Source organism: Caretta caretta, chromosome 3 (assembly GCF_965140235.1).
Source record: "Caretta caretta isolate rCarCar2 chromosome 3, rCarCar1.hap1, whole genome shotgun sequence".
Classification (NCBI taxonomy): domain Eukaryota; kingdom Metazoa; phylum Chordata; order Testudines; family Cheloniidae; genus Caretta; species Caretta caretta.
The window spans coordinates 67,691,442-67,835,620 of NC_134208.1; the positions used below are offsets into that span (position 1 = coordinate 67,691,442).

Below are 144,179 nucleotides of genomic sequence, written 5' to 3' on the forward strand. Positions count from 1 at the left end.
CTTCTGGATCAAAGATCCCATTATCAAATAGTTGCTCTCCACGTAGGTATTTATAGTCAACTCTTAACCTTCTCTTTGATAAACTAAACACATTAAGCATCTTGTGTCTATCACTATAAGGCATGTTTTCTAATTCTTTAATCATTCTCCTGGCTCTTCTCTGAGCCCCCTCCAATTTATGAACATCCTTTTTGAATTGTGGACACCAGAATTGGACACAGTGTTTCAGCAGTGGTTGCACCAGTACCAAATACAGAGATAAAATGACATCTCTACTCCTACTCAAAATTCCCGTTTATTCGTTCAAGGATCACATTAGCCCTTTTGGGCACAGTTTCACACTAGGAGCTGATCTTCAGCTGATTAGCCGCTGTATCTAAAAGATTTACTTTAGTTCAAACAGGAATTAATTCAGGGAAGTCCTATGGCCTGTGTAATACAGGAGGTCAGACTGGTTGATCACAGTGGCTCTTTCTGGTTTTATAATCCACACATCTATGAGTCCCAAGTCCTTTTCAGAGTTATTGCTTCCCAGGACAGAGGCCCTCATCCTATAAGTATATCATACATTCTTTGTTCCTGAATGTATGACTTTATATTTGGCCCTATTAAAGCACATTATTTGCTTACATTCAGATTACCAAGAGATCCAGGTCACTCAGTATCAGTTATCTGCCCTCCTCATTAACCACTCACTCAATCTTTGTATCATCTGCAAACTTTATCAGTGATGATTTTATTTTTGTTCTAGATCCTTGATAAAAGTGTTTAAAAAATCCCAAAAACCGGTGCCTGAAGAAACCCCACTAGAAACACACTCTCTAGAATAAGATTCCCTGTTTACAGTTATATTTTGAGGCCTATTAGCCAGTTTTTAATCTGTTTAATGTGCACCATGCTAATTTTGGACTGTTCCAGTTTCTTAATCAAAATATTGGGCGATACCAAATCCAATTACATCAACACTATTACCTTTATCCACTAAATTTGTAATCTCAAAAAAATAAGATAATCAAGTTAGTCTGATGGGATTTATTTTCCATAAGACCACGTTGATTTTCATTAACTATATTACCTGTGATGGGCTGTCACCCCTGGGGCGCAGTCTGGGACTTGTGGGAACCGCTGCTTACCTCTGAGACACACAACTGGGCTGGCCCTTTTCTCACACTGCTTGGCTGGAGACACAGACAGCCTTACCAGGCCCTGTTATGACCCAACTTGACAGGACATGGTGCCACACACCCAAACTGAGCTACCTGAGTGTTGTAGCTAAGCCACTCAAGGACATACAGACGACTTCCCAGTTCCCCCCATCTTGCACCCCTCTGGGGCTATAAACCCCATATTATGCAGTCTTACACTGCACAGAGATCTGTACAAGGTAAGCACATTAATAAAGTTCACCTTCCCCTCTATGTAGGAAGGATATGCAACAAGCCTGTGTTAACCAAGCTAAGATTTTTCCCCAGGCACTTCACTCAAGGGCATGCTGGCTTAGACAGAGGAAAAAATAAATTTATTAACTACAAGAGATAGATTTTAAGTGATTATAAGTGATAGCAAACAGATCAAAACAGATTGCCTAGCAGATAAACAAAACCACAAACTACCCTAATATACCAAGTTTCCATAACAGGCTAGAAATGCCTTTAGCCTGGGACCAGCACTTCCCCCAGTTCAGTCTTTGTTCCTCAGGTGTTTCCAAGAGTGTCCTTTGGTGAAGAGTGAGGCCCTGAGGTGATGTCACTCCCTGCCTTATATACCTTTCCCATATGGCAGGAACCCTTTGTTCCAAACTCAGCTCCCAGTCCCAGTTTGTGCAAAAATATAGGAACCCAAAATGGAGTTCAGTATCATGTGGTCTGGTCACATGCCCTTGTTGAGTAATAGCAGCCATTACTTACAGGTTGGCTGAAACATTTACAGGAAGACTAAGCTCTTCCATAGTCCATTGTCTTTGCTAATAGGCCATCAGCACTGTCTAGATTCTTCATTGTTGTACCTGAAAGGCTAACTCTGGGTGTTTTCCAGAATAAGCACATTTGAAATACAGATATGTAGTCAATATTCATACCTTCAGATACAAAAATGATACATGCATGCAAATAGGATAATCATATTCAGCAAATCATAACTTTTCCAGTGACACCTTACATGACCTATCTGTACAAATTGCAACATAATGATGTCATACTTATACCATCATGAACAATGTGGAGCGCAGTGTCACTTTACCCTCCTTTATTTTTGTATTAATCAAGTCCCATATCATCCATTCTATTATTTTGTCCAGGATCTATGTCAGGCTGACAGGCCTATAATTTCCCGGTTCACATTGTTTGCCCTTTTAAAATATTGGCACAACTTTCTTCCAGTCTTCAGAAATTTTCCCAGTGTTCTGAGACACTGAAAATCAACATTACCAGTACAGAGAGTTCCTCAGACAGCTCTTTTAGAACTGTTGGGTGCACATTATCCAGATCCACAGATGTACAAATTATCTAGCTTCAGTAGCTTCTGTTAGAATGGGAAGTGTTTCTTCATCATCATATGATATGACTGCATCTGGCTTCTTCCAAAATACAGAACAGAAATATTTATTGAACACTTCTTCAAGTCCAGCTAAATTCCAGCTAAGAACTATTGGTTTAATTTTCTCAACCTAAATATGTTATTACAGGACTTGAATGAACCTTCTTTGCCTTCCAGGTTTCAGAGGATACAGTGAGAGGACAATAAAGATTCATTGCAGATTCATTATGTCAGAACAGCAAGATTGTCACACTTCCATGTTATATCAGTGGAATCAGATTTTGAAAAATGTATGCTACCTGCAGCCAGGATCAATACATCTGTTTATTCTTCATATTTAATCATATTTGTTGCTATTCTTAAGGTACTGTAATTAAATGCACCTTAAATAACTAGACATGTGACAAAATTGAACACAGGATCTGAATCTCCTCTCCCCTGAATTTTACTCTGTATATAGATGTACAAGCCCATGAAACCAAATGGGAACCATCAATAAAGTTTTTACAAAATCCATTTGTATAATGGAACTGTACTGTAGAGACCCATAGTTTAGATATACTCTACAATCTGGAGATACCTGAAACTGGGCAAGTAAAATTTGGATAAACAAAAGCAGCAAAACAAGGAAAAATGAAAAAAAAAAACCCTGAAATTTTCACAAAATGTCACCCAAAAGAAAGTTCACCCCACACACTTTGTTCACATCTGCATATTATCTTTCCCATTCTTGTACCTGCAAGGAATTTATCATTTATGAGTGTGCAGTGCAATGTCTCTTTCATGTTTAGTTACCTAGAATTGTATTTGGGTCCATCATAAAGCAGCACAGCCAAGCCAAATAAACAGCACAGATTCCAGAAGCTCTGTTAGACACAAGTTTGGCAGATCATTTATCTGCCTCTATTTTGGTTGCTTCTGCTTACCACCCACATTCCATCTGAAGGCTCTGTTTGGCCAGCAGACATACTTTCAAACTTTCTCCTTGCAAGTGTGTGTATGTCTGACGAGTGGGGAGGGAAGTTTTAGTAATGTTGCTTTAAAGCTTTTTTTAAAGCTTAACCAGATAGTTATGAAGACATTCTTAAATCTGATTCAGACTTTACTGTACCTTGGACTGAGTATGTAGCAGATGCACTGGATATGTGCCTTTCTTTTAGGTCTTGAAGTTTAATCAGTTCTCCTACTGTTGGCCTGAAGTCAATGCAGCTGCACTTGTGCTAGCAATGGTGGAATGGCTAGTGCAGTTTGGGCATGGATGTTTTTTATCTGTGTCATCTGGTCATAAGCAGTGTCAGATGACGGGTAAACATGTACTCATGCCTCATGTACACTAGTGCTCCCATCACTGCTTGGACATGTGGAGCAGCACTGGCATTAAACCAGCAATTGGAGAATGGCTAAAAATAAACAGGCAGGATAGTCTGATGGATAAACCAAAAGACTAGGCAGATTGGAGATCTGGTATCTAATCCAGCTCTTCCAGTGACTTGCTATATGGCTTTCAGCAAGAAATTTAATCTCCTTTCATTTCCCAGCTGTAAAATGGGGAATGAATGCTTACATGATAAGGATGTTGTGAAGATTAATTGGCTGCTTTGTAAAGTGCTTAGAATATGAAAAAGGCTAAGGGTTTCTAGATTCGCCCTGGAGATTGAACAGCTAGTTGGAATTTCAACAAGTATTCCCGTCTGCTGATTGTACAGCATTCCATTGACTCTAATACAGTTTCAGGATGAGGAGATGGGAGTGTTCATGATAAGGTAGAAAGTATAATATACCTAAGATAAGTCCTAATAATCACATTTATGCTTTGCATCTCAAAGCTGGAAAGAGTGTGTCCAAACTGCCCCCTGTATGGGGACCGAGGACTGTGTGTTGTGTATTCACTTTGCTTATTTTATATTTTCCCCAGGCATTATTTTTTCGCTAGTTGGAATGGTGGGTTTCTGTTCAATGTCCTTTTTCTCACCTGCCATTTTATGTGTCCTATCTTCCCTTCCTTTGCTCCTCTAGCTCCTCATTTTCCTTCCAGCTTTGTTCTCTTCACTCCCTGCCTGTTCCTACATTAATTTATCCCCTTGGCTGGCCAGCATGTAAAATATTGTGGGAACAAGATGTTTCCTTAATATATGATTGAGAATAGAGTGTGAACAGCTGATCTTCTGGCATTTTCACCAGAAAAATGCTTCCTTTTCTTGTATGTTTCAAAAGAAAATTCTACTGGAGAGAGACCAAGTGGTGCAGTGAAGGGGTGGAGAGCAGGATCTTCACTTCTTCCTAGGCTTAGATAGGGGGCATTACCATAATTTTCATACACACAAGCCTCAAGCACAGGGACTCCACTCAGGCCTGGAAGGTGGGACTAGGAGAAGCCGGGGGGGGGGGGGAAGGGGAGTTAGCATGTGCATTGGGGAGTTAAAGTGGCAGTTTTTAACCACAGACCTGCCGGATGCTTCCTGGGAGCTGCCCCAGGTAAGCACCTCCGGGACTCCCCACCTCGCGGAACAACTGGTTCTAAAAGGGCTTCTAAATTTAACAACTAGTTCTAGCGAACCGGTGTGAACCGGCTCCAGCTCACCACTGCCTACATGGGGAACAAAAATTTGATAATAGAGGGCACTTCAATCTAGCAGACAAAGATAACAAGATCCAATGGCTGGAAGTTGAAGCAAGGCAAATTTAGACTAGAAACAGGGTGCAATTTTTTAAAAATGAGAGTAATTAACCACTGGAACAATTTACCAAGGGTTGTGGTGGATTCTCCATCACTGGACATTTTTAAATTAAGAAAGGAAGTTTTTCTAAAAGATATGCTCTAGTTCAAGCACAGCTATTGGTCTTGAAACAGGAATTAATTCAGGGAAGTCCTATGGCCTGTGTTATGCAGGAGGTCAGACTACATAATTACAATGGTCCCTTCTGCATTGTAATCTATGAATGCATATATAATTATTTATATATGACTCATGAGTCTGTATGGTAAGTGCATATCTACGGTGAATGTGCACGCTCATTTAATGAGTGTGATTTGTACTGGTGACCATTCAATTGAATTTTATAGCAGGGAGGGTTTGTATGGGGTGTGTGTAGATAGGGAGCAAGTATGGAGAAGAGAGGGGTGTGTCTGTGTGCATGTATGCGTACACATTGAAACACTCAGTCTTTCAGTCATTTCTTCAGGTGGAATTCTGAGGGCTGCTCATAATGTTGTGTCAGAGCATCTCATCTTGTCGGTCCAGCTTTGACTCTCTCAAATATAATCCATGTTAGAACTCATGTTGACTGCTTTCCATAAAGATTTGCTCACCTGAATGTATGCCAATAAGCAATTTGAAAGGATTGGAATACCAGTGAAGCAAATCAGTGGATATTCTTTCTAAGAACATTCACATACTTTAGTTGTATTCCCCGTGCTCTATTACAGACTTAAATATTAAATAGAGGAATTAAGTATTAAATGGAGGAACTTTTGGAGCTGAAAATATTGATCATCTTGATATGAAAGCTTCATATTAAATGAGCTTGTTGCCAAGGATACATGATATTTTCATCATCATTACACTTGGAAGTTTACCAGATATTAAAATGTGACAGACAACAGAGAGCAGTCATATTTCATGCATTGTGTTAAGTTCCATCTATCAGATTTCACTCAGATATATTTGAAATTCTTGTGGATCAAGCTGGGTAAATGTTGTAATAAGCAATGAATAGCTGCTGTTAAGATCTATTTAGATTTTTATTGTCATGAAACAATTATACCGTTGATAAATCAAGCAGAAGATAAAGTATTACTCCTCTAAACCAGTAAAATATCCCAATCACCAAGTCTGCCACTGAAAAGAATGAAAGATGTGTCCTGTAAATTCCCAGGCAGTTAATAACAAACTTATGATACATTAATTTGGATTAACATCATGCCATTCAACTAATTCTCAACTAGACAAATGACCTTCATGTGTAACAAAAAACAAGATGTGAAGTCATCCATTTGCATATCACGTAGCAAAAGCATTTGATTCAGTAAACCATGATATTGTTTGGAAAATATGTTCATTTTCATATACAGCGAAACTTGCACAACAGGACACTTATTAGGCAACCTCCTCTCTTAAGAGATTGACACAAAATGTCCCCATATGGAGAGAGTACAATTTGTGTGACAGGCTAGTCCTGAGCTGGGTTGATAAAAGAAGGCTTCTCATGACTGGATTGACTTCAAACGCTTGGATGGTAGGGTTTTTTTTAGTTCCAATGAAAAGAAGATTCTGGCAAGCATAAGTGTTACATTGGATTCCCTTCAGCACTCAAAACAAATATAATGTATGGCTTACTTCAGGCAGGTCAAAGAAATGTACAGCATTCAGGTCTCACAAAAAACTCACAGCTATAATTAGAGAGACAAAGTGGGTAAGATCCAATAAAAGATATTACCTCACTCACCTTGTCTCTCTAATATCTGGGACTGACACGGCTACAACAACACTGCACACTACTGTAATGTCACCTCTGATTAATTATTTCAGTTTATTTCTTACTAAGCATCTAATTAAAGTAATGAACATTTAAGAGATATACATGCCTTACTGCGTAGCTATGTTATCTTAGAAATGGAAGGACAAGGGTTACAATGCTAATAGCCCAATTTTTGTCTGACCATAATCCTGGCTTGCTGTGCCAAGTCTGAACCCTGGTTATGCATGTGCATAAGTTTCCACAGGATGAGGTTCCAATTTCAGACAGTCAAGGGAGGGATATTGGGACAACTCATGTAGCTAACATTATGTGCAAAACTAAGTCTTTGCAGGATTAGGGCTTTGGACTCATTATAAACTCTTCAGAGCAGGGCCTACGACTTTACTTGTTTCTGAAAGACACTTAACACACACTTCAGCATTTAAAAATAGTAATAATACTGCCTGGCATACTTACATAAGAACATAAAGAACGGATATACTGGATCAGACCAATGGTCCATCTAGCCCAGCCTCCTGGCTTCCAACAGTGGCCAGTGCCAGATGCTACAGAGGAAATGAACAGAAATGGGCAATCTACTGAGTGATCCACCCCCTGTTGTCCAGTCCCAGGGTCTAGCATTCAGTGGTTTGGGAACATCCAGAGCATGGGGTTGCATCCCTGACATCCTTGGCTAATCACCATTGATGGACATATCCTCCAGGAACTTATCTAATTCTTTTTTGAACCAGTTATACTTTTGGCCTTCACAACATCCCCTGCCAATGAGTTCCACAGGTTGACCGAGCTGTGTGAAGAAATACTTTCTTTTACTCAGGCTTTTTCAGGAAAGGAGTTAGGAACTGAACACTGTTGGAAGCAAGTGAAGGAATGGGGATAACTGTTTGGGCAAACTGAGGTCACTTTGACAGGCTGAGTTTTTGAATGTATTCATAATTGTTTTGCACCTAAAGTCTAACGCAGGCTCTTTTATAAGGACTAGTCTCCCAAAGGTACGTTGATGTAAGTTGACTTGCATTGACCTATTTATGCATGTCTCTACACTCAAATTTGTCTCTGGACAATGCAAGCACCCCGTTATGGTAACAAAGTAAAAATCACATCCCCACACAGCCATGGTCAACCTACTGTGACTGATGCAGTGCGAATGTAGATACTCCATGACCTGTGTCGACCCTAACAGTCTTCCAGCAGCTATTCCACAGTGCCCCGTTCCTTTCAACAGTGACTGCTCTGGTCACAGCTGTGATGCTGTGCAGGGGTCACAGAGACGGGACGCCACCATCCCCCTTAAAAACACACTGCTTGTTTTTGAAATGCATTTTCCTGATTGTCCAGGTTGGCGAGCACACCTAGCCACTCTCCCTTGTGTGTAGCTGCCCCACCGACTATGACAGTTCCATGCCCTGTCTGGGGTAGACAGGAGATATTGGATCTCCCACACCTGTGGGGAGAAGATGCTGTACAGGCACAGCTATGGACCAGCCATTTAACCATGGACATCTATGAAAAGGGAAGCAAGTGAAGGGGTATGTGACAGGGATCAGCAGCAGAGCCATGTGAAGATGAAAGAACTGTACCATGCATACCAGAAGCCAGGGACTGCAACAATCAGTCTGGTGCTCAGCCACAGGCCCGCTGCCTTTGCAATGAGCTGCATGCCATACTTGGCAGAGACCCCACCAGCATCCCACAAAGCACCATGGACACCTCAAAGGAGTCCAAGACAGAGACACCTGCCCTGAACCATGAGGAGTGGGGAGATGTAGGGGGCTCCAGCCTTGCAATAAGCCAGAAACTGTTCAAGACTCCACCACAGTTTAGCCAGTCCCACCAGCTGAGCATTGATGTGCCTGATGAAGGGGAAGGGGCTCAGGGATGTATGTGCATGATTTTCCCCTTACAATGTTTAAGTTTAAAGATGGCACCCATCCCATCCTCAAGTTAACAAGACACAGAAATCATCGGCTCATTGTTTTACAAGAAAAGGTAGTGGTACAACAAACAGAAGTAGAATCAGTATCTGCTTTGCATTTCCTTGTAGGGTTAGGTGGGGTTGGGGGCATGTGGAGCAGTTTGTTAACTTACATAGGGATGTCCCTGGTATCTTCCTGAGAGATCTTGATGAAAAACTTTTATGGAGATACTTTGCAATCCCCTCCCAAAAGTGTCTAGGAGTGGCTGCCTTATTTCTTCTTCTGCGGTAGGACACATTCCCATGCCACTCTGCAAGGAGTTCAGCCAGCACCCTCACAACGAACAGGCTATCAGCATACAGGCCCATGCACCTTTGGGACATCAACAGCCACTGATCCCTTTGTACCTTTGTTACCGTCAGGAGTGAAAGATCAGCTACAATCACTGTCACCTGTAGAAAGTGATGCCAACATTTGGTGTCATTGCCCTATACTCGGACCTGTAGAATTGAAACCGAAATGTTATTGTGTCAGAACACCAACATTCCTTCCCCCCTTTGACTCTGGAGGGCCATACTCACTCACTGGGGCTGAGGTGTGGTGCCCTGTGGAGACGTTCCAAAGCTGAAGTGTCAATAAACATATTTGAATTCAAATTTTTATGAGTAACAGAAGAGAGTATTGAAACTTGTCTGTCCCCTTCCATTGTGACAGTAACGTAGTAGCCCTGGCACTAGCAACTGCTGCGGTTTCAGCCAAGCGGGGTAATGTTAGGGCCTACAGCTGTGATGCAGCAGCATAGGATGCTGTGCTGGGGAGAGAGACAGTCAGTGGAAGGGCAGATTGAGTTGGGAAGGGGACTCAGAGTTCTCCTGAAGTGGCAGTTGAAAGGCAGTTAGAAAAGAAGGAGGTGAAAAGGGGATTTGCTGAGGAAGCTGGACCTGGACAAGCCGTGTGCAAGGAACCTGGCCATGAGGGGCATAGCACGTCTGACCAGCGAGGTTAACCATTGGAACACTGATAGAGGGGATACAGTTTAGACACCTGGAGAACAGCTGTGGGTCTCCAGGTGAGAAGTTGTCATTTGCAGGCAAACCTGTTGGAAAGAGGTACGGTCACTGTAGCGTCGAACTGAAAGAGCCTTGGAAGGCAGGACAATTGGGGTGAAGCTGGACTTTGCAGCCATGGAGGGGAAGAGCTGCCTCCCTCTTGGGCTGACAGCGTGTTGTTGAAAAACTTCTTTTATAGTGATGGCAATTTACAGTTTATTATTTCCCTAAGTATTTAATGTTTCTGTATATTATATTCTACTATTTATTTTATTGTTCCTGCTAAATTTCTAGGTTTTTCATTTATAAAGTTTAAAATGTAAGGTTCTCTCCAATATGTTGGTTTGCCTCTGCCTCTGCTCACAGTAGGCACAGCCTGCCCAAGGCGTGGGTCACTGCAGTAAATCCAATAAACATCTGTCTGATTTTATCAGCAGCCGCAACTATTCTGGCCTTGTGGCGCCCCTTCCACACCCTCAGCACCTGACCCAGCTGAGGAGGAGAAAGAAGAGGACTAGGGAGGACATATTGAGCGAGGTCCTGCAAGCCACATCAGACCATCAACAACGGGCCTGGAAGCCCAAAAAGCAGACAGGAGAAAGGAATGGGAGGTGCACCAGGACATAACGGGGCTTGTCAGGCAGCAAACACAATGCTGCAGCCCCTGGTTGATCTCCATGGCTAACAATCCTGAATTCACTGCCCTTTGCAGTCTCTGGAGAACTCCATGGTAGCCGTTCTCTACACACACACACACACCCCCCAACACACACACACACAACATTCCACATGGCATCATGGGCTACATCCTTACCACCTTCCACAGCACACAGGGGGACAGCAAAGAAATCCACAGCTTCACATACATGCACCTGTAAGAACCATAGCTGGTGTCGGCGAAGCCCACACAGACTACATTTTTGCACTGACATGGACAGAAGCGTTTGCTGCCTTTCCAATTTCAAAGTTTTATTCTGTTAATTTCTGTTAAGAGTTTGTGTTGCATTGTCTTCATAAAATATTTGCCCTGTGTTTTTCTGCATTGTTTTTTTCAAATTAGTTTTGGTTAAAAACACAAACGAAAATGTTCAGAAATGTCACGTTTCAGTTAATGATTTTCAAATGGACATTTCTATTTAGAAGATGTCATTTCAAAATGACGTTCAATCCAGTTCAAGAAGTTTCAGTTCAAAACTAACTGAACTTTTTTTTTTTTTTTTTTTTTGGCAGGGAGGAGTTTTCATTTCAGCCTCCAAATTAAAAAAAAAATCAATTATTTGCTCAACTCTAATGGCAATTCCTATGCTGATTCCTGCAACTTTCTCCTATCTAGCCTTTTTGCCTCTCATATCTCCCGCCCCCAGTTTGTCCACAATGCAATGATTAGAGTTTTCTTTCTCTCCCACCATTCTGATCACATCATCACTTGGAGACCACCACCAAAAGATTCACAGTAGAGACCCTGGGAAAACAGCAGGGTCAAGTATCAAGACCTGATCACAGATCCTATGGACCAACCATCTGACTTTATCAGGCCACATAAGATATGGATCACAGCAAGCCACATCAGAACCTCACATTTGCATTGTGATTAATTACTACACAAATGGAAACCAAAGGACAGCCCGACATGTAAATGTAGAAAAGACATTCAAACCAAGGAACATCCAGTCAATCACTGGCCTCAGTGATCCTTCTACGGAGGGACAGGCTTGATTCATTCCATGTCACCAGAACTCTTAGAGTGGATGACAAACTTGGATGCCAACTTTTAATGTTGCTTTTCAAGTTACCATACGAAAGAAGATTCCCTCCTTGGGTCTTTTGGCTATGTCTCTACGTATCAAAATCACACTCTGCATTTGCCCCATGTAATCTCCCCCTCCCAATTCTCTGCTCACTTTTCCCCAGGCCTTTCCAACTCCCTAAAATATTTCCAATCCTCTCAATTAACTGCTCCCTTTTTCCTCTTTGGCGTTGATTTATTATGCCGCCCCTCTGATTGAAGCACTCTCCCTGTTCTCATCTGTCTAGCCCCTTTTCGCTCCTTCAGTGATCCCCACATCCTCCCTTATCCTATCTGTTGTCCTGTTTTATGATTATCATATTTAGATTGCAATCTCTGTGTAAAATGCAGTGTAAATGTATAGCACTATATACACATTATTTTAAATAGTCTTTAAATAGCAAACACATTTTATGTAAAGGCTCAAATGCTATCTCTTAACTGGTCCCAATACTTCAACCTGATTCTGACAGATTTTTTAGTAGAATTTCCTTAAAACATTATTGAAGCCAGAGATTGTATGATGTTGGCTACTAAAATGTTGCTCAAAGATTTCAATAATTGGACCTCAAGGGACCATAATTCTAGATAGGTTAGATAGGTTTCCTATAGCCTTTGCCCGTTCTCTTGCTATTTTAGAAAATTACAGTAACTGTAAAACTGACGTGGCATTCTTTTGTAACAGGAGGCTTTCCAGCCAGCTCCTTTGCAACTTCTGTGTCTCTGCAGCTTTCTGTGAAATATTAGGGTTTCAAAGGCCCACTGTGCTAAACTAAAGTATTGTTAAGTGTGATATTGAAAGCCCTTCTTTACACTTTTGCTCTTTGTTGTCTCAGTCCTGCACTCCTCTGAGGTGCTGAGAGGACTTCAGTGGGAGTGCTTAGAACCTTGCACAGTTAAGTCCTTAGTGACATTGGGGAACACAAGGTAAAATTAATCACTACACTCTCTAGAAGCCCTACCACTCTAGCTATAACAACACATGCAGGGGGGGAAATCTGCTTCTCACATTATTTTGTCAGATGTAGCCTTTCAGTGCCAGGTTCTCGATATAAACAGACGAAAGGAGACTGAAAAAAAGTGATGGAAGTTAACTTTACTGAAAGCTAATGTAAAAACTACATGAAATGATGTTTTAAGGACTTTGGAGCTGTATTATAAACAAGGGCTAAAGAAATAATGATATTACTATAACTAAAATAATATTGTTTATGAGAATAAATGGGCAGTTACAGAGATTTATCACCCACCAAACAGTTTTCAAACATAGCACATCATTTTTAATATGAGCGTACAAAATAAAGAAAGTTGGCAAATCTTTTTAAGACAGACTGTGACTGAAATGGATGGATGAATTTAATAGTTTGGTAAATGCAAGAGTAAGCCAAATGAAAAGTATTTATGCTTGGAAAGTAGGTTTAGCTCATGAAAGAAAAATACTTCACAAACGTGCACCAAAAAGAGATAACTATTTATTCCCTTAATGCTTTGCAATGCTGTGCTGATTTACTCTTTGACTTTCTAGTAACCTGACATGGCGAGGATGAATAACAGCGATTGTTAGAACTGGCTGTGGGTAGATCTAAAGGGTGGACAGCGCGGTAAGGGCAGTCTTTCAAATATGTATCTGATGTAGTAGCTTCTAGAGAAAAACAAAAGAGCTAAATTTTGAAAGAATGCAGTTTACTCATGTGGTAAGATGCAATTATATAGGAAAATAAATAGAAAGATTTTAATGAAAGGCCTTTAAAAGGACTAGTCGAAAATAGAAGCACAACTGTAAATAACCCACAATATCAGATTCCCCCCCCAAAAAAACAGGGTAAAGCTTTAACTACACATTAGTTAGTGACTTCTTGCCCATAAAAATACATGTACTATCCTAACTGTGCTATGTGTACAATTAAGCTTTTATTATTCTTGTGCTTAGTGGCCCCAATCGGAATGAGTATCCTATTGTGCCAGACATTGTGCACTCACATACTTAAAAGAGATCGAAAGAGTTTATGAGCTATACAATAGCCACTTCATTAAACAACAGACCGTATAACAGAAAATAAAATGTATACCAGGATCACTTGTGAGAGGATAAGATCTGATGTTCTGGTTGATAATTTGATGGGATGTCTTTTCTTGTTTTATAGCAATAATAACAATACTGTTTTTTCACATGGCTGGAGTCACTAGCAAGACTTTTTAGTACAAATAAACTGAGGTAATAATGACTTAAGCAAAATCTATACAGAATGGCGGAGGTTGCAAATTAGCCACTTTATCAAACTACATGAAAATGGAAGAGGCTGTATTTAAATGGAATATATGCACCCAGAGAGTCAAAAGTGTTAACATGACCCTGTCACTGTCCAATATTAAACAGTTTTATGCAAGGTTTGGAGTTTTGGTATGCAGAGACCTCAGCCTGCTTAGTACCATGGCAAACACACCATTAAAAATCTTTTTGAACTTAAAGATACAGAAAAGAAGGGTAAAGCATTTAAAGCATTTGAAGTGTATAAAGTAAGGCCTTCATTTTAACAACACTCCTTGTTCCCTCTTCCTCTAGCTGGAGAGAGATTTTAAAAACAACCCTTATTTGACAGTCTTGTAGATCAGTGGTTCTCAAAGCCGGTCCACCGCTTGTTTAGGGAAAGCCCCTGGCGGGCCGGGCCAGTTTGTTTACTGCCGCATCTGCAGGTTTGGACGATCGCTACTCCCACTGGCTGCGGTTCGCCATTCCAGGCCAATGGGGGCTGCAGGAAGGCCGGCCAGCACATCCCTCGGCCCATGCCACTTCCCGCAGACCCCATTGGCCTGGAACGGAGAACTGCGGCCAGTGGGAGTAGCGATCAGCCAAACCTGCGGATGTGGTAGTAAACAAACCAGCCTGGCCCTCCAGGGGCTTTCCCTGAACAAGCGGCGGACCGGCTTTGAAAACCACTGCTGTAGCTGGTATCAAAGATGGTCATTTGTGGTCCTTTTGGGGGAAAAAAAGAGAAAAAGTTAGTTGTGATGGGCTGAAGGTGTTGTTAAAGTCTGATTCTGTTTCCTAGAGGACAAAACAAGATAAACACACAAATGGGGAAAGAATGCTTGTTTTGTTCTTCAGATGTTGTGAATGCTCTGGGCAGAGAAAAAGGGAGGGATCCTTCAGGGTCTCTGCCCCTCCTTTTTATAGTCCTCTCCCTACTCTGAGAAGTATCTGCAGCCTGGGAACACGGTGGCAGGCAGACTGTGTGGATGGGAACTCCATGCTGTTTCTTTGCTAAGATGTAGATTTTTTGCCCATGTCCCTTTTCCTGCCAATGATTAGCCACTTAGCAAATGATAGCCCATTTGACCTTGTTTAAACCTGGCTGAGGCATCAGCTTGTCCTTTGTCTCTGAGGAACTGCTTTAGCGACTCCTCAGACTTGGAACATGTTTTAGTAACACCATATAGTGGAATGTTATAACTTTATTGTGATGGTGCACCCCATAAGGCTTTATGGAAATATGCTTATGAAGGTATATGATGACATTACTGGAATATGTTTTATGCTACATATGCCATGTAACATATCTCTGTAAAGGTTATGATCTACTGAATCTATTCATCCTATTTGTACGCATGTATCATTTTTGTATTCGAAGCTATGAATATTGGCTGTGTACTTGCTTGATTTCTACGTAACCTTAGTATGCATTTGGTCAGCTACTTGAGAAAGGAATGTGCAAGTTAAATGCCCAATCAAGAAGCATTTAACGGACAATGGATCTTGAAGACGCCACTCCCCATCTGAGCTTTCCCAGCAACGTGGCTTGGCTGGTAAGAAACTTAGTCATACATGGACGTGTGACTTGCCCATGTGACTCCAAAACTCCATTTTTAGCTGGATTCTACAGGGGGAAGGAGGGGTGTCCACTCACAGGAGAAAGTCTATTTAAACCCCTGGGATACCCCTCCATTTTGTCTTCAGCTGGCTCAAGAGATAGTCTCTTCACCCCCAAGGATACCTGAAAGAAACTGGAACAAAGGACAGTGACTACAGGGGGTGTGAGTGATTGCTGGACCCAGACTAGAAGGAGACTAGTCTGTAAAAAGAAGCTTATGGGGTGAGGTTTTTAATCTGTATTCCTTTTTCTTAGACATAGACTTGTGTGTTCTATTTTATTTTGCTCGGTAATTCACTTTATTCTGTCTTTCATTACTTGGAACCACTTAAATCCTACTTTATGTATTTAATAAAATCACTTTTTACTTATTAATTAACCCAGAGTATGTATTAATACCTGGGGGTGGGAGGGCAAACAGCTGTGCATACCTCTCTATCAGTGTTATAGAGGGCGAACAATTTATGAGTTTACCCTGTATAAGCTTTATACAGGGTAAAATGGATTTATTTTGGGTTTGGACCCCATTGGGAGGTGAGCATCTGAGTGTTAAAGACAGGAACACTTCTTAAGTTGCTTTCAGTTAAGTCTTCAGCTTTGGGGCACGTGGTTCAGACCCTGAGTCTGTGCTGGAGCAGACTGACATGTCTGGCTCAACAAGACAGGGTGCTGGAGTCCCAAGCTGGCAGGGAAAACAGGGGCAATAGTAGTCTTGGCACATCAGTTGGCAGCCCCAAGGGGGTTTCTGTGATCCAACCCGTCATATTTATATACAATGTTGCCACACATTTTACTAGGACAACGATCAGCACATTATGAGTTTTCAAATTATACCTCACAAGGCACACTTTGTACAAAGAGTATTACAGTAGTGTGCAAGGGGTGAATACAGGGATACAGACCATCACAATAAGTTTTGCCAACATAAGCACTCATGTACACAGCGCTATGTCGGCGGGAGATGCTCTCCTGCCGACATAGCTACCGCCGTTTGTTGAGCTGGTTTTATTATGTCAATGGGAGAGTTCTCTCCTGTCAGCATAACACAGCTACACGAGCGCTCTTACAGCAGCATAGCTGAATTGGTACAGCTGTGCCACAGTACGCTTGTAAGTGTAGACATGGTCTAATTAAAGATTGCGTCATAATGCATATGCGCAAAAGGGCTGAATCAACATTGCACAATCCACCTCAACTCTAGCATTTCCTAGCTTCTCAGTGCTTGACTTTACAACCTTTATAATGTTCTTTTAATAGATTTTATAAAATATTATGTCCTAATTATTTTTTCAAAAACAATTAAACAGCAAAAAAAAAAAAATCAATCATGTGGCATCATCTTAAATCCCAGCTTGAATCAGCAGAGTGTAGACCTTTAGATGCATGGCACACACTTCTGCCACTTGAGAGGGGTGAAGAGACACTCACTGTGTCTGTGAGTAACAGCTATTTACTGACAGCAAAGGAATGAAGAGACTAAGTACCCTCAAGATCAGTTCTAGATTCTGTAACGGAGTTGGCTATCATAGTTTTATACCTTTCTGCCCCCGTACTCCTACCTCCTTCTCTTTACCTCCCCTCCATCCCATTTTATCTTTGCTTTAATAAAGTTCACAGCGTTCACAGTCTCAGCTATCTTTTTCAGTTGTGTTGAGAAGTACTGGCTCTCCTCCACTCTTCTAAACCACTGTTCCCAGACCTCTGCAGCCCTGTCATAAACTTGTCATCTGCTGACTGCATCACTGGAGCAGGGAACTGCCTTGATGTGATTGGCAGCAGCAGAGACCAACATAACATTAATGACATTCAAGACACATTTGCAATCAATGGTTCGTCGATTATATGAGGCTTGGCAGCTTTCACTGTGTGCAATGACACCAAATACGATGCTCAGAGGACTTCCATGTTTTACAGCTTTACCACTACTAAAGCAATGAACGTACAAGATTTTGTAAACATGCAAGGTTGGCTTGATGAATTCTGGGGGGTTCTTTTGACAAAATGGATGATTGGTCTCCAAAAGGCTGAATGCTCCATCCTTTTAATGGTTATATGCAGGGTCCAAAAGCCTTTGCTTGCTACTGTGAGAACTCCTTTGAAATACCATGGTAGATTACAAGCAGTCTAGTATATGTTTTGATCTGAGCACATCACAGAGGAAAGTCAGGCTGCAAGTGGCAGATCCATAAAATATGGAAGAAAGGGCGAGTGCTCAGAACTGCCATGTTGCCTGGCTACATAGTACAGTGTGTAAGCAGCCAGCATGGAACTTGGAGGGAGGAGCATAGGTTGCAGGAGGGAAGAGTTTGGAGCAGGCACCAGGAAGCCAGTCTGTGTGCACATGGCTTGAATGCTAACTGCAACTGCAGCATCTCTGTAAATAGTTCCTTAGTAAAGAGCCAGTTTCATTTTAGAAACACGTTAGAAACGTGTTATTACTCACCATGCAACACATGAAACAATGCAAGGGTCATGCATATAATTCAGTTAGCTTCACCTTGAGGGGAAAGCTGAAAAGCAAAAAGCAGCTATAGACTGGCCCCATCAGGGATGGGAGACAGAAAAAATGTCTCATGCCTAACTGCAGAAAAAATGGTGAATTCCATGGCTAAGCTGTTCCATTTTGAGGCATCATAGGAAAAATGCCAGATTTCATGGCCACAGAATCCCAGTCCACAGGGCTTTGGCTGAGATAATGGAACGGGTCACATCTTAGAGCTGTTTCCAGTTATCTGCAGATTCAGGCAAGCATCAGTTTACGCTCAGTTTACGTTTGAGGATCTCTACAAACACAAAGGCTAGAAACACCCTTTTATTTAAAAAATACCCGTAGGAATGGAAGAAAAAGGGATGGAGGTTATGATCCCTGCCACAAGGAAAGTATGAGAAGTCTATACATTGTATTTGCAGGAGTATATGCTATAATTAAGATGGGTCATGGTTTGTATTCTAAAACCTTTCTTCCAAGTCTTCATAGTCTCTCCAATAAATTATTTTGGGGCTGAAACGTTCTACAGTTTGTTGCAGCCCAATGTGGTAGGATTGTTGACCCCGATGGGGTCTGTGGAATGCTCTTGTTGCCGGCACCCAGTGCCGAGAGGCTGAACAACAGCTTGAGTGGTTTGTTACCCAGTGTGCTACACCCAATAATTACAACGGGGTGGAGAAGCAGAAAAGTTTATTTGAAGCTTCAAATAGGTACAGGGAGATTTGAATTTCAAATCCTGTACACAGAGCAGGAAGTTACACAGGCTTTTATACATTTTTTTTAGCATATTTATTTAATAGCAAGCTGCCCCAAGTATCCATATAGCCAGCCAATTTAGTTCCCAGCTAGTTCCCTGGTTTTTTGTATTATTTATTAAGCTATACATAAAGCTGCTTTATTTAGCATTGTTTTTTTTATATTTGCCCTGTGTGGCCTTGCTTAGTTTTATGCAGTTTGACTCTGCAACATATTGTTGCAGATTCTCAGCATAACTGCTGTGTGTGCCTCCAGGCGGGGGGCCAAAGACACTTGGGCCTAGTACGCAGAGCTGCTGCGAGTGCCTCCAGGCGGGAGGGGGGGCCAAGGACACCTGGGCCTAGTGCAAGGGGGCTTCATAGACACTCGTGGTCTTCCATCCCCTCGAGTTACCTAGTGGCCATGCCCCAGTGTCCCCAACAACTCCCCCCTTTGAGAACACTCAACAACCTTGGCTTTGAGTTTTTTTACTTGGGCTACTTATTTTTTTACAATAGGACTTTGCATAAGCACTTTGTGATAGCCCTGAAGAGAATGACTTATTAACTTTTGCAAAAGGGCCCTAACACATGATACTGCACAGCATAATACCAGTAATACAAGCAATACAGGAAAGAGAAGTTTTAATAGCAGGCTAAATAAACCACCAAGCCAAGACGACAAACCCCAGCCTGAAAACAAGGTTTGCAACCAATTGTTCTCTGGGGCAGTATAGGCAACCTGTGCTCCGGCTCGGGCATGGGCCTTAGCCTGTACCATTTTTTTATAGATTTTATAACTGCTATTATTTATATTTATACAACATTGGGGCCCGACGAGGGCACAAACCCCTTCTTGGGATGCCAAGAGATAGTCCAAAGCCAGCCTGTTTTGGAGGGAAAACTTCCTGAGCTGCTGTACCTTTTTATTTAATGTTTTTACTGCTGACCCTAAATTACTAACCGAGTCTTTTAACTTTAAGGCCATTTTTTTTAAGTACCATTTGCAACCTTATAGTATAGCAGCCTACGCATGCCATGGCTGGTCCGGAAACCAGTGGCGCTATTCTCAGTACAGAGCACCCTACAAGCTCTTGGTTGTGAGGGATTTCTTCATATTGCCCTCCAATGCTGTAGTTAGTTGCCACAGGGTCTTTTCTCGTGACTTAACATATGTGTCTTGGGCATTTCTAATTTTTTTTTTGGGCAGTGTCGCAGTTATTGACAGATGAGGAACTCCATGAGCTATATAACAGCTACCTGTCCAGTTGGCTGGCAGCACCTTGTAAGCCTTTCGGCCACATACAGAATAGTGACCCTGTAGGATCTAGTAAGGACTGTTTCTTAAGGGGATTCCTGGGATATTTAAGGCTGCTTTGGCTGCTTTTTTAAACAATTTTTATGCCCCTATGGGGGCATTTTATTTTTTTTTTGATTGGGTACAAGTGGGGGCGTTTTTAATTGTGCCGTTTAAATTACATTTGCCATAGGGACCACTACAAACCCGCCATTGGCTTGCTACATTGGAGATATTAACTGGACGGCAAGTTATATTTCCAAACCTTTTTTTTGTGGTAAGATTATTTGTAAGAGTTTTTCTAAAAGGGGAGGAACCATTACACCCACATTGTTGGCCTTCCCTTTTGGTCTTTATTTAATACCCATTAGCCCACTGTGTAAATAACACAGGAGCTTTTTCCCACAGGACGCCCATAGTGATCAGATTGGTTTCAGGTAAAACATAACACTCCCTTAGTGAGTACTGCAACTGAATACTCCTGGTCCTGATATGTGGCTTGCTGTAAAGAGGTCTTATTCCAGAACGGCGAGTCTGTTCTTTTTTGCTTTTTGAGAGTGGTTAATTTTGCTACAGTCAAGGGCAGCATGTCAAGGGGCATTCCCGTTTTGGGGGACAGTGGAGTCGGAGCACATACCCAGCAATCAGTCTGGTTTGTTAAATTAGCAACATGGTGCGCAAGCAAAACAAAGGAGTTATGCTTCCGATATGCACAGTTTGGAAATACCAATACAGAGAATAACAATGTTACCCAATTAATTATTACCAGAGTTTTTCCAACCCAGGGTCTCCAGTACCTGGGTGGGCCCATTTTAGCATTAAGGTGCCCGCTATTTGTGTTTTTTAAACAGTAGCTTTAGCCCGAGATTGTCACTAGATGAGGAGTCAGCAGATTGGACGGTCCACTGTTCTGCTGACGAGGGGGCAGGTACTGCCTTCAGATGAGAGTGATGGATCCAGTTCTTGTGTCCCTTGATCTTTGCCGCTGTATGGGAGATCAGCAGGACGGTATAGGGTCCTTTCCACTTTTCCTGGAGAGGCTCGTCTTTCCAGGTGCGAACAAGCACAGAGTCACCGGGCTGTAAGGAGTGGACGGGCGAGTCCAAGGGGAGAGGCTGGGAATCCTTGGTATACCTGTGAAGAGACAAGAGAACAGCAGACAGGGAACACATATACTGTGACAAAAAACCATTACCCAACTCCCATTCCCCTGACAGAACCGGGGTGCCATTCATAGGCCATGCCCTTCCAAACATAATTTTAAAGGGACTGAGCCCTAATTTACCCTTTGGGAGAACGCGGATACAGAGTAGGACGAGGGGCAAAGCATCAGGCCATCGCAGTGAGGCTTCTTGGCACACTTTTGAGAGATGCCGTTTAAGGGTCTGATTGGTACGCTCCACTACACCACTGCCTTGCCGTCTCCAGGGCGTATGGAGTTTCCAGGAGATCTGTAAGGCATGTGAGATGCTTTGAATGATTTTTTATGTGAAGTGTGTCCCATTGTCAAATTCCATCCATAGGGGGAGTCCAAAGCAAGGAATGATCTCCTTAACAAACTTGAAGGCCACTGTTCTGGCAGTGCAATTACGGCATGGGAAGGCTTCTGGCCATCCGCTGAACCGATCCACTATAACAAGGAGATATTTGAACCCTTGGGTCCTGGGAAACTCAGTAAAATCTATTTGCCACACTTGTTCAGGGCCCAGAGTGGGTTCTAGGGCAGCTGGTGGCAAAGGATGTCCCGGTCGGGGGTTATTCTTTTGGCAGACTAAGCAGTCCGCTTGTACCTGGGCAGTCAGGGGTCGGAGTCCGGAAGTGATAAAATATTTTCCCATTAGTTGGATAAGTGATTCCCTGCCAGCATGAGTGGTTTGATGTAGTTTCTGCAGCACTGGCCGGATTAGGCCCTTTGGTAAGAGGACCTTCCCTTCTGGGGAATGGAGCCATTCCTTCTTTTGCCAGAGACTGAGTTTGTCAGTTAGCTGTCTCTCCTCCCCAGAGTACTGAGGGGTTGGAAGCTCCCCTACTGATGGGATAAGGGCATGCATATGGGCGTTCTCAGTCTGAGGGGATGGCAGGGTGGCAGCATGCTTAGCCTTTTTATTTGCCCGGGCATTACCTCTGGCCACATCTTGATTCTCCCTTTGATGGGCTTTACAGTGTACCACCGCCACTTCCGAGGGGAGTTGTACGGCTTCTAGGAGCCGGAGGATTTGGGGCCCATACTTGACTGGGGAGCCTTGGGCTGTCAGCATTCCCCTTTGCTTCCATAGGCCAGCATGAGCATGCAGCACACCAAAAGCATACTTTGAATCAGTAAAAATGTTGACCCGCTTTCCTTTTGACAGTTCAAGTGCATGGGTCAGGGCTATTAGTTCGGCAAGCTGGGCAGAGGTCCCAGCAGGCAAGCTTCCACAGTGTCATGGAGGGTCACAACAGCATAACCCGCCCTCTTTTGCCCATTTATTACAGTACTGCTACCATCAGTGTACCACTCATAATTTGCATTTGGGAGGGGTACATCCTTTAAATCCGGACGGCTGGAGTACTGGACATCTATGATCTCTGAACAGTCATGTTTTTGTTCCTCTGTTTCTGGCAAGAGAGTGGCTGGGTTAAGAGAGGGACAAGGCTGTAAGGTGACTTCAGAGTTCTTTAACAGCTTAGCCTGGTACCGAGCAATCCGAGCCTGGGTGAACCAAAGCCCTCCCTTTGCATCCAATAAGGCTCGGACCATATGGGGAGTATAGATTTGCATAACCCCTCCCAATGTTAGCTTCTCGGCTTCCTCAAGCACTAGGGCAGTAGCTGCGACCGCCCGTAAACATGCCGGCCAACCCTTTGCAACCTGATTCAATTGCTTAGACAAATAAGCCATGGGAGGTCTCCATGCTCCTAACAGCTGTGTGAGCACTCCTAGGGCCACCCCCCTTCGTTCATGTACACACAACTGAAATGGCTTAGAGAGATCCAGCAGGTCCAGAGCTGGGGCTTCCATTAATTTTTTTTTAGGATTTTAAATGCCCTGTCAGCCTCTGGGGTCCAATAGAAGGGGTCATGATCTGCTCCTTTTACACAGTTGTACAGGGGTTTAGCCCACAGTCCAAACTCTGGGATCCATATCCTGCAAAAGCCTGCCATACCCAGAAATGCCCTGAGCCGCTTATAATTACTTGGAGAGGAACTTGACAGATAGCTTTTTTACTTTTTTTTTTTTGCTTGAACCCTTGCCTTAGCTGTAACCTGATCCCTCTCCACCTCAGAAAACAGGGTTCTCAGGAGGATATTACAATCTTCTCAATCCGGCTTGTGACTACTGAGGCACCCCTCAAAGACTGAAATAAACCTGCTTGGGTTCGTTGAGAATTTCCCAGCCTGTGTTTTAAAAGCTGCTAAGTCTATTGGATTGAATGGCACATGGGTGTAAACTTGCATAGTGGTAGCCTGACGTCCGTCTGCCCCTGGGCAAGCCACAACAGTCTCAGTAAGCAAAGGATAGAGTACCACCGAGGGGACAATCTCTGTAACCCGAGGCATCCTACCCTTATAAGGTGGGGGTGTGGGGGCCAAAGGGGACACCGGCTCTGCCATTACAGTGGGGGTGGGGGTCTGGGGACTAACATTAGCTACTACCGAACCAGTCAGAGTCAAATTTCAACTTTGCAGAATTACAGCTCTGTTCTATTTCTTAAAGCCATAAACGCTTGTGCATACAAATATTCATTCCATTTACCCATTCACTGACAAAACAAAACTAATTGGAGGATTGTGTTGTAATTAATTGACCATCCTGGTGGCCATCACTTCTGGTCCTCTAATTGATATTGAGGCCAGTCAACCGTACAGAATCGTTTTAATTGGCTCTTAGTCATTGGATCCGCACCAAATACCTTCCAGTTTGCTAGAATGCACTCTAGGGGTGTACACCGTGCCCTAACCCCTGAGCTCTGTCCCTGTCCCATACCTACAGGGTAACTCTGGGTGTCCCCAGGTTCCAACAGAGCATACAATCTGGATTTTAAAAGGTTCCTACCTTATTCAAGGGACCGGTACTTCACCGTGGCCTGCAGCTGCTCCTCCCCCATGTCTAAGGGACCGGTTCTTCACCACCATCCACAACTGCTTCTCCACTATATGAGTGCGTTGCACCGTTGTGCCCTCCGGGGTCGATCAAATCACGTCTCCTCCGAGGCCCCCGATGAACTCACCGGTGCGCGCTGGGCGTCGGTTCTCGCCGCAATCCTCGACCTCCAGGAAGGGTCTGGGCAAGGCTAAATTGCAGCCTCGTCGCCCACCCAGGGACGCCAAAAGCTGTTGCCGGCACCCAGTGCCGAGAGGCTGAACAACAGCTTGAGTGGTTTGTTACCCGGTGTGCTACACCCAATAATTACAATGGGGTGGAGAAGCAGAAAAGTTTATTTGAAGCTTCAAATAGGTACGGGGAGATTTGAATTTCAAATCCTGTACACAGAGCAGGAAGTTACACAGGCTTTTATACATTTTTTTTTAGCATACTTATTTAATAGCAAGCTGCCCCAAGTATCCATATAGCCAGCCAATTTAGTTCCCAGCTAGTTCCCTGGTTCTTTGTATTATTTATTAAACTATACATAAAGCTGCTTTATTTAGCATTGTTCTTCCATATCTGCCCTGTGTGGCCTTGCTTAGTTTTAGGCAGTCTGACTCTGCAACATATTGTGGCAGATCCTCAGCATAACTGCTCTGTGCGCCTCCAGGCGGGGGGAGCCAAGGACACATGGGCCTAGTACGCAGAGCTGCTGCGAGTGCCTCCAGGCGGAAGGGGGGGCCAAAAACACCTGGGCCTAGTGCAAGGGGGCTTCATAGACACTCGTGGTCTTCCATCCCCTCGAGTTACCTAGTGGCCATGCCCCAGTGTCCCCAACACTCTGGTGATCAGCTTTTGTCATGACACAGTCTTTGGTGGTGGGTGGAGCTGGTTGAGAACTTGCCATCTGAAAATTTTCATCAGAAAAGAGACATGTCAAAAAATGTTTTTTCTTCTGCTTAGAATAGCTTTCCCAGGAATTTTTAGTTTCTGAAGTTTTTCTATATGAAAAATGTTGGTAAAGAAAGCAAAAACAAAAAAAGAATTTAGAAATTGTGGGTCCCCCCAATACATATGCACTTTTCCAGTTTCTTACTGGTTCCCAACTTTTTTCTAGTTGGAGAAAGTAATGATCAGTATACAAAGTAACACATTCAGTACTTTAACAGTGTTTCTCACACTTCCCTACTGTTTTTGTGCAGGTTGTGGTGTTTTTGTATAGATCTCTGACTCTCTAGGATTCTCTCTATGAATGTGGGTAAGTTTAGGAAGTTACTTTGCAAAGTCTCAGAGTTCCTTGCTGTATCTGCCACATGACCAATAGTTAAATTGTAAATTGGAGTACCCATGAGGGCAGAGCACTGGGAAAGGGAATTGGTATGTTCATAGCATACAAACAGAGAAGTTAAATAAAAACCCAAGATGCTCTTTCCAGAAAGGTGCAACGTAAAACTAAATTTCTTAAAATCCAAAACCTTAACACACAAGAACCAAAAAAGAGAGAGAGAGAGAGAGACAAAGCAGGCTGCTCCCTAAGGCAGAGATGAACAATTCACCTCACCTTATTCTAGGCTGGCTTTTTTCAGACTGACTGCTCAAGACCCAGATTGCATGCTTCCCTGCAGAGCCCCATAGTCTATAAGCAGGACCAGGAATCCCCTTTCATTTAACGTGATAGCTTACGGTTTTAATAGTTTTCAATACAACAGTGTGCTTAAGCTACTGGAGAGAGTTGAGGAGGATAGGGGGGTCCCACTACTGGTCTTGGGCCTAGGGCAGCTGGACCATGAGGCCCCACTTCTGACAATGGGTACCAGACAAGAGAGTGAGCCTGAGCAGCCAGAGACACTGCATGGACACTGCTCAGACTCAATCGGCTTAGAAGCACGTAGGATCCAGTGTTGGATCCAAATATAGCAACTTTGTGAATGTCCAGCAAGAGGAGCTTGACCTGGTCAGTGACAACAAGCTTTCAAGAAGTAAGGAAGATATGACAGGAACCCTAATGTGTGAGGAACATTTAATGGGAATAGTAAAGCACATTGCGATTTGTCAGAAAGACCCTTTCTTTGACAAAGTTTTAAACCCATTCCTAATGTGTGTGGGTGGGGGAGGAGAAATTTAGATAAAACTTGTATTGTGCTGAGCTCTTTAAGTTAGTTTTTAAAGACATATTGGTGTCTGTTGTAAGAAAGAAAGTTTTCAACACACTTTCCTGTATATGACAGATATTTCTGGAAAATCTTCCACTCCACAAACAGTCTTATCCTCACGTCTCTGACTCCTTGGCCTGGTTCTCTTTAGGGTCTGATCCTGTGCCCGTTAAAATCAATGTCAAATGTCCCATTGACTTCCATTTTGCAAGATCAAAGGGTTATTACCTACTGTACTGCTACACCAAGTAGTTCAGAAGTATTTGAAATTCAATTATTGCTATAACTGTTCTCATTTAATGATTCCCTGCAGCTATTTTCCACTTTTTAATCCTTTCAGGGATCTTTAAGGGCTACTTATTTAGAGAAAGAGTAATACAAAAAAGACTTACTCCTTTTCAGCATAGCTAGAAATGAATATGTCAGTGGGTTACAGAAAGCAAGTGATGTTTTACCTTAGCTTTGATTTCAGTATTAGCAATTGTAGGAGACATGTTATCTGGTAGCGTGAAAATTCAAAAACCACTGCCAGAATGTTAACTCTAATGCAGAAAGACTGATAGCGGTAGCCAAAGCTGATACGATATGTAGAGAAGCTAAATTATTTGGATTTTTCCCTCTTACTTACGAAGATGAATATTCTTTACTTAAACCTGCCATTTTCTGACTGCATTCTGAAACTCACTGAGAAATATTGCACATATCAAGTATAATAAATTGGTTAAAAATGGAAATTCCATTCCATGGCAAATTTTGATATTCAATTATGTTTTCTTCAGAACCAAACGAAAATTTCAAAAATTCCCATAGAATGAATTAAATTCTGAAAAATTTTGATTCATGATTATCAAAATGTTTTATGCTAATAAGGCAAAAACACTGTTTCAATAATATCAAAACAATATAAAATAAATGCAATATAATAAAGCATGCTAGAAATATATGTATAAGTATACTATATTAAAATATTCATTTTAATATGTCATAATGAAATGAAAGCAGCCAAAACAAAACATCACATTTTATCAAAAATCAACACATGCCCCCAAACGCTTAGATTTAGACTAAACTATTTTCTCACAGCAAACTGTTCCATCAGAAATGTTTTGACCAGCTTTAGTAATTAGAAGAACATAAGAACGGCCATATTGAGTCAGGCTAATGGTCCATCTAGCCCAGTATCCTGTCTTCCAACAGTTGCCAATACCAGGTGATTCAAAAGGAATGAACAGAACAGACAATCATCAAATGATTCACCCCTGTCATCCACTCCCAACTTCTGGCAGCCAGAGGCTAGGGACAGCCAGACCAGGGGGTTGCATCCCTGACCATGTTGGTTAACAGCCATTGCTGGACCTATCACCATAACCTTTTTTTTTTTTGAACCTCCTTATTGTTTTGGCCTTCAAAACATCCCCGGTAACGAGTTCCACAGGTTGACTGTGCATTGTGTGAAGTAGTACTTCCTTTTGTTTGTTATAAACCTTCTGCCTATGAATGTCATCTGGTGACCCTTTGTTGTTGTGTTATGGGGAGGGGGGGAGAATAACATTTCCTTATTCACTTTCTCCACACCATTCATGATTTTATAGACTTCAATCATAACCTCCCTAGTCATCTCTTTTCCAAGATGAAAAGTCCCAGTCTTTTTCATCTCTCCTCATAGGGAAGATGTTCCATACCCCGAATCATCTTTGTTGCCCTTCTCTGTTCTGAGTTAGGAAAACATGAGAAGCTGGCAGATTTACAAATATCAAGAGCATCACTGGGAGGAACCAAACAGAGTAAAAAGAAAACTGATCCCAATCTTTGCTTCCTTTTCCCCTATTCCTCAATCTCTTTCCCTCTTCCTTCAGAATGAAATCTGACTCAGCTCTCAGTTCAGAGACATTCCTCTCCCCACTGTTCAAGAATGATCTCAATTATTGTCACCCCCCTCTGCATCTGGCACCAAGTGCCACAGAGAGGCCCAGCAGGAGGAGGATGAATACACTTTTCATGTCTATGGAAAAAAGGAGGTAATCCACTAGAGTAGAAAGGACTATCTCTGTACCATGCTGTGGCCTAAAACCTGACAGAGGGATCCAAGATGAGACAGTGGACAGTGGGTGACAGTGGAGGCTGTTTTCTCTAGTTAGTGTCTAACCTCCTGTTACTCAACAAGCTAACACCAAATTTAAAAAAAGACAAAGCAGTGAAAAGAGAAATTAAATGACAGCGGAAGGCAGCACTGGGGAAAGGAAGCAGTGAGTGGAAATCTGAAAGAAAAAAACATTTAAGTTTGAATGATGTCTTTGATCCTGCAAGTCACTGTACAGCGAGCAGCACTGAGTACTAGACTCTTTCATTCCAACTCAGGTGTCAGCAAAGGTTATGACTGGACTCAAGTAAGATGTAGAATGGGCACGTCTGAGGAGACCCGAGTGTAACTATAATCATCAGGCTAATAAAGGACTTAACTCTGTGCCCTTCTTTGGACTCAAGCCTCCTGTGCAGCAAGAGTAACTTGGTGGTGTCTATGAATTCTTTAATGCAGGACTGGCGTTTTCTACCATGCTTCTCATTTTCTACCTTGCAGTTATACAGTTTACTCCTCTCTGCAGGCTTAAGCCTTGTGCAGAAGGGAGTCTTAAAGATTTATCTCCTTGATTTTGAATCATGTTTATGTTAGTAAAAAGAACAGGAGGATTTGTGGCACCTTAGAGACTAACCAATTTATTTGAGCATAAGCTTTCGTGAACTACAGCTCACTTCATCGGATGCTTGTGATTTTTTTCCTTTTTCTGTTATATGAAACTATTCAGTTTAGGCAGATTCAGCCACCAATATTTCACAAGAGTAATTGTGCAAAAGACTAACCGACTCCCTGCACTGACTAGCAACCCGTCTGGTTAAACAAGTTCAAATGAGTGGTGTTGTCACACTCAGATATGCCAGGGTTCTTCCAGTTTTTAAATCTCTTGATGTGCTGCAAGAAATCACAACAGCTACAGAGCTGTGCTTTGGCTGGGGCACAGAACAAATGCAGCTTGCTCTCATTCTCCCATTCCTGTTGCCCCCAGATGCGAACATTTTCAGAAGTGCCTCAGGGGCTTGGGATACTAAGTTCCATTTTCAGAGGTGAGTTAAGCAAGCAGGGACAACATTTTAGAAGTATTTAGGCACCTAGAGATGCAGATAGTCACTCTGGAAAGTCACACATCAGGCAGGTCTACACTTAAAATGCTGCAGCTGCACCACTGTAGCGCTTCAGTGAAGACAGGAGAGATTCTCCCGTTGGCATGGTTAATCCACCACCATGAGAGGCAGTAGCAGTGTTGACAGGAGAAGCCCTCCCATCAACATAGTGCTGTTGACACCAAGGATTAGCTCAGGTTAACTGCATCGCTCAGAGGTGTAGATTTTTCACACTCCTGAACGACGTCATTTTACCAATGTAAATTTATAGTGTAGACCTGGCCTAAGTGCCTAAATCCCTTTGGGAGGTAGGCACCCAGGCACTTTTGAAAATTCCACTGGACACCTAAATACCTTTCAAAATGTAGCCTTTAAGAGCCAATGGCCAGGTCTACATTACAGACCTATATCAGTATAAACTTTATCACTCTTCCATCGGCAGAGATACGTCTTCACTTAAGCACTACAGCGGCACATGTAGACAAGCCCGCAGTCCCACTGACTTTAGATTTACGCTCCTAAGTCCAACTTTCAAATGTGTCTCAGGCACATAGGCTTCTAGGTCACAGATGCATTTGAAAATTTTACCCTGAGTCTTTATCTTTTCCTTCATATCCCTCCAGCTGACCGACTATTCACATCAAGAAGGCAGCTTGGGTCATGTGTCTAGATTGCCATCCTGCTTCACAGCACTGCCCAGATCTCTTCCTTTTCAGCTTGGCAACACCTACCAACATAAGGTTTGGCAGCTGCTAATTCATTAACTTAGTCCTAACCTCCTGACAGAGAGAGAATTTGTTTTCTCCCTCTTCAATTTATTTTGTGGGTGATGTTGTCTTATTACATGTTATGAAGATAAATAATGTACACTAACTAAAGCACTTCTCACATTCAGAATTTAAATCACCTCATTACGTCACTGAATTACAACCTCCAAGATATCTTGCCATTTTAACAAACCCTTGCAAAGCACTGGTTGTTAAGTACTGCTTATTAGTATTCATTTATGCATTCTAAATCCTGAACTGATTATATCAGAATAGTTAACCTAAATGTTTCTAGAAGAGTCCTTTGATTACCAGTGTATTGATGGAATTTTAATCTCCAGTTGAAATAATTAATTTCTGGTCCACTATATACAAAACTGAATGGAGCCAGAAATTGGAAATACAGGGGAAAATATTTTGATTAAAATCTCAATATGCCTATTGACAGATGCTAATTACAGTGGCATCACTTGCCCTACTACTACTGAAAAATCTATTAGCAAAGGTGAAATGTTGTAGGTTGCTACTGTAGGATCCTTTTGCATTAAAAACCTCTTTTGCATTAGCCATTTACCTTGTCATGGCTGTGCTCCAGTCTGTTTTATCTTGCGTGTGCATGTTTTTCTTGTATCTTTAGCCTGTTTATGTACTCTTCTTTGTGAAAAATAAAAACTGGGACTAAAAGAGCAGAGAGATGTCTCATGTAGCTGTCACCTCCTTGCCTTTGCACCCACACCCAAAATCTTGCCATTTGTTATGAATCTGTGGACTCTAACAGTAGAAAATACAACTGAAATTGGGGCCCTGTTATGCAAAGTACTGTAAGAAAGACAAGGTGAGAGAGTGGTAATATCTTTTATTGGACCAACTTCTGTTGGTAAGACAAGCTTTCAAATCTACACAGAGCTCTTCTTCAGCTCTGGGAAAGGTACTCAGTCACAGCTAAATACACGGTAGAACAGGTTGCTTAGCATAAGTAGTTAACACATATGTTAAGGGGCCATTCAAGGTGAAGTTGCCTGTCAACAGCTGTCCAGTCATAGGAGGAAAAAAGCTAGGAGAAGTGGTTAGTAGATTATAGATTGTGGTAATAAGCCATAAATTCCAGGTCTCTACTCAGCAATGCTCCCTGGACATGTGTTAACTACTTAGCTCGTTGAGCTAGTCCCCTCTACAAACCCACATGGACCCAATGGGTATGTACTCGGGGTGGATAACCTGGGCCACTGCTCGCCACTGTGTTTGCTACCATGGCTAAACTACTGTGATGAGAGCTAGCATACGTGTCAATACACCATCTGGGAGTCACACCCCCAGCTCCGAGTGTAGATGTAGTCAAAGGGTACGCCCGCACAGCATTTGGAGCAAGCGGGAACAAGCCTCCCAGCCTGGGTCAACAGACTCAGGCTAGTGGGGCCTGCACTAGTACGCTAAAAATAACTATATAGACAGCACTTTGAAGTTGCACCTCAGTTGCCCACCTGCCAACTCCCCTCCCTTGGCTTCAGACCCTGTCAACCTAGGCCGGGCTGCTTGTTCCCACATGCTCCAAAATGCTGCGTAGAGCCTAAGATCAATGAATGATCTGTGGATGAAGGGAAAGCAGTGGATGTATTGTTTCTTGACTTTAGCAAAGCTTTTGACACGGTCTCCCACAGTATTCTTGTCAGCAAGTTAAGGAAGTATGGACTGGATGAATGCACTATAAGGTGGGTAGAAAGCTGGCTAGATTGTCGGGCTGAACGGGTAGTGATCAATGGCTCCATGTCTAGTTGGCAGCCGGTATCAAGTGGAGTGCCCCAAGGGTCGGTCCTGGGGCCGGTTTTGTTCAATATCTTCATAAATGATCTGGAGGATGGTGTGGATTGCACTCTCAGCAAATTTGCGGATGATACTAAACTGGGAGGAGTGGTAGATATGCTGGAGGGGAGGGATAGGATACAGAAGGACCTAGACAAATTGGAGGATTGGGCCCAAAGAAATCTGATGAGGTTCAATAAGGATAAGTGCAGGGTCCTGCACTTAGGATGGAAGAATCCAATGCACCGCTACAGACTAGGGACCGAATGGCTAGGCAGCAGTTCTGCGGAAAAGGACCTAGGGGTGACAGTGGACGAGAAGCTGGATATGAGTCAGCAGTGTGCCCTTGTTGCCAAGAAGGCCAATGGCATTTTGGGATGTATAAGTAGGGGCATAGCGAGCAGATCGAGGGACGTGATCGTTCCCCTCTATTCGACATTGGTGAGGCCTCATCTGGAGTACTGTGTCCAGTTTTGGGCCCCACACTACAAGAAGGATGTGGATAAATTGGAGAGAGTCCAGCGAAGGGCAACAAAAATGATTAGAGGGTCTAGAACACATGATTTATGAGGAGAGGCTGAGGGAGCTGGGATTGTTTAGCCTGCAGAAGAGAAGAATGAGGGGGGATTTGATAGCTGCTTTCAACTACCTGAAAGGGGGTTCCAAAGAGGATGGCTCTAGACTGTTCTCAATGGTAGCAGATGACAGAACGAGGAGTAATGGTCTCAAGTTGTAGTGGGGGAGGTTTAGATTGGATATTAGGAAAAGCTTTTTCACTAAGAGGGTGGTGAAACACTGGAATGCGTTACCTAGGGAGGTGGTAGAATCTCCTTCCTTAGAGGTTTTTAAAGTCAGGCTTGACAAAGCCCTGGCTGGGATGATTTAACTGGGAATTGGTCCTGCTTCGAGCAGGGGGTTGGACTAGATGACCTTCAGGGGTCCCTTCCAACCCTGATATTCTATGATTCTATGATCAGTTGTAAATTTAGGGTATCTGCACAGAATCCAAAGGGCAAAGAAAATTTGAGTTCTCTCTTGCACTGTATGAGCACAGTGAATACAGCCAATGCCTGATTCTACATTTTATTACACATTTGCCTACGGTAACAAACCAATTCAAATTATTTTCCATTACGAGCGTTTAGCACCACAGGTGCACAGATTAAATGCTGTCACAACAAAGGGGAAACCTGAAGAGGCACTTTACATTCTTTGAACAGGAGAAGATGGGTGATCATATAGCATAAAACCACTTGAGGCCACATCAGAAATGTAGATGCCAAACACCGGGAAAGAAATCTGATCTAATGTTTTGGGATTTTTTTTCCTCCTCCTTTTTGATAGAAGTCTTGACATATTTCTCCCACTCAGCTAGACCCTCCTGATGCAGGCTGTCATTTTACTAGGAGAATAAAACCAAGCAGCACATTAATACTAATGAGGAGAGAGATGGCTGTTCTGCCTGTAACCATAGCTATTAAATGATCTGAGCACCTACCGCACTTTGGAGCCATCACATTAAGGTAGACATACAATTTCCCTCCTTCTCTGACAGGGCTCTTGCTGACAAGCACTGACTCAGTAAGGGAGCAGAGTAGAATAGTTTACATGATCTGATCATGACTGGTAAGTCAAAGAAACTTCTTTTACTTGATGGAAATATTGTTCAAACAGGGCAACTATGAGCACTAGGCTACAGATTCAGCAGAAAGCCTTTTAAAACTAAAAACAGGAGTAAAGGCTTTGTCTGGGGAGAGTTCTAAACAAACTCTGGATTTTTAAAAAAAATGCTATGTATATTATTTTGTTTTACCTCTGGAAAGATAGTAAAAAAAAAAATCTCAACTTGTTTTTCTACTAAGATATCTGCAAAATGTCCATAGCAGTGGTTTGCTTTATACACATTTTACACTCACAAATTGTAGATGCTATTGAGGTAGTTTAGACCTCTAATAACATACCTAATACATGCACACAGTCAGACAGACACCTGACATTAACACATGTAATTATAAATAAATGTACCTGCAATTGTCTGTAAGCAGATTTGGGAGTCCAGTTTTTTAAAAAACTGGCCCTGAGGGATACATTTTCAAAAACAGGCTTTTAATTTTGCTCATCTAGCCATAAAATGTGCATGTACAAGTCCAAAACTTACACAAATACATTGGGAAGGTGGGCATCCCACTCCATGATTTGCCTATGGGTGCAGGGAAATGCAATTGCACACAAGTGGTTTAATTACCAAAGTTTGGGCATGTTTGAAATAAAAAAAGTCTCTCTCAAGCACTGAAATTTTGCTAAGTCTTCAGAGTTCCACAGCTGGTTTTGCCTGATTAGCTTCCAAACTTGTAGCCACAAGAAATCAGGAAGGGCCCATCCTGCTAATGACAGGGTTACAGCACTAGGGTGATGTTTATTGGGTGTGCAATTCAGTGTGGGGTACAACCTACTGTGTGCTTTGGAGTAAAAGCTCTGTAGAATCAATGGTTTGAGAAGGAAAGATTGTCCCTGTTCCCCAGGGAGCTCACTGATCTCAGCCCTGGTTTCCTCCTCCTCTTGTTTAAAATGAAATCACTTTCCATTACTCCCCTAAACATGCACCACAGTTCAGGATACATTCCTTCTTCTCTCCACTTTTCCCCTTTGCAGTGCTGAACCCCAGTTCCCACAAATGGCACTGGAGGGGAAATATGGGGTGAGCACACACTGCTCCACCCTCTAATTCCCAACTGCAAGTCCCAAAACCAAGATCTGAACCAGCCTGCAATATTCAAACCAAGATATACACGTGGCACACAAGACTGGAACCTGGTACTTGATCCTCATCCTCAGGGGGCAAGAGCTGAGACTCCTGCTAGCATGCTCAGACCCTGGGGAAGAGGAAACCCCTCACTTTGCTCACATAACCTTTTCATGCCACTCTCTAGCACACTGCCATGACACAGCCTAGCTGGAGGACAAGTCACTGCAGAATATATCCAAGTGGTGGGCAATTGTAACTGGGTTCACTCACCACTCTGGCACCTCCTTGTGGCTGATACAGGAATTAGTTCTGGTAGCTAGTGTGCCCTAGTCTGGTGGTCTACCAGTCACCTCTTCTGCTCCTGGAAGCATGTCCCTCCAAGGACTGCGGTGTCATCTTTAGTGACACCACCCTCCAGCCATGCCACACTCTGTGCTTCCCCCCTTTCAGGGGGGATCTCTGCATTCCCTGTCCAGCCACTTCAAACTGCAGTCTACTGTCTAGCCACTTGCCCAGTGGCAAGTGGGGGGGGCGGGGAAACCCAGGCCCACCAACTACTCTGGGTCCCAGCCCAGGGACATTGTAGAAAGCTGCAGCTTGCAGTGCCCCCTCCAACTCCTCAGTAGATATTCCTGGGCCACTTCCCCGCAGCCCCAGAACCCTCTTTGCTTTTGTCTCTGGGCGTGAGCCTAGAGATCCCTGTAGCCTGCCAAGAGCTGACTTTAACTTCCCAAGTCTCCGCCTGCAGCACTGCTCTGTCCAGGGTTCTGGCTGCCTTCAGCCTGCATAATAGCCAGTCTTCCTCCCTCTTCAAGCTCTAGGGAGTGACTGAAGCATCTCTGCCCTGGAGCTCTTCTTACAGGAGCTTGCTGGGCACTGATTGGCTGCTACCCTCAGCCCTTCTCTGATTGGCTACTTCCTGCACAGCCTTCCTAGGGCTCTATTAACCCCTGAAAACCCAGTCCTGTTGGGTTCCAGGAAGTGGGCAGGCGTCTCATCACAGAAATAAAGGGAAGGTTCCTGAAGGTTCCATTTGTAGGTTATTTAAAAAAAGAATCTACCCTGTGTTAAACTATACAATTGCAGCATTCCATAATTATTTATGGCCAATTTCTGAACTCAGTTACACCAGTTAAGTGTCCACTGATAATGGCCAGCAGAGGTACCCTCTATTCATTTATATCTGCATGTGCGTATACATTAACTGGATCTAAACCATCCCGCCTTGTGCCTCGTTGGCCTATGTAAACATGTTCTTATTACTCGTACCACCCCCCTTCTCCCTCCTACAATTCCTGCCAGTTGTTTCCCACATCCAGTATGGAATGTTGTATGAAATAAGGCTGAAGGTTCTTCAGAAGAGAAACTGTTTTTTATGGTGTGCTTGCACAGTGCCTACAACAACAGGACCCCAATACCGTGACACTGCCATTATGACAGCAAAGGAACTCCTCTGGCTTTAGTCAAAGGTGCTATTGCCAAAACTTCGGTCCTAAGCTTCTGCACCTGTGAGCCCCTCTCTTAGCTGAATGTACTTTGAAAAATATATTAAAATAAATGGAAAGTCTGTAATAGAGACCATATGAAGCATTTCTTTGGCCCATAGGAATCAGATTGAAACAATTCATTAAAATAAAGTCTCCTTGCCTCCTCCACTGAGCACTCAGAGAAGTCTCTAGAAGAGGCTTAATAAATTTCTGCAGTCTTCCTTTTATTCATGGAATCAAAGAAATGTATCGTAATAGATGGGGAAATAAAAGATGACAGCAGAGAAACACGAATTGATGCTTTCTCAAAGAGGTGAAAGGGACAGATACATCCTCCAGTACATTCCTGCCAATATAAGTTTTCTCCCTACGATATGTTCTTGTTTAGTTTGTTCAGTCTAAATTTAAATATTCAGAGCAAAGGAGCCACTTTGCAATGGGAGATGATTCAAGTCTAATGGATCTCATTGCAAGAAAACATTTCTGATTTCTAACCTAAATTTCCCTTTGCTCTCTCTCATCCATTACTTTTTGCTCACCTTAAAGAATTTTGCACTCTTTAGTGTATGGAACGGTTAGTACATCTCCTTTAGTCCTGATTTATCCTAGCAATAATACATCTTTAGTTCTTTTAATCTATCCTCAAATCAATTAATTCAGATCCTTAATTTTTATTGAGTTTTTTTTCTGAACCCCTCCTATTTCTCTACATCTGTCTGGTAACGAGATGCACAGAACTGAATGCAGTATTTTAGGTGCCACCAGAATCATACAGAAAGGGGACTAATTTAATCTTGGCTGGATCATACTCCTGTGTACCTGCAAAAGAAGCTTTATTAGCTGGGGCACTTACCACAAGGTGAGGACAGATGGCAATACTGGTGTTCCATCCTCTCCCCAGAGAGGGCAGCTTTATTTTAGTCAAACCTGCATAGAAGGATGCTTCAGTCCTTGCCACATCTGACCTGGCCTGACCCTTCCCAGGCTGGTACTTTCTACTTCCTGCACTGTGCCTCTAGCTGCCCTGGGTTGGTGTTCCCACGAGAACTCTTCCACTCGGTCCCCCAAGAACTGTTTGACTCCAGTCTCATCTCTAAGGTTCCTTTTATCTGGCAGACAGCAAACCTATACTTGTCGATCAGGCTCAAGCACAGGGGGTAGGTATAGGACGTACCACACATCCACAGTTACATAGCAAACCTCTTCCTTTATACACATTACATGGCATTTACTATAGACTGCATCCCACGTTTTGGGACTGGCTTGGTTACATTGTAGGAACCAATCCCTGTACAGCATGCTCAGTCCACGCACTGAGCATGTACGATTTACACTTTACCTCATCTTTACATTCCCAATTTACCTTATCCATTGTTATCTTGTCCACTGTAGAGGGTTCTCTGGGTGTTCCCCTTCTCTTAGCTAGTACAGACATTTTGGCCCCGTCTACACTGGCAAGTTTCTGCACAGTAAAGCAGCTTTCTGCGCTGTAACCCCCAAGGTGTACACACTGCCAAGCCACTTAGTGGCTTTCAGCTTCAAATTGCTGCCTCAAGGCACCCCTGATCCTTATGGCCCCGTGCTGTGCCCCTCTTCAAACTCAGCCTTCAGGCGCTGAGCCTCTGCGGTCCAGCCCTGAGTGAAGCTTTCACCCTTCCCTTCACAAATATTATGGAGCGTACAGCATGCGGCTATAAGCATAGGAATATTGCCATCGGCCATGTCCAGCTTCCCATACAGGCATCGCCAGTGGGCTTTTAAACGGCCAAAAGCACACTCCACAGTCATTCTGCACTTTCTCATCCTTTTGTTGAACCGCTCCTGGATGCTGTCAAGTTGCCCAGTGTATGGCTTCATCAGCCACGGCATTAAGGGGTAGGCAGGGTCTCCCAGGATAACTATGGGCATTTTGACTTCCCCTACAGTGATCTTCTGGACAGGGAAGAAAGTCACTGCTTGCAGCTTCTTGAACAGGGCAGTGTTCTGAAAGATGCGTGCATCATGCACCTTTCCAGACCAGCCTGCGTTAATGTCTGTGAAATGCCCACAGTGATCCACAAGCCACAAGCGCCTGGAGAACCATTGAGAAATACTCCTTGAGATTAATGTACTCAGTGGCTAGGTGGTCTGGTGCCAGAATTGGAATGTGCATACCATCTATCACCCCTCCGCAGTAAGAGAAGCCCATTTGTGCAAAGCCATCCACAATGTCACGCACATTGCTCAGAGTCATGGTCTTTTGGAGCAGGATGCGATTAATGGTTCTGCACACTTCCATCAATACAACTCCAAAGGTCGACGTTCCCACTCCGAACTGGTTAGAGACCCTTCGGGAGCAGTCTGGAGTAGCCCGCTTCCACAGTGCCATCGCCACATGCATCTCCAGCGACAGGGCAGCTCTCATTCTCGTGTCCTTGTGCCGCAGGGCTGGGGCGAGCTCATCACACAGTCCCACAAATGTGGCTTTTCTCATGCGAAAGTTCTGCAGATGCTGCTCAGCATCCCAGACATGCATCACGATGTGATCCCACCACTCAGTGCTGGTTTCCCGAGCCCAAAAGCGGCGTTCCACTGTGGTCAGCACCTCCATGAATGCCACAAACAAGCTCGTGTCGTAGCTACTATGCGTGGCGAGATCAATGTCGCACTCCTCTTGCCTTCGTAGTTTAAGGAATAACTCCACGGCCACTCGTGACATGTTGGTCAGAGCGAGCAGCAGACTGGTCAGCAGTTCAGGATCCATTCCTGCTGCCCGAAAGAGTCAGGGCGCGCACTACACAAACCGTTGAAAGATGGCACCAAATGCGGACGGAGGCACAGGGATTGGTGGGCTGTGAAGCAATGCATCATGGGGCATTGGGACAGGACCCTGGATGCCCAGCGACCCCTCCCCCACACCTGCCTTCCCACAAGTCTTAGCAGCGAAAGAGAAAGAGGTGCTCTGGGGGCTAGCTGCCCAAAGTGCACTGCTTCGAGTAGCGCTGCAAGTGCCACAAGTGTGAACACGCTATTGCGCAGGCAGCTGCCAGTGTGAACATACAACAGCGGTTTTCCTTCTGCGCTCTCTGAGCGGTGCTGTAACTTTGCAAGTGCAGACGTGCCCTCTGTTTCCAGGCTGCTGATCCATTTGCCTCCCTAATCGTGTCTCCCCATAAATGAGGCCTCACCCATGTCAAGCCAGGGCTACCTCCAGGAGGACAGGGATTGCACCATTGTGCTCCTGCTCTTGACAGCATTACCACCAGTAGGACTGCCAATGATGCAATCCAGGGAGTGAACTGGGTCCAGAAACTATAGTCTCATAGCTCCAAGCATAGGTGCCAAGTCCGTGGGTGCTCCGGGGCTGGAGCACCCACGGGGAAAAATTGGTGGGTGCTCTGCACCCATTGGCAGCTCCCTGCCCCACCCCCCACCCCAGCTCACCTCCCTCTCTGCTCCGCCTCCATCTCCTCCCCTGAGCACGCCACTGCATCCTGCTTCTCCCCCATCCCTCCCAGCGCTTGTGCCGCGAAACAGCTGTTTCGCATGCTGGGAGGGAGGGGGGGAGGAGGAGGAACGTGGTGTGCTCAGGGAAGAGGCAGGGCCGGGGCAGAGATTTAGGGAGGGGTCCAATAGGGACAGGGAGGGGGCGGAGTTGGGGCAGGGCTGGGGGGGCGAGCACCCACTGGCACCAAGGAAAGTTGGTGCCTGTGGCTCCATGGTGTGATGCCTCCATTGATGCAGCAAAAATTGCACTGCCTCCCAAGGGTGCCAATTCAGGAGGGTGGGGGGGTCTCCTCCCTCCCACCCTCCCCCGCCTGAGTTTCATACAGGACGGGTGCTTCCAAGTGGAGCTCTTAACTGCACAGAATTAGTGTGGAATGTGAGTTCTGTAGAGGAGAGGTGCTTCTCCCAGCTTGTGCCCCTGGGGCAAGGAGTCAGTGTTTTGTTTACAAACAGAGGCAGGGTGATTAAGATAAGAAAGGGAAATTAAATTAAGGATCTGGAAGTCCTTAGATGAACTTGTAATACAGGAATCCCTCTGCAGGGGCGGGGGTGTTGAAGAGAGAATTCAGGGGACTCAGAAGAAATATAGCTAAGCTCTCTGAACCAAGTTTACATTCAGAAAAGAGGGAGCTGTGAGGGGGATAGGTGAAAAGAAGGGGCCAAAACCCAGGAAAGGGCTTACAGTGAAATAGAGAAGTTCCCACTCTACTTGTGGTACTTATGTGGCCCCATCACCATAGTATCTGAGCGCCTCACATCACAGCCCCTCGGTGAGGTAGAGCAGTGCTGTTATCCCCATTGTATAGATGGGGCAATGAGAGGGACACAGACTAAAGGCCAGATTTTCAAAGGTATTTAGGCATCTAATGGGATTTTCAAAAGAGCCTAGAAGATTAGGTGCTTTGTAAACCCCACGAGATTCCTAGGTGCATCTTTGGGTGCCTAAAAGCCTTTAAAACTCTGTCCCCAAGGCAGTGACCTGAGGTCACAAGGAAGTCCATGGAGGGGAGTAGAACCCAGGCCTCTAAGGGCTAACTCCCTATCCACTGGGCCAGCCTTTCTGTCTACTGCATGCAGCAAAAGAGGACTCAGATGGGAGCAAAGCCAAGACGGCCTGTTGTCTGAGACTCCAGCAATTGGTCCCAGGCGATTGAGAAGGATGTCATTGCTGACAGAATGAAAAGCAGCACAGAGGTCAGGAAGGATAAAGAAAGAAAGAGGAGAGGAGAGCACTTAACTACCGGTGGGTGGCAGGTTCTGCCCCAGGCTGAGGTTGCACAGCAATGCCTGCCGTGCAATTTTAGATTTTAACTGAAAACCATTTTGTGAGGGATGAGAAAGTGTTGTATGAGTATCAGATGTGATTATATCTCAAATTCTTAATATTTCAGGTGTATTCAGGACAATTGCAGAACAAAGAACAGAAATTGCATCCACCGAGTCCATAAAGTCAACGATTATTGTCATGATTTGTATTATTCACTGGACACCATCTGTGTGCTCAGCACTGTTCAGAATATGCCAGAAAATGTAGTCCCTGAGCCAATGTGTATAAGATGTGTAACTCTGGATAAGGTGGCTCCGATATTTAAGTATGAAGTGTATGGTTATTGACCACATGTTATCACATGTTCACTGTGATGTTTATATCTATGAGTGGAGGCCCTGATGGCAATGGAAGTTGTACTTGATTAAGGACTAGAAGATTTGACCCTCTAACTTTCTTTCAAGAGAATAGCTGCCCAGAGCTCCTGTCCCTGTTTATTTTCCTTTCCTGCCTGCAATGGCCCTGATAGACCTCAGAAGTCTCAATTTTTTTCTCAACTTTAAAACGTGGAATTTTCTTGGTGTTTGATTTAAAATAGTCTCCTGTGAAAACTGCAACTCAATCACTGCTGTGTTGTGTTTAACACCCTTCTGGAAAGTAACTAGCCTTTAAACAGAAGTGAAAGCAGTGTTGCCAACTTTCATGATTTTGTCATGAGTCTCATGATAGTTATTGTTTTCCTTAAAGCCCCAGCTCTTGGAATCAAGTGGATATGTGATGATTTCATTCTTGACTCTTAAAGAAAAATGAAGTTTCTAGCCCTTGTGGTTGTGGAGAACGCTTCAAAATGTGACCCCAGTGTATCCTAAAGGCTCAAAAAGCAGAATGTAAATAAAAAGAATACCAAATCTATTATCTTACATAATCGCATGACTTTAAAGCAAATCTCATTATTTTTGGTGAGCCTGATTCATGCTTTTTGAACATTTTGGGTTGGCAATTCTATGAAATCGACTTGAAAGTGTCTTTGCGGTTTGCGGGTGATACTAAACAGGGAGGAGTGGTAGATACGCTGGAGGGCAGGGATAGGATACAGAGGGACCTATCAAGTGGAGTGCCCCAAGGGTCGGTCCTTGGGCCGGTTTTGTTCAATATCTTCATAAATGATCTGGAGGATGGTGTGGATTGCACTCTCAGCAAATTTGCGGATGATACTAAACTGGGAGGAGTGGTAGATACGCTGGAGGGGAGGGATAGGATACAGAAGGACCTAGACAAATTGGAGAATTGGGCCAAAAGAAATCTGATGAGGCTCAATAAGGATAAGTGCAGGGTCCTGCACTTAGGATGGAAGAACCCAATGCACAGCTACAGACTAGGGACCGAATGGCTAGGCAGCAGTTCTGCGGAAAAGGACCTAGGGGTGACAGTGGACGAGAAGCTGGATATGAGTCAGCAGTGTGCCCTTGTTGCCAAGAAGGCCAATGGCATTTTGGGATGTATAAGTAGGGGCATAGCGAGCAGATCGAGGGACGTGATCGTCCCCCTCTCTTCGACATTGGTGAGGCCTCATCTGGAGTACTGTGTCCAGTTTTGGGCCCCACACTACAAGAAGGATGTGGATAAATTGGAAAGAGTCCAGCGAAGGGCAACAAAAATGATTAGGGGTCTGGAACACATGACTTATGAGGAGAGGCTGAGGGAACTGGGATTGTTTAGTTTGCAGAAGAGAAGAATGAGGGGGGATTTGATAGCTGCTTTCAACTACCTGAGAGGTGGTTCCAGAGAGGATGGTTCTAGACTATTCTCAGTGGTAGAAGAGGACAGGACAAGGAGTAATGGTCTCAAGTTGCAGTGGGGGAGGTTTAGGTTGGATATTAGGAAAAACTTTTTCACTAGGAGGGTGGTGAAACACTGGAATGCGTTACCTAGGGAGGTGGTACAATCTCCTTCCTTAGAAGTTTTTAAGGTCAGGCTTGACAAAGCCCTGGCTGGGATGATTTAATTGGGGATTGGTCCTGCTTTGAGCAGGAGGTTGGACTAGATGACCTCCTGAGGTCCCTTCCAACCCTGATATTCTATGATTCTATGATTTTTCACTTCTGTTTAAAGTCAGTTTCTAGTCTAGTATTTGTAGTGGGTCCCGAGAGTCCCAAATAGGTGCAGTATAAACTCACAGGGTCTTGCCCTAGTAGGATCTTTCCAAAAGTTTAATGATCTATTCCAAACTCGATGAACTGCAAAAAAGTGATAGAAAGTAATGTAGATTTTTCTACAATGGTTTCAATTGTTATATTCAAGAGATAATAACAAAGGAAGAATGTAGGTTTAAAATTTTAAACCTAACCAGTATCCCTTAAGTGAATTGACACAAGATGTCAGAACATGTTCGTATTGGAGCTGAGTGGGTCTAATATTTATTTTATTGTATTTCTTTATATAAGAATTAGAAATTATTATCTGACAGGAGCACTGTATCTAAGTTATCTTTAAAAAAAAAGTAGTTTTCAGGTGCCCACGTAGCCTCTGGAAGCACGGTTAAAGGTGCATCCCCATGCTCCACCAAAATCTGAAATGGTGCCCCTGTTGTCTCCTCCCATTTTAACCCCACTGCAAGCTCATGGTGCTATATAATTTGCTGTCCACTGTCAAATCTGTTTGGCATTACTGCTTTCTTAGCATTTCTCCAGAAATTACCTATTAATATTGTGAAGCACTTTTCCTGAGATACACTGGTAGAAGGGAGAGGAGAATTAGGCCTCTTGTTGCCAAGTTATAAAATCACCATTCCTCAACTAGTGTAAATTGGAGGATCTTCATTAATTTCAAGGGAGCTCCATCAGTTTACACTAGCTGAGGATTGCAGCCATACTTTGGTCATTATGACCAACGGTCGGACTTCACATTTGTACCTACAGCTCACTGGCTCACTAGCTGCCAAGAAATGCCGGACCTAGGGCTCTCTTTATTGCAATTATAAACTGTGAAAATAGAAGCATATAAAAAAACCTCTCATGTTGCCATGGATTTAGTATCCTGTTTAGAGTATCAGTCTATTACTTACAGGAAGATCACTATAGTAACAACTGAGTTTATAATATATTAAATGTCATTTTTAAATAAACTACAGTGCTCTGCCTTTATTTTGTGAATAAGTACCACCCTTCATACAGTATTTTCATTCCATTAATTTGCAGCTAACATTTTTAGTAAAAAATTTTTGCTAAAATTCTAACATCAGAATAGATGTGATGAAAATAATTAATTGTAACCACCTTTAAGTACATTGCTACATCCTAGCCTGAGAGATTCAGGACTAAATTGGTGATCCTCTTAATCCGATCGAGAGGAAGAAACAGTTACTCACCTTTTCATAACTGTTGTTCTTCGAGATGCGTTGCTCATGTCCATTCCATTCTAGGTGTGCGCGCGCCCACGTGTGCAGTCAGAGATTTTTGCCATAGCGGTATTCCTAGGGCTGGCCGTGGTGCCCCCTTGAGTGCCGCGCCCATGCGCTGCTATGTCAGGCACCGCCGGCCCTATATCCTCTCAGTTCCTTCTTGCCGACAGACAGAGGGGCAGGAGGGCAGGTAATGGAATGGATATGAGCAACATATCTCAAAGAACAACAATTACGAAATGCTGGGTAACCGCTTTTTCTTCTTCAAGTGCTTGCTCATGTCAATTCCATTCTAGGTCACTCACAAGCAGTATCAAGGGAGGTGGGCTCGTAGTTCACAGTCTTGCAGTTTGCAGCACTGCTCTGCCAAAGCCAGTGTTGTCTCGAGCTTGCTGGGTCAGCGCATAATGTGACTTGAATGTGTGCACGGATGACCAGGTAGCAGACTGACAGATTTCTTGGATTGGCACCTCTGCCAGGAAGGCTGCTGTTGATGACCTAGTCGAATGTGCCATCGTGATCACCAGCAGAGGCACATTTGGCAGCTCATAACAGTAGCGGATACAGGTCATGATTCAGGACGAAATCCTCTGAACAGACACTGGGCAACCTTTCATCCTGTCTGCCACCGCAACGAACAACTGCATTGACTTACAGAATGGCTTCATCGTATCTAAGTAGAATGCCAGCACCCTCTTGATGTCCAGGGTGTGAAGTGTGCATTCCTTGTCCGACGCATGGGGCTTTGGACAGAAGACTGGTAAATATAGGTCCTGGCCAGTAGGAAACTGAGAAATGACCTTGGGCAGATATGCCGGATGTGGGCGTAGCTGGACCTTGTCCTTGTAGAAGATGATATAGGGTGGCTCGGAGGTGAATGCCCTAATCTCAGACACCCTGCAGGCTGACATTATGGTGACCGGGAACAAAACCCTCCAGGAGAGAAGCAGAAGGGAGCAGGAAGTCAGAGGCTCAAAGGGAGGCCCCATGAGCCTTGACAGCACAAGATTCAGGTCCCAGGGTGGGACCGGTCCCCAGACATGTGGATAGAGGTGCTCCAGAGCCTTCAAAAAACGTGCCGTCATAGGATGGGTGAAGAGAGACCTGCCTTGAAACAGAGGATGCAATACCGAAATGGCATCCAGGTGGACCTTGATAGAAGAAAGGGACAACCCTTGGAGTTTGAGGTGCAGCAGATAGTCTAATATGTCCTGCAGCAAGGCCTGCTTGGCCCAGAAACACTGCTCCAAGGCCCAGCAAGCAAACCTCTTCCATTTAGCCACGTAAGTTGCCCTGGTGGAGGGTGGACCTGGCATACCAGTCTCCTGTTGAACACGATTCAAGCATGCCCGCTCGTCCATGCTTAACCACACAGTAGCCAAGCTGTCAAGTGCAGCGCTGCCAGATTCGGGTGCAGCAGATTGCCATGGTTCTGGGACAGCAGATCCAGCCAAAGAGGCCGTGGCAGAGGGACACCTGCTGAAAGGCTCAGCAACATGCTGCACCAGTGCTGATGGGGCTAGCAGGATAACCGCTGCTCTGTCCTGCTTGACTTTCATGAGGACCCTGTGAATTAATGGCTCTGGCAGGAAGGCATACATCAGTGCTCCCAACCATGGAATGAGGAAGGCATCCAAAAGGGAACCTCTGTCCAGCCATGAACAGAACAGAACAGAACACGTGGCACTTTCTGTTCTGCCTGGACAACAACAGGTCCACCTGGGGAGTCCCCCACCTCTGGAAGATTACATTGACCACCTCCAGATGGAGCGACCATTCGTGGTGAGACGAGAAGGTCCTGCTGAGGTAATCTGCCAAGACGTTCTTGGGGCTGGGTAGGTGGTCGGCAACCAGATGAATGGCATACTGCACACAAAAGTCCTAGAGGCTGAGCGCCTCCTGACAAAGGACCAAGGACCTGTCACTGCTCTGTCTGTTGATGTAATACATCCCAGCGGTATTGTCCGTCAGGACCTGCACCACCTTGCCTTTCAGCTGGGGCAAGAAAGCCTGGCAGGCCTGGTGAACTGCCCTGAGCTCCCTGACTTTGATATGGAGGGCGAGATTGTCCCGCAGCCAGTGGCCCTGGGTGCTCAGTTTGCCCAGGTGGGCTCCCCAGCCCAGATCCAAAGCATCAGAGACCACTGTCAGCGATGTGCATGGGGTCACAAAGGGAACTCCCTGCAGTACCGACTTGTGGTCCAACCACCAACGCAGAGATGATAGGACATGATTTGGCACCCTTACCACCTAGTCCAGCCCATGTGTGTTGAGGACATAGACCAAGGCCAGCCATGCTTGCAGAGGCCATACATGGAGCTGAGCATGGGTGACCACGTACGTGCATGCAGCCATGTGGCCCATCAGACATAGGCAGATGTGGGCCGTAGTGAGCAGGTGGTTCTTTAAACGGGAGATCAAGTCCAACACGGCCTGAAAACGTTCTTCCAGAAGGAAGACCCTGGCTCGTGTGGAGTCGACGACCACCCAGATGAATTCTATGCACTGGACTGGCATTAATGTGGACTTTTTTATGGTTATTAACAGGCCCAGATCATGGCAGGTTTAACGCACCAGATCGAGGCTCCTCTGCACCTGATCCCAAGACCTGACCTTGAGGAGCCAGTTGTCAAGATATGGGAAAATCTGGATCCCCTCGATGTCTCAGGTTAGCCGCCACTGGCGCTATGCATTTTGTGAACGTTCTTGGGGCTGAAGACAGGCCAAAGGGCAGCGCCGTGAATTGAAAATGGTGCCTGCCTACTATGAAGGGAGGAAATGCCTGTGACCCAAGAATATGGAAATAAGCGTCCCGTAATTTGAGAGTGGCATACCAGTCTCCCGGACCCAGGGAGGGGATGATGGAGGCCAGGGAAACCATGCGAAACTTCGACTTCTTGAGAGACTTGTTGAGGCTACACAGGTCCAGGATGGGTCTGAGGCCCCCTTTTGCTTTCGGGATTAGGAAGTACTGGGAGTAGAACCCCTTTCCTCCGGGAAAGGACTCAAACCATTTTAGAGCATCCCCCTGTAATTCTGGCACCTCTCTTAGACAAGACAGCCATATTTCATGGGCAACAGTGTTGAATGCTGTACAGGGGTTCAGAAGGATGAGATAGATGCCTTGATAGCAGAAGATCAGGCTTCTCCTCCTAGTCCCAATTTCCTTGCCCAGCTCAACTCCCAGTACCCCTCTTCCCTCACTGCCAGCCTTTAGTCTCTCCCCCTGCACCTACTCTGCCCTCCCACCTACCTCTGGATCTGGCTCTTGTCCTCTCTTCCTTTGAATCAGGCAGCTTCTTTCTCCATTCTACCTGGGCCCAGCAGGGAGGTCAGTGGGAGCACAGAGTCCCTGCTTTCAGTTGCTCATGGCCCACCCCAGCCAAAGTGGCAATTTCAGGGAAGGTCTTGCTCATTCCCAGGCTGGAGCATGCTCAATGCAGACAGACTCTCTGGGGATTTTGGCTGTTAAATCATATTGAGACACATGCATACTGCAATTTTTCAAAGACTTATAACTTGACCAAATTTGGATGGATTTTCATAGGGCAGCAAAAGGCACATCCCTGACCCAAAAGTCACCAGTCTGCCAAATTTCAAGTCCTTGGTCCACGACATCAGTGAGCTAGAGATTCAAGAAAATCTCACGAGAATGTAACATGGGTAAAATGTATTTTTCCCCTAGCCTTGTCCTTAGAAACATTTTGTCTGAGCTTTTCCAAAACATTCAAGATGAGATAGCTACCCAATATGGAAAATCTCAGCCCAAACGGTTAAAGACTGGCAAAGTTATAAGCAAGTGAATACAGGGACAGATAATGGGAAGTATCAGGCAATCTTAATAGGGGCACTACCAGTGCTGCCTACAATATATATATTGTATAGTCACCTGCTTGCTGATACCTAAATATCATCCTGTGCATAGCTGAATGCCAACTAATTGAATACTGAAAAATAAATAGATATTAAATGAGGTGAAGCCTCTATCTTAAATGAAAGAGCAGAGCCACAAAATGGTTTATAATAGGGGACCCTTATCTAAAAGTAAGGTACTTAATGTGCGGTTTATATAACTGAACTATGAAAAATGTTTAAAGGGTTGTCAGTCAAAATGCTGCTGAAACGTAAAAGGAAATAATTGGTCACTGTGCTTTATGCAGCATCATAAATCTCCTCTGGACTTCAGAAGTGAAAATAAGATTTAATCAGTGGATATTATGACCCAAGTCTGCTATATAAAATACAATGCTCTATTTAGTTGTCAATGGCTGAAATTTTTAGTCTCAAGTTAGGCAATGTATGAATAAATAGAGACTGAGAAGCCTATCTGCTGCAGCCAGACTGCATAATTCATATGACCCATGGGAGATCAACATAGTTAAATATTCCAGATTTCTTGGAACAGTGTTTTCCAACCTGTGGTCTGCAGACCCCTGAGGGTCTGCAGACTATGTTTAAGATTTCCAAAGGGGTCTACACCTCCTTTCAAACAGTTTTAAGGGTCCACAAATGTAAAAAGGTTGAAACCCACGATCCTAGAACACTGGGTCCACTGTAGAGTAATCATGTCTGCGTTTTTGGCACTGCTGCTCAGCTATTTCAGCTCATCTCTGCCTGATGAAAAGGACAATGGGGAGAGGGGTTAAAAGCCCTTTAAATATTATTAACTATTTTTTTTAATGTTATGTATGTTTTTTTTTTATAAAAGCTACAGATGGGATTCAGCAGGAAGGAATCTGAGGTGTGAGAGGTTTCAGAGTAACAGCCGTGTTAGTCTGTATTCGCAAAAAGAAAAGGAGGACTTGTGGCACCTTAGAGACTAACCAATTTATTTGAGCATAAGCTTTCGTGAGCTACAGCTCACTTCATCGGATGCATACTGTGGAAACTGCAGAAGACATTATATACACAGAGACCATGAAACAATACCTCCTCCCGCCCCACTCTCCTGCTGATAATAGTTTATCTAAAGTGATCACTCTCCTTACAATTTTCAGAGTAACAGCCGTGTTAGTCTGTATTCGCAAAAAGAAAAGGAGTACTTGTGGCACCTTAGAGACTAACCAATTTATTTGAGCATGAGCTTTCGTGAGCTACAGCTCACTTCATCAGATGCATACCGTGGAAACTGCAGCAGACTTTATATATACACAGAGAATATGAAACAATACCTCCTCCCACCCCACTGTCCTGCTGGTAATAGCTTATCTAAAGTGATCATCAGGTGGGCCATTTCCAGCACAAATCCAGGTTTTCTCACCCTCCACCCCCCCACACAAATTCACTCTCCTGCTGGTGCTAGCCCATCCAAAGTGACAACTCTTTACATAATCAAGTCGGGCTATTTCCTGCACAAATCCAGGTTTTCTCACATCCCCCCCACCCCCATACACACACAAACTCACTCTCCTGCTGGTAATAGCTCATCCAAACTGACCACTCTCCAAGTTTAAACAATGAGTATGATAATCAAGTTGGGCCATTTCCAGCACAAATCCAGGTCAGTGTTTTACAATTGTCTGTCTTTGAACATAATCTACAGCTTTGCTGCATACACTATAGATCAGCACATTACCATCAATGACAAGTTTGCCCTTGCCCAATTCAGTGACGTGGTCTTTAGGGGTGATTTTTAAAACTTTTTGGCATCTTTCCATAACTTTAATTACTCACATCTGGAGGCCAAAGTGAAATTTGAGAAGCATTAAAACACAAACCCCTATATGCCATCGAGTAACCTCTATACACTGGAAGCAGTGTACTGGAGTATGTTTAGTTATGTAAATTTAAAAATTCAAAAGTTGCACGCATTGAATAAGTGACACTGGTACTTTCAGTAACATTTTGTTAATAGTTAATATAGTTTTTATTTTTTCACAAAATGTAAAAACTAAAGATTCTCTGTAAAAATGCAAATTCCACATTTTTCCATGGCAAACGGATTTCTAGGATCCCTACATGTACTTGATTTTGCCTCAGTGCAGGGAGCTGGGCTTGATGATCCCTCGAGGTCCCTTCCAGCCCTGCATTTCTATGAGAGTCTGGACTGCCTTCTATTAGATTTAATCTTTTGAGGGTCCTAATCCTCTCTCTTTTTTTCCTCTTATATCATGTCTTGCCCCCTGTGGGTGAAGAAAAGCTTAAAGGGGAAACCACAACTGTATCTTATCTGATCTTCCCTTAACGCAGCTGTGACTTCAGCTAGCTCCCTTCTTTTTTTGAGAGTGATGGCTTCCAGGTCCTGGAAGATCAGTACTTTATGCCGCCCCCACCCCCAAGCGATACTACGGGGAGCTCTTTGGGTCTTCTTGAAATTTGCTCTTTTTGCACAGAATAGTGAAGTTGCAAAATCACATCTCTTGGAATTTAAGCGGGGGAGCACACTCTGTGAGTTCTGTCTATCTCAATCTCTTGGTCTGCTCCTGGATCCAGGAAGGTACAGATAGCCTGCTTTAGAAATGACATTGGATCCTCTTTCTCCACTTCTTCAGGCAGATTCCTGATCCTTAGGTTATTTATCCTCTCACTATCCTCCACGTCTTCCACCATCTCTGCCCGGTCTCTCTTTTTTTCTTGCATTTCACGTCTATCTTGCAGCAGAACCTCTGTCTCCATTCTGTCCCCCAGGCCAGTTTCCAGATCAGTCACTCCAACTTCCATTCTGCTGAGATCAGCCTTAATTTCATCCAGTTAATTTGGACTGTATTAGGAAACATTCCCACTGGCGGTGCCAAGTGGTTAAGTAGTGGTGTTTAATTAGGTGCTAAATAGATATATAATTCTAATTTTATACAGTGGGGCCTAAATACAGACTTAAAAGAAGATTAAGTGAAGATGATATAGAGTGAATAACATTTTTATTTCTGTACTCTCATTCAATACAATATTTAATTTCTTTTAAGTCTTTCAAACTAGCTTTTTATGACTTCTTTTTTTTTTAAAGCTTGATCCAAAACCGAAGAACTCCCCCAGATCCAATAGGCTTTGGATCAAACCCCTCCTGGCAATGAATAGGTTATTTACTGGGCTGTCCTAGTTGATGGATTCTACTGTGTGTCTGCTCCTTCCAAAAGGGAACAAATACTGAAATAACAGTTTTTAATACGATGAAGCCTAAGGTTCACATAGAACAAATCCTCTTAGATATTTGACTTTTTTTTTGGTGGTGGTTTCTTACCACTAGCAAGTCATGTGGCCATCCCAAACTCATGCCAAATAAACCTTTATGCCACCCCACAATAGCCTGTTGTAGATTTATAATGTGTATGTAATTTATGTGTATAATGTTCACAAATACATACACACATGATGTGCTGTGGTGACTCCCCTAGAAGAGTGGATATGCACCATTAGGAATGTCACATGGTAGCTGTCTATGAGAAGTGGTGGAATACAAATTACAGGACATTAGGCATGAGAAAGAGTAGCCGGTGACAGATCTTCAGTTCATCCAGGAGAATAGAAGATGCTTAATCCTCATGGTCAATGAATTTGAGACTGAGTTAGACACTGGATGAAGAGAGTGAAAAGCCTTTTGATGCAGACACCTAGAAGTCCTGGCAGAGAAGATGAGACTGTGCACTGGACTGTGCTCAGGGGGGCTAAGTGTGTGACCCTGACCACATTGCATATGACATAGAAGGACTGGGTTTAGGATTTGTTTGCTGTGCTTTGTGTTGTGTTAGGGTCCCTGGGACTCTGAGTTTATGTGCAATGTGAAATGTTTTATGGAATGCTTGTATTTTGTTAAATGAGTACAGAGACTGTTCTGGTTGGATTGGGAAAATTTGGGGGTCTACTTTGGAGGTGGGACCCTGGAGTATTATAGGGAATGTTTGTGAAATATGCTTGTGGGAAATGTATTTTTCCTTGGGAGGAGATGAGAGGTGATGTCCCAGGAGGTGTCCCACAAGTCAAAAGGGGGCAAAAAAATCAAGGTTTTTCCTGAAAAGGGGCAAGGGTAGCTGGTTCCTGTGAGTAGACGAGGCCCAGTCCCCTGTGTCAGAGCAGGTGAGCCCAATGGAGCCAATTAAAGGGATAAGGGCTACATCTGGGGCTCTAAAGGCCTGTCAGAAGGCAGAAAGAGGGGGAGTGATTGTGGTAGGCAGTGCCTGGAAAGAGCAGCCATTGGAGGACTGGGACTAACTTCTGTGATAAGGCTGTGGAGTGAGGGGCCAGGTACTTGGGAAGGTAGCTCTGGAGCCTGTGTTCCAGAAGGAGACGAGAGCTGGCTGAGAAGGGTGAGCTGAGGAACTGTCTGTGTTTGGTTTGAAAAAGAAAACCTATTTAAAGAAGACTTGGTGGGGTGGGGTGTGTTTGGAAGCTGGGGAGAGCCCTGCCCAGTGACAAGGAGTCTTTGCAATGTTGATGAAAATTGGTGTTACAAGGGAGATTTCCGCCCTTATTGGTACCAATGAATTCTCTATTAAACAAAGCAGGCAGGATGTTTTTGCATGGATTTCCAAAGATGTCTGAGCCCTGATCATGACCAGTGTTGGGGGGGGGGGTTTGGTCCACTGTTATTCCTTTTAGTATGCAGTGCTTTACATAAAACAAGTGATCACCCACTGTTAGGAGTAATCTAAATGGAAATGGACTCTTGTGTGCAATCAGGCTAACCTGTATTGAAAGAATTCAAGCAAATTTGTTGTACAAGAAATGTCTATTAGGAATATGTGCTACCTGATGCGGATTCATATTTCCAATACCTTCTGCATCACTGCTTTCTTCTTCCCCAGGGGTTTTCCCTGGCTTTGTTGGACTCCTCATGTAAATTAGAAATGAGAGAGAGCATTATTAGATCGTAGCATGCATTGACAGGATTGTATACTCACAGAACACTACAGTCTGGCATCCAGTGCTTCCCCCATATCTGTGAATATTGTCATGCCAGTAACTCTGTTAGACCCTAGAAGTCCAGTATTTGAGATCTATAGGTGAAAAGTTTTACATAAGTGCTAAATATTGTTGTCATTACATTATAGTGACCACACTTCCTAGTCAGGAAGGGAAGGGATTCCCTTCAGAACTCACCCATGCTGTGCCTTAATTTGCCAGAGATGATGCTATTAACAAGGGTAATGAGAGGTTCATTCTCCCAACCCCACCCTTGACTGCAGGATGCAGCCATACTTCACAGACTTTCACAATCTCCCACCTGCTGCTTTGTGGAGGCAGCATGTTCTAATGGATTTAGCATGGTTCTGGAAGGAAACAATGGAGGAATGAGTGCCCTAATTACATTCCCCATTCTGTCAACCAGCCTGGAAACTGTGGAGAAACTAAACCAGCCCAATGGAGCAATACAATAAAAACTCTCATGCTTTAAGACATGAGCCAACTAACAGCAAGGGGTTTGAAGAAATGTCTCGTGGGCTATGATTGTCCACTGCAGAGTTTCTTGCACCTTCTCTGAAGCCACTATTAGAGCCAAGATACTGCACTAGATAGTCTAATCCAGTATGACTGTTCCTATTGAAATGCCGCTTCCCCTCCTTGAAGCTGAGCATTAAGGCCTGGTCTACACTAGAAAATGAAGCTGGGTTAACTATGTCACTCAGGTCTATGAAAAATCCATGCCCCTCAGCGGTGTAGTTAAGTCGACCTAACCTCCACTATACACAGTGCTAGGTCAGTATATTCCATTGACCTAGCCACAGCCTGTCAAGGCGGTGGATTACCTACACTGATGGGAGAATCCCTGCTGTCAGTGTAGACAGTCTCTATGCTGAATCACTATAGCAGTGCAGCTGTGGCATTTTAAGTGTAGACATATCCTAAGGGGAGGGAGCATTGAGGAGCTGCACTGGTACAGGAGTAGGGCAGACAGAAGAGAAGAGAGTAAGGTGCTCCTTCCTTCCTCTGCACATATGCCTCCTGGGTTCTAGCAACCCCGGGATCTGTATGGATTTTCTTGTTGTGCTCTCAGTGGTGGGAAAGTAATCCAGCAGGTGCCTCAATGCAGGCTGCACATTCCTGGTTGAGAAGACCTGTGCTAAGATGATGATGAACCAAGAGTTCAGTCTGTTTCAGGCTATGGGCAGGACTTTGTCTGTGGTAGGGTCTTGCCTGGGTTACTCTCTCTGTGCCTTTTTTCAGCTGTCAAAAATCCTTTCTCTTCTGGTTAGTTTCTTTTTTGACCATCTAACTTCCTCTGTTTATTTTAATGCTGTATTGTTGGAGGTTGGAGAGAGCAGAGGGTGATAAGGCTGTAGCTTGGCCATAATCACTAAGCATGAATTGCTTTTATGTTGCCATTTTCAGTAATGGGTGTTTTATACGTCACTCAAATAGAATACTGTTTAAATAAATCAAGGTGACTTTTCTATGAGCCACATAAGGACACCGAGAACCAACATGCCTTATGAGAACAAATTTCCTTTGTTTTTAATCTTCGCCTTCACACCTTGAGTACTGAATGAGCCAGTGGAGCAGGTGTGTCCATGAAGCACAGTCCCCAAATGGATCTGGATGCACCACATCACAGCCTGCTGCTTAATTATTTTTTGACTAGAGGTGTGAAGGAAGCAGCAGCTGAAATATGTGCACATTGCAGCAGAGGTGAAAGGTATTAACAGTGGAATCACCTCCTCTCACACCTCAAAAAGAAAAGGAGTACTTGTGGCACCTTAGAGACTAACCAATTTATTTGAGCATAAGCTTTCGTGAGCTACAGCTCACTTCATCGGATGCATACTGTAGCGCTAAATATAAACTGAATGAAAAGAAACGAAAACAAGAGGCTGAAACAGCAGGGCCATCGACAACAGTAAAGAAATAATGCACTGGGACTGGATCATTCTGTTAATTTTATTTTATTATAATGATTGATGGCACTGGTGGGCTTCGAACTTGTTTAAAAATTGTACCAAAAAATATACAATAAAACATTGTGTTCAACTGATACCTATCTATATTGTGGCTAGGGAAACTAAAGTTCAGTGTTTCATTTTAATCATGGAAAAACATGGATTTTTATTTTTTTTATCAGTAAATTGTGGTTTTTTTAACACAGAAAACTAGGATCCCTGATAATCACTGACAGCACTTTGTCTAACCTGTTCTTAAAAACCTCCAATGACGGGGATTTCACAACCTCTCTTGGAAGCCTATTCCAGAACTTAACTATCCTTGTAGTTAGAAAGTTCTTCCTAATATCTTACTTAAATCTCCCTTGCTGCAGATTAAGCCCATTACTTCTTGTCTTACTTTCAGTGGACATGGAGAACAACTGATCACAGTCCTCTTGATAACAGGCCTTACCATATTTGAAGACTGTTAGGAGGTCTCCCTTGGTCTTCTTTTCTCAAGATTAGACATGCCCAGGTGTTTTTATCCTTTCCTCATAGGTCAGGTTTTCTAAACCTTTTAACATTTTTGTTGCTTTACTCTTGGCTGTCTCCAACGTTTTCCCTGAAGTGTGGTGCCCAGGATTGGACACAGTACTCCAGCTGAGGCTTCACTAGTGCCAACACATAAGGACTCAAATATTGAGCTATCAAGCCAAAATCAAGAGTGGCAATTAATCAAAGCCAGAAGAAAGAGGTCACCAAAGAATAGGAACAGTAAAGTCAAGAAAAAGATTCATAAAGAGATGGCCATCCAAGTTTAATCTGAGTAGGAGGAAAAAAAGTAATGAAAGAATGAGAAACAAAGCAGAGTATACACTTTGCTTCTGAAGTAATCTGAACCACTCGATAAGGGTACTATTTAAATATCACAATATAATGGGGAATAGACACAAAGATTACAAATGTGCTAACTGTATGATTTGGCAGGGCATGAGGGGTGTATCAGCATGCTAAAATAGGACATAAATGGGGAGGAGGAGATGATGCTGAAATATGGGTTGGTGTAACTCCCTCTTAGCTATTGGTCCTTCTAAAAATAACAAGTGACTTCTCACAGGATGTGTGTTGAGGTCTCCTCAAAGGGAGTTTGCAATATTGGAGGAGTGGGCAGATTAGCCAGATCCATCTGGGACTTTGGTGAATCTCCACATTGTAAAGGGGGAGGGATTTCACCCCATCTCTGTATATTTTGGAGGCTTGAGGGAATGGGGGTGGGGAAGAAGGGAGTGTGGAAACTAAGAATAATGTTCTAATATGTAACTTTATATTAAATGTAAATTTTACATTATTGTAGAAAGAAGGGGGGTGGACAGCCTGATTGAGCAGTGGTGTCAAAGGAAGATGGGGAGAAGAGAGAAAATCATAAGGGACAAAATATTTGGGGGAGGAAAGTTGGGAAGGGGGAATTTAAAATAAAAATTTTCAGAACCTGTGATGGGTGTCCCAGGATCCTACCAAACCTGAGGCTGGAGGCCTCAGGTTCCTACCATACCGCATCCCAGAAAGGAACAGTGAAAGTGAGTCCTCCAAGTGGCCTAGAGAGGCTGCATGAGTTGCAGTCAATCAGAAAAGGGCTGTAGAGAGCAGCCAGTCCAGGCCCAGCAAGCCCATGTAAAAGGAACTGCAGTGCAGAGCAGAGAGTTGTTGCCTGGAGCCAGAGGAGTGAAAATGGTTCACCTGGCTGGCTGCAGGACCTCAGACAAAGCAGTTGCTGGCAGCAACCAGGAGAGCAAGAAGGAGCTCTTGGTTGTCTGCTGGGACTCAACCAGGACGAGTCCCTGAGGTGAGGGTGAAGAATGTGCTGGGGCCATGGGGAAATGGCCCAGGGAATCATAGTAGCAATGCATATTTGTTAAAGGGATGCAGTGGATGGCTGCTATCTCTCGGGTCCTCATCCTGGGACCCAGAGTAGTGGATGGGCCAAGGTTCTCCCCCCCCCCCCATTAGCCACTGGGTAAGTGGCCTGAATATTGAACTGTGATACACGCCCCCCCCCCCCCCCAAGGGGAACTGAACAGTTCAATGGCACAGAGGGAGATCTGTGGCCAGAAAGGCCCAGAGAGGCGAAGAGTCTCCAGGGAGGGAGCCTTGGGAGCATGGCCCTACACCAGAATGGCTGGGACTGTTTGAAAATTGAGGGATTACTTGAAGGCTAGCTCAGAATGGGCTATAGGCTATTTAAAGAATGAGCCCAGGGAGGGCTACAGGAAGACACTGACCAACCCATAGGTACTGGGATAGGTTCCCTGTTGGGCTTGTACCCAGAAGGGGTTTATCTGTTTGTTGTTTCACATCCAGACTGTGTGTGGCTTGGCGAGAGGGCTGAGTCGCTCCAGGAACTCACCGCAAGTCAAAGACGGAGAGAGAGAGTGTGTGCAGGCTCATGTACTCAGACAGGGGGCGCTTGTGAGAGGTGAGTGTCACCCCATTACAGAGCCAAACAAATTTTTAGCTTAAAGAAAGCAAATGGATATTTCATGCTGAATAATACTCTAGCTGCTTAAATGCACTTTCAATTAAAAAATATAATTAAAAAAATCAGACAGGTAAAAAATCCAATAATTAGAATTAGGGCTTTAGATATTTGTATAAAGAAAAAGTAAAGCCAAACTTATCAACCAGCAAACAATTTATATCTCTTTGATTGTGGCTAATACTGTTTAATTCCATACCATAAATACCAATGGTCTTAACAGTAGTTTATAAAGAAAAGAAAAAAAAAGATTTTTTTTAATCTATCAAAGCAGAAGCCCCAGATTTATACTTCCTATAACACACCTTAAGGAAGACCAAGATAAATACTTAAGTTGTAAAACAAGTTTGATAAGATTTATGTTATAAAATGGATCTGTTAACAAATAAAACTTTTCAAAAAAGCAACAGTCATTCCCAGTTCATTATCCTTAGGCCAAAAATGTTATCTGAAAGACATTTGAATTATGCTCAACCCACATTAGCAGAGTGCATTGTGTTGTGGAGTCAGCAAGTTCTACATGCATGTCATGGGTATACAAGTAGCTATAACTGGCAAAATTGGTGTGGGAAGTCACCAAAATGAGTCAAGGTTTTGCAGGAGTTACTTTAAAAATACAGCTGTATTGTGCTTTCCATCCCAGAGGAGTTAACAAACTGTGGCCTTGCTCCTACATACACTTACTCATGTGCATAAAGTTATGCTTGCTTTTTTATATTCCAGTTGTCTTTCATCCGGATTTTCTGTTGCTTTCAAGCTTCAAATTCAATCACAGAAAGCATCTGCTTCTTTGGTGTTTTCAGCTTTTTAAATTACTTTAAAAATTACACTTAGACATTTAGAATTATAAGTTTTTAATCTACTGTTCTTTAGATATTCATCTATTTGTTATCTGTGCATGTGAAAGTCACTTCAGGGAATTTCCTCTACATTCTCAGAACATCACTACACTATGGGGAAAAAAACGTATAGACCCTTAAAAGCTATCTGTCATTTTAACCTTTTTGGAATAGATTGCAATGTACATTTTAATACAAATCTATTTTCCCCTGTGAAATAGTCTGCCTATGCATACTGGCAGACATTTTGACTGATGTATTAGAATCTGCTCCTAATATACACTAAAATTGAGTAAGTTCAATATAAATTTTGAAAGATTTATTTAGCAAGTCTGTAGTATGCACTTCACTCATTTCCACAGGTTTTTTAAAAATTAATTTTCTTTCCGGCATCTCTTTGTCCTCAGATGGGATAAGTTCATATTTGATACCCTGCACAATTTACACTGGTGCCATAGAAAGATATGGGTCAGTTGTAATTATATGCTTTATTTTAGCATACCCTAAAAATGTAGTGTTAAAGTACTGTCATTCTATGTAATCACAGTGAATACATTGTACAGTCAATTGCTTGACCACACTTTAGATCGTTATGAAATATATGCAAGAGACCAAATAACCAGTGTCAGTCAGGTTTATTAATATGATACAGGAAAAAGATTCTAGAACAATACAAGTCTCCAAGGAGCTGTCTCATGTAGCAATGTTACATTCACCATATGCAGGTGTGCTCCCCCAGTTACACATTTCGGATGGTATTATTTATATGATTTTACAAGTTCCACATCTCTTTACACTTCACAAAAATCCAACCCATCAGTTTGTCCCAGTTCCCTAACATGTTGTTGTGTTCCTTCCTTAGCTTTGTTTTGAATGCTATTATTCCAGGTACTGGTCCTGGAAGGTACTGCCCTACCTTCTATTAAGGTATAGAATGCATGTATTTTGATTTTCACATGTTTCCTATCCACTTATGTCAAATATTTACTTCAGAAACTGCAAGGACTTATGGGATACTTAGCATAAGTGAACAGGATTATGTTATAGGCCAGATCATTGCTACAATATTTGTGCTTAATATTATTGGTGCTTAATGCATACTAACGTATACAGGAGGGCTGTCAAGCTATTAAAAAATTAATTGCAATTAATCACACTCAAACAATAATAGAATATCATTTATTTAAATAGTTTTGGATTTTTTCTATATTTTCAAATACATTAATTTAAATTATAACAGAATACAAAGGGTACAGTGCTCACTATATATATATATATATGTGTGTGTGTGTGTGTTTTTATTACAAGTATTTGCACTGTAAAAAAACAAAAAGTGTTTTTTCAATTCACCTCATACAAGTACTGTAGTGCATTCTCTTTATCATGAAAGTTGAACTTACAGATGTAGAATTATGTACAAAAAAACCTGCATTCAAAAATAAAACAATATAAAATTTTAGAGCCTGCAAGTCCATTCCGTCCTACTTCTTGTTCAGACAATCGCTCAGACAAACAAGTCTGTTTACATTTACAGCAGATAATGCTGCTTGCTTCTTGTTTACAATGTCACCTGAAAGTGAGAACAGGTGTTCTCATGGCACTGTTGTAGATGGCATCTCAAGATATTTACGTGCCAGATGTGCTAAAGATTCATATGTTCCTTCGTGCTTCAACCACCATTCTAGGGGACATGTGTCCATGCTGATAACGGGTTCTGCTCGATAACAGTCCAAAGCAGTGCGGACCAACGCATGTTCATTTTCATCATCTGAGTCAGATGCCACCAGCAGAAGGCTGGTTTTCTTTTCTGGTGGTTCGGGTTCTGTAGTTTCCGCATCAGAGTGTTGCTCTTTTAAGACTTCTGAGAGCATGCTCCACACCTCATCCCTCTCAGATCTTGGAAGGCACTTCAGATTCTTAAACCTTGGATCGAATGCTGTAGCTATCTTTAGAAATCTCACATTGGTATCTTCTTTACGTTTTGTGAAATCTGCAGTGAAAGTGTTCTTAAAACGAACAACATGTACTGGGTCATCATCCGAGACTGCTATAACATGAAATATATGGCAGAATGCAGGTACGGAGCAGGGGACATACAATTCTCCCCCAAGGAGTTGAGTCACAAATTTAATTAATGCATAATTTTTTTAATGAGCATTGTCAGCATGGAAGCATGTCCTCTGGAATGGTGGCCGAAGCACGAAGGGGCATACGAATGTTTAGCATATCTGGCACGTAAATACCTTGCAATGCCAGCTACAAAAGTGCCATGTAAATTCCTGTTCTCACTTTCTGGTGACATTGTAAATAAGAGGGCAGCATTATCTCCTGCAAATGTAAACAAACCTGTTTTGTCTTAGCGGGTTGGCTGAACAAGGAGTAGGACTGAGTGGACTTGTAGGCTCTGAAGTTTTACATTGTTTTGTTTTTGAGGGCAGTTATGTAACAAAAAAAAACGACAAGGAGTGGGGGCAGTTCCTACTAGGGGCTGTGTTACCAGTTTGCAATTTCTTCTTTCAAGGCTGGCCAACATTTGAAGAACACAGCAGTGTTCAAGGTACCAGAATAGAAGAGAGGTGACTTTCCAGTTCTCTGGGAGAGAACCGGCAATCCATGCCAGAGGAATGTTTCTGCTAATGGTCACCCCTCTACGTATTGGTGAATGGAGGGATTTGGTCAGCTATGAAGGTAGACCAAGCATATTTGCACTGCCGTTGAACCTCAAGACCTCTGTTGCGTCTGCTACACCAGAAATTTGCTGAAATATGCTTACAGGACTGGGGGGTCATTCAACTGGAAATTGACTATATTCTCAGCTAGCATAGAGTTTCCGTGCAAAGGGAGATGTGAACCAAAAAAACAGCGTACCCCAGGCCCATGGCATCACTAGAAAATCATGCCTTTGTGCTTAGCAGCGGTGAAATGGACAGGGAAAGAAAGACACCCCACAACTTTATTTCCTCCCTGATGTGTCAGTACAGCACCACAAGCCCCTCACCTCTCCACATAAAGGGACACCACACTGTGTTTATTCAGCCTCCAGACTGGATCCTTCTCCCACTCCTGTTTCCCCCAGCTTGTGCAGCAAGTCTAATTGTGGGGAGAGGCCAGGAACAAGGGGCATGGACAGTAACAATTTTATAATCTTCCAGGAGAGAAAGGACAGCTATGACTAAACTTTCCTCAAACAACCAAAGTTTTCCCCTCCCCTTCCCGGACTTAACCTACACCCTCCATCACTACCCCTGTTCAACATGGCTCCCATTTGTAAGAGGACGGTAAGATAAGGGGTGGTGGGTAGAAGCACTGAAACTGTAATCTTCCCAGGGACAAAAGACAGCTTTTACTAACTTTCAACAAACTATACGTTTTCTATAACTGTCTCATCCACATCGAGGAACCTTGCCACCCTCCCCTTCCACTCCCCCAGTCCGCACAGCCCTGGGACCTTTGCTACCTGTCTGCTGGCTGAGAAATGTACAGACCCAGGGACACAATGATTGTTCACTAATAATCAGTTGTATAGCTTCTGCCCCAAGCATAATAGTGGTTCATGGGAAATCAATAAAATCATTGATGCAGAGCAGGGACTGGGGTTAAAATCAGGAGCAAGAGGGAACATTAGAAAGGAGTGTGGTACCCATTGTAATGTACAAGCTTTGGGTTCTGGTTCCTTAAGCAACTCCTCCAGGCAGAGATTCAGAATCATGTATTCCGCGTCCTCCGGGTTTTCTGGGGCTTCTTCTGCCATCCCTGCTGCCTTCTCATCCTGGGCCTCATCAGCATCCCATCAGACAATGAGGCCAGCAGGACTGAGGATGGGGTCATGAGCCACTTCAGGGTCTGTACTGGGAGCCCTTAACTGCACCTGGGCCAGCCCATGGTAGAAGGGACATATACAACGAGCCCTGCAGGAATGACTGTTCGAGTCTTTTTCCCTCCTGTACAGGATCTTCAAGTATTTGGTGTGTTCCTAGCACTGGGCAGGTGTCTGTTCAATGCCCACCTTCTTCAACATCCATGAAATTTCCCAGCACAGGTAACTCTGGGCGGAGTCATGGTAGACGGTAAGCTCTGACCACACATTGATCTGCACTCGGGTGTGGTTGATGGGCCAGGCAGCTGCTCTTAGAGCCGGATCCACGTTCACCTGTACTGATCAAGAATGCAGCAGAAAGCTGTTCTGAACCAGTTAGCTCAGCTCACTACTACCAATGAAATACAGGGACGCAGATCTTTATAGATTGGATAAGGGTCAGGAAGAAAAGGTTTCAATGCATTGTAGGACTGGAGGACTACTGAAACTCGAGACTAGATACGTGCCCCATGCCCTCCTCCACACTAGCAGGGGTATAGGGCCATGCCACAGTCTGAGGCATGTATTTACCCACACGCCTCTGTCATGCTAACTTATTCACCTTCTACTCGCCTTCAGACATGTGCTTCTGGGGTTTGTATGTGGGCAATAGAGAGGTTATGGCACAACCTTATGCATGAATACATGTACAGTTGCTAGTGCAGCCATAATCAAAGATAATTGCTAATTGTTCCTCTATTGTTGTGTTGTGAAAAAAGCTGATGTGTGGATAGAACTTAACCATGTTGGTTGCAATCTGATCTATCAAGAGTGTCAAACTATTTACAAGAACACCGACTTTCCATCAAGTACCACATTCTTGACAACTTTCAGCTGCTTTTGCTATAGCACCATTTAAAAAAAAACACTTTTCCCTCTGTAAAACTAACTGATTCTTTTTTCCCCAGTATCCCATATCTCAAAAATAAAACCATCTTTGTCAGAGACCTCCACATGGAAAACGTCAGCCAAAAGTGAGCGTTTCTGAAAGGCACGGGCTTGTGAATACTGGATATGATACTGGAATCTTACATTCATGCAGCTTTAACTATAGTAAGCATGACCAGTGCCTTCTGCTCCAAATACAACGAAGGATGCTGTTTTGTTAATTGGCTTGTGGAACAGTGAGTGGACGACAGTAAATTATTAAATGCTGAGGGTTCACTGTTTCTAGATCATTCTTTTACATTAGATAACAGAGAACTTCTTCTAACAAAGAAAACTGAACTGAATCCTGGGATCATTCTGATTAAAAAGATGTGACTATACAGGAACAGAAGAACTGCCAAACTGAGTGACAGCCGAGGTCCATCTAGTTCAGTATTCTGTGTCTGACTGTAGATGACCCCAGATGCTTCTGGGGAAGGTGCAAGATACCCTGAAGTAGATATTTGAGTTAATCTCCTACTGCTGAAGAATAAGATTCTGAGTAAGAGAGTAAACCTTTGGAGATCACATAGTATATGTACCGTATGCATGCATACTGTATGTACGTGATCATGTGCAAATGCATATTACATTGAAAATGCTAGAATTTTTTTGTACATTATCTCTTTCTCCCTTCTTCTTTCAGAATTTTGGTTTAACTTGCTAGCTCAACGTTCCTCTTATTCACTTGGAAATTGTAAAGGGGTTCAGTTTTGTTGCTAAGTTACCGAGTTATTTGGTATGCAGGAAAGTTCCACTGGAACCTAGTAATCTTTAATAGCTAGTGACTACAGCAATTAGTTACAAGGAGGCTCCCATAGATTAATCGAATGACCGTTGTACTATAGTATGTTAATCTGCGAACATATATTAAGAAATTAATAAAGGCCAACAAAAAAAAAAAGAAGGCTGGATGAGTCAGGAGACTGGTACTTGGATGAGGACTATTAGGGCTTTCAGTTAAAGGTTATGTCTATATTGCTGTTTTTTTTTATTTCTAGTAGTGCCCACAATGTGCTAGCCACCGAAATAAACTGTTCAATAGATATGATATGGTTGTCTCAGTGCTGTTTATAGTAGAGCATCACATTTAACAATAGTTTGGCACCCTTGTTCGTAAAGTCAAAGAACTGAATGAGTATGGAGAACAGATTAGCCTCTTGCCCCTGGAAGTGGTCCCTCCTAGTTGGGGTTTAGGCACAATGACTTGCTGGAGAAGAAGCAGCAACCATGAACACAAAAGAAGGGAGTGGGATGGGAAAGGAACAATGAAAAAATAGAGATAAAGAGAGAGAGTGTGTGTGTGTGTGTGAGAGAGCGCATGTGTGTAAACTAGAGCCATTGTCTCTTTGCTAGATTTTACCAGCTGAGAATTAAATGGATCTAACTCAGAGGTTGTAGCCTGAAGCTCCGGAACCTCAGTGAACAAGATTAGCATAAACCCAAGTACAGAAGACAGCACATTTTCCATCCCCCTCATATCTGACCTGGATCTGCCATGGTGGTGGCCTCCAAGTAATCTAAGACTGAATGAATGCCTGAATCCAAGCAATCTTATCTGACAAGGAGATTTCCCTTCATAGTGAGAAACACTTTACAGTGCATCTAAAAGAAGGTTCCTCAGCTTCACCACGCTGTCCAGCACCCATGTACAAATTCACTCTGCCAAGACTGAATATGCACAGAAACCAAATGAGATCAGGGTTAGGGTACATTGCTAGGGCTATATAGGAATGATTTGCCAACACTGCCCATCTAACATGTGGCTCCCATTACTCTAGTATCTGACTGCCTCACAATAATGTCTTCATTCTCACAACAACGATTTGAGGTAGGGAAGTGCTGTTATCCCCATTTTACAGATAGCGAACTGAGGTGCACAGACTGAGCAGCTTGTCCAACATCACACAGGAAATCTGTGGCAGAGCAAGAGCATCAAACTCAGGTCTCTGATGTCCCAGCCTAACATCTTAACCACTGGTCCATTCTTCTTCTGACAGAACAAGAAGCAATGGTCTCAAGTTGCAGTGGGGGAGGTCTAGGTTGGATATTCGGAAACACTATTTCACTAGGAGGGTGGTGAAGCACTGGAATGGGTTACCTAGGGACGTGGTGGAATCTCCATCCTTAGAGGTTTTCAAGGACCGGCTTGACAAAGCCTTGGCTGGGATGATTTAGTTGGTGGTGTTCCTGTTTGAGAAGGGGATTGGACTAGATGACCTCCTGAGGTCTCTTCCAACCCTAATATTCCATGATTCTTCTGTATACGTGTGATGAGAATGGACATCTGATTTCAGTAACTATAGCTGTCTTTCCAGCACTTTTCATAACAACTGAAATTAATTTAATCTTTAAAATGAAGAAAGGATAATTACAAGACTTAATTGGTTAATGATGCTTTCTTGACAGCCACTCCACCATAGCTGTGAGACGCTCTTACCCGTACAGCTCTGAGTGACTTGATATTTATTCCTTTCACTGAGATTCCATTGTCTGGGTATAATGCTTCCTTGAATACTTTATTTGCTTAATATTGCTCTTTCTATTGCTCAGGTAAGTTCTAAATTATAACTATATTTTATCATCCACCACTTTGAGAAGTTTGGCTTGAAGGCTCTCCATAAGTAAATGATGGGTGAATCCACATACCATCCTCTAAAGTAGTTAGACTGAATTGGGTTGAAATAGTTTATTGTAGCTGTACTTGAAATATGACTTGGGAGAGAGGGTAGGATGCAGTAATCACTACTTGGGAGAGATGGTATTATGTAGTTCTATGACAAGCTGTCTCACTCATCCTAATGAGCATCTAGATAAATATTACCTTTTAAATAGATTATTATTTGTATTTAGGTAGAGGTAAAGGCCACAACTGAGACTGGATCCCCAGGTGCTATGCACTCTGAAAGAACATAATATGAAACACTCCTAATCACCAAAAGTTTACAATCTAAGTAGACAAGACAGAAAGTGCTGTGAAAAGTACTGACTGTTAACCTCATAAGCTATGTTGCTAATGATATAAAAAATACTAAAGAATATTTTCCAGTTTAATGAAAACAAATTGCATAATGGAATTTGCTTCTCAGCTCTCACTTGGTGTCACAGGAAGAAAAGGCATCTGAGTTGGATACTTGCTTATTTGTGAGTTGTTTATTTAAAGAGGTGCTCAGTGAAAGAAAGGAACCAGTTCTCAGGCTGGGACTTGGAGCCCAGGCAGTTAGGGATGCCACCGTCGCAGGGCTATCTGCATCTCTGACAGAGCCGGCGCTAGACATAAGCAGACTATTGCTTAGGGCCCGAAGCAGCTCAAAGGCCCCCCCATTCACTTTTTTAGTATGTAGGAGGGGGGTGGAATATTCCTCCTGAGGGTCCCCAGTGGGGTAGCACTGGCTTTGACCCCATCTATAGGCTCTGGTGCACTCCCTCAGGTCTCACACCTTCACCTCTCAGGGTGGAATCCCACAATTCTCTCACACTCAGACTGCACCCTAAGCTACAGTACCCTGTGTATCAACTGTTCTTACCCTTCAGGCCTGACTGCGTTCAATATCTGCAAGTCTTCCCTTTGGGAATCTGTGACCGGTGCATTACTGTGACCCAAAGCAGCCTTCTTAAAACAAAAGTATTGTTTATTTAACTAAAGTAACAGAGCACAGCAGAAGAAAAAAGGATTTTAAAACAAAAGGTTTGCTGTCAGAGGACAGCTCGCCCATTTACATGAAGCAGGTCCAACTCCCCTGGGCTAGAACAGGTGTCCCAGTTTGGCCAGTTAAGAGGACAGGGCAGCACCTGAGGCTATAAAGAGCCAGGCAGTCAATAAGGAAGGGGCAGCAGCAGCAGCAGGGAGTTCCTAGGGAGAGGTGGCTAGAGGTCCCTGGGAGGGGGAGGCAGTGGAAAGCTGCTGTGGGGAATGGGCCTGCAGGGAGAAAGCCCTATGAAGTGGTGCTCACTGAAAAGGGCAAGAAAGAATCATTCAGTAGGCCCTGATGCAGGAGGGACTGAGGAAAGCAAAAAGGGGAGAATCCTCTGGGAGCTATAGCCCAGGGTGGGCTGAGGGACTGTTGATGTGCCTTGCCCATGTTTGGAAAATAAAATTGTGCCTGGAAAGAGACTCTGAGTGTGGCAGTGGGTCCTTTATTGGCTGGGTACAAACCGGCTCCATACATCTACACACACCTCTGTTTTACCTATATTCTAATCATCCTCCAGAGAGGGACCCCCAGTAGGCCTAGCTTCCCTCCAGATTCCCACAGCAGGCTCTGTGGTCTCCTTAGCCCCAAACCCTGTGTGACTCCTGGAGGGAGTGTGTCTCTCTCTTTAAACCCTCCTGCACCTTTTTACTGCCTCCCCACAAGGACCAAGTCAAACCAGGGGAAACTAGTCTGGCAGGCCCAGCAGAGGGCTGAGCCAGGGCATCAAAAAGTGAATGGTTCTTGCATTCTCTCGCAGGTTGCTTGCTGAGGAGAGTCTATAAGGATCTACTACAGCTCTCTCTTCCGGGGCACATTTCCTAGCAATCCTGCTGTTGAATTAACTCAATAGAGGCATATGGTAAGCACCACAAGAACCCAGTTACAGTATCTGTATACCATTACAGGGCCCTCCAAAGCCATCACAAGGGGACCTGCAACCTTACTGCCTCTGTTCTGTATCCCTGAGAACAGAGCTTCAAAGGTACATCTACACTTCCAGCTTGAGCAGACATACCCGGGGTAGCTCCGATTGAGCTAAAGCTCTCAAAACAGCGGTGTAGCCATGGTGGTACAAGGAGCAGGAGGGTCTAGCCATCCAAGGAGGATCCTGTCTGAAATCCTCAGTACATATTTGGGTAGCTAGCCCCTCCTGCAGCTGTGGCTACATTTCTACTTTTAGCATGTTAGCTCAATCAGCGCTAGCGTGCATACGCCTACTTGAGCTGGGAATTGCACCTCCAAGCTCCAATGTAGACAGACCCTTAGAGCAGCCAGGCTAGCTCACTGTTACCCTCTGTGGGGTGTCTGGAATCCTAGCAGGAGCAGGGAGTGTCCAGCAGAGACTGACCTTGCCTGGATTGAACTTGCTTTCACCACCGCCTGGGTACGTTAAACCCACATGGAGATTACAATGCAAAGTGAAGGTGCAATGAAGATTCCAATTGCCAAATGGCATTCTCAAAAGAAAACGGAGTTCGTAGTTTGACCCAGACATCCCCACGGTCTGTAACTGTCACAGATTTCTCTGAGGTACTCCTTCTCCCACCCCTTCCATGCTTACTGTCCATATTTGGCTATTATTAGAGCAAGTTTCATCCCATCCATCCCTCACAGTGGAGAGAAGGCTGTGGTCTCATAGCTTCTGTTTGAAATAAGCATGACATTTCCAAACATTATTATGTATATAAAGAGCAGAATGTCCCTAACACTGTTTCAGCTTTCTCCCTGACTTCACTTGGCAGTATACCACTGAGATATGTTTAAATTTCAGACATTATGGTTGTGAAACAGAACAAGTAGAACCCTGGGCTGTTTATCAAAGGAAAAATTCTGTCCATCGCTACATAAATGTTGCTCACATTGACTTCAATAGGAACTGCACATGAGTACCCATGAGCTGACTATCGTCCTAAAGTGTTGTTATAAAACACTTTGACAATTTAATCGTTTATATTCATCAAAACATGATAATTTCATCACAAATTCAGATACATCAACTTGAAACAGGTCCTGTAATGGAATGGTAGAAAAATCACTGGGTAAGCAACGGTAAGCCAAAATGTCTAGACACATAAAAGTAATAAGAAATTGATCAAACTACAAACGCAACAGACGTAAAATAAATTAAAATAGCCCAAATGATTTTTTAGAAAACTGGACAGGAACAAAAAATATGCTGAGTAAAACAAAGCAAGCATTACTCATTGGTTCAATTAGAAAGTAAAGGGGCACTTTTGTTCCAGATACAGTTTTTATTCTTATCAAAGATGAATACAAAGTTATTTTCTTATAAAACTTATTATTTTGGTATCTATTGTAAGTACAGCTATGTTACCTAATGTGCTTATTAATCTGATCTTTCCTATCTACCTTTTAAAAAATTATAGCAGATGCTAGTCCAGGAAGGGTCTAACAAGGTTTTTTTAGGTGCTTTAGCCTGGTTTACACACTGACCCTAGAAATCCTGTTTAGCCTGTGCTAGCAGAACACATTTTTAAAACAATATTGGGTCATATTCTCAAATACAAATCATCTTCCATTGATTTCACTTCAGCTGAGCACAACTTCTGAGTCCTGTCTTTGCTCATTTCCCTTCACTCACTCAACCAACCCTCCAACTGAACTGTTGTCTTTGCCAGTGATATCATTTCCTACCTAGATGAAAATCCTGGAGGATTAGGAATAGCTGCATAGATACCAAGTTTAGATGGTAAAACTGGGGCGTATGCAGCCAAAAATCAGCTGAATTCAGCAGGATACAGGTGCCAAATCAAAGTTTCCAGGATGGGTCCAGGTCCAGTTTTCGGTTTGTTTTGTTTAATTAGTAAAAGCAACACTTGTTCTCATTTTGATAGTTCAATTTACAATGTCCCGGTTTATGATCCAAATTTGGCAGGATCTGGCAGGCTCCAGATGCCAGGTCCGGGTTCTTGTGGTACTGCTGTGTGGAGGGGGTCCGGGTTTTTAAGAGGCAGTAGGGATGGCTAGAGACACAGTCTGTGGCTTAGGCACGCCAATTTGGGGGAGGGAGGTCAGCATCTAGCGGGACCCAGGTAATGCATTTGTGTCCAGATCACGTAGCTGGAATAAGAGTGGCTAAACTCGTTCCCCGTTGAAGCAGTGGATTTGGGGAGAGGGGAGCCCCAAAGTGGTCAGGATCCAGCTGCCACTCAACCATGGGTTTGCGTAGGGGGACTGGAGTTGGTGGGGGCACCCCTGGGCTGTTACTGACTTAAGCAATGGAATTTGGGGGGCTGGGGCAGGGCCTGGGAGGACCCTGCTTTTATCTCCCCCTCCAACCAAAAATCTCCCTCGCTGTCTGCGCTGCTCACAGATTGAAGCGGGAGCTTTGCATTCCCTGCCCCCGGGCGGCTCCGCTCTGTGCAGGCACCGGCGATGAAAGCGGGACTGGCCTTGCCGCTCTCCTCCCACCCGTACTGAATGCAAGCGGTGCCCCCTAGCGTCCATGGTGGGACTGGCAGCAGCTGGTCCAGGCTTCCCCGGCAGAGTTTTCCTGGCAGCCTGAGCAGCGAGAGAGACGTCAGACCAGCAGCTCCCCAGCTCGCTGTCTCCTCTCCTCTCTGGCACTCACATACCTGCGCTACCTCTCCCTTTCCTCCTCCTGCTTCTTTGCCTTTCCGCGCCCACCCATCCCCTCTGTCCCCCTCCCGCCTTGGCAGCTGCCTCCCTTCTCAGACAGGGAGTGGGAGCGGGGTACACGGTGTGTCCCGGACCCCTTGCTCCTTCCCAAGGGGATGTAAAAGGCTTCCAGAAACCTGACTCGCCGGAGGAAGCTCTCTCCGCGGCTGGGCTGGAGCTGCGGCTGCTGCGGCATGCCCTGCTCCGGGGGCTGCTGCAGAATTAGGAGACCCTGGGAGGTTCTGCGCGGGGGGATCTGCCTTTGAGAGACTTGAGCTGAAATCAGCAAAGAGAGGACATGGCACTTTAGCAGCAAAGCAGCCCGGGGCGTTGTGATGAAAGCAGCGCGGCTCAAGCCAGCGGGACCCTTGACGAGCCTGGGCTTTTCCAAGGTGAGTAACACGCGGTGTGGGCAGCGTCAAGCAGGTTACTGTGACAAGCCCGTGGCTTCAACAGTGGCTACAGCCCGGTGTAGTCAGGCCGTGTTCGTGGGTGCGCGCTGGCTGTCCGGGGACATAAGACATTTCACTTGCTCCAAAGTTCCTTTTGTTCTTCGCCTTAGGCTTTGATTGGTGAGGCGGGATTGGGGGATTTAGTGTGGCACCTAGAACTCAACCGAGCAAATGCCACTGAAAGTGCGAAAGCTTCTCAGTGGCAGGGAGGGAAGCTCCATGAGCTGACAGGTGTTGTCTGTTCCCACCTCGAAAGTCAGAGGCCCCGTGAGATGGGAGGCGCGAGGAGACGGCACTTCGCTAACGCTGAACTGGTAACACCCGTAGCCAAAAAGAGTCGGATCACTCCAAGTCAAGGGTGACACTGAGGTCCTCTTAACCGAGTCACCCAGCCATGAAGCAGTGCAATGTCATGTCAGTTTTACCTTGCAAGAACACGCAAGGGCACATGGGTTAAGGACGGTTTGTCAGCCTCAGGTAATTACCCTGGAACAGCGCCACTATCACCTTGCTTCATTTTGAGAGGATTTTGACAGGATTGGTTGAATATAAGGTTGTTAGAAGTTATGAAAATAATGTGCTGGATCTGTATTTACAAAGAGAACATCCCATAACTATATCTGAATAATAAACTAGCACCTGCATTTCTTATACTGTACTCATACTATATATTTATCCGATAGAGTTGATGCATAGGATTTCAGAGACAACAGAGACACTTGTATTTGGAATGGGCACAAAACCAGACAATAGCTAAAATTAATATAAGGTGGAAAGAGACAGAAAATACTGCAAAATTGAATTTTGCTCCAAGAGGTATAAATGGCTTTGTTTATTATTCTCACCAAGGGGTCAGGAAAGAAACGCCAGGAGAGGATAATAATGGCATAGCTAATGGCCGCACCTTTGAAACCACTGTGAAATTCTCTAGCTTTGCATCCATTCAGCTGCTGCAAAAATACTTCTTTGGCCACAAACCATAGGGGGCAAACTATGAGTCCATTGTTAGCCAGCAGGCTGCATTGCAATTTCCTTTGAGCAGTTTTTATTCCATTTTGTTTTAAAGTGGTGGCTTGCCTATTCTTATACCTAGATGATGTGATTATTCGATTTGAAAAATAAGTGACAGTTTTCCTTTAATTGCACATCCCTACTAGCACTGGGACCTAGACAACAAAAGTGAAATAGCTGAATGATGTGCACCAGGTGAAAATACTGATACCATTGCTCTAAGTACTTTATGAACCATATCATCCACTTGAGCCATGAAGGAATACGAAGATGAAGAATGACATGCAAAAATGATCCAAAATCTGTTAAGTCTGAAGGCCCAAAATGAGCATCATCCCCCACTTCCTCAGACACTGTGGGGATCATTTCCTGGTAGCACAGAATGGGGCAGAGGGGAATCTGTGGATTTAGCAGGACATAGATGTATAGGGCAGAGTCTGGACTGGCGACAAATTTGTTTTACATTCAGTATTGCCAATCCTGTATTCACAAATCATGAGTCAGGCTCCAAAAGTCATGAGTTTTTTTAAAGGTAGTACATTTTGGTTTCTTTTTATTTGCCTTCTGGTTTTTGAGCCCTTAAGGTTCACATTTTCAATCTTTTCTGACACTTTTAAAAAAGAAAGCTGAGATTATCATGTAGTCACATGACTCCAGGAGCTGGGGCTTTAAGAAAAACACCAAGTTTCACAAGAATCATAAGAACTGGCAACACTATACATCATCCTATGACAAATCCACAGGGAAATACTTCATGCCTCAACGTGTATTTTAAGTATATGCTTAACATTAAGCACATGCTTAAGTCCCATTGACTTCAATAGGTCTGCTCACATGCCTGAAGTTGAGCATACACATAAGGGCTTTGCCTAACCAGGGCCTGAATCCTAATCCTATAAGCATTAGTTCCTACTTCACCCATTCAGAAGCTCTGAAAAGACAAACTAAAGACCAGGCACACATGGGACAGTATTGCCAGCCTGGCTACAGATGGAGCAGTACTGTCAGAGATCCTAGGAACTGGCATGAAGCAGCAAGCCATCAACATAGATACTGTGGATTTTCCTTGCAGATCTTAGGACACATGAGGGTATGGAGGACCATGCTCCTGACCACTCCCTGGGGAGGAAAACATTATCTCCATCCCCACTACTATATGATTTCTTGCTGCCAACAAGTAAAGCCAGTAAATTGTCTCCTGCATGATCTATCCCAGTAGATCTCTTATTTTGTAAAATTAATCTTCAAAATAGACATACAAATACCAGCCATAAATTAATGTCAACAATCTAAATATCTGACAGTTAATTTTAAAGGGACACTATCAAAACTGACCGGTCCAAAATGTAACATTCATTTCTAAATCTCCTGATTCTGAAAAGAAAGCTATAAGCCCCTCTAAAATTAAAATTGGAACATTATTACACTGGCTTCTTTTTTCACCACTCATGAACAATATATCTGGGATCCAGAATACATCTGTGATTCCTTCCAAGTTTCACCCCACTTTTCCCAGATGCTCCATTTTGGGGAGCTGACAAGATATTAAAAATCAGAAATGCTGCAGACTGAAACAAAAAAAAATCTAATTTAAAGCATTTCACATAGAGTTAAAAAAATCCAAGTTAGAAATAAAAGCAGTTCAGCCATATAGAAATGTCATCTGTATAAAAATATTCTTCTTTTTCTTGGAAATGGTCAAGATACTCACTGAGACAAATTCACTATTAGCCTTAGTGTGTGCAACATTTTCACTCAGTGACCTCATCTTCTTAGTGTCTGTAAGTGTCACACACACATTTGGGTACTTGTAACAGGATGGTCTTCTGCTGTCCCACCCTGTTAACACGTGCCAGAAGAAACCTGCATAAAGCTGCTGAAATGTTGATGACTGACTCATTGTGGCAAGCACAGCTCCATCCTCTCATGGAGGAGAAGGGGAAGTACCAGATGGAAATCCTAGGGCCAGCCAGGCTCAGGGAGGAGGTTTAGGCTGAGGTTTATATTGTGTTATTGTTTTTGCATTCCTGATGAAGCCAAAATCCAGGAAGGGAGCAAGTTCAGACACTGATTCAGGGGAAAGAACAGGGATTCAGTCCATTCACAGCAGTATATTAATAACAAGAAATATTTTTATTATGCCAAGAGTGAATTTGGCCAACTACGTCCCTCTTACCCACTTCACAGCTGCCATATGTGATTTTGGGTTTGCTCCTGCATGCTTGTGCACTCAGAATGTCCACTGGAGCCAATAGGTTTTTTGGCAGCTCTAAAAATACTGGCGTGAACTATTAGTGTATGTTTAAAGGCAGCTCTAAGAATGCTAGATTGAATTATTTATGTATCACTGGAAGAGGACTAATCTATAGCTAATATATCTTCCCTAACAGCTTTACTAACGTGGCTATTTGTATAGATCTACTGGTAAGATTATTAACTTGGCTTTTTTAATATATTGTACATCTTTTCATATAATTTGGGGAGTTCAGATGTATTTGGGCCCAAGCTCTTTCAGGTCTATTCAGATTTCAAGATCTTGTTGCACACACTTTCATGGACAAGCTCATTTTCCCTAGATTGCAAAGATCTGATACAACCTACATGCCCTGACAATTAATATACCAATAGCCATCCCTCACGTGCACCTCCACTGACGTGGTATGGTTTAGACCAGGTGAAGTCAATCGTGCCTTTCCTTGTCCTACATCTGTGAGCATGGAGGGCCACAACCACTTCTTGTTCCACTGAGCAACATGATGTTGGGATCCAATACAGGGAGCCCACAACCCCGCTTTTTCACAGAGTGCCGGGGGGTTGCATGTGCTCCAGCTTATAGGGAACTAGAAAGGAAGGTAAGTGGAGGAAGAAGGAGGGGCCAGCACATCTGTGATTATGTGGCCTTGGAGTTTATACTCTATTGTAAAGAAAGCTTAAAAAGAGAGTTTAAAATGCGTTTGTGTTATCTCATTTTTTTAACATGCAGTGCAGCTTCATTTTACCTGTTCCCCTGTGGTTTCTAGTGAAATGCATGTTCTAACCAGCTATTTCATAGGAGATTAAGTGCCAAGATAAAATAGTCCCACCAGAGTTAGACTTGTAGCTGAGAGCCTTCTCAGCAGCACCATGCCAGGCAATGATTTTAATACAAAGGTGGCATTTACAGTAATAGAATTTCCATAATTTCACATCTGAGCTTTTGTTTTGCAGCTAGGCACCCAATGGGCATTATACTAGGAAAACCAAAGGATATTGTAGGCATCACCTTAAAACCATTATATATTGTGTGCATGTGATGTCTGTTCTTAAAGAAAGGCTGTGTATATTTAACCCCAAGCAGATGTTGCTACCAAAGCCTGTCTTCAGTCTATTATATGTGTTCTCTTGGAAAATGAATTTTACATTGATAAGTGCTACCTTCAATAAGCAAATCATGCAAGTAATTTTTATTTTGGGTATCTTGAGCAGATTGTGCATAAGCTGTCAGTGCAAGAAAAAGTCACGTTTTATGTATTGGCCTTTGAAGAACCTTACTAGCTAGTACAGCTATAGCAACAAGTTTTCATTCTCGGCTAGATACTAGATACTATCTTAAGTTATTGGTGAGGAGAAGAAAGTTTCTATGTACATTATGGCTATATATGTATCACAGGGTAAACTAATGCAGCATGAACTTTAAAGTGATCCTGAAAATGTATAGGCTCAAAGTTTCATTTACTTCGGAATTGCTATAGTCTGATAGGGAAAGGCCACTGGATTTTAGGAGTCAGTTGATTTCAGAAGAAATTTGGGATATGCAAGGAATGCAGGATTGAATCCTAAATAGCTAGGGCCAGATTCTCCTGGGATCCATGGGAGGCTCAGGCCATTAACCTGGAGGACCTGTATGCTGGCAGCCTCCTCTTTCCCCCAGCAGTGTAGTTCCATTGAGCCATGCTGCCAAGAATTCCTCCTTAGCTGTGACAGCTCTGAGGGACCAGAGGAGAACTCAGTGGAAAAGTTAATACAGCCTTTTACCTGAAAGAACATCTGTGATGAAGCTGGAGGTGGGACAAGGTGCATGTGCCCTCTCCCTCTGACCTGATCTACCCCTTTCTTCTGATGGAGCCTGGACCTTACCGAAAGGTGTCTGCAGGAGGTGAAGGGGGTGAAAAGAGGAGTGGACGGGGCCTTAGCAGACTCTTCTGCAGAGAGGAGGCAGGGTACACATATAGAGGACTCCTCCATGCAGAGATCAGAATGAACACAAGAGTGCTGCTTTCATGGCATTCCCATGCCATTTCAAAGAAGCTGCCAAAACTGTCACTAGATTTAGGGGGGAGGCCTTAAAAACACATTTCTTTGTACCCCATCTTCTGGCTCCTTAGCAGTTCAATGCTATTCACTGCAGAATTTAAACAGGCATTTTCACAAGTTTCTCCAAAGTGCTTGCTCTTCTGAAAATTGTTTATCCAACTTTCTATCTCGCTGTCAGCAGTAGGATGAAGGAAGATTTGTATCCACATAAAGAAATACTTAAGAGCATAGCATAAGGGAATATTTATAAAACATGCAGTTACTGAGCTACCTTAGGTGCCTGGACTTCACAATAATCCCTTCATCTTCAAGTCTCCATAGGAGCAGTGGGGGGGCACAACTACCAGCTGCGGAGGGCACTTCTCCAAAAACAGCTCTGTAATCACCTGCCACTGCTCACTGGGGCAGGGGGAGACAAAGCCATGGTTCCAAGCTACCCAGACACCCCCTGCTAGGTCACTGAGCAGTGCTGGCAGCTCCTTCCCTGTGCTCAGGTTGTTCATGCTATGGGTGAACATGGCAATAGCCCACTCAGGCCAGCGTCAGCTACAAGGCACTTGATACTTCAGTCAAAGTAAGGTGTGCTCCACTAATTCTTGTCAATAGCTGGCTTGTTGACACAATCATGGAATTCAACCAAAACCTCCCTCACTGAAACAGTGGGAAGCACTCCTTGTAAACTGGTATCCATAAGGAATTAATAGAATTAATTCACCCTCCTGTGGCCACACTCTCTCCTTAAAACCCAGCATGACAGATTAGCCAGCCCATTGTGACATATTCCCAGGACCTGTGGATGCTAACTCCCATTCCTATGCTAGTTTTTGCTCTAGAACTGTTGCTGCTGTTTCCCCTAACTCCCACCAGGAGAGAAACAAGTGCTGACAGGCAGACACTTTAGAGATGAATGAAATCATTCAGGTGCTGAAGTGGTGACAAAACGAAGACTTGTTCCTAACAGAAAAACTCATGAGCAGTTTTCAGATGTTCCGTTTGGTACCAGCATTCGTATCCATTATCCTCCTTTGGCAATATTACATCTTTTAATAAGGTTCAGTAATGTCATCATTTCTTAATACTAATCTGACAAGCAAAGGCCTCTTCAAAAGCATTGTCTTGCCGCATCGAGATTTCTAACATTTCAGGCTGTCAGTTACTGAATGATATCCCGTACAGACTTCAGCACCCGACAATTCCACTAATCTCAAGTGTCTGCATGTCAACTCTTTCTCTTTTGGTGGGAGTCTGGAATAAAAGCAACAATGTTTCCAGAGCTAAAAGGTATCATAATGCATCTTAAAGTCCTCAGGTCAGAGGCGCATGTCAAAGTGTGCCGGGTAATCAGTGGTGTTGGGCTTTAAGGAGCAAGCATAGCGGCAGGCAATTGAATTCATTTTCAGTTAAGAATTAACACTGGATCTGCATCAAGACTGCTTCTGCTTCAGGTCAGAGCCACTGTTCTAAATACTGAACTGCCCATCCTCTTTATTTCCAAAGGTGTAAGATTGTCATCTTCAGTATACTAAGGTGCAAAGCCTGCTGGTTTTATAAGATCTGAGTTGTAATCCTAGCACAAACTTCTTTAGACATTTAACAAGACCTAGCACTTTCTGGGCCATTTGGTTTTCCCCAAGCTGAAACAGGCTCTTGCCAGCTTATTCATGGTATGAGCTCACAACCGCTGATGCCCTTGGTCAGGTATTAAAACCCTTGCTTCGCTTCTGACTCAGCCTCTTCTGAGCTCCAAGTTCAGTTCCTTAACGGATCCTCCCAGCTGCATTGTACCCAGTTTAACAATCTCCAGCTGGGATTTACAAAGCTGATGAGGGGATTTAGACACAAAAATGTATGTGTCTAAATCTCTAAAATGGCTTTGAAAATCCAGTCTCCACATGCAACTGTAGTGATTTTAAATAAATTCATATAGTCATAGAATCATAGAACTGGAAGGGACCTTGAGAGGTCATCTAGTCCAGTCCCCTGCACTCATGGCATAAAATAAAAGCAGAATTTTAGTGGCACGTTGCAGATGAGAACACCAATAGAACAAACAAAGCGTGAGTAAGCATAACTATATTTACTCAGTGGATGTTTATGTAGCCCTCTCCTGGAGCAGCCCTCCTCTCCAAGCCTGGTAGAGTCTACTTGCTCCTTTGAGGCTCTGTGGCCCATCCTGGCAGCAGTGGGCTTTGGGCTCGTTGTTCGCCTGGGGCTGAGGGCAGGTGTTACTCTTTGCTTACTGACCATTGGAACTAAACAAGACTTTTCGTGTGCGCTGCCTCCACCTAGTGGCCAGACTTACAAAGGTATGTGTGTGCCAGAGGACACTGTACAGAGATGCCTGGTGTGATTTTTCAAAAGCGCCTAAATGAGAGAGGCACTTAACTCCCATTGAAATCAATGAGAGTCAGGCACCTTAACTACTTAGGTGATTTTGAAAATCCCTACAGGCACCCATATGCAGCTCTAGGCATCGAAATATCTTTGTAAATCTGGCCTTTTCTTCTGTCTCGGGCAACTGAGCGGACAAATCTTTCGGGCCCTTCTCTTCTCTGGTATCTCCAAAGTACCAGGCACGACACTACTACCCCTTACTCAGATGAAAATACGGAGGCTAAATTATGTTGCTCCTATTGAAATTAACCATTGGTTTCAATGGGAGGAGAGTCGGGTTGAAAATAAGCACTTTTGAATACCCCATCCAATGGGAATAATGCATATTATCTTAAAATTCATTCCACCGAGGCGCTCCTTTTAAACTCCTTGTGATGGACAGCACCGTGCAGATTGCCAGCTCTTAAGTCAAATAATGCCCTGCTGTGCAATGCAATACAGAGCCTGTATGGGTTCTGTGATTGATGGAATTGAAACCCTGTGCTACCTGGCAAAGGTCTCAGGACTGTATAACGTATATTTTAAAAGGTTACAAAATCCTGCATTTTTGCATAAAGTCCAGATGATTGAAGGCCCTGTAGGCTGGCACTGTAATCCTGCAGGAGACGTACATCTGATGTAACATCACCAGCAGATTGCACTGTCGAAGAGTCATTCAGAGTGTGAGCTGCTGCTACACAATGGGCTTGGATGGCACAACAAGAAATAGAAAGGTGTGTTTAATATCAATTGCGTGCTGAATGCCCCTTCTGATCTGATTATCTGGAGCATTCAGAGTGTAACACTGAGCTTGGTAAGGTTTAGGCAGGGGAAGTTACTGAAACATTTTCAGGTCACCTTTAAGAAAGGCTGAAATATCCTGAAATTTACTTTACAAGCTCTTTAGTGTACTCTGTGTCTCCTTTATCCTGTCACACCGATCATTTGGTGTGATGATGAGCAATGGAAAATGTCAAACGCTCCCAATAACAGCAGCAGTTTTCATGTGATGCACAAAGATGCAATGCAATTCATTCAAGATGCAATTCAAAATCTGTCCTGAAAAATAGGTTCAGGGTGTCTGATCCCCTGGGATCTGCCGCTACATCTCCTGAAGGACACACAAACGAGACTGGAAGGTATTTGGGGAAGGGATCATGTTTTTCTTTATACAGCACCTAGCACTACTGGGCCTGATCCAGTAATCTTTGACTTTTCCCCCCCACAGCACAACTCATGCCCAGTTATAGGTACAGCTTCAGCAAGGCATTTAACACATGCTTAACTTTAAGCATATGAGTAGTTCCATTGACTTCACCTGGAACTACTTGCACAAGTTGAGTACTCGCTTAAGCGCTTGCTGAATTGGGGCCACAGTGCAGCAAAGCTCTGACCCAAAATTCAGTGAAATCAAGGGGAGTCTTTCCATTGACATCTGTGGGCTTTGCACCAGAGCCCAAGAGAATATATTAGGGTGACAAGGTGACCTGCTCAGCATCTCTGAAAATCATGCCACTTTTATTGAGGTGCCTTAATATGAATTCAGGCGCCTAACTTTAGGTCTTAACTTTGAAACATTGTCTTAAGTCACTTGGCCCATGTTACCCCATAAGTCAATGACAAAGTTGGGAACAAACCCCTAATCCGTCAGACCTCATCTGCCTCCACTAAAAATGAGCTTGGATGGCCACAAATTAAATTCATCATCCCTGGTTGACTAGTAAGCTCTAATATTCTTCCATTTACATTCTGAAAGTAATATTATGTTGTCCCATTTTCTTGTTCCTTTGTTCTCAGAAATTGAATTTTTATGACAGAGAATTGGAGTGGGGAAATTACAGACATCATAGTTCCCTGCTCCTTATCACTGACCAGAGAATTTGAACAGACTTAGCTACAACTAAAAATTAGGAGTAACTTGTGGGTCAGAAGGCGTGACTCCACTAATTAGGTGCCTGGACCCTTGGGAAGACGCACATGTAAAGTGAGGTGGTGGGCTTGGGGGGAATAGGAGGCAGTGGGATGAGGGGTTGGGGGGAATTTGGGACCTGCAGGGCTGCGGTGTCCAGAGAAAGAGGCGACTTTCCCCAGCTCCAGGGCTGCAGTTGCCGGGGAGAGACGGCACTCCTTCCCAGCCTCAGCTTGGGGGTTGCTGTGGCAGGGGAGAGACCCCCCTCCTTCCCAGCCCCAGCTCGGAGGCTGCCACAGCGGGGCAGAGAAGGAGAGACCTTCCTCCTTCCCAGCCCCAGCTTGGGGTCTTCCTCTCTCCCCAGCTGCGGACACATCCATCACATTAGTAAGGTCAGACTACGGATATTAAAATATGAGTTGTGTGCTTTTATTTGTAGAACAAAAAAACCCCTTTAATTATTAAGGGTTTTTTTATATATTTATCATGCTTTTATCCAAAGTGCTTTACAATAGTTAGCTAACAGTACAAACAACATTTGGAAAGATCATTAAGTGGTCCACCAAGTTTCTCAGCAATTTTCAAATGGTTCGCAAAAAAAAAAAAAGTTTGAGAACCACTGCTTTAGGAAGAAGGGGCCTGTTCAAATGAAACCAGGGCTGGAACGTCCCATGGAAGCGCACACGTACCACATCACAGAAGACAAAGGGGCCATTCAAACTTTGAAGGTATTTCTATGCTCTTATTAAACTTTTTGAAAACAATTTGAGAACACAGTATATGAAAATCATCAGAATTATTAACTAGCGTTCTGTATGTGATCATGCAGGAATCATGAAAACTGACTTCTTCCAGAATGAGATCAGCAAGGAAACCAGTCCCATTTGTAAAACAGTATGAAAATAATTAACAATCTTGCAGATTCTTTCAAGGTGAGTACCACCTAATTCATACACAGTCAGGACTCCATGGGAGTATTAGGAGTGGTACAGCTGTTCATGCTTTCAATAAATATTGTTAATGTAATAAAAGCACACAAAACATCATGACTGGTCTCCTGAGGTGCCTAGTATTTCTCTTACAGATGATTGGCCTTTTGGCCTAAATAAACATTGGATACTACATTCGTCACTGAAGGAAGAATAAAATGGGTAAAAATTCCACCACAGTGAGTATATAGCCAGCATACCATTACTAAGTGTTAGCAATCACTGCAGCATTCCTTATTCTCACTAAGCAATTCTGTCTTAACAGATCACCAGACTGGAAGCTCACTGAAGTGGTTTGGAACAAGATGCACCACCTGCATGCACATATTAAACTACTCCACAGGATGAATTGTTGGGTGGTATCCACAAATACGGGAATACAATTTTAACTTGGGAATTTGTAAACAAGTGCATGGACCTTACTGACAAAGAACTGCCAGCAAAAATCTAAATCTATTTCTCAAGAATAAGAAAATATGCCAGCTGCTTCCCCAATGTCTAGCTTGTGTCTCACTAGGCCCCCGAACTATTGCAGCACAGATTTTGTTATGCAGCCCAGAACGCAAAGCCCAGTGGGGGTCGGGGGAGCTTTAAAGTACCTTTGCACCCTTCTTATCTGGGCTGCTGCAAAGTTTGGTCCCCAGAACATTTTGGGTAGCCCTACAGGGCTGCCTAAATTATGGCAACCTGTCCCCAGCTGCCTCTGGGTGGAAGCACCACCAATATTAGCTGCAACACTACACGCTGTAGTCTTGCCCTTGCTTACGTCCAAAACGCCCCTCCTGGCCCAACCCCCATGCCTGATATACCCCTGTGCCAGGGGCCTGGTTGGACAACATAAGCTGTTGTGTGCAGAGCTGAAGCAGGGGGATTTCTCCCTTGGCCAGATCCAAGGCTGTAGAAACACAAAAGGGTCCTATCAGTGGGAGGATCCTTTCCTGTGTGTCCTGCAGCATTTAACAATTAATATAACCACTTATCTGCTAGTCTAAAGCTGTGGCTCTCAACCTTTCCAGACTACTGTACCCCTTGCAAGAGTTTGATTTGTCTTGAGTCACCCCAAGTTTCATCTCACTTAAAAACTACTTGCTTACAAAACCAGACATAAAAATACAAAACTGTCACCGCACACTATTACTGAAAATTTGCTTACTTTCTCATTTTTGCCATATAATTATAAAATAAATCACTTGGAATATAAATATTGTACTTACATTTCAGTGTATAGTATATAGAGCAGTGTAAACAAATCACTGTCTATGAAATCTTAGTTTGTACTGATTTCACGAGTGCTTTTTATGTAGCCTGTTGTAAAACTAGGCAAATATCTAGATGAGTTAATGTACCCCCTGGAAGACCTCTGCGTACCCCTAGGGGTACATGTACCCGTGGTTGAGAACCACTGGTCTAAAGGGCTTATTATTAATATAACATATAAAACTGCTTATTATGACTTATAGTATTATAATTAATTTTGATTAATTATATATTTATTAACTATTATAATTATAGTATCATAATTAATTTTGATATTTATGTATGTTTTATAGATTCACGGGGTAGAATAGCAATAATGAGCTCTGACTCAGGCTCTTTCTGACAGATAGGCTTGGAAGCAGCTGGTTTTTATCGGTGTACATCAGTAAACGTCAATTTCACTCCCCCCCCCACAAACCGACGGAACCCTATTTTCAGCAATAATAACCAAAATTACAGACAGACAAAGTAAGAAAAATGCTGCTTGAAAACTGATTACGGTTTGATTTAAGGATATTTACTTTGTACATTTTGACATATGATGCTGACAATTCGTGTTTTAACAGGTATAAAGCTTTCACTTTCTGAATCTCAACATCTACTGTCATTAAACAATTATTTAATTTCCTGCAACTGTGAAAACTTAAATTGATAAAAATGGAAAAAAGGCTTAAAAATAAATATCGATATAATCTGTAAAAATTATGAAAAAATTAAATTCTGCCACGCCTGCTGATGGATAAGAGCTATCTGGACTAAAGGCACAGAGCTTTAGTTCTCCCAGCTAGTCACTAATTGCCGGAAAACGCCCTTCCCATCTGTTTTTATTGATGAATCTGGTTTTCATTTCAGACTATTTCCTTGTCTCTGTGTCACCGCCTCATCACTACATCATTAGTGTCTCAACGCTAAATTGCTCTGGCCCTCCACGGACATGCAGGGTCTTGATTTACAGAAATTCAGGCCTGTCTGCATTTTGTGCATCTCTTTCACATGTGTGTTGTTGAATGCGCATGTGCACCCTTAGTATTTTGCATGCACAGGTGACCGTCTAGCCCTGTGTGTCTGCAAGCGTTTGATGCAGCGCACCCACCCATACAGTCTACGCAGGGCTGGAGTCTGAAAATTAGGTGCCCCGTGAACATTCTTGGAGAGAGAAGAGAGAATGTAACTACATCCCAGGCTATTTTAAACTAGTCCTTAGCACAATAGGACCTCAGTCTTGACTGGGGCTTCTCTATGCTACTACAATACAAATTATTACCAGTAATAATAATAAAAAATATAAACAAAGTTAGATCAATGTTTAAACTGGATTTGATTTAAATATGCACTCTTGGTAGAGAAAGAGAAGTGAAGGGGGTCTTATGTAGAGCCTGATCTTGCGTCAGCTCAAACAACGTATCAGTTTTATGGTTGTTTCACAGCGGTGGTGGTGTTTATGGTGGTATGGTCGCCTGAAAATCTGATTGTATTGCAAGTTAACTTTCCCTTGATGGCAGTAAAGTTCAGGATAATGCAGCCCAGCCCAGCATCTTGTGAGAAACTAGGTAAGATGGCAACGAGTACACAGCATACATGAAAGCAAGGAATTTGTGGGCATCTGCAAAATGTAATTTATTTGAAATCACTATTGTAAAATGAACTGGGACAAGATGCCTTATATTACAATTATACACCATCATGCAGATGTTCTATAGATTCAAATATGCGTTTCTGGGCCACTGATTTTCAGTGAGAAAGATAACAAAACTAATAAAGCTTGAATATAACAAAAGGGTTTCTCTTTTAAGTCAAAGCTGCATGAAGCTCTTTCTTTGAATTTCACAGCACAATGCAATTCACAGGCAGTGTTTTAAAGCCGTAATTCATAAATGCAATCCACTTCTACATGGAGCTGGAAAATCTCTCTCTGATGGTTATGTTCAGAAAAAGAAGTAGAAATCCAAAATAAAGTTACCCTTCCTTGTGTGTGTCTACATAAATATTTCATTGTGTACTACAGTGAATCTTAGGCATTGTACAGGGGTTAGGTCATTTTGTAGAGGTTACGACTTAATGATATCAAGCAGGTAAGGACATTAAGGAAAATAGTAGCTCATTTTTACTTTTTCAAGTATATTGAGTGACTCAACTTTTTTAGAACAAGTGTGCTGCAAACTTTTGAGAAAAGAGCCTTGCATTTGATTAGAAAGGTTGTCATTATGGTTGAGATGTGATTTCTAATCTAACTTCTCTCCCTGCAATTCTTCAGCTGTTCAAAACTTTCTGAAACAAACTCCTTTGGGGGCTGGAATTTCCCATGTTTGGCTTCAGGCCAAAAGCAATTTTTTTTAAGTTTGAGCAAAAATTTCAGCTCCTTCAGTTATATGAACATGGAAAAAATACACTTCTCCCAGATGTTACAAGTTAAAATGTTGTGCTTGCATATCTCCAAAGTGTCTGGCGCTAGAAACTTCAAACTTACTGCATTTTATACTCCCTACTGAGGAAGGACAAACAAGGAAAGTTGAAAGAAATCAATTCTGCAAGAACATTTTTAAAATTAAAAGCCTAATACAACAAAATATGCCTTTGTCTTTCTGCAAGGTTATTATTCTATTCTGGATTCAAGATTCTATTTATTAGACATTTGACACAAGAACACAATTTTTTTCCGCTGCAGGTAGTTTGATTTCAAGAGGGAGTCAAACTGTTCATTGTTGGGTGATCGGATTGTGGGCCAGTTTTTCAGAACATGGCCTCCATTTTGGCAACATCCATTTGCGGGCACAAAAAACTGTGGGTGCAGTTAATGTCACTTGGCTGTGGAGGTACTTGATTTGAGGCTGCTTCCATCCACCATGGCATTGGAGAGATCTGGTGAACAGTGTCCACACTCGAAAGAGTTGTATGGATGTTCGCCCTGGTAAGTTGCCTCTTAAGGAGTCTCAGGATCATTGTTCCGATAACGCACAGCATGGGGTCCGCTACTGTACATCCCACTAAGTTATCTTTAGCTGCAAGGCTAAGTTACTTGGGAGTTAAGGCCCAGTGTATGTTATACAGGGGAGTCACACTTAAATTTCAAAGTTATTAAATTCAGCCGTTGTTGGGGGTTCTGCAGTATGCGAGTTTTTGTTTTGTTTTTAAAGACTTCTTCATATGTTTTATCAACTCAGGGTCAAATGGGGCAGTACAGTTATAAGTGTTATCAAAAATACTCTGCATTTATCAAAAATTATTTAAAGAACTGTTTGGTCAAGAAGAAAAACCATAATAATCACCATTAAGTATATTTTCGTGATACTTTGGAGGCATTTACTGGTAGATGTTGGTATGAACTTATTAAGATGGGAAAGCACCCGGCATTAATTTAAACATGAATTCCTTTATTAAGTCCAAAGGCCAAATGGTATTTTATACCAGTGGTTCTCAGCCAGGAATCCAGGGGCCCTGGAGGGCTGCGAGCACATTTCAGGGAGTCCGCCAAGCATGGCTGGCATTAGACTCGCTAGGGCCCAGGGCAGAAAGCCAAAGCCCCATTGTGCAGGACTGCAGCCCGGGGCCCCGAGCCCCACCACTCAGGGCTGGAGCTGAAGCTGAAGCAACTTAGCTTCGTGATGTCCCCCATGGCATGGGGCCCCAGGCAATTGTCCTGCTTGCTGCCCCTTAATGTTGGGCCTGGCTTTTATATGCAGAAAAAACAGTTGTTCTGGCAGAGGTGGGCCCTGGAGTTTTTATAGCATGTTGGGGGGGCCTCAGAAAGAAAAAGGTTGAGAACCCTGGTTTATACGTTTGCCCTAAACATGGCTAACAGCCTGAAAATAAGCAGTCACTACACTTAATTCAGTAACAAAGTATTCATAAGCATGTGATCAGTATACTTACAAATAGGCCAGACCTAGGGAAAATGGTCTCATCCTGGCATGCTCAGGCACAATCAAGTAGGATCTGACAAAGAACTTTCAGATTCATGGCTCTCTTTGTACCCTTCAGTTAACTTGCTAGCTTTAGCAAAAAACTCAATTTGAAGCAGTTCATCCTTGTTATTTTCCTTTCTCCAAGGCCTTTCTTTCTTATCTCCTCCCAGCTCGTTGCTTACCAGTAGAACAGTGGGAAGGTTTGTGCTTGTTTCTTTTAAGACAGTTTTCCATTGTCTTATTACTGCAGCTTTTCATTTCTATCAGTTACTTTTTGAACCATTCATCCTTCCTACTACAAATAATGAGTAATACTACTAATTATTCTCACAACCTTCCTTTACTTGCCGATTCGAGGTTTTTTCTGCTTACTAGCCACAAACTATAAAGCAAATATATTATTTTAACCAATCTTAATATCACTTTAATTCTTTGATTTCCTAACTATCTCTACAAAACTAGAGCCTGCCCTTTATAAATTTTTTAAATATCATATCATATCGTATCTTTTTTTCCAATATGATTATAGTGCATTAATGAAAAATACAGCTTTGTTAACTTTGGCCTTGATCCTGCAATGAGTTCTGTGCAAAAAGTGAGCCTCAGTACCGACTTAGAGTTCATTGCAAGATCAAGGCCTATCAGCATTTCGGTGTAAAAGAGGATACATGCCCTAACCCGCTCCTTTCCCTCCTGTTTTGTACCTCATGCCTCTCATTATTTGCTTTCTGAGGCCAAGTAAGCTTTGTTTGCACGTGATCAAAAATACTCATTCCAAAAACTATTAAGAACAAGAAATGTATAACAACCATAAACATTCCATGCACACTACATACATTTAACGTGTCTCGTGTTCTCAAATTTAGTGTCCCAAATGCAGAAACAAGGCACAGGTTTCTTAAGATTATTTACTTGTTAACACAACACAGATCTAACTCTGAGCTTCTCCGGCAAAACAGGAAGATTAACATACATACTAGCCTCTCTAAGTTGAATTCAGTGGTAACTATGGTCTCAAGTTCAAACTAGTAACAGGATGTCATGTGATCAACGTATAGTCTTCTTTGTGCAGTACAGATAATATACTGGGAACAAGTATAAAATGTTTTGTGTTGTCTCCACTGTGACTCATGGCTATACCTAAATAATACATGAATTGAGGTGTATAGTGGAAAAAGCTATATACTGAGTGTGAGTTGGTCCATTTTTCAGCACATGGGAGAACAGTTTTCCCTTCTTACCAGAAATAATTAGGCTGTGTGCCAAATTCTGTCCTCTGATACACATGCACTGCTCCCCCACATCAACACATATAACAGAAGGCAAAACTTGGTTCACTGAGTTTTATTATATCCTTTAAAATGCTGCTTAATCTTTATGATACAGTGCCTCTACACCTGTCATTACACTATAGCTACGCTGGAACAAACAGAGACTATCCTTACCGGATGGGGGACTCTGTCCTGGGAAGCAATGTTTATGAAAAAGTTTTGGGGGTCATGGTGGATAATCAGCTGAACATGAGCTCCCAGTGGGATGCTGTGGCCAAAAGAGCTAATGTGATCATGGGATGCATAGAGAGAGGAATTCTGAGTAGGAGTAGAGAGGTTATTTTACCTCTGTATTCGGCATTGGTGTGACTGCTGCTGGAATGCTGTGTCCAGTTCTGCTGCCCAAAATTCAAGAAGGATCTAGATAAATTGGAGAGGGTTCTGAGAAGAGTCACAAGAGAGATGAAAGGATTAAAAAAACATGCCTTGTAGGGATAGACTCAAGCAGCTCAATCTACAGCTTAATAAAGAGAAGGTTAAGGGGAGCACCCTCTGGGAAAAGTTAGTGGGTGCTCTGCACCCACTGGCAGGCAAGCTCTCCTCACCCCCCACCCCATCTTCTCCTCCTCCCTGTCCCCCAACCACGCCGTGCCCCACTCCTCTGCCTACCTTCCAGCGCTTCCCCCCGGCTGCTCCTTCCCCTCCCTCCCAGCATACCGCCAAACAGGTGTTTGGCGGCACGCTGGGAGGGAGGGGGAGAAGCAGGAACATGTCACGCTCAGGGGAGGAGGCGGGGAAGAGGCGGGGCCAAGGTGGAGATTTGGGGGAGGGGCAGAGTTGGGGCAGGGACTTTGGGGAAGGGGTTGGAATGGGGGCGGGGCAGGGGTGGGAAGAGGTGGAGCAGGGGCAGGGCCACATGGAAGAGGTGAAGTGGGGGTGGGGGCAAAGGGGGGGGTCGAGCACGCAGGGGAAAGCGGGGAAGTCGGAGCCTATGAGGTGACTTTATTACAGTCTATAAGTACCTACATGGGGAATATTTAATAATGGACTCTTTGGTCTAGCAGAGAAAGGTATAACATGATCCAATGGCTCGAAGTTGAAGATAGACAAATTCAGACTGGAAATAAGATGTAAATTTTTAACAGTGGAAGTAATTAACCAGTGAAACAGTTTACCAAGGGTCATGGTGGATTCTCCATCACTTAACAATTTTTAAATTACAATTGGATATTTTTCTAAAAGAAAAGCTCTAAAGTATTTGGGGGAAGTTCTGTGGTCTGCATTATACAGGAAGTCGGACAGGGTGATCACAGGGGTCCCTTCTAGCCTTAGAATCTCTGAATCTAATAAGGCATTTATGCTGTAGTTATAGTGTGCTTTTTGATAACCAACCAGTTATATGAATTAGTGGTAATTTGTTAACAATGCACCTGAATTATTTATTTTTCATTTGCTTTCATAATCACATATTTTTAGAATTCAGGTTCACTAACTATATTGTATTTACACTGAAATTACTCCAGTCATGTAGGCACCCTATCAGTTATCCGAGTTTAGCAGCAATTAAAAAAAATCAAAAAGTGTAAATATAGTTTACACTGGAGAATGGGCACTCATTTGTTTTAGAAATAACAAAGGTTTCAGAGATATTCCCTATATTTACATGTGGACGATCACTAAAACTAATAATCGCTAGCATCAACATGAATATTAAATTATCCAACTATAACTGCAGTGTAATTATAGTCATTGTATTAAAACCAAAATATCTTTATGTGCTGCCAACTTCAATTACGCTCCAATGAGGATTCATAGGATCAGGTGACCTTTACTATTAATAGCAAAAAATAGCAGCTGCTATCTTGGATATATTTTTACATTTATAAAAACTTTAATTTACAGAACTTCCCTTCCCCTTTATTTTACAACTTTGTTTTTATGAAGAATGTTGTTGGGCACTGCACTGGGGAGTGGATTTTAATACTTTTTCCACATTGCTACATCAGTGTGAGCTGATGTAACTCCATTAATGTCAGAGTTCTAGCAGCTTTACAACAGAGAAGAGAATCAGGTCCTTCCAAAACAGCAGTAGCAAATGAAGGCGGAAATGTGTTGCATTCCACAAAGTATGGAATAAGTTCTACATGCAAGGTCTTGCAGCCCTATATGAACTTCATCATCAGTTTTTTGCCTGTGTTCATGTGACAAACTGTGTTTGCATACAGACATCATGGTCTATCTTAGCACTTTTGTATCAACCATGACAGTATCTGAATGCCTGAGATTGGCACCTTTGGCAATGAGAGCACAGATCTTTAATATTTGAGATAAAGGTAAACTCATTAGTAACAAATCTGTCTCAATCTTTTAAGGGTATTTTCCCCTCCTTTGGGTTGTCAGTAACTTATTTTCCCTCTCAGTTTGCAGTATGGCGTTTTTGGCCATATTACCACCTTACTCTTCACCTAGCACCATTGGCTTCATTGGCATATGGTAGTATGAAGTGTGAGTAGGGCATCACAACGTGACCCTTTACCACTACGGTAGAGTCAGCAATGAAACCATCTTTATTTGCAATAGAGTCACTTTTCCTCTTTCAATACAATCGAAAGCCATTCCATGAGTTAGCTGTGTTATTTTATCCAACCGAAATTGGACAGATATGTACTAAGGTTTAATCCAACACTCAGTGCAGTCAGTGGGAGTCTTTCCATTGATTTCAATGTGTTTTCATTCAAGCTGTAGCACAGTGAAACTCTGACAGGCTCGCAAGCGGCTCTTTAATGTGTCTCCTGCAGCTCTTGGCAGCACATAATATTAAAACACTGATTTAATTAACAACCAGTCAGGATGCTATTACTGTGTTATTAACCAATTGTGGCTAATAAAATAATAATACTTGGTCAGTCATTTTGCTGTGTGAATATTATATGAATTATATACACATACACACACACACAGATATACATTGACGGGAAATATTTCCCGTCATACTGTTTAAATATGAATATATAGTACTAGTGTAAATGAAACAATGAATTCACACTACTCTGGCTCTTTTGGGTAATGTGGATCACTAATTTGGCTCCTGAACCACTGAGGTTTGCATATCACTGCTTTAGCACATTTTACATATAGGCTCAGCAGAATTTGATTTTTTTTATAATTTTGATTGATAATCATGTTTATTTTAAGCACTTTATTTGTATCTATTTAATTTTTCAGTAGCAGAGATTTATGGGGGGGTCAGACAATTATTTAATAACAGTAGATTAAGTTTAGAAAAGTTAAAGCTTTAGAATCATTAAAACACAAACTGTCAACATCATCTCAAAATATACAAAGTAAATATTCTCAAATCAAACCCTAATTAGTTCTCAAGCAGCATTTTTCTTACTCTGCCTATCAGTAAATGTCAATTATTATTGAGAGAAATTATTTTTCTTTGGTTTGCGTGTTTATGGTCAACATTTACCAATAAAAATCTAATCCTTCCAAGCCTATTTATTTAATTATATTAAGAAGGTTTAGCCTCTCTAATTTATACAGTTGGAGCTTTTAATAATGATAGAACCAGAGCTGTGTATTGAACAGCATGTTTAAGTCTAATAAATCATGTGTTAAAATAGTCCTTCAACCTCCAGACATAGAATAGTAAAGATATAATAAAGAAACAAACAAACATTGACTTTAAAAACAAGGCATACACCGTGACATTTAGCTTGTACTAATGATAATATTCATGTAAATCCAAGTTGGACCATTTCCCCAGAGATGAATAAATAACATTCACTGGTTCTGAGGTAAATATTTATGTGTTCAACATGTCTCTAAGCAGCAGATAAGAAGTGAAGTGGAAAATGAGTTCACAAGAGAAGGTTCCCACATTAAAAATGTATATGTCATTACTATTTTGCCCACAAAAGCTAAAAGCATCTGGTGGATTTGCGATAGCAGACTATGATACATTTATTTTATTAGTTGGTGATAGGGTGATCACCCATCCTGAATTGGATGGGACAGTCCCAAAATGCAGAGTTCAAGTCCCAGTCCTAGGCGGAATGACTCCAGAACAGCCCCTCTCCCCACTAGGCCCTGCCCCTGCTCCTCCTCTTCTCCTCAAAGACCCGACCCTGGCCAGGCTAGAAGCTGGAGCCAGGCCATAGTAAGAGCCGCCTAGGGAGCCCAGGTAGCTGTGGGGAACCATGGATACTCCACCTGCCTTGAGTGGCACACCCTGGGGGGCGGGGACATGGGCCAGGGGCTGCTTTTGGGCACCTCTGAACCCCATCCACAGCAGGTGGAGGGTTTGAGGGTCCCCAGAGGGGGCCAGGGTCCCTGGACAGGCTGACCAAGAGATGTGGCCTTGAGGGGGGAAAGAGAGAGAGTAGGCGTGGAGGCTTGGGTGGAAGAGGAGGAGCTGGGGCTATGGAGGGAGTGGGGCTTCTGCATGTGTCCCGCTTTTGCCTTTTCAAAGGTGGTCAGCCTAGTTGGTGGCTTAAGCTGAAAATAACTAAAGTCACGTGAGCTCACACTGCTAGTGTCATGATCCTGGCACACAAGCTCAGCTATAGTGCAAGGACCCAATCCTGAAAACACTTGTGGTAAAATTTTCCAAAGGTGCCTGAGTGACTTAGGAGCCTAGGCCACAGTGACTTTCCATGAGACTTAGACGCCTCAGTGCCTAAATCACTTTTGAAAATGGGACTTAGGGCCTTTCGAAAATCTCACCATTAGTACAGGGAGCAGCGCTTACCAATGGGAGTCAGTCAACCACACCAGTAAGCGGTATATCTGGTAGCAAGTGGCTGAAGGACTGAGCCATCAGCTGGTGCCACAAGTCATCATCATCATGTTCCCATTTCACCTCTGGCATATAGGGCAGTGATTAAGCTCCTCCACTCCTGTCTGTTTCTGGCAAGTCTTTCAATGGTTCCCCAGCTGTGCCTCAGGTTTTTCAGCTTGGCTTCCACAGCTCTTCACCATGTTGTTTTTGGGCAGCCACATTTTCACTTGCCTTCAGGTGTCCATCTTATTGCTACTCTGGTGGTGGAATCAGTTTCCATCCAAAGTACATGACCAATCCATCTCCAACGCCTCCTGGCAATGCCTCCTGATGGTACTCAGATCCTCTTGGGTGCACTGTGTCAATAGATCTTGGTTTGAGATTGTTCTGGGCCAAAAGATACCAAAGAAAGGAACTCTCAGTGAGTGTAATAACTAGCATGGTATCACACTTTTATCTGTGCCAAGCAAAGTATTGTGAAATATCATAGTCCAACATATATCAGAAGCAGTTGATAGCATTCTCAGAAAAGAGCATGCTGGTTTTTGGAAAGGGCGTGGATGCACAGACCAGATCTTCACTCTACAAAACGTAACAGAACAGTGCTTAGAATGGCAATGGCAACTCTACATAAATTTCATAGACTTTGAGAAGGCTTTTGATAGCATTCACAGGACCAGCCTATGGCGCAGTCTGCGGACATATGGAATTCCTTCCCATATAATCAACATCATCAAAAGCTTCTATTTCAACTTTACATGCAGTGTTGTTCACAGTGGTGCCAAAAGTGTGTGAGGCTTAATTCATTTCTGTAAAGTGCTTTGAGAACTTTGGATGGAATGATTTATAAGAGAAGACCATTATTAGTGATAGAAACTTGTTCCACCTCGTAACTCTTGCTAGATATGATTTGGCTTCCAGAAAGTTTAATTTGATGGTTGCCTTTCAAAGAATTAGAGGGGAAAACTAGGTTTTTAAAGATGCTCCACTGATGTGGTTTAACCATGGGCTGCTGAACCAGATTTGCTCTTAGAAGAGAAGAATTTTTAATATGTTTCTTCCACCATCCATGATTGCATTTCCACCCAGTCTCTCTCTCTCACGTATTGGTTGAGGCCCAAGCAGGTGCTTTGCTCAACAAATAGAAAGCACCTGGATCTCTTCATCCTATCAAAAAGGATTCCAAAAGTAGGGAAACAAATCTAAAAATTGTACTATTCTATTCTGTATAGGTTCTTATATCATTCTCCTCACTGTAGTATCTGAGTGCTTTCCAGGAGTGTATTAAGTGAAGTGACTCACACCTGTCACAAGTGGTTTGATTGCACTAAAGTTGTCGTACAGATTCAGCCTCTTCCCCACCTCCAGAATTGTCCTCTCCAACTGAAGGGGGAGAAATGTTGGCCTCAAAATCCAAAAAGTTGGAAACAGAACCCCAGATTATTTCTTCCAAATTACTTAGACAACAGGCTATGCAAAAATAGCAAATATTTTTCATTGATGTTTTCCTGACATCTTCAAGAAATAGTGGGATCTGCATCAAAGCATGTGTTTGTGTGTACTTTTCAAAGCTTTGTTCAACAATAGAACCATTAATGAGTGGAAATGGGCCCTTTTCACTCAAAATTGTCCTTATTTTTGACCCTAAAAAGAGGTCCTCTGGATCATTCCTGGATTGATCTGTTTACAACATGAACAAGAGCACTTTTCCAGAGAACAAAGCAGAGGCAAAGTCGGCAACACATTGATTATGTGTGGCTAAACATAAGAACGTGTGAGACTGGGCCGTTTCTTTTTTCTAGGAATTAAAATGTGCTGCCACAGGATGTCATCTATACATAGAAGCGCCTCTGTTATTTCTGAAGGCACAAATGTTCGTAATATCCTTAATTTTGGGAGAATGCTCTCTGAGGCAGGTAATTGATGGATAAGCTCCTTTGCCCTCTGTCTAGTTGACTGACAGATTCTGTCACATCCAGACACTGCAGTGAAGGGACTGACACTCCCTCCCTCCCCCCCCCCCCCCCATTGAGGGTCAATAGATATTAATTTCTGGAAAATGAAATTGACAAGAAAGGAAATTTCATCTCTCTCCTTTTGGTGCATGAGTGCAAACGTACATTGACAGTGATGTGAGTTACATGTGCATATTGAAGAGAAAAATAACCCCTTTAATGTTTGCATCCTCACTCTGCAATTTAAACGTATTAGCAAACTGTCCCTTAACTCTGTGCTCCAGACGGATCAGACAAATATAGTCTCCTCTGATCAGCTCTGTAAGTAATGAAGATGATACTCTCTCTATGAATTACACTAAGGGAGTTCAGAACTTAGCTGTCAGCAGTGATGAGCTGCCAAAATCTTAACAACGGGTTCCCTCCTCACCCCATGAGGGGGTCGTTGCCCACCCCCACCCCCCGGGACTTCTGCCCCATCCAACCCCTCCACGTTCCTTGACGCCCCCCCAGGACCCCTGCCCCATCCACCCCCCTCCCCTGTCTGCCCCCAGAAACGGGCAGGAGGGTCTCGTGGGCCACCATAGTGGGTGCCCACCCCACCCCTAAGAGCCAGAGGCACCTGCTGGGGGGCGAGGTGGGGAGTCCCGGCGGTGCTTACTGGGGGCAGCTCCCAGGAAGCATCCAGCAGGTCCCTCTGGCTCCAAGGGGCAGGGGAGTGTAGCTGGGGGGGAGCGGTCGCTCCCCCCCACCGATCACATCAAAAGTGGTGACTTAGGTGCCGACTCCCTGGGTGCTCCAGGGCTGGAGCACCCATGGGGAAAATTGGTTGTTGTAGAGCACCCACCGGCAGCTCCCTGCCCAGCGCTGCGCCCAGCCCCAGCCCACCTCCGCTCCGCCTCCTCCCCTGAACGCGCCGCCCCGCTCTGCTTCTCTGCCTCGCGCCCCCCCCCCCCCCGGCTTCCCGCAAATCAGGTGTTCAGCAGGAAGCCGGGGAGGGCAGAGAAGCAGGCCGTGGCTTCCCACTCAGGCCCAGGGTGGCAGAGGTGAGCTGGGGCGGGGAGCGGTTCCCCTGTGCCCCGCCCCACAGGTTGCCTGCTGCAGAGCGGGCAGCCCTCCTTGGGCCCCCCCGCCCGAGCTCACCTCCGCCTCCCTGGGCCTGAGTGGGAAGCCGCGGCCTGCTTCTCTGCCCTCTCCGGCTTCCCGCCGAACAGCTGATTCGCGGGAAGCCTGGGAGGACAGAGAAGCAGAGCCGGGCAGTTTGTTCAGGGGAGGAGGCACAGGGGAGGGGAGGTGAGCTGGGGCTGGGGGTGGGGCGGGGAGCTGCCAGTGGGTGCTCTGCACCCACCAAATTTTCCCCTTGGGTGCTCCAGGGCTTGAGCACCAGTGGAGTAGGCGCCTAAGGCACCACTTTGGGCCGGTTAAATTTAGAAGCCCTTTTAGAACGGGTTGTCCCTCCTGGAACAACTGGTTCTAAAAGGGCTTCTAAGTTTAACAACTGGTTCTAGAGAACTGGTGCAAACCGGCTCCAGCTCACCCCTGGCTGTCAGCCTCTAATATGCTCTCTCATTATTTGAACTGTCCTCCCACCAGTATTTCATCTGATTGCCGCTCCTAGTCAAATATTCAGTGAATAGTCTGAATGGAATTTTGAACAGGAGGAAACATTATGGAAGACCCTTAGGACCTGCCAATTCTCAGTATATTAAGTCTCACTTTATTGGCTCTATGAGGGGGAAAGTGTTTTTCTTTTCTTTGTGCTTCTAGAATCAAATAAAAAAGTAAAAAAATGTAGTGTCAGGACACTGGAAAACAACAAAGCAAAAATAACTGCAGATCTCCTATATTTTGATATGTCAGACTTTCCACAAAAGCTATGTTGGATTTCTTCACATATGAGCACCTGCACTACCCAAAGCAGAGATTCTGTTCCTCCATCAACATCTTCTACGTTCACAAGTTTTCCCCGGAAGACGATTTCCTTTCATTTGTTTTTAGAATGCCATCAGCATTACAAATATACCATCTGACAAAAACTTTGTAAATTCCAAGAAAAAAAAAATTGTTAAAATATTTACTTAAAAGCTTAACTTTGGTTTAAGTAAAAAAGTAAAAAATATTGTTAAACCAAAGTTAAGCTTTTAAGTAAATAAAACCTTAAGGAATGCACCTTAATACCATGGTATAGTTAAACACACAAAAAATATCTGCAAGGTAGGAAGTTAAAAAAATCTTACTTTAATAATTAAAAAATTGGCTGTATAGAAATGCAAAGTTAGGGTAACGCAACCACCTTAACTTTAGGTTTTGTTTAAAAAGATCATATTAACAGTGTAACTGATCCATGGCTAACTAGCCACTTGACAGCTGTCACTACTGCACACAACAACCATTCAGTACTTTGTGGAAGAAGCTGGGATAGAAACAAGATCTTCCTGCTCAGCAAAATTATAGGCCTCTGCCACTTGAGCTGAAAGAGCAGCACTCATAGGTTTCAGTAGTACAGGACCTATCATACAATTGATCTGTGTTAATTCTGTCCAGCAGATGCCACACACTTCATCAGTGCATTACAAAAGAAAAGACTACATGGAACCATTTTTTTCTTTTGATTTGAACATTCCTCTTCAGTGTTCTCAGCCTAACCACTACACCAGTGTGGGTTCATGAGAGATGACATTGACTAAATGAAATGTGAAAGGTAAACTAATATTTTGTGTGGTGGAAAATAAGTTAGATTTTTAAATGTTCAAATTCAGTAGTCTAAGGTGTTATCAACAGAGGTACAGAATTATTTTTAAATGATTTTTAATCTGACAGTCTCTGTCTAGCTAATAATTAGAAATGGGGTATCTGCTGTACTTATCTACTGGCAATGTGGATATTTTACCATCTGTGAAGAATTGAATCCGTTACATACACCATGAAATCTGTTGTGTATGTTTATGTCAAATTGCAGCTCATCACTATCTGACAAGCTTGCCTGAGATTTACTAATGTTTTCTTAATAGAAGTGGGTAAAAATGAGTACTGTACTTCTCTGTGAATGAAAATTGTGCTGCTGCCCATGGGGGAAAGTGTGGTTTGAAGAGCAACACTAATTATTGTTTCTCATTTGTATGTGACAAGACTTACCTAGGAAAAGTTTACCTGTTATAGTGGAGTTCTGAAAACAACTCTCTAAAACGGGTGTTATGGATCTCTTTGTATATTGTCTTTCAGGGACTCCAGATCAGATTTATTCAGCCCTAGTTTACACAGATTTGCACCAGTCTAATTACAGGTGCTTTTTTATACCAATTTAGTTAAGCCAATGGAATACTCTGCGTGGATATTCCTGAATCAATTTAGACCTTGCTTACCTCAATTTAGCTTACACTGATTCATTAGGAAATGCAGCTAAATTGATAGAAGCCTGGTTTAAACTGACTTAAAGGTCTCCATGTAGGGATTTTATATCAGTTTACATAAATCAATTTTTAAACAGCAGCTTGCATGTAGATTGGCCCTCAGTTTTTAAATTTTCTAATTCCAGCCCTGTGGATACGCTTGGGATCTCCATTCTTTGTGTCTTGTGTGTCATCTCCAAAAAAGATTCTGTTAACTGTAATGATAGAAAAAAATCCAGCTCACCTTCTCACAGCTGTGTTAGCTCTGCAGGGCTAACAGGAGTTACACATTAAAAATGTTGCTTTTGTCAGAAAAGTAAGCAAATATAAGCCTGAATACGCATGTGTTTGGCTAACAGGGGACAATTTTACATAGTCAATTTTCTGAACATAATTTCTGTTTAAAGTTTTTTGTTTCAAATAACCATACATGGAATGTTAAGTCTGCACATACTCATCTGCTTTATATAGGTCTGTATTGTTTTAAAAGGTTTGTACATGTGACAAACTGTGGCTGCGTGCACATGCCATCTTTGTCAGCAAGGACGGAAGCCAGGACTTTCAGCACTAAAATTGCAGACAAATTCTACCACTTCAGCTAAGGGAAAACTCCTTGGCTGTACAGTCACAGAGCTCAACCACTACAGGGAGCCATGCTCACAAGGATTAGGCCAGTGTGTTAAATACTCCTCCTAGACAATCTTGCCCAAGCATCTGAAGTCAACAAAAGTTCAACTCCTGATTGGGATGCTTTTTTTTTTTTTTTAAATGAACCATAGCCACATACACACATATCCCATAATTGTCAGTAGGTTTCAACCTGGAGCCTTCAGCACCAGAAATACAGGCCTGCTACTTTGGCACCATAGCAGGGCTTCGTTTTTTAATGTTGAAGGTCCAGCTCAGTCCCTGCTGACATCCAGGCTATCTGTGTGTTTGGCCACAGTTTGCTACATATGTACCCTGGGTCCATGTGAACAGTGATTTGTACCATCTAAAACAGATATAAACAATTAAAATCATGTTTTAAAATAGAGAGGGGCAGACAGAGCATAGCAAATGACTACAGGTAACAGTTCAAATTCAAGGAGGAAATTAAAATATGGTAAGGACTTCACCTTAAAAATGGGGCTTGTCATAAGATCCGCAGTGAAGGACCATGGACAGAAACCAAGCATACATTTAGGACGCTAGCTCTGTGGAATAGTAGCGACAAAGTTAGTGTACCGCATTGCCACTCAATAATGACATTTTGTAAATACTGCAAAAAGTGGCTAGGCTCCAATAGATGTTCCATAAGTCATTAAAATTAAAACATAAATGATCTGTATTAATGTAATGTGTTGTGACGATACCAAACCCAATTGCTTCTGTCTTTTACAGAGGAAAGTCAGTACGTCCTCATCATTATATAAAACACACAATTGCAGGCCACACGATATCAGAATTATTATGTACTGCTTTACAGCAAATTGTGTACAAAGAGAGAGTGAATTGATTGGTGATAGTCAAACCCCAAAGTACTCAGCCCTTCAGTATAGATAACCAGCCAAAAGGCCAGATGTTCCTCCAAGCTGCTTTATTAAGGCTGTGCCCCCAGGCTTTGGATTTGCACAGTGTTGGTTCAGTTCTCCAGTTTGTACCCTAAACAATTTAACTTTAAAACTAGGACCCAACGTTCGCTATGGTTTGTGCAAACCTCAGTGTGTTTTGCCACTGACTTCAATAAAAGTAGGTTTGAGCCTTCATTGGAAAAGATTCATGCTGCTCTAACCTGAAATCTCCATAAATGAGCTAGGCATCTCATGAAGACAAGCTCTTGTGAAATTTCTGATACATTTCATTGATTTACCACAAAAATAGCCTCTCTATTTATTATGCTCCTGCAGTTTTACTCTACAGTAGCGTAAACTACACCAGACCCTTTCACAGCTTGTTTTCATTTTCTCTACAGTACAGCAGGCCCCAAAATCTCACAGTATAAGGAAGGTGGGAATGAGATGCAAATTCACAGGTTTAGCTTGCTTTACACCCCTGACTATTCCCATTATCCTAGCTGATGCACAAAACTTTTCGAATACTATTTGTTCAATATGAGGGGAAAATACTGTATATTGTGCAGTCAATTAAAAAGGCTATGGTAGCATGACTCCTGTAGCATTCAACTCTATGGGAGTCTAAAGAAGGACTAATGCCCTAGAACAGGGGTGGCCAACCTGAGCCTCAGAAGGAGCCAGAATTTACCAATGTACATTGCCAAAGAGCCACAGTAATACATCAGCAGCCCCCAATCAGCTCCCCACCCTGCTCCCAGCACCTCCCACCCACCAGCAGCCCTCCCCACACCTCCTGATCTGCTGTTTTGTGGCATGCAGGAGGCTCGGGGGGTGGAAGGAGCGAGGGGAGGGCGAGGAAAGGGGTGGAGTTGGGGCAAGGCCTGTGGCAGAGCCAGGGGTTGAGCAGTGGGCACCCCCCGGCACACTGGAAAGTTGGTGCCTGTAGCTCCAGCCTCGGAGTCAGTGCCTATACAAGGAGCCGCATATTAACTTCTGAAGAGCCAAAGGTTGGCCACCCCTGCCCTAGAATATAATACATTTAAAAAATCAACTGCTTTCAATTAAGCTAAGCAATATGACTGGCAACTAAAAAGCAAACTGAGAAGACCAGTATGGGTTTTTCTGAAACAGAAATTTCTCTGAAAAAATTTTTAAAAATGGTTTTGTTCCGATTTGGAGTGAAACCAAATTTCTAAGTATCGTTTCTTGTGAACTGGAAATTCCACATTTTGGCCAGTTCCAATATTGAGATTTAGTTAACATTTTACAGTACTTTGAAAAATACAGTGTTATATAGGTGCTAAGCATTATTTTTCACAAGATAAATCACATTTTAATAAAGCAGCATATTTTCTTCCCATTCACAGCTGCAGTCACAAAAGGGCCAGCAGGATAAAGTACTCAAACCAAGTCATGTTGTAAGGGAGATGCTTTCACTTCAAATTGATCTACTAATGTGAAGGGAATAGAGATGTATTGTTTGTGTACTGTGGACTCATAACCTGGAGGTAATTTTAAAACAAAAATCAAGGGAATCTGGACTGTCACTCTGGACAGTTCCCAAGACAAATCTTGCTCACCTGAGAAGATGACAACTTTGGAGAACTTTGAGTATGTGAACCACTTTGACACAAGATAGTGGGCTAGATTCTCCATTGTTCTGCCGCTTGTGAAGCCACTTACAACAGCGCAAAGTGGGTGTGCAATTCTACCAAATCAGAATGGTAATGATTTACATGCACTTCGCACTGCTGTAAATGAACCCAAGGTGCAGGGCCATGGAGAATCTGGCCCACTATATCAAAGCAAGTAACAAAGAATTTTAGAAAACTTAGACTAACTCCAATCTAAGAGCCACTGGGGGTGGGAAGAGGGTTGAGTGGGAGGGGACACATACCTGGCAAGGAGCTGGGGCTGAGGGGGAGAACTGGGGCTCGTTTGGCAAAGGGATTAGGACATTGAGCATGGAGACTGGAACAATGAGCTGGGGGACTGAGATTGGATGGGGAGCCTAGGACTGGGAGCTAGGGGGCAGGAGGGAAGAGACAGACTGGACAAGGAGCCAGGAAAGGAGAACTGAGATTGGCTGTGCAAGGCAACTTGGGGCAAGGAGTTTGGTGGGAGGTTCAAACTGGGACTGGCTACGCAAGGAGACTGGGACTGGGCTGAGGAGTGGTGACTGGGACTGGGTAGGTGAGGAGAATAGACAGACAGAGTCGGGGCAGGGAAGAGAGAGGACTGGGATAGGTTGGAGGGGAGGGAGCAGAAGGGGTCAAGAGTGGTGGTACAGGCAGCAGTGTCTGTGTCCTTGTGATGGGGTTTTCACCCCACACATGCTGGGAAAGGACCTGAGAAGTCCATTAACCTGCCTGTTCACCCCTGGAGGGTGGGCCAGGTCTAATTCGAAGTAAAGCCCAGCTCGGGGAGAGCAAGGTTTGTCTCCATAAAGTGCAGGGTGAGCCCAACTGTGGGGAGGAGAACACAAGAGAAGGCAGAAAGTTCAATCTCTCTGGGAAGCAGCCTGAAAGAAGGGTGAGAAGGAGACCAGACCAGACCAGACCAGACAGGCTACTCCAGGGGTGAGCTGGAAGCCTGAATGGAGGCAGGGCCCCTGAGGGAGCTGTAGCCTGCCTGAACCCTGAGTGAGGGAAGCAGTGTGCCAGCCCCTGGGCTGTGGGGCTGAGCAAGGCACAGAAGCCTTTGGGTAGCCAGGAGGCCAGTAGAGAGCACCAGAGGCATGCCTAGGATGTTGTGGCTACCAGCTGAGCCCAGCAGGGCAAGGCTTGGTTTGGTTACATTGCTGTGGGACTTCACATAAAGGACTCTTCAAAATGGTCTCGCTGGAGGGCCAGAACATTTTTATGGCCAGAGTAGGCCAAAGTACAGGGCAGGGGGAAACTGAGGCAAAAGTTGTGCAGCCGGCCAGCAGGGGAGGGAGGTGTTGGTGCAGCCACTTTACTACAGTCCTCTAGAAAATACTCCCCTGTAGAGCCTGGAATGGAACTCAAGATTCCCGATTCACCACTCCTCTGCTGTCACCAAACATCAGTAAAACCCACCGGCAAAGGGTGGGTCTCATTCCCCACTAGGGCTGGTCCATATAGACCAGTGGTCCTCAAGCTTTTGTACTGGTCCTCAAACTTTTGTACCCTTTCACATAGCAAGCCTCTGAGCGCGACCCCCTTATAAATTAAAAACACTTCTAAATGTATTTAACAGCATTATAAATGCAGGAGGCAAACGAGGGTTTGGGGTGGAGGCTGACCGCTCACGACCCCCCCCCATGTAATAACCTCGCAATCCCCTGAGGGGTCCCAACCCCCAGTTTGAGAACCCCTGATATAGACAATAACTTACTATCAGTTATTCCATTAGCTCAAGTGGCAGAGGTCTGGGTGGTGGCTCTAAAAGTTCCAAACCCATTGATGGCCTATCAGGGCGTCAATATGATGCCACATGATGGAATTTCTGTTTTGTCAGTTTGTTTTTTTAACACCTAGGAAAACTGTTAAAACAAAAGTGTTCCGGTTGCAAGGTCAAACACTCAAAAGTTAGGAAATACCAGAACTAAGGTTACCTGCGCAACCTTAATTTGGCCCACCTGTGCATATGCATTGTGACACAATCTTTAATTACATGATCACATGTTTTTTCCATAGGACCCCAGCCTCATTTAGTGCACAGGATGGACTTACTCAGGGGATGACTCGGAGTTGTGTAGTAAATGAGGCTGTTGGTTGTAGAACCCCTACACCATTTGTTGACGACATGGGAAGGTGTGTAGGGAATGAAACGGGATTGCAGGAAAAAGAAAGGACAATCTTATAATAAAGGCAGTTGCATGCTGGCCTGGTGAATTGATTCTGTTCCTGCTTCTTGCACAGAGTTCCCGTATGATGCAAGTCAAGTCACAGAGGCCAAACTTTTCACAGGAGGTCACTAATTTTGTGTTCCTCATTTTCTGGGTGCCTGACATGAGACCCTAGGGTTTGATTTGCAGAAGTAATGAGCACTCCCAGCTGCAACTGAAGTCCATAGAAGCTGTGCCTGAATATAGGAAGTGCTGTACAATGCTAAGTGCTCTGCAAAAAGAATCAGGTTCCTGGAGTCTCAAATTGGGCCCCCAAAATTAGTAGAAACTTTTGACCTGAGTCTGTCTCTGCTCCCCATCTATAAAATGGGGAGAATACCACCCCATAGATAAATGTAGGTTTCTGAAGCACTCAGATACTAGAGTAATAGGCACCAGAGAAAAGTCCATAAGGAAATTCATAATTCTGTCCCCAGAGCAGGGTTTAATAGTGTGCAGTAAAAAAGGCCTGGGCTGTACATTGAACACTCAGGAGAACACAAAATATTGAAAAGCTTATCATTAAGTGACAACTGTACATTTCGGACACTGAATGAGGCAGCGGTCTTACAGAGAATATAGTGTGGGACCACAGAATTCAAAGCCGTATCGTAGTGCATGCTGTCAAGGTTCCTCCCCCACTCTGAACTCTAGGGTACAGATGTGGGGACCTGCATGAAAAACCTCCTAAGCTTATCTTTACCAACTTAGGTCAAAACTTCCCCAAGGTACAGAATATTCCACCCGTTGTCCTTGGACTGGCCGCTACCACCACCAAACTAATACTGGTTACTGGGGAAGAGCTGTTTGGACGCGTCTTTCCCCCCAAAATACTTCCCAAAACCTTGCACCCCACTTCCTGGACAAGGTTTGGTAAAAAGCCTCACCAATTTGCCTAGGTGACTACAGACCCAGACCCTTGGATCTTAAGAACAATGAACAATCCTCCCAACACTTGCACCCCCCCTTTCCTGGGAAATGTTGGATAAAAAGCCTCACCAATTTGCATAGGTGACCACAGACCCAAACCCTTGGATCTGAGAACAATGAAAAAGCATTCAGTTTCTTACAAGAAGACTTTTAATAAAAATAGAAGTAAATAGAAATAAAGAAATCCCCCCTGTAAAATCAGGATGGTAGATATCTTACAGGGTAATTAGATTCAAAAACATAGAGAACCCCTCTAGGCAAAACCTTAAGTTACAAAAAAGATACACAGACAGAAATAGTTATTCTATTCAGCACAATTCTTTTCTCAGCCATTTAAAGAAATCATAATCTAACACATACCTAGCTAGATTACTTACTAAAAGTTCTAAGACTCCATTCCTGTTCTGTCCCCAGCAAAAGCAGCATACAGACAGACCCAGACCCTTTGTTTTTCTCCCTCCTCCCAGCTTTTGAAAGTATCTTGTCTCCTCATTGGTCATTTTGGTCAGGTGCCAGCGAGGTTACCTTTAGCTTCTTAACCCTTTACAGGTGAGAGGAGCTTTCCCCTGGCCAGGAGGGATTTCAAAGGGGTTTACCCTTCCCTTTATATTTATGACACATGCACATAAGGAAGACACAGTAAGGTTGCACAGGCAAACGTCATTCTGGCATTTCCTAACTAGTGACTGACTTTGCAGCCTTAATGCTGTTCTTTGAACACAGAAATACATATTACCTGCAAATAGCTATTATCCCTCATGCTCAAAGTTCATTGCAAACACTGAGCGCAGGTACTGGAAGCAGCTTTCACAGCTATGGATTTTGACAGGAAGGAATCAGAACATTGTTAACCTGAAACTGGCCTCTCAGCCTGTTCTGAAGTACCTGCAGATTTATGCTTTATAGCGAGAAGCTGTTGTGGTTGGTTTGGGGTTTTATTTGGGGGAGGGAGAGTTGCTTTGGTTTGGTTTGATCTGTTTGCTCAGTCTTCTCAATTACTGCAGTGGTTTCCAGGGGGGAAGTCCAATCCTGTTGAGCAGCAGAACACAAACAACGCAGTTGTTGATGTGCACCCAGCAGTATGTTGTGTTCTACTGAGAGCATTTGCACTTGTGCCTATTAAACTAGGATAGTTTACTTAAGGACATTATACTAAACAAAAAAAAATGTACTTTGAAAGGCAGCTATTGGGTGCAAAGAGAGAGAGCTCAAAGGCTCCACTCCCTAAAAATAAATCAAAGTGAAAAGCCATTTGAGAATAATTGCAATAAGCAGTTCTTATGTCCATTAAACCCCCTCAGACAGCCATGCTGGGGGTTTATACAGAGTTGCACTGTCCCAGGGGGTGCTCCAGGAGCCATTGTGCCTCAAGGAATCACAATGTGCCCTGGAGCTCCCAGGGAACTAATAGGAGGGGAGTACATCCATTGCACCAAGGTACTCCATGTGCTCCCTTCTACAACTGGCCAGCTCCATAAGCTGGTGTGGAGTGGGGAGGAGGCCATGTCCCACTGCCATGGGGGTGACTTGTGCACCAGGAAACACTAGCCAGGTATTTGTACTCAGAAGAGCATAGGAATTGCTATTGTGCCTGGCCTCGGTGCAATGGGGTGGGTGAAGGCTCTTGCATTATCCCTCTCTTGCACAGAGAGGGCAGCCACACTCTGGCCCCAAACTAGCACAATCGGTTATCTCCAAAGACTTGTCTTTCAGCTTATTCCAAACAATCATTTTAACCCACCCATATCACAAATCTGATATGTGAGCTTCTATCATTCTTTTCACACTTGTTTTTAATTAAGAGAACTGGGTAGTTATATAAGAGGAGAGAACTTAGCTTTCAGGAGGTCTCTTTTGCTTTCATTTAGACCAAACATTTAAAACTCTTCCTATTTTGTTTGTGTACAACACACAATATTATAGATCCGTTTTCCACCATTAGGGTTGGATCCAGGTCCTGCTGATGTCAGTGGAGTCTTTGCACTGATGTGATTTAATGGAGCAGGCCTTACATTTGCCATGTCCTCTGTATTCAGCTTAATTATAACTGGTGCAGCAAAGTCACTTTTAAAAGCCTTCCTGGGAATCTAGAGCTGCCTACTGCAGCTGTTGCTAATGTAACACACTCAGCGCCTGGGTGTGGTGCTGCGTCCCATCTAGTGGCACTGAGACCACTTAGGTTAATGAATCTGCTATAGCCTTAGCTAAGGGCCTCATGGCTTTTAGCTCATGCAGTGGAGACTCGTACACTAAGCTCCAGAGGTCTCAGGTTCGATTCCAACAACTGGGGTCTCTCGGTGTTCCACTAAGACCAAAGTCAGTCCTGCACATCATGAATACCCAGAATTCTCACTGACCCCAGTGGGCTTGAGATGGGAAAGGAATACGGAGTAAGGTCTGCAATCTGCAATTGTCATTTGAACTTTTTCAAAATAAAAAACTAAAGGTTTTGTTTCAAAATAGGATCTTTTGAGATTTCTTGGTGCTTGTCATTTCACTGGCTTGTGTGACAGTAAGAAGTTGATGTAACCCTCAAAGCAAATGCATATGCTTTTTGTCTCTCTCCTCCAAAGGCATGCACAGTAGGATATGGCAAATGTCAGCAGTAATTACACAAAACTGCATAGCCTCTTAGCAACACTAATGTACTATGTGATGCTGAATGTGTGTTATGAAACTTTAAACATTTGTTTGAAAGCTGCTTATTATGCAATAATCTGGGTATTTTTTTTAAATGTGCTGTTTCCAGGATATTAAAGACAGACATGTGAATATGAAAAATGAATTGAAATCTATGAAAAGCTAGTAAGCATTAGTTGAAATGGGCTTTTGTTTTAAACAAGATATGCAGGAGTAATGTGTTTTAAGACCGCAATTAAAGTAACAGGATAGATTTTCTCTACTCATAATGGTTTGGAATTTGACTTGCAAAGAAAGAAAAGAACTGGATCCTAAGAGGATGTAAATTGGCATAGATTTACTGAAGTGAATGGAGCTACACCAGTTTATACCCGCTGAGTTTGTAGCCCAAAAGTGTTCTTTGGGACTAAGCAGTAGCGGGAAAACTGAAGAGCAGTGAGGGAGAAATGGAAGTTACCAACATTCTTGTTTGAGGCAGTAACATTAAAAGACTAGGATTTTTACAGAAGAAAAGTTGGATTTTTCTACATTGATTAACTGATATAATTTTTATCTTCTAGGAACACTGGATGTTCTGAGCTGATCTAGCGAAAATGGGACAAATAATTTGACATCTGAAGCTTTTCTCAAATGGAGGAATTTTGAACAGGAGCCATTAACATCTAGAAGTGGCAGCCTTTTTCTCTGTGCATCCTGGGGAGGGGGGAATGAATTTCACAAACTGCACAACAGAAGCCAGCGTGGCTGTCAAACCCAAAACAGTCACCGAAAAGATGCTTGTTACCCTGACCTTGGCCTTAATCACAATTTTGACTATGCTGCTGAACTCTGCTGTAATTACAGCAATTGGCACCACCAAGAAACTACACCAGCCTGCAAATTACTTAATATGTTCCCTAGCTGTGACAGATCTGCTTGTTGCTCTTTTAGTCATGCCCTTGAGCATTACATACATAGTGATGGATACGTGGACTCTGGGATACTTCATCTGTGAGATATGGCTTAGCGTTGACATGACCTGCTGCACGTGTTCAATTCTTCATCTTTGTGTCATTGCACTGGATAGATACTGGGCGATCACAGATGCTATTGAATACGCCAGGAAAAGAACGGCAAAAAGGGCCGGGCTTATGATAGTCACTGTATGGACTATATCCATTTTCATTTCGATGCCACCTTTGTTTTGGAGAAATCATCACAGCGTCACTATTCCCAGCGAGTGTCGCATTCAACACGATCACGTGATCTACACTATTTACTCCACTTTTGGGGCATTTTATATCCCCTTGATGCTAATACTGATCCTCTATTACAGAATTTACCATGCTGCAAAGAGCCTATACCAAAAACGGGGGTCAAGCCGCCACCTAAGCAACAGGAGCACGGACAGCCAAAATTCTTTTGCCAGTTGTAAGCTCACGCAGACATTCTGCGTGTCAGACTTCTCGACATCTGACCCAACCACGGAATTTGATAAAATACATGCATCAGTGAGAATTCCTCCTATTGATAATGACCTGGAGCTGGCTGGTGACCGTCAGCAGATTTCCAGTACACGGGAACGAAAGGCTGCTCGCATCCTGGGACTGATCTTAGGGGCTTTCATCTTGTCGTGGTTGCCATTTTTCATTAAGGAGCTTATTGTGGGCCTGAGTGTTCGCACGGTGTCTGCAGAAGTAGCTGACTTTTTGACATGGCTTGGCTATGTCAACTCCCTTATCAACCCTCTGCTGTACACTAGTTTTAATGACGATTTTAAGCTGGCCTTTAAAAAGCTTATTCGGTGTTGGGAAAATTCTTAAAAGCACCTAAAGGTAGATATAACATGACGCCCTGGCCTTAAGAATGAGTAAAATGAGCTGAATTTGGCAACATTTTGCTTGGTAAAGGGGATTTTTGTGTTTGTCTTTATGCTTGACTTCTCTTTGGCCTGTAACTTGTTTTGCTGTTTTCTACCTCTCATGTTATTATGGTACATAGTTTCAAACACATTTTATTATATTGAGGCACAGAATTCTTGAGAAAATAAACCAAAAACCCCAGTTATCCATTCACTTTTAAAATATCTTATTTAAGCAACAATTTAAAAAATACATATTTATAAAACAAATGGTTGATTTAACTTGCACTATGACATGGAGGTTTAAAATCTATATCCACATAAGTACTTATCTGGTTAAGAATAAACTCAGCTCTTGATCATATCACTTAATGAGTGCAAAGTGAGCTGTAAACCTGCAATGTGGTATTCAGAGAAAACCAGTTATTTTCCTTCTGAATGAATGGTAATTTTCATCTTAGTTTATTCCCAAATAAACCTACTCAGAACACATTCTGCTCTCCTTACACAACTGCTAATCTGGAGTAAATCCAGATAACAGAGCAATACTTGGCTCATTCCTTCTAAAAAAGGAGCCTGGCATATACTCACAGAAAACGTTTTGTTTTAGTTGGTGCCTCTTTAAAGTCACACAGCTAGATTCACACAGCTAGGGAACCCAGCTACAGAACTGGTCCTTATTATTGAAAGTGCTTCCTGTGTGGGCAAAAGAGTGGAGACGCTGACTGCCATCTGTTTTATTGTCAGAAGCCCTTGTCTTCCGGGCCAGGGTCCCCCCAACATGGAGACACCAGAACATCTGCATTCTCTTTCCTTTTCTGAATCACTTTAGGCATTGTGGGGCACAGGAGACATGTATATAGCAATCTTCTGAGCCATGACCATATCTGTGGCTACTGCTTCCTAATTTCCTCCATCGGGAATAGAACCCTGGAACCCTTGTATTGTTCCCAGGAGCAAAGAGGCCAAAACAACCAATAATCTACTCAAATACCTTGGGATACAGACAACACTATCTATCACTTGTCTGCTTAGCTAGCCTGCTTGGACGTCCAGCTTTCCTTTTACATGCAGGGCTCAAAGGGACAATAGGCTGTTCTCCACCCATAGGCAGAGAAGGTATAAGTTCCCTCAGGAAGTGGGGAGGGTCTGGTACTTCCCTGTTTGTCGATACAAACCACTGCCAAGGTATTGTTGGCCATAGCTAGCACAGCCTGGCTGACAAGGTTGGGCACTAATGCCATTAAGGCATATCTGGCTGCTCTGAACTTGAAACAATGGTTACATTGCTGGAACTCCCTTCTTGTCCTATATGGACTTGGTCCCCTTGAGGATGGCACTGGTTGTCACCACAATGCTCTCTGACTCTGAAACTTCTCCTGCAGCTGCCAAAGCAGGGATCTGGAACCTTTTTGGCACTGGCATCAGGGAGTCAGATGACTATTTCTGGATTTCACTCCTTCCTGGCAGGGCAGGGGTGCTAATCACATGGCCCTGTGCCAAGGGGGCCAGTGTGTCCACTGTTTGTCCCTAGGGCTCACACATCAAAGAAGGGTGCTCAATGCTTTACATGCAGATGGGCTCCAGAGGTGGCCCTTTGGCAGAGGCTCATGCCTTGGCCATTGTGTCCATACTCCCTCCTCTGCTGGTGTTTAGAGCTGCACCAGCTGTCTGAAGGGCCCCAGCTGGGCAGGGGTTGTGGGCACCTTACACAGCCATGCCCCTCCAGTTAGACTTTCTACTAGAGGGAACCTTTCCAACACTGTAACACAGGGGCAAATATAGCCTGTTTTAAATTCCACACACACCCGTTCACCTCTCTCTGCCATGAGAAGGAGAGGGGAAAGGGACTGAAGTGGCTGCACTGGGGAGAGGCACTTCAACAGGAAAGAACCCAGAGCATTACCTAGCCCATTGGCATAAGAGGTTAACCTACCAGTGCTATCTACAGAATGTGAAGAGCTTTACTTCTCATGCAACAGTAATTTCTTGATATAAAGTATTAGGTGGCCTGTTCTGATACTTGTCTAAAGAGAGAAGTCGTGCTAGAGGATAGAAAATTTGCTAATCACTCTTTTCCGGCAGCTATGGTAGGTATGCAGGCGGCTTCCGAAACAGATACACAAGCTGTAAAAATTCAAGAGCTGCACAACATTCATTTCTTCTCACTGCGTTCTCTTCCCTCCAGCAACTGACTGCCACAACCACTCACACTACCAATTAGTGTTGGGCTTAAGATTTTATTTAATTTTAACACTCAGATAATTAATAGTAAAAACAGATGGAAACGTAACTTTCACATTTTCCTGTTAAATAGCTGACTAGACATTTCCTAATTAAGTCATCAACTAGCCACAGAGCTACGTTTTCTAATGAATGATGAAGACACCACATTGATGAAGAGATCCTGTACATTTCCCCCCGCCCCCCAGCAACCAAAGTTGAAAACAGTTCCACGGACTGTTTATTTACAACAGTTAAACTAAGCATTTAACTTGCTTGGAACTAATTGATGCAAATAAAAACATTCATTAACATGACACCACTGTTTGGTAACTTATTTTTATTTGTTTCAATCTCCGTTGATTTATAAAGGGGTGGAGGAAAATTGAGAAGTTTTTGCTGTGCGATCTCTGCAACCATTGCTTCAGGTACTTCCCTCCAGTTCCATCCTGGATGCTCTCCAGTCAGGCTTCCAGCCATTCCACACCACTGACACTGCTCTCATCAAGATCTGTAATGACCACTTCATCGGCAAATCCCAGGGCCCCCAATCTGTCTTCATCCTCCCTGATTTCTCTGCTGCTTTTCACACTGTTAATCACATCCATCTTCCTTCAAAATCGAGTCCTTTTGTTTTCATTATAGTGTCCTTGGCTGCTTCTCTTCCTACCTCTCGTGTGATTCTTTCTGCATCTATTTGGTTGGATCCTCTCCCATTTGTCTTTCCTACTCTCCGAGGGGATCACACAGATCTGTCCTTGATTCCTTCCTCTTCACTGGCTACACTTTTCTTTGGGTGATCTCTACTTACACAGCTTCAACCACCATCTTTACACCACCAACTCACAAATCTACCTTTCCACTCCTGACTGTTTCTAACCAGTCCCATTTCTCAGCCCATCTCTCTCACATCTCTTCCTGGATGTCTCTCTGCCAACCTAAATTTAACATGGGCCAAACAATGCCTGATTTTTCCTCCCAGGCCTTTCCCAATGCCCCCAATATCTTCCATTGTTAAAAGTATTACAGTACAACAGTCATCCAAGCCTGGTGAAGTATACAGAAAAAAGCATATTCATGATGAACTTAAAGCAGCCAACTGGGCATTATAGTCCATAACAAAACAGTTCTCTTGATGTTAGGCCCCTGACTGGGCCAGGATAGGACAAGGTTCTGGCTTCACAAAAAGCTAGCCCTTAGCCTAGTAGAAGCAGCCAGTCCTTTTTATCTGGTCTGCTGGATTCTGATTGGCCTCTGCCTGCCCCCAGCCCTTCTAGGCACTGGAGGACCAACTCTCGCTGTTCTGCCTAGCTGATTATAGGAGGCCTCTCTAGGCAACCTCTGGAGATCCAAACTCGCTATTCTTCCCTTCCAGCAGGACACCTTTTTATGACGGGGTGCACCAAGAGGGCAGAGCCTCTGGCAAGGGCAGCAAACGCGTGGGTACACCCCATCACACAATAGTACACTGAAGATTATCATGCTGATCTTCAAGGAGACAGAGATGATGATGAGCCTGGACCTTTAAGAGACAGTTAAAAAGAAAACCCCTGCCCAAAAAAGCTTGAAGTATAAAAGGCTAATTGTTAATATCTCATTACCAATCCCCTGGGTCACCCACCCCCCTTAGTTGTCATACACTATTTTTCCACCTACATGCAGCCTTTTTCCTGAACATTTAACAAGGAGTGAAGCAAACTACTGCCAGAATCACTGGGTTCATTTTGACACTAGATGTTAACAGAACAAGTATTTTTAGTAATTCTATTTCCTGCTTTTACAGACCATTCCATTTTATCTGTATTTAGTTTCCAATATCAGAAAACAAACAGTACTACAGTATTGACAGGAAATACAATCTTCCAGTACAAGCGGAGAGATTGCTTGTGTGCTTTATGTAGTCTGTTTAATCACTTCAAACGTCAATATCAGAGATTCTGTTTTAGTTCACATTTTACACATTAAGTGATCCATGGGAAGAATTATCTTAAATTGCTCTATTGCTTTAGTGGACATGGTAGATATAGGGATATATTTTATTAGACTAGCCAATAATTTACAAGCATGTATTACATAAGAATTCAGCTGAAAACAATATTCCCTTTGTAATTACTATCTGTTCTAGTCCTGAGGCTGACTCATTTTTAAAAAAAAATTAGTTGGTTAAATGCTAGTTTATCAGCTGGAAAGTTATTCTTTAAGGTGCCTATGTGTTACCCTAAAGATGAACATGTGACACTGACAACATCTACTTGTTTTTCCACAGGAACTTTTTCACTTCTTTATAAATTACATGATTATCCAACGTGCTAAAAATATTAATTCCCCTTCTCCCTACAATCTAATACTGCACTTGCAAAACTCATCTCAAGATGAATTAAGAATGAGGTGTCTAATCATATCAACAAGATCTTATGAATAAATCAGTAAGATTTAACAGAATTTAACCTGGGTTCTAGCCCAACTATGTAATTCAATAGGGACCACTACTTAGTCATTGTGGATCTGATCCAATGCTCATTGATGTGAACAGAAAGAATCCCATTGACTTCAGTGAGCATTATCAAGACTTGGAAGCATAGTTTCCTCCCAATTATGCCATCTCTCATCCTATATTTTTCATGGGCAAGATCTTCAGATGATATAGCTGCATTGAATCAGTTGATTTACACCTGCGGAGGATCTTGCCCAGTGGTGACTGGAGTTTTAGTTTATATATTCATCTTCTTAAACATTTCTACAACTATTACTCTGAGTAAAAATATAACTACCATCTCATTGAAAATATGTACTGGATGACAATATGAACCCTTATTTTTATGATCTAAAGAAAATATTTTTCTTTCACATCTTCCCCTCTTAATCACTAATCACGCTACTCTCAGATTCTTTTGGTATCTTCTTCCTCCTTGATTTTCACACACTCCTAACTTTTAGGAGGAATAAATCATTATTAATTATTTGTATTACAGTAGCATTTAGGAGCTGTAATGAAGGCCCAGGGCCCCATTGTGCTAAGCTATCACATGCTAGCTAACCCCTACCTTCTTCCTATTGTAGCTACAGGGTAACACTATGCATCTTAATTTCAGGCAGTGGAGTTGCAGGTTAGGATCCTGTTTCTGAACCCAAACTGTACTGTTGTGTTGCTGTGCATGTCCCAAAATATCATGTAGTTTTCTGAAAAATGACACTATTTCAGTGGTAGTTAAGTGATAGCCGCATACTGTATGTGATTTGTAAACTGCTTTGTGATCCTTTAGAACGAAAGGTATAATAAATCATTAACACTAACAGTGGATCACCATGACCCCATACCTCTTAAAAGCTTACTCCGGTATTTCTGTAGATGGAAACTACAGCTCCTCTTGTGCTGCCTTCCATGATCTTGGATATCTGACACGTTAACCCTGACTGGTCTCACTTCTTCTCCCAAGATCAGATTCTAGTCAATGAATATGACTGCAGTGAGAGAGATGAGAAACTCTTAAATTCAAACCTAGTTTTGAATCTTTTGGTTTTTTCCATGTGTGCATTTTGATTTTCCCACCACCACAAAAACCAACCAATAAAATAGGGCAGGTAATTGTAACACATTTTGTCCCACTCCAATCACTGGCATCATGCTGTAGAGAAAACATACAGAACAGCTACTTCACGTTTTGGAGAGTAATTTGTCATGCAGGAAGTTACTTCAATTAGGCACAAGCTCCCATGTTCTTGGGGTACTCAAATCTTTTCAAGTACTGTATTTTAGGACTATAAATGGACATTTTTGGATTAGATGAGTAAAAAAAAAAAGAAGACGACGACGACTGTCCTTTCAACTACACTTTATAAACCACATTACTTTCCTCAGTTCAGAAATAAAAATCTACCTTGGGGAGAAGGAGGGGGGAGTTCCTTTGTAAACCATTGTTTTATACTTAGATGACAGTTTAAGTTGGAATGCCGCAACTGCCAGTGATCAGTTTTTAAAAGAGCACAAAGAAATTCATCCAAGACATCACAGGGTACAAGTCTGGCAATTTACAGAGGTGACCTTTCCATGAGTCTAACAAGAAGTTATTGTTTCCTTCCAAGATTATCCACAATAACTTCCTCAGAGCAATAAAATGTTCCAGACAACTGACTCTCTTTTGTGATACAACCAGAAATAATCTCACTCACTTATAACAGAAGCAATCTGAGAAGCTACTGGGGTGCATGGATAAGCCCAAACAGGCTTATTTTTCTGCTATATAACAAATCAGCCTCACACACACACTGAGAATTTTTCCCATTAGCTTCAAGTTTACTGGTCTCTATTATGGCTTTCCTTTTACTTATGTACATTGTAATGCTATCCATCATTTTGTTATTCACACACATATTTGAGGGATAAAAAAGTAGCAATAACTCTTGTATTTTGAGTTACAAATACAGGAAGTACTCTTTCTTTTTGTTGCAGATGTCAGAATTTCTTTTTGTGACTAGCCATTTAATCTGAAGTAGCCGGGGGGAAAAAAATCCTTCATCTAAATATGGATTTGGCTGCAGACATTTACCTAGGATTGCAGAAGTGGTTCCCAGGCATGGATAACTTTATCTGGTGCTTATATACAAGTCACAGGTAACAATCCTTCGATTATATCACGGCCATTGTCCTACTCTCTGGTAAAGAATGGTGTATCTGTACCCGCTGTATTTTCAATAACGATCAATAAAAGACTGTGTTCTGTCCTATAATTTAAAAGAATAGCACATTTCCCCCTTTCTTCCTCTTCAAAACACCTTGTAAACAACTAGCCAAGTATGTCAGTGTAGTGTGGCCTGACCCCATGACTGACTATCCATAGCTAAGGTGATAGCAAGTTTTCCATTATTTTGTAATTTAAAAAGAAAATGTAGGTGTAATTAATTTTTTGAAAAATATTAACTCCTCCTTCCCTCGTGCCCCCAAGAATCTGAATTCTCCTGCTTGTTTTCTTCAGGATCTCACACCCAATAAAGCATCTCTTCCCATCATCCTTAGGTACCTATAAGCCCCCCATTCCTGTAGTATCTGAGCACCTCACGATCTTTAATGCATTCATCCTTACAACACACCTGTGAGGTAGGGAAGAACTTGATAGAGGGGGAAGTGAGGCACAGAAGGACTAAGGTCACACAGGAAGTATGGGGTGGAGCAGGGAATTGAACTCAGGTGAGCACTTGACCCCTGGGGCAGCTGTCTACTTTCTGTTGTAAGCATCCACCCTCAAAGTCATTAGCCTTTGCCCCAGGAATTTCCCGGCTTGGGCTTCACCAATTCAAGGAGAATTGCTGCTGGAGACCAGACATTGACATATGAGCTCTGCAGCTAGCTGCCTCCTGTCTGCTGGCCCTGCTGCTCCTGTACTATAGTAAGTCAGACTAGGAAAGGGAGAATGGAGGAGCCAGTAGAGCAAGAAGAGGCTGCTGCCAGCTGTAGAGAAGAAGCAGTGGGCAATGATCCCTGGCTGAAGAAGCCTAGAGATGCGGGATTTTAATACAATGCTGTCTCTGCAGGGATGGAGGCGTAGAGCTCCTCTTGGCAGTAGTATTTTCACAATGGATCTCCATGAGCTCCCACAGAGCTCTCCTGCCCATTACTGCATGGGAGAGTTCCTCACTTAACTCATTAGGCATGTAAAGACATGCCCCCAAGTACCAATGGGGCAATAGTAAACCATCCCACTCCCATTGTAAAATGCCTCCGCTATATATGAGCTCTGACTGGGAGAGCTCATTGTCAGGTCTCCCCATTTCCTAAACCAAGACAATGAAACCTGCTTCGCCACCACCCCTCCCCCTGAGAGAAACATAACAGAATGGGAGACTTAGACCTTTTTTAAAAAAGGAAAGTATGTGAAATTCCCTGTTCCCACTGATTCTGTCTGGAAACAAGCCATTATCCTAATACAAACACCAACACCAGTTTGTTCAGACTAGAGGGTTTATTGACAATACATAAAAGTATGTTAAAGCTACTGAGAGTAAACACAGGCCGTACACAGTAAATCAAAACAAACAATGGCAGTGCCAGCGAATATTCCATATTCAGTCAATTACAAGGTTGCACTGCCAATAATTAAAGAAAGAATCAATAACACCCACTACAAATCATAACCATTAATCCCAGTGTGCAATTGCTGGGGCTTGGTAGTGTGATTTGCTAACAGGTTTCACATCAGTGACCGTGATTCTTGACAACAGCCATTGCCAAGTACTTATCGATCAGTCATCCAAAAAAAAAAAAAAAAAGAGGCGCGCACACAAGGACAGATCCTCAACCCAGTGGCCAGCCTCAGTAGCTCTAGATTTGGGGGAAGGAGAAGAAGAAGAATTCTCACCACTGGCAACTGAGAGGCAACAGAGCCACTCCACAGTTATTACAGCCCGAAGTGCAATCCACCCCATATCCCTGTGAGGCACCCCTCCACATAGACTCTGTCCTATCCAGAGGGTATGTAGCAGTAGATCCTTCAAGCTCTTTCCTTGCCACCAAGGTTTGTAGTAAAGTTGTGACACAGAAGAGCTGATAAGACACCGGTCCTTATTTCCAGGCTTCAGTCACATGATATAGGTCAGAGTTATAAAAGATTAGTTCACTTGGCATATGGTAGGGGACAGTATCAACTGTTGCTAGTGGCTACATCTTCCCTTTCCCCTCCCCCCCCCACTTTTTTCAAAATCAAATGCAAATAGAACAATGTAATAATTGCAATTGACCTTGATACTGACCAAGAACAACAAACCCAAAATAGAGACAGTTAAAGCACACAAATGAAGACATCTAGGCTGGCAGTCAGAGTAGGCCCCCTGAACTCCCTAGAGAGATTATTAATTTGTAGAAGTACCTAGCATCTCCAACTGAGATTGGGACCCCATTGTGCTGGGCACTGTTCAAACACACACACACAAACACACAAGACACCCCTGCCCCAAACCTAGGTAGACAAGACAGAGAAAGGAAGTATTATTACACCCATTTTACAGATGGGAAACTGAGACAGAGATTAAATGACTTGCCCAACATCATACATGGAATGTGTGGCAGAGGTCAGCAGTTAACCCAAACATCCTGCACCCCAGTGCAGTGCCTTAACCCCAAGGAGAGCCTGTCTCTCATAGGAGAGAATTATTTGGCCCCTTACTGGATATCTGTCAATAACTGCTCTCTCGGAACCTCGAGAACTTTCTGATAACATGTCCTCTTGTTCTCAAAATAATTGCTTCTGCAGTGGCTTGCTCGACCACTGGGAAGGTGTCTCTTCTCTCAACATAAGGAGACTTTCTGTGGTTTTTTCAGAAGATCCAGAATACTGCTGAGCCACCGTCCTCCTTCATTGTGTTTAGATGTCTTCTGTGCTTTATGTAGGAATTACACCTGTGCATAGCTACACCATATGATTTGGATGTGGTAAATATATCTGCTAGCTTAACAAGTTACCAGACACTTTGTCAAACAATCACTCCCACTGAAAAGTGGAAGAGAATATTTATATTTGAAGCATTCTTGTTACAGTAACTACATGAGAGTTTAGCTCAAAAAACTTTAGACGTTGAAAGCCATTTTCTGTTTGAAATCTAACAATTTAGCCCTACGAGATATTAAAAAAATCATTTGAAGAAATTTTTAATGATTTTTTTTTAAAAAAGCACCTCTAAAATGCACCTACTATTTCACACTTCCAACAGCCCTCTAAAAATATGCATCCACTTGTGTGCATAACTAAGGGTTTCTTCACTCGCAAAAGAAGTAGATTTGCAACCATCCATTTTGCTCACACAACATGTAAGATTTGGGAATAGATCCAAAGCTCACTGAAATCAAAGGGAAGACGCTTCACTGACTTTGACAGGCTTTAGATCAGGTCATTGGTGCATAAATGCATAATAAACACCTACCGCCTGTATATGGATTTTCATCAGTAGATCACAAAGTGATTATGAAGGAGGGCTCTGTCATTACCCCCATTTTACAATGGAGAAACTGAGGCACAGGAAGGTGAAGTGACTTGTACCCACCAGGCCAGTGATTAAATCAGGACTAGAACACAAGTCTCCTAAGTCTCAATCCAGTGCCCTGTATACCAGGTCAGACTGCTTCCCTTTTTTGCACCAGCAAAATAATTTAGGTATGTTTTTGGAGGTCCATTGAAACTATGACATTCTAGATTGTGGTTCACCAACATTTTCAGTATGCAGTCCTTTTCAGAAGCAAGATCCTGTTATGGTTGCATTTTCCTCCCAATCCCGCAGAAGTCTCCAGTTGTTCTGGTGGTTTGTCACAGACCACTGTTTGAGAACCACTAAGAGCAATAAAGAGCAATTTCTTGTGTGACAAAGTTCCTCCTCTACCTTGGTGGGTCTTGTGCTTATTGGCGGATTTGCTCACCTTGGAGCTTCACGGCAGTCCTCAGTTTGGCCGTTTTCATGAACCCACAGTCCAGGTCAACTCCTCCCATGTCTGACCAGGAGTTGGGAGGTTTGGGGGGAACCTGGGCCAGCCCTCTATTCTGGGTTCCAGCCCAGGGCCCTGTGGATTGCAGCTGTCTAGAGTGCCTCCTGGAACAGCTGTGCGACAGCTACAACTCCCTGGGCTACTTCCCCATGGCCTCCTCCCAACACCTTCTTTATCCTCACCATAGGACCTTCCTCCTGGTGTCTGATAATGCTTGTACTCCTGAGTCCTCCAACAGTATGCTTTCTCACTCTCAGCTCCTAGCACCTCTTGCTCCCAGCTCCTTACACGCGCACCACAAACTGAAGTGAGCTCCTTTTTAAACCCAGGTGCCCTGATTAGCCTGCCTTAATTGATTCTAGTAGCTTCTTGATTGGCTGAAGGTGTTCTAATCAGCCTGTCTCTCTTTATAGTCTCAAGAAGCTTCCTGATTGTTCTGGCACCTTCCCTGTTACCTTACCCAGGGAAAAGGGACCTACTTAACCTGGGGCTAATATATCTGCCTTCTATTACTCTCCTGTAGCCGTCCGGCCCGACCTTGTCACACTTGGCTTGATAGGTTAACACATACAAAATCACAGCTAATTAAACTAAAAACCATAGCAAAACTGAGCCCTTGCCTAGAATAGGACTGTGTAAAACATTGGTCTGGAAGCAGAACACACCCCTACTCTGCATAGACTTGCATTTTACTGTTTGCAAACTTTAAATGTTTTCTTGGAAATTTTATACTTCCAAGAAGTAATCAGAACCTCCATGGCACCCTCAAATCAGTATTTGTGAGGCTGCTTTGTTATTCCTGAGAGGACAGGGGAAACCAAACAAACCACAATGACTGATAACAGATCCATGTGCTGTACACATATAGACATCACAATCTTTTAAACCGGACACATGCACTATCATAGATAGAACCAGCATTATCAGTTCCAGAATCACAAGTTCCTGACCTATGAGCGGAAGGGAAACCTCCACAAGTAGCTGCACTATTAAGACTTGTATCCTCTATGGGCCAATAAGTAACGAGACAGTTTCCCCTGAGCAGGGCTGTCATTCCATTCAGCATTAGATAGCAATGAAGATACACATACTTAGCCACTGCATTACAAGTATCCATTGATGTGGCATGGTTAACAAACAACAGTTCATCAAACTAGTTTGGCTCATCCCGACTCCTAACAGGATTAAAATTTGCCTTTAGTTAACAATTAACAGATGTTTTTTCTCTCTTGCAGCTGACACTTTTTGTAACACTAGCCATAGTTCTACTCAAAGAAATAGAGAACAGTCCTGTCAAGCAGCCTGCAGAGTTTAAAAGAATAGCTGACATGGCCACATGAATGTCTGGCTAATGGGTTTCACGGGCTGTGTATAAATGCAGAAGATCCAGATATTCTTCCTCTATGCAGCCCATTGTTTGCTCCTTACGCACAGTGAGGGAAACCACAGCAAGCCGCAAGCTTTCTTTCCATGTGTTAAACCTGAAAAGTTTATTTCAAATTCAGTAACAGTTTGAAAGCTTTTTAAACAAGCCAGAGTGGTTTTTAATTGCAGAGCAAGTGCCTATTCTCAATGTGCAAAGCCTGGTAAGAGAACTTGGAGAGCAGAAGCATTTTTATCTTAGCCAGCTGGAACAGAAGCTAGCTGACAAGTTATTTTTTATGAATGTGGATCAGATGATAAACATGCTTCATATATTGATTGTGGAAGCATAACATTTGCTGGAACACCACTAGAAATTGTAATACATCAGCCTATAAGGCAGACAGGCAAATTTTAAATTGTTCATTAAAGTCAATTGCAAAACAAGTCTGGATTTTTAATGACTTTTGGGGTCAAATTATGTAAAGCCATTGATGTCAACAGGGTTCCATCTGGGATGAACTTGGTCCATTTAGTCTTCATTTTGTACATTAAATTTGCTAATTATTTAGCACTGCACATTTTACATTCATAGTTACTTGGTATTTTATTAATCACTCAGGGCACACATTGTTTTATAGCTTTTCAAGTGCATTGGAGCATGTAATCCTCCAAACCATTTTTTTTCTTCAAGATATCACAGCAGTCTCATGATGCTTTGTATCCATGTACACATTTCTTAAATAAGATGATTTATAGGCAAATCTCCTCAAGTAGACATTCCCGAAAGAACAAAGTCCACAGTTTTACAACCTTTGAGGATTCTAAAGCCCCTGCAAGCAGATTTCCCACTTATCTTTTTTGTTAGTGTCTATCACCTTCTGCTTTATGTGACTCCATCTCTTTCCGTTAGGACAAGAAATTGAATATTTCTCTTTGTGGAATTTTCAGCAGATTTCACCTGCGAGTTACAAATTCTTATATTTTTAAGGCCAGAAGGAAGAATTATAATAATCTTTAATCTTTACGATAAAGCTTGTACCTTCCAACAGCAGAAGTTGGGCCAATAAAAGATATGACCTCACCTACCTTGTCTCTCTAATATTCTGGGACCACTTGCCTACAACAACACTGCAAACAATTATGATAATCTTGTCTGCATAACACAGGCCACAGAATTCAATTACCATTTGATGCCTTATGTGAAGTGAGATGGCGTCTCAGTCAAGTTCCAGTTGGTCCAGACCACATAATATCACAGTTGAAACCTATGTTGGCAGCCTCAGAGCTATCAAGGACTGACTGGGCATGGGGACAACAAAACTCTTGTATTGTTCACACCTCACAAATGTCTGGATGAGAAGGAATAGGACTATACGAGAGTCTGCAAGCAGTGTCTCTTCCAGAGTAATTTTGCTCAGTAACCCTAAAATAAGTGATGGGGATGTAATTATCACAGCATTTAAATATTTATGTCCTACAATACTGGGCTTATTTTAGTTCATCTTACCAACAATAAGGCTAATATAAGATCTGGGATGCTAAGAAGATTATATTTTTAAAGCACTTTGGAAATATTTAACAATAATGTTTAGCACTTAAATTATGATTTACACACATTAATTAATTAATTCTTGTATTGCCATTGGGATGTATGTTGGTGGATATTATTATCTCCACTTACACTGCTCAAACTCTGACAAATTACAATCCAAGAGTCAGTTTTCTAGTTAGGTGTTTTAAAACAAAGTATTTGAAAAACATTCCAAGAGTAAACAGCTTATATTGTGGTGTGTGAGAAAAATTTCATCTAGAAACTATTCTCTTTCCACCTAGCACTTGCCACAACCTTTCCCTCCGTCACACACAAATATTTAGTGACTCATTTCTTCAAAATACTAATGTGCAGACCAGTAAACTGAAAGACAGAGTGGCTCCCTGTGGAAATAAAGAAAGGTGAGAATAAACATTAATACAAAGGGAATGAACCACCTATCATGCAGTGAATGTATCAGCCCACTAGGAAGAATGATTGTAACTAAAACTAAGATTATGGGACACCTATTATTAAGTAAAGGACTTGACCACCTTGAGGACAGAATATGCCTGTGACTAAACAAATAACAGTTCAGCTGTGGTGTGACTGCTTTTTCTGCTAGCAGGGGAGGAGGGATAGCTCAGTGGTTTGAGCATTGGCCTGCTAAACCCAGGGTTGTGAGTTCAATCCTTAAGGCAGCCATTTATGGATCTGGGGCAAAAATTGGGGATTGGTTCTGCTTTGAGCAGAGGGTTGGACTAGATGACCTCCTGAAGCCCCTTCCAACCCTGATATTCTATGATACACTACACATAGACAGTATTAACTTGTATTCTTTTTTATTAATGGCAGCGATCTAATGTCTTTAAAAAGCAGGGAAGTTATGTTCTTTAATGCAGCATACAAAAGTAAGCCATTGTCCATAGTAGGTAGAAAGGCATTGTAAACATGTAGTTGAAACTCCTTGAGCTTGTGATGCAAGTACAAGACCTTGCATCCACATGAAACTGCTGTCCAAAGTGTTTTACAAACGTTAGGCCAGACTGTGGCCTGGCTTGCACAGCTGAATAAGGGAGTATGGAGTCGTAAGGCTACCTGCAATTCAGACAGCAACATGGCAAGGGTAGTCTCTTGTCATGGTTCTCATGGTACTAGAGTGACCAGATGTCCCGATTTTATAGGGACAGTCCCGATATTTGGGGCTTTTTCTTATATAGGCTCCTATTAACCCCCGCCTCCTGTCCCGATTTTTCACACTTGCTATGTGATCAGCCTACATGGTACCCAGCACTGAGAGTCACCTTGCCACTCCCTCATCCAGCCCCACTTCTGTGTGATGGGGACTTGCTTGTGCTTAACTGGCTGTCGACTCCCTGACATCACCAGCCTGTTAGCCACCCAAACAACCTCCTCTGCACTATGCCAGCCATTTCTTTGTCTTGCAGGTTAATGATCAGTGTACCCAGTCCCCGAGCCCCTTTGAAACATTCCCTTGTAATGGCTAGCCCCTTATCCACTGAACACTCATAGAAATACCAGGTCTGCTGTCACCAAGGGAACAGTGTGTACAGCAGCTTGTATGAGTCAACTCAGGGTCAGCGCTTTGCTTAATATCACAGCATTAAGATATATTTATAGTGAAAACAACAAGTTTATTATAAAAAAAATCAAGATTCAATAGATAGTGAAGACAAAAGGGTTATATATAAAACAATCATACAATGCTTTCTAGAGACTAAACTTACCTATTAGGTTAACCTCCTGTTTAATTAATTTTTATCTCACCGAAAGCATTTTGCAGCATCTTCAATGACGGCTGGTTGTGATCTCATTTTCATGAGTGAGAACGCCCTGCCCATTTGCTTCCGAGGTGCAGGATGCTGGGGTGTCTTTGTTCCCCAATATAGTCCAGCAAGATACATTTCAAAGTGTATCTCCAGATAAAGTTCTCTTCCCCACCATCCCACTGTCTCCTCTTCCCCGATGACTTCATATCTCTGTTGACTTTGTACATAAATATGCTTCCATTGTGTTATAAATTAAGCATTATAAACTATGCCAACAGAGAGACAGGTCAATAAATATCTTTTGTCTGACAGGAAATCTGTTTCTCTACCTCTCCTATGATACAGAACCTAAGAACGTCTTTTCAGTACAGATCTATACCTCCCTACGTGCTATCTGGACATACATTTCACAACAACAACAACCAGTCTGACCTTGGCTTTCATTTAAGACCTCACATGACATTCCTTGGTGAGCCAAACTGTATATGCCAGAATCAGGATAATCTTGTAACACCCTTGCTCGTTGGCATTCAGGGGTTACATATTATGTAAAGATCTAAGGGTGCAGGTTTATAACCTGTGGCTGTGGGCACCCTGGATTGCTGACACACTCTCATTGCTACCAAGGGAGATAGGTAAAGTAGCATCTCGTCAATTCTACAAGGTCAGGTCCCACAGGAAGTCCTATTAGATCATCCAAGGCCTGGGGCAGCCTTAATGGCTTATTCCCACTGCTTAAGCCAGGAAGTGACCTTGCTGGTTGTCTGAACAACTGTGCAGACCTGCTCCTATTGCACCAGTGACTGACTCTGATCTTGCCAGTCTCCTGCAATCTGCATCCAAGTCTGTTCCTGCTCTGCTCCTGATGGGCTCCTGTATCGCCTCCACCCTCAATCCTTGCACCTGTTCTGTGCCTGATCCTTGTTGTCATCTGGTTCCTGTCCTTATGCCTCACTCCCCGGAGCAGTGCAAGCCTCTTCTCAGCCCCCCATCCCACCGAGGTGGGCTAGACAAAAAATTGGGGAACTGTGCCTCCCTCGCCACAAGGTCCCACCGCTCCTCATTTCCCCACCCGCACTCCTCCTCAGGTAAGTATTGTCCCTGCCTCCTCCTCTCCCTCCCCTGAGGTCCTGCCCCCTGACCAGGTTGGAGGAGGGAAGCCAGTGCCAGGCAGTGTAGGACAGCCGCTGCACAGGCTGGTGCCATGTTGTGGGCAGCTGCAGCACTCCCCATCTCCTTCTCCTGCTGGTGCCCGGGGCTGCAGCTGCTCCTCAGCTCCCCACAGCCAGTAACAGCCACCAGGGTGGGCGAACCCGGCTCTGGAGCCAGCAAAACCCTCAGGGAGCAGTGACTGTGGGGGGCGGAATCCTGGAGCCCAGGCCAGAGAGCAAGTCAGTCCGGGCCACTGTGGAGAACACCACCTGCCCTGGACAGTGCACCCTGGCAGGTGGGGACACAGGCTGGGGGCTGCTTTTGGGCCCTTGGCCCCCAGACCTCCACCCGGGATTACTCCTGCACTGCTGCTGCAAAGGCTCTGCTTTCAGAGCTGGGCACCTGGCCAGAAGCTGCTGCTCTCTCTCCACTCTGCCTTCAGAGTTGAGCAGGTAGAGAGCAGCAGCTGCTAAACGGTGGCTATGCTGAGGCTAAGGCAAATTTTGGGGTGGCAATAACCCCCACAACTCCCTCCTCTCCCCCCGCAGCGACACCCCTGCTCACTTCTGACCATCAACTACCATTCCTGGCTCCAACTCTAGCCTGACTCTTGGCATCTGACCCTGTCTCCGATCCTCAGTTTTGATTCCTGGTTCTGACTCTGGCTCTACCCCTGGCTCTGGTATTTGGCAATTGACTCGGTTTCTGACCTGGATGCCCGCTCCACCCCATGAACTTGACTCCTGCTGTGACCACTAGGCCAGACTACCTACATCCCGGTTCCTAACAAGCTGCTCAGAGTGTTTGGGCCCCCTCCTTGCAGTGCTGGAATGGAGGACATGGGCCGGCCCCTACCCAGTGCTTGCCCTTAGTACTAGCACCACAAGAACAAGTTAACCAAGTCCAAACCAAGAATCTAGCATTACAGACGCACGTGACTCGGCTGGAAGCAGAGGTGTGGCCCCTCCACACCAACTTGCTCTCTCCCAGGGAGAAGTGGCTGTGCACCAAGCTCACGAAAGACCTTCCTCCTCCAAGCTAGTTCCTGCAGTCCCCCTACTCAAGGGCATAGGCGGCAAATAAACTGGAATTTTAGGGGATTTTTGAATGAGTGCCATTTGCTCTTATTACAGAGTCCTCACACACACCCCACAAGACCAGCTGAAGGTGGTACTGGTGGTGAGCCTACTTTCAAGAGAAGCGTTGGACTGGGCTTTACTGCTCTTAGAGCAGGGCAGCCCCATTTTGACCAACTGGGACTTTTTCTTACAAGACTTCTGTGCTCTCGTCAATGACCCACAGAGTCTGTAGCACTGCAGTGGTGCTGCGGAAGCTTTGGCAAGGGCAGGGATCTGCCACCCCATATGCCGCTCACTTTTGACCACTGGCAGCAGAGGCGAAATGGAATGAGGCAGCTCAATGACACCAGTTCTGGTGGGGCCTCAGTGAAGAGATGAAAGACGAGCTGGTCTGAGTCAAGACCCTCTCCTGATGGGCTACTTTCATTGATTAGCTCTGGGCATGAATGCCCGACTGCAAGAGAGAAAGGAGGAGAAGAAGAGCGCAGATCCACCCCAACACCAACATGTCAATTGGGTCCAGCAAATTCATAAGATCCAGAGGCATCTGCAGGAGGATAAAGAAGCCTACAAACTGCTCACAAACTGTCAACGCCAAAAGTGTTTGGTGCATGCCATGGGCCAGAAAGTCTGACTCACAGCAAGATACCTCAGGACAAGCTGGCCTTCCCAGAAGTTATACCATCAGTTCCTTGGTCCATTCCAAAGGAGCAAATAGGTCAGCCCACATTTAAGCTGCAACCTCCTCAGTCCCTCCACATCCACCCAGTATTTTATGCCTCACTCCTCAAGCCCTACCCTGAGAATCCCTTTCAAGATCAGTCTCAACAACCCCTCCCCCAGTCAAGTTTCAGGGCATAAGGAATATATAGTGCATGAATATTCTATATTATATATATATATAGGGCTTGTGTGTATATATATGAAAATATAGTGGATCAGTAACAGGTTAAAAGATAGAAGCAAAGGTCACGAATAAACAGTTTTCACAATAGTGATAGGAAAATAATGCCCTCCACCCCCTCTAAATTTGCAGACAATATAAAATTACTCAAGATAGTTAAGTCCAAAGCTGACTGCGAAGAGTTGCAAAGGGATCTCACAAAACTAGGTAACTGGGCAGATGAAATTCAATGTAGATATGTGCAAAGTAATGCACATTGGAAAACATAATCCCCAACTTTACAAACAAAATGTTTGGGTCTAAAATAGCTGTTACTACTCCGAGGAAGATCTTGGAGTCATTATAGATAATTTTCTGAAAACATCTGCTCAAAGTGCATGGCAATCAAAAAAAAAAACTAACAATATTAGGAACCATTAGAAAAGGGACAGACAACAAGACAGCAAACATCATAATGGCAACGTATAAATCTATGATATGCCCAAACCTTGAGTACTGTGTACTGTTCTGGCCACCCCATCTCAAAAAAGATACATTAAAACTGGACGTAGTACAGAGAAGGGCAACAAAAATGATTAGGGAACAGTTTTCCTATGAAAGAGATTAAAAAAGACTGAGACTGTTGAGCTTAGAAAAGAGACAACTAAAGGGGGAGATGACAGAGGTCTATAAAATCATGGATGGTGTGAAGAGCAAGTGTTATTTACCTCTTCACATAAAAGAAGAGCCAGGGGTCACCAGATTAAATTAATATGCAACATGTTTAACTAACAAATGGAAGTACTTCTTCACCCAATGCATAGTCAACCTGTGGAACTCATTGCCAGGGGATGTTGTGAAAGCCAAAAGTATAACGGAGTAAAAAAAAAAAAAGAGAGAATTAGATAAGTTCATGGAGAATAGGTTCATCAATGGCTATTAGCTAAGATGGTAAGGGAAGCAACCCCATACGCTGGGTGTCCCTAAACCTCTGACTGCCAGCATCTGGAACTGGACAACAGGGGGCGGATCATTCAATAATTTCCCTGTTCTGTTCATTCCCTCTGAAGCATCTGGCACTGGCCACTGCCAGAAAACTGGATATTAAGCTAAATGGACCATTGTTCTGAGCCAGTATGGGCCATTCTTATGCAATCCTCAATTCCTGCCTGTGGTGAGGTTATCTCCAATACCTCATGGACTGGGAAGGTTATGATCCCAAGGAACAATCCTGGGATCCTGTGACTCATGTCCATGCCCCACAAGCTAGTGAAAATGTTTCACCAGGATGATCCAGAGAAGCCAGGCCCAGCACTGCCCCAGAGGGGAGGACACCTGAGGGTGCATGGGTGTGGATCTAGAACCCAGATCTGAGGGCACCCTGGATCTCTGACATACCTGACTTGATCCAAGGGAGATGACAAAGTAGCATCTTGCCAATTGTGGAAGGTCAGTCCCCACAGGAAGCCTTATCAGAGCACCCAAGGCCTGCAGTCATCTGATTGGCACAGCCTTAAAACTTAAGCCTGGAGTGCCCTGGATGGGCTATCTGAGCAACTGTGCAGACTCCCTATTGCTGCAGCAAACCCTGCTCTTGCCTGCCTCCTGCAACATGCATCAAATCTGGCGCCTGACCTGCTCCTGGCTCTTGCTTCACTCCTGCCCTCACTCCCAGCTCCCACCTTGGTCCTGCTCTGTGCCTGATCCTTGCCTCTCTCTGGTTCCTGCTCTTGTGCCTCATTCCTGACTATTGGCTACCCTGCCTGGTTCTGACCCCAGCCCTGACTTTTGATTCGGACTCTGGCTCAATCCTTGGCTGTGGCATTTGTCATCTAGCCTGGGCTCAGGGTCTGATCCTCAGCTTTGATTTCTGGTTCTGACTCTGGCTCTACCCCTTGCTCCGGTATGTGGCAGCTGACCCTGGTTCTGACCCCCCCCCCCCATTACCTAATCCACCCCCTTGACCAGACTCCTCCTCTGACCATTTGGCAAGACTGCCTACATGCAGTTCGTACCACATTAGCATACTCAGCTCATCAGTTCTTTGGGGCAGGGAATGTTTGTCTTGTCTGCGCAACACTTAGCATAGTTGGGCCTCATCTCAGGTTGGGGCCTCTAGGGCATTATTGTAATGCTGCTAACAAAATAGAATTAAAAAGACATTGAGATTTTATGGATTATCTTGAATATTCTGTTTATTTCAAATGCCATGTTCATGTGTCTGTGGGTGCTTTATCCAAACTCTAAAATAATTACAGTACTTCAGCTGGAAGACAGACAAATACAGACACATGGTTCCCGAAGGACAGTTAGGATTTCTTTACATTACTGAGCTCTGTAATGAGCTGGCATTGTGAATATCAAGAACTCCACATGTGCGGTGATCATACACATTGCTTTTAGGAGTCTCTCTGCAGAGAAAAGCTCCCAGGTGAATGCTCAAGCTGTCAATCTAAGGTACACATTGAAAGCCTCAGCAATCTGGCCTTCTCTAAGAACATCTGCTTTTTCTGTGCTAATATTTATCAGACACACACAATGCAATTCACATTTCCAAAATTGAGACTAGTGAACTGGAACTGAGACATCTCTGTTCACTATGTTGTCTCTGAAATCCTAACAGTCATACGGAGGCTAAATCAAGCTGCTATATTCATTAGCATCTCTCTCAGGGCTGGTCTTCACAGCAAAATTAACTTGAGTTATAACTCAAGTGTTGCCTCTAGTCCAACATCCACAAACAAAAATCTCTAGCTTGAGTTTGGTGGCACTTTAAACTCAAGCTAGCTGGCCTGTCAGGTGGGAGAGGCTAAAGCTTGAGTGCGAATGACGCACAAACTACTGCATGCTATGTGGACGTAGCTAGACTCCACTTGAATGATGATAGTCCCCACAGTGCCTTCCCAATATTTCCCCAGGGCCTTTGTTCTTAATACCTACCCACTTCCTGTTCCAGGCTGGATGTTCCCTCCAGACAGTATAAATAAACCTGTTCACTGTTCAGACCCCTCTAACACTTGCATCGCTCTCCTGCTGTACTTGTACACATCAGATGGCATCCGGGAGAGCGTGCAGCTACCTGGACTGAGATGGACACCAGAGTTCTTGTGAAACTTGGGGTGAGGGCAGCAAGAGCTATGATTTCAGGTCCAGGACCAGAAATCATAAGTCTCGTAAGGCTTATCTCCATGGAGGTAGCTAAGGAAGGGACCAACTGAACTGGACCTCAGTCCCAGGAGAAGGTAAGTGATCATCTGTGAAAAGTTTGGTTTAAGTGACTTGACTAGCATCACATAGGCACTCTGTAGCAGCAGGGATAGAATCTAATTCTCCAGGGCAGCATTCAGCTGCCTTAACCATGAGACTGTCATTTCTCTTCCTGCTGTCTTCTGCTTTATTCAGTACACACCTTCAAACTTCTGTAACAAACCAGGCAGGAGTTCTATGGACAACAGTCCCATTCACTACACAACCCTATTTCATAAGAACAGCCATATTGCGTCAGACCAAAGGCCCATCTAGCCCAGTATCCTGTCTTCCAACAGTGGCTAATGCCAGGTGTCCCAGAGGGAATGAACAGAACAGGTAATCATCAAGTGATCTATCCTCTGTCGCTCATTGCCAGCTTCTAGCAAACAGAGGCTAAGGACACCATCCCTGCCCATCCTGACTAATAGCCATTGATGGACCTATCCTCCATGAACTTATCTAGTTCTTTTTTGAATGCTTTTATAGTCTTGGCCTTCACAACATCCTCTGGCAAGGAGTTCCACAGGTTGACTGTGCATTGTGTGAAAAAAATACTTCCTTTTGTTTGTTTTAAACCTGCGGCCTATTAATTTCATTTGGTGGCCCCTAGTTCTTGTGTTATGAGAAGGGGTAAGTAACACTTCCTTATTTACTTTCTCCACACCAGTCATGATTTTATAGACCTCAATCATATCCCCCCTTAGTCGTCCTTTTTCCAAACTGAAAAAGTGCCAATCTTATAAATCTCTCCTCATATGGAAGCTGTTCCATACCCCTAATCATTTTTGTTTCCCTTTTCTGAACCTTTTCCAATTCCAATATATCTTTTTTGAGATGGGGCAACCACATCTGCATGCAGTATTCAAGATGTGGGCGTACCACAGATTTATATACAGGCAATATGGTATTTTCTGTCTTATTATCTATCCCTTTCTTAATGATTCCCAACATTCTGTTATCTTTTTTGACTGCTGCTGCAGATGAGTGGATGTTTTCAGAGAACTATCCACAAGGACTCCAAGATCTCTTTCTTGAGTGATAACTAATTTAGACTCCATCATTTTATATGTATAGTTAGGATTATGTTTTCCAATGTGTATTATTTTGAATTTTATCTCCAGAACAGGTCCATCCTGTACACTGAATGAGGCAGGGGGTCCTTTAGGAAAAAATAGTATGTGATCATGTAATTAAAGACTGTATCATAATGCATATGCAAAAGGGGGGCCAAATTAAGGTTGCACAGCCATCTAAATACTTACTCTCCTGGTGTGAATTTCTTTCATCTTCATTTTGTGTTAAGCCCTTTAGATTATTTTTGGTAAATATACAAGGCAATGGGCCAATTTGATAAAGAGCAGTCTATTTATCTATTTATCTATTAAAGCCCTCCTCACTGGCTAACCTAGTGAGGAGGGCTTTAAACTAGGTTCACCGGGGGAAGGAGACCAAAGCCCTGAGGTAAGTGGGAAAGCGGGATACCGGGAGGAAGCTCAGGCAGGAATGTCTGTGAGGGGAGGGCTCCTGCCTCATACTGAGAATGAGGGGCAATCAACAGGTTATCTCAAGTGCTTATATACAAATGCACAAAGCCTTGGAAACAAGCAGGGAGAACTGGAGGTCCTGGTGATGTCAAGGAACTATGACGTGATTGGAATAACAGAGACTTGGTGGGATAACTCACATGACTGGAGTACTGTCATGGATGGTTATAAACTGTTCAGGAAGGACAGGCAGGGCAGAAAAGGTGGGGGAGTAGCACTGTATGTAAGGGAGCAGTATGACTGCTCAGAGCTCCGGTACGAAACTGTAGAAAAACCTGAGTGTCTCTGGATTAAGTTTAGAAGTGTGTGCAACAAGAGTGATGTAGTGGTGGGAGTCTGCTATAGACCACCGGACCAGGGGGATGAGGTAGATGAGGCTTTCTTCCGGCAGCTTACGGAAGCTACTAGATCGCATGCCCTGATTCTCATGGGTGACTTTAATTTTCCTGATATCTGCTGGGAGAGCAATACAGTGGTGCATAGACAATCCAGGAAGTTTTTGGAAAGCGTAGGGGACAATTTCCTGGCGCAAGTGCTAGAGGAGCCAACTAGGGGGGGCGCTTTTCTTGACCTGCTGCTCACAAACCGGGTAGAATTAGTGGGGGAAGCAAAAGTGGATGGGAATCTGGGAGGCAGTGACCATGAGTTGGTTGAGTTCAGGATCCTGACGCAGGGAAGAAAGGTAAGCAGCAGGATACGGACCCTGGACTTCAGGAAAGCAGACTTCGACTCCCTCAGGGAACGGATGGCCAGGATCCCCTGGGGGACTAACTTGAAGGGGAAAGGAGTCCAGGAGAGCTGGCTGTATTTCAAGGAATCCCTGTTGAGGTTACAGGGACAAACCATCCCAATGAGTCGAAAGAATAGTAAATATGGCAGGCGACCAGCTTGGCTTAATGGTGAAATCCTAGCGGATCTTAAACATAAAAAAGAAGCTTACAAGAAGTCTAAGGTTGGACATATGACCAGGGAAGAGTATAAAAATATTGCTCGGGCATGTAGGAATGATATCAGGAGGGCCAAATCGCACCTGGAGCTGCAGCTAGCGAGAGATGTCAAGAGTAACAAGAAGGGTTTCTTCAGGTATGTTGGCAACAAGAAGAAAGCCAAGGAAAGTGTGGGCCCCTTACTGAATGAGGGAGGCAACCTAGTGACAGAGGATGTGGAAAAAGCTAATGTACTCAATGCTTTTTTTGCCTCTGTCTTCACTAACAAGGTCAGCTCCCAGACTACTGCGCTGGGCATCACAAAATGGGGAAGAGATGGCCAGCCCTCTGTGGAGATAGAGGTGGTTAGGGACTATTTAGAAAAGCTGGACGTGCACAAGTCCATGGGGCCGGACGAGTTGCATCCGAGAGTGCTGAAGGAATTGGCAGCTGTGATTGCAGAGCCATTGGCCATTATCTTTGAAAACTCGTGGCGAACCGGGGAAGTCCCGGATGACTGGAAAAAGGCTAATGTAGTGCCAATCTTTAAAAAAGGGAAGAAGGAGGATCCTGGGAACTACAGGCCAGTCAGCCTCACCTCAGTCCCTGGAAAAATCATGGAGCAGGTCCTCAAAGAATCAATCCTGAAGCACTTGCATGAGAGGAAAGTGATCAGGAACAGCCAGCATGGATTCACCAAGGGAAGGTCATGCCTGACTAATCTAATCGCCTTTTATGATGAGATTACTGGTTCTGTGGATGAAGGGAAAGCAGTGGATGTATTGTTTCTTGACTTTAGCAAAGCTTTTGACACGGTCTCCCACAGTATTCTTGTCAGCAAGTTAAGGAAGTATGGGCTGGATGAATGCACTATAAGGTGGGTAGAAAGCTGGCTAGATTGTCGGGCTCAACGAGTAGTGATCAATGGCTCCATGTCTAGTTGGCAGCCGGTGTCAAGTGGAGTGCCCCAAGGGTCGGTCCTGGGGCCGGTTTTGTTCAATATCTTCATAAATGATCTGGAGGATGGTGTGGATTGCACTCTCAGCAAATTTGCGGATGATACTAAACTGGGAGGAGTGGTAGATACGCTGGAGGGGAGGGATAGGATACAGAGGGACCTAGACAAATTGGAGGATTGGGCCAAAAGAAATCTGATGAGGTTCAATAAGGATAAGTGCAGGGTCCTGCACTTAGGATGGAAGAATCCAATGCACCGCTACAGACTAGGGATCGAATGGCTAGGCAGCAGTTCTCCGGAAAAGGACCTAGGGGTGACAGTGGACGAGAAGCTGGATATGAGTCAGCAGTGTGCCCTTGTTGCCAAGAAGGCCAATGGCATTTTGGGATGTATAAGTAGGGGCATAGCGAGCAGATCGAGGGACGTGATCGTTCCCCTCTATTCGACATTGGTGAGGCCTCATCTGGAGTACTGTGTCCAGTTTTGGGCCCCACAAGAAGGATGTGGATAAATTGGAGAGAGTCCAGCGAAGGGCAACAAAAATGATTAGGGGTCTGGAACACATGACTTATGAGGAGAGGCTGAGGGAGCTGGGATTGTTTAGCCTGCAGAAGAGAAGAATGAGGGGGGATTTGATAGCTGCTTTCAACTACCTGAAAGGGGGTTCCAAAGAGGATGGCTCTAGACTGTTCTCAATGGTAGCAGATGACAGAACAAGGAGTAATGGTCTCAAGTTGCAGTGGGGGAGGTTTAGATTGGATATTAGGAAAAACTTTTTCACTAAGAGGGTGGTGAAACACTGGAATGTGTTATCTAGGGAGGTAGTAGAATCTCCTTCCTTAGAGGTTTTTAAGGTCAGGCTTGACAAAGCCCTGGCTGGGATGATTTAACTGGGAATTGGTCCTGCTTCGAGCAGGGGGTTGGACTAGATGACCTTCAGGGGTCCCTTCCAACCCTGATAGTCTATGATTCTATGATTCTATGATTCTATTTGGAGGTGGCTTAGTATTGTATACTGTTACTAGAGCTGCTTGGGAATTTTCCACCAGAATGATTTTCCTACGAAAAATGCACTTAAACTAGATTTTCCACAGGAAAATTTCACATAAAAAAAGTTTCCCCTAGGGAAAACTGAAATGACTGCTGCCCGGCTGCCTGCCTGGAGACTCTCGTCAGTTTCTAGCCCCACAGCCAAAGAAGAATAGGAAGTGATGCTGAACACTCAGGTTCTCTGTCTCTTTGGCAGTCAGGCTGGAAGAGACGCAGAGAAGGGAAGAGCCACGGTGTTCAGTTTCCAGTAGCCTTCCTGGAAGGCTCTTGTCAGTTTCACATTTTGCTGAAGATGGGCAGCCAGCAAATTCTATTTCAGTTCTCCCAAAATGGAATTTTTCTGGAAATCCCGATCCATGAAAAAAAAAATTTCATTGGACTGTTTGTACCGATTCAGGATAAAATTTTATTTTAAAACATGAAATTTTTTACAGGAAGGGATTTCAATTTTCCAACCAGGTCTATTTGATACAAACACCTTCTTCTTAAGCAGAGTACAGCATCTATCTAGCCAATTCCCATTTTCTACAGAACACAGGAGTTGCTGTTCCAGACCAGAGCAGCAGTCCACCTAATCTAACAGAGGTCAGGACAAGATGGTACAGAGTATGGTGTAAGTAACATCAAAATGGGCAACTGTGGAATAATCTGCTCTTTCTTCCCAATCTTAGATAGTTGTGGGTTGGTTCACGTGCTGACATATGAGAGTTTATATGCCTCAGACCTTTTAGTTCTGTTATGTAACTGTGGAAATGTTTATTATCCATATAAATGTCTAATCTTTTTTTTTCCCCTTTAAATCCCCTTTATAAAGCTCTTAGCCTCAACAATATTTTGTGGAGATGAGTTCCACAGGTTAATTAAATGTGTAAGTATTTCCTTTTATCGGTATTAAATTTGTTGCCTTTCAATTTCATTGAATGTCCCATAATGTACATCGTTCTTGTATTAGGAGACACAGTAAACAAGAATGCTTGTTTAACCCTCCCTAAATCATTCATTATCTATCATTCGATCTTCTCTCTCACAAATAAACAGTCCTAATCTTTTCAGTCTATCCTCATATGGAGGTTCTTTCTTTCTTTCATTTGATCATTTTTCATCACCTTCCTTTTAACCCCTTTTACGTCCTTTTGGAGACAGGGGATTGTGTTCATTTCTGATCACCCTACACTATGATGTGTGTTCACTACTATGCAGTAGTCCATAATACATGCACTATGAAGTATGTCCATTATTATCCAGTTCATGAAATAGCATTAACAACAACATCCATCCTCCTCCATCCCCTATATGGAAGTCAAGTGCAATGGCAGTAGCAACTAGTGGGAATTAAAGGCAGCCTCGAATTACCTGGTTTTCAAAGACCTACATTCAAATGTTTTGGGCCTCTACTTGGAGAAAGAAAGCAAAGAGAAATCTATTTCAGGACCTTTTCTCTATAGCAGTAGTGTACCCTTCACCCCTAACACTTTTGGGATTTGATTTTTTATTGTGCCTAATTAGCTTCTAAGACAATAATTAAATCAATATTAGGGCTGTACAAAACCCCTGGGTTTCAATTTAGCCAGCTGAGGAAGAATAAATCAGTTTGATTCTAGTGAGTTCCCAGTCTTCACCTGGGCTTTTTGTGGAGTGTTGGGTTCATATGGTCAGAACATGTACAAACACCAGATGAACCTGGAGCAAACCCAAATGAAAAAGTCACCACACTGTTTTCCCCACGTGTGGATCCCCTACATCCCAAAAGGGGTGTCATATGCACAACAGGCTCAAAGATTTTTCTCTCCCTTCCTTCCCATCCTGCCCCCAACAGTCCCCAAGCCTGCTCCTTTAAGTGAATTCTGCTGGGAGCTAAGGACTTGACTCCAACTCCTGAATCTTCACAGAAAGGCCAGCTTATCTGCCCCCTCCACACCAAGACCCATATCCTTGTGAGGAGATGTGTGCTGTTTCTTTAAATCTGTACTGGGAAGCCAGGCACATGGTCCTGTGAAACTTACAGTTCTAGGCAGAAGCTCTCCAGTGAAGCAGTCCAAAATCTAATTTATGTGGGTGAGACACTCAAGTTCTATGATGAAAGGGGCTATGTACAGATCTGGACAGTATACCTGCCAGCCACTCCGAGCAAAAACACTGTAGATTTAAATTTTGCTAAATTTGCATAAATTTAACGAGACTTTGTCTAGACTGGGGATTTGTCTGATTATAGCTATCAGGGTAGCAGTATCTGTGTAACCCTTAGCGTAGGCAGGCAAAGAGGCCATTATCCCAGGTTTTCAGGGAAGTGTAAACACCAGTGCAAATAGCGGCATTGCCTGTCATGGGCTATGTAGACATCCTTTATGTAAGGGGACTGTTGCCCCATACTAACATTCAGTGGGGGTGTTTTAGTTGCTAGCTCCCAGTACTATAAGGGGGAAGGGTCGATGGGAAATCAGGACCCTGAGACTGACAGTCCCCAGGAACAATGGGGAGAGGCCAATGCTCCACGTCAGCCTGAATGACAGGGCGGGCAGGCTAATCAGGGAGTCAGGAGGCCCCGTCCTCCGTGTGAGCTGGATTTGCCTGGGTCAGACAGAGTGGGGCCGAGCTAAGGAGACAGCAGAGGCCCAAGCTAAGCTGGGGAGCAGAGCTGGGCCAGATCCAGAGGGACCAGAAAAGCAGCCCAGAGAGAGCAGACCCTGTCCTGGGAGCAGAGCTGCAGCCCCAAAGCCAGAGGCACAGCCCAGAGAGAGCGGACTTGCCCTAGGAGGAGCTGCAGCAACCAGAGGCAGAGGAGCCAAAGAAGCAGCCCAGGGAGCTGGAGGCAGAACAGCAGCAGCAGCAGTGCAGAGACCGAGTGGTGCAGCTGGGGCTGGAGCAGTCTGGAGCTGGGTGCGGTGAGCAGCTGGGGAGAGCGAGGGGGACCCTGGGCAGCAGGCCCAGCACAGGGAGACGCCTCAGCCAAGAGGCTCTGCAGGCCAGGCTTGGATCGTAGCCCTGACAGGGCGGGGGCGACACTGGGAAGAAGGGTCCTACCACTTAGAGCCTGAGAGCGTGTGGCCACCACCAGAGCAAGTGTCCAACCCACAGCATCCCTGCAGCACAGCCAGGGCCTGAGAAGAAGGCCTGGGACTTACAAGGAACAGACTGTGAACTGCCCGGACATTCCAGAGACACTGTGTGTGAAGTTCCCTGCCACAGAGCGGGTTGATGTGTTTCCTTTAACCTTTCCCATTTTTCCTTATTCTTTTTAAAATTAATTGTTGATTAAATAACCTGCATTTGCTTTAAATTGTATGTAATGGTCAGTGTGTAAGTGGGGGAATAGTCCCGCTCTTGTGGGGAACTTTCCTGGCTTCTGCACTACCTTGGTGAAGTGGGCTAGCGAAAGGATCTGAGTCCTCGCTCCCACTTCCTTTACCCAGTGGCCTCCCTGCCCTTGAGAACTTCCCTTCCACCCTCCTGTCTGGCAGAGTCCTCGTAACCCCAACAAGGCTGGGCCCAGGATTCCTGGCGGGCTCGAGCCCCAACCCTGCTCTGGTCACCTAGGACAGGGGCTAGGGTGTCCCCACTCCGGGGTACTCTCTCTGCACTGGGCACTTCTCTGACCCACTGACCATTACATACAAGTTAAAGCAAATGCAAGTTATTGAATCAACAATTAATTTTAAAAAGAATAAGGAAAAATGTGTCAAGTGGGTCAGAGAAGTGCCCAGTGCAAAGAAAGTACCCCGGAGTGGGGACACCCTTCTCCCTGCCCTAGGTGAGCACAGCAGGGGTGGGGGTCGAGCCCCCCAGGAATCCTGGGCCCAGCCTTGTTGAGGTTACAAGGACTCTGCCAGACAGGAGAGTGGAAGGGGAGTCCTCAAGGGCAGGGAGGCCACTGGGTAAAGGAAGTGGGAGTGAGGATTCGGATCCTTTCGCTAGCCCACTTCACTGGGGTAGTGCAGAAGCCAGGAAAGTTCCCCACAAAAGCGGGACTATTCCCCCGCTTACACTTAGATGCCAGATGTGGTTCATGCACCAGGGAAATTACTAGTATTGTTGCTACCGTATTTAGGAGCCCAGTGGGTCATCCAGAGTCTCAAAAAGCTCAGGATGATATGGAAGCCCATGTGGATGACATTTTGAGAGGCCTCTAGCTCCAGCTGGGTAAATAACAGATTTTTCACTTCATTGGCAATTTCAAAAATTCAAAGACAAATTTAGTTTCTGGACAAACCGAAAACTAACCTTTTCAAAACCTGTGGCGAAAGTTAAAGTTGAAAAAATTGTTTCAGGTCAAACTAAACAATTTGCTCGCCCTGAAATGAAACATTTGATTTTGAGCATTTTAAAATGCATTTGAATTTTTTAAAATAAAATTAAAGGAAATTTTTCAATAAAATGTCATTTCAAACCGAACATTCAAAACATTTCATTTTGAAAATTTCAAAACAAAATGTTTTGATTTTTTCAGAATTTTTTTCACATTTTAAAAATAAACAATTCGGTGAAACTGACACAAACCCATGAAATGTTTCTGTGTTGCTGCATCTGCAGTTTTCACCCAAAAAATGTTTGGTCAAAAAAATTTCTCCCTTATCTACTGCCAGCCTCACCACAGAAATTAGAAATCCTAACACATAAGCACACTAATCCTAACACACAAGCACAAATGGTATGAAAGTTTACAAGATATGGTTAGGTCAGTTACTTAAGTGGAGTATCATGGTCCGGCCAGGACTTCTACACAGTGAAAAGTCTGTAAAATTATGAAACCTCAAATAGGCTGATTTCACAATGAAACTCCAAACTCTGCAGATTTTGCGAGGTTTAAGGTTTCATTATAAATATTTCATATTGCTATAATATTGCCAATTTATGTAATACTTAAAACTGTAAAATTTCCATCCATTTTTCCATTTAGTACAGTGGTTTTCAACCTATGGTTCACAGACCCCAGTGGGTCCACAGACTATGTCTACGATTTCCGAAGAAGACTGCTCCTCCATTTGAAATTTTTAGGGGTCTGCAAACGGTGCCAGATTAAGATATAAACTAACTAAGCTGTAGCTTAAGGCCTTGCAATATGAGGGGCCTCTAGAAAAGAAAAAACTGACTCCATTTCAAATTTTATCATAATCAGTTGATAAATAAAGGAGATATGGGAAAAAGAAGATTCTCTATATACCGGTATATAGACATTTTTGTTCAAATATGACAAAAATATACACATATGGCTACACAAATACCCTTACCCTACCCCTACTCTTCATTAGTTGTTCATTATTGACAGGTGGGAGGCCAGGGCTGGGGAAAAAATGATAACTGCTGTTGTAAAATTAGTATTTCTACAAGTAAGTCTGCTCTCAGTCTCCTAGGCAGCCTTTTGTTGGCCAGCTGCTACTGGTAAAATTCTGATTGTACCTTCATAACTTATTTAAATAAATAAATAATCTTGCTGCCAATCAAACCGGGAAAAATGTGAGGTCGGAGATGGCAGTGTCGTGAAGCAGTCAGTCCTGCCAAGCTCATACTCCTGTGTTAGTGTGTTCTTTCTTCTTTTGATCTGTACATGCGTACAATTGTGTATTTTAGTGCGCGTGCCCCTTTCTGCTTCATGTGCTATCCTTGCTTGACATGACTGAGTTTGCTGGTAATCGTCTTATGGACTTGGTTGAGTGAATCTTGAGGAGGATAAATTTGTGTTGGCTTCCCTCCGTCGGTTTCAGGAACCTTCACAGTAATATCAGAGAGTGCTGATGAAAGGGTAAATACAGGGTTTTTAGAGAGAGAAGTGAAGGAAGATATACATATGTATCAAAATATTCTGAGTACTTGGTGAGCACGTTATTTCAAACTATCTGCATATATGATTTATAGGCTATTAAAGCCTCTAATATTCATTATATTTGCTTGAATATAGGCTAGTTTTTCTCACTTTCACAATGCCCGTCTAGAGATTACCAGTCTTTTTTCTGGTAAATTCTTTCTTTCTTTCTCTTTTGCACATATAGCTTGTTGTCACTCTGTGTGTCCAAGGTGTTTACTCAAGATTAATTAGTGGTCCTGGGGGAGACAGAGGATAGAGAAGTGAATGCGAAGGGAGATGTCTGCCTAGAAACAAAACTGGGATTTTCTGCTCGGCGGGTTGGAGTGAACAAGATAATATTTTATTATAGATAGTATGCTATGTAAAAATTCTTATATAGACTTATAAATCACATATCATATGCATAATACATTGTATTTTATAGTATGGCAAAAGAAAAATCCCAACAATTCACTGTTTCATAGCGAAAATTAAATCAGAATAAACATTTGTAAATATATTTTATATATATAGTCTGGATAAACTTTGTATTTCCCTAAAAAAATTAATCAAATGTTTTTTCATTTATTCCTATGTAAAGAAGGATAATTTTCCTTATTCATTGTGTAAAATAAATTATATATCCTCTCTTGTTTTCCTATGAGAACACAGACAAAATAGCACTAACTTTCGCAGAAATATCCTGGTAAAATAACACAGGTTTTTGACATATATACATATATTAATAAAAATATTATTCATTGTTGTATAGATATATAAATTTCAATATATATAATATAAAATTAATTTTTTACTTGTTTCAATAAAATCTTTCTGCTACTAATTTTAGTACCAGTATTAGGTAATTCAGGATAACCTTCTATAAAAACAAAACAACTCAATTTATTGGAAAAATACAACCACACATAATTGTCTGATGGTTTGCTTATTATCTGGGTGTAATTCATATCAATATACCTAATAGTTGAGCTTTAAGTTTGTGGGTTATCCACATCCTATATCCTCTCTTGCCATCTTATATCTCTAAGAATCTCATTGCATATTCAGACAAGGAATTCCACACTTTAGATGCCCCAACAGAAAAGAAAAATTTCCTGAGAAATCTTCTAGTAAATTGTATTATCTACTGTATTTTTTTTATTTTTTTATATTGTATTGTTTACTTCTACTTTACTTACATATGCAAATAGTTCAAAGAATTTGTCTAAAATTTATTTCTGTCATGATGTCATCATTATAGAGAGGACTGCTGAAAATGAAGATTATTATTCTACTTTTACATCTTTGCCTTTTATATATGCAAATATAAAGCTTTCATGTTTATATATTCAATATCCTTTCTGTGAAAATAATAAATTCGTTTTTTATGGTATGGGGCCTCTTACACTTGACATAGCGTAGGGCCTCAGAATGTCATAATCTGGCCCTGTCTGCAAACAAAAAAAGGTTGAAAACCACTGGTTTAGTACTGCACATTAATAGACACGAATCTGGAATGAGATGGGTCTGCATTGCCACTAGGCGGCACTCAAGGTCCATAAATACTGAATAGGATCAAAGACAGATACACAGAAAATGCACCTTCTATAGCAAAATTAAAACAAAAACAAAAAGCATCCAGCCCCTTTTTGATTTTCAGTAAAACTTCACACATTTTCTACATCATAGTTACACTGTCACACATCCAAGACAACAAACTTGGATGACTGAAGACAATCTTTCTGGAAGAAAGCTTCCTTATCAGACTTAACTGAATGTGCAGTTGGGTAAAACAGATAGCACAAGAGATTTGCAGGAATCAATAATCTGTTATCTCCTGTCACTTAAGGTATGATTGCCAAGTAGAAGCATTTAGGATAAGGCTGCAGTGGAGGCCTGAAATCCTTACACATACTCAGAGGACAATATTTCAATTGGGAGAGTTCTACAATTATAACCTGTTGTCTCTGGCAATAGTCATACAGGAATGAGAAAACAGCAGATTGATTTCTCCCCACCGCCACCCCCAACACTGAAATAATGTAGAGAGGAAAGGAGTTATTCAGTAATTTGTCTATCTGTCTATGTATATCTGATGTGCAGTTGTGGTATCTGCACATCACTTATACCAATTTATCCTTTAAAAATAGTTTTATGTTTGTTTCTGCTTAAGTTCAAAGGAGAAAAGCTTAATTTATGTTCCCTGAAGATATTAGTGAGGACAAGCCCTTAGAGAAAGGATTGGACAATCATATGGATAACAAGAATATTCACCAAGGAGTCCAGTGCCACCTTAAAGACTAACAGATTTATTTGAGCATAAGCTTTTATGGGTAAAAAACCCACATCTTCAGATGCACAGAGTGAAAGTTACAGATGCAGGCATAAATATACTGACACATGAAGAGAAAGGAGTTACCTTACAAGGGGGGAACCAGCGTTAACAAGGCCAGTTCAGTCAGAATATTCAGTTATAGTACTAAGGATTATTTTTCGAGTTTGGAAAGGACACAGACCCTCCTGCATCAGGGCATAAAACAACTTCCAACTCATGGGGTTAAGAAGAAATGTTCCCTGTAGCCATGTTATTCCATAGCTGTCTACTGCAGAGTTTGTTGCAGCCATTATTGGCCATTGACAGAAACAGCATGCTGAACTGATGGATCAATGGTCTGATCAAGTATCAAGTATTCTTCAACAAAAGAACTTCAAAAACAGACTCCAACGAGAGACTGCTGAATTGGAATTAATTTGCAAACTGGATACAATTAACTTAGGCTTGAATAAAGACTGGGAGTGGATGGGTCATTACACAAAGTAAAACTATTTCCCCATGTTTATTCCCCCCCCCCCCCCCCAGTTCCTCAGACGTTCTTGTCAACTGCTGGAAATGGACCACCTTGATTATCACTACAAAAGGTTCCCCCGCCCCCCCGCTCTCCTGCTGGTAATAGCTCACCTTACCTGATCACTCTAGTGACAGGGTGTATGGTAAC

General features: G+C 43.3%; 1 protein-coding gene and 1 long non-coding RNA gene across 2 annotated transcripts; one reads left to right on the forward strand and one right to left on the reverse strand.

Annotated features, from left to right (window-relative positions):
• Positions 1 to 18,795: 18,795 nt before the first annotated feature.
• On the reverse strand, positions 18,796 to 87,019 carry LOC142071531 (uncharacterized). The gene is made up of 4 exons (XR_012667609.1): positions 86,939 to 87,019; positions 53,188 to 53,269; positions 24,190 to 25,129; positions 18,796 to 21,604 (listed from the first exon to the last, which is right to left on the reverse strand). It is a non-coding gene; the product is annotated as an uncharacterized LOC142071531 (long non-coding RNA).
• A 21,034-nt stretch (positions 87,020 to 108,053) lies between these two features.
• Positions 108,054 to 116,148, forward strand: HTR1E (5-hydroxytryptamine receptor 1E). The gene has a single exon (XM_048845059.2). It carries the CDS (start codon positions 108,055 to 108,057, stop codon positions 109,147 to 109,149), a length of 1,095 nt encoding a protein of 364 aa, XP_048701016.1. The 5' UTR covers position 108,054; the 3' UTR covers positions 109,150 to 116,148.
• Positions 116,149 to 144,179: the final 28,031 nt, after the last annotated feature.

Excerpts from the sequence above, each read along its gene's own strand:
- HTR1E (XM_048845059.2), top strand. The coding sequence starts at position 108,055 with ATGAATTTCACAAACTGCACAACAGAAGCCAGCGTGGCTGTCAAACCC.